The following is a 125,448-nucleotide window of genomic DNA, read 5'->3' as shown; positions in this document are numbered from 1 at the left end:
GAATGCAAGTAGTCATGAAGCATAAGCCTTCGCTGTTATACATTGTTCAGTAAGTTTTGTGGAAAATGTTTAGTAAAGCAACGTTTTAAGTATGTTATTCACAGTAAATAATGTCACTGTTATATGTGAAACAGGTTTAATGTTTTATAATAAGTTTACAATAAAAAATTTATGCAAATATTATAGGTTACAAACAAAAACATTATTTATGATGATCAGGGTTCAATAAGCATTTAAATGAGACAGAATTGGGTACCCCACCCTCGTTCAACTACCATGTAATGATAAAGTCAGGGATAATACAAGTTTATCTGGCATACTGTATAATAAAGCATGCCCCACGGATGCCAAAAACAATCTACCCCCTCCACTCTGTGCTGAGAATACCTGTTTTGGTCATGTCTTCTCTTCTTTTCTGTCCCTCCTCCCTTGCTCTCAAACACAGTCCTGCTCTGAAGTCAGGAGACAGAGTTTGGGATGCCAGCCGATTACTCCTCCACACCCTCCTACTCCTGTTTCTCCTTCTCTCTCCTTTTCTCCTGTACACAGAGCCAGTGTCTGGCCTGGCTGATTTCACTGTTCTAGATGTACGGGCCTGCTGCTATATGATGACATTATATAGTGTCAATCCTTTAGGTTGTGATTCCTACTTGATGCAGGGCAGCCTGTTCGAACGACTGTTATTACAGTAAGTGGTGAGGGCACACACACACACATAGACACACACGTGAATAAAAACATACACGCACGCACGCACGCACGCACGCACGCACACACACACACACACACACACACACACACACAAAGGCAGATACACAGACATTATGACAATCCTAATTTAATGGCAGGGGCACCTCTGTCAAATGTGACATTGCTTTCCATCACCTTGTGGGAATTTTGATCTCTAATGAGAGGGGTGAGAGGAGAGACGGACCTTTCCCCCCCCAACACACACATGGAAACATACTCCCTACAGTATGTGTGTCTGTGCTGGTCCTAGATCAGCCAGATCTCCAGTGGTGTTACTCTGCGGGTTACTCTAGATCTGAAGAGTAATGTAAAAGAGCCAGTTCTCCCTGTAACAAGTCTGTCTTTGATGGCGGACTGTGGAGAATACCTGTGCATGTATATATACATCTGAGAAACTAGTTAATGATGTAGATATCATGCTGTGCGCCTTGAGGCTGAATCAATCAATAATAGTCTTAAAGGAAATGTTTACGGAAAGAAAATATGTTAATAATTCCTAATCACTCTATTTTCATTCTAAGGGATATTCAACCCCTTTTCACCTCTTAGTGTTTATCATCATCAGGCAGGATTATGGTGAGAGCAGAGTTTGTTTAGTCAAACAGCATCAAGTGATCTGGAACAGAGAGGTTACGCTCTCCAATTTAACGTAATCTCAACATTTACAACAGAGCAGCAGTGCCAGGGTGGGGGCTGTGTGTGGGGAGGAGCGTGTGGGGGGGGGCACTCTGCCAGATCGTATTAACATAACCTAGTAACCCCCCACCCCCACTCCCACATACTACCCCCACTGGTGACTTGACACGATTTCAGCCCTGCTGCTCCTGTGTCCGAGGGAAACCAGGCTTGACCCCAGGCTCCCCCAAAACACCCTCCCACCCCGCTGTAGCTGTAGTCCTGGGTTGCCTGGGTTACACCACTGTGGAAAATTTAACAAAAGTTCAGTTCAACACACAAATAGCACAACTGACCTGACAATGGCTTTTAAGGGACAAAAACAGTGATATGTTGTGATATACAATGACACTATCACCAAACCTTACGTGTGTGTGTGTGTGTGTGTGTGTGTGTGTGCGTGCGTGCGTGCGTGCGTGCGTGCGTGCGTGCGTGCGTGTGTGTGTGGGTGTGTGTGTGCGCACATACGTGTTCGCACATAGGTGAGATATGTGCTCTAAGTATGTGCTGAGTGATTTGCCAGGGCAGTCTGCATTCTTCTTACATACTAAACCACATACAGTAAGTGATCCAAGTAGGCCTCCTGATAAACCAGTGTTGTTCTAATGTAGCCCTCTCTCGGTCATTCGATAGGCAAACCCAGAGATGTTGCTCCCATTCCTGCATGGGCCCTATTGATTCCCTGAGCCAGCAAGGTGGGACAATCTACTGTTCTGCCCTCAGAGCAAGGCAGTTAACCCTCATCAACACCTGCTCCCTGGGTGCCGATGATGTGGACGTCGATTAAGACAGCACCTCTCTGATTCAGGGGTTGGATTAAATGCGTAAAACACATTTTGGTTGAATGCATTCAACTGACGAGGTATCAGACCACTGCTTTTTAGACCCCTCTGAGCTCATCATCATAGTGCTGTTATCCCAGACCTGAGGGATAGAGGGAATATATGGGTCATGTGTGTCAAGGTTGACTGTCGGTTCCCCTCTCTAACCTCCTCCCTTCACCTCCCTCCTATAGCCGCATCCTAAAGACTGGAGACTGTCATTACATCCTGCTTACGTGTGTGTTTTCCATTCAGCCTCTCAATGATCATTTATGTGTCTTCTAGGCTTTGCCCATATAGAGAATTCTGAGAGGGATTACTTCCATTCGTTGTTACGTAAAGGGGAAAAAAACATGATATTGATAACCTACAGTTATAAGACAATCGACAAAAAGGTTATACTAATATATTACAATTAGCCTATTTCTTTGGAATGTCTCTTTCATCAGTTTTTGATGGGAAATGTACTGGAACATATGCTGGGCCATTGTTATTCAAATTAAGATCTTATCAATGTTTATATTAAAAATGTTCCATGAGTTTTCTGACTTTTCCCTTTCGTAGACCTAACATAACTGACTGGTCTTTTCTTCAAATCAAAACAAGCATAAATGTAAATTGGTCCCTGTTAGTTCCTCCTCCACCATGAGAACAAGGCAATCAAGACCGGGAGAAAGCTAGAGGAAATTTGGGCTTTAATGCTATGTTTGTCTCCAGTCGAGTTTGAACTGAGCAGCTGAGTAGGAGAGAGCTAACAAATGCAGGAAGAGATGTATCTACAAGGCTCCCTTGCCAAAGACAACTACCTCAGATACGAGGACAGATATGCAACAAGTGCGTGTGGACTGAAATGGCTCCTTTTGTGATAGAAGTCAGAAAAGGGTATGTATTGTGTGTGTGTGTGCTATACGTCCATGAAAACAAACTAAATGAATGAGGGCATCACTCATCAACTTGGCCAGTGAATATGGGTACATCTATATGAATTCAATCACTTTTGACAGCATCCCTTTTGATTTTAACGAAACCTTCCATACGTATTTGCTCATTGTAGAAATGCTCAGAGTGACTTTTTGAATCTGAATGCCAAACCATTCAAGAGATAAAGGTGACCCAATTTGCATACCCCACCATGAGACATCCATGTCTTCATCACTGGGGAAGATAAACAGTTGAGATTGATATAATTTGAAATCTTAGTTGTCAAACAATTTTATAATTTCTGGGAAAAAAATGACATTTAACCTTTAACGTCCATAATCTAAGAAGGTGTAAACTCCGATGTTTTTATTTAAATATTCTCATACGTTGTAGCTGTTTTACAGCATCTAATGGTTTTTTGTTGTGCCCATGATCATTTGGAACACAACATGCTCTTAAATACAGGGTGGGTGTGCTGTTTTGGCTGATAAACAAATAGAATTTATGTTCAAACTTTTAAATGGTACCACAAAGATGATTGAAGGTCCACACATCAGAATATTGACCTGAGTGGCAAAATCCATTGTTTTAAAGTATACTGTAAATCTACCATAGGAAACCTATTGAAATGATAGAAATATAGATAAAAGAATAGACATGACAATTTCAGTTGACATTTAACAGTAGTGGTTATCTTTGTGGTAGTAATTAGGAGTTAACATTTCAATACAATTTAAATGTCAATGGTGTACCAGCTAAATTGCTGTGGTCTGAAGGTTTAGGTCCATTCTACTTATATGATTGAAATGAAACTCACCCTATATTCAAGAGCATGTTGTGTCTCAACCAAATGGCTGGCACAACACAAAAACCTTAAATGATGTGAAATAGTGTCACGGTCTTCCTCCTCTTCATCTGAAGAGGAGAGGCGAGAAGGATCAGAGGACCAATATGCGGCGTGGTATGTGTGTCATAGTGAAGTTTAATAAAGAGAACACTGAACAAAAGAGTAACAAAAACAATAAACCAATGATGCCCGTGAAGCTACAAAATGAGACCTGTGCTGACACAAGCCACAAACAGACAATCACCCACAAACAAACAGTGCAACCCAGGCTACCTAAGTATGATTCTCAATCAGAGACAACTAATGACACCTGCCTCTGATTGAGAACCATACTAGGCCGAAACATAGAAAAACAAACAGACTGCCCACCCAACTCACGCCCTGACCATACTAAATAAATACAAAACAAAGGAAATAAAGGTCAGAACGTGACAGTACCCCCCCCCCCAAAGGTGCGGACTCCGGCCGCAAAACCTTGACCTATAGGGGAGGGTCTGGGTGGGCGTCTGTCCGTGGTGGCGGCTCTGGCGCGGGACGCGGACCCCACTTCACCATTGTCTTAGTCCGCCTCATTGTCTGCCTCCGTGGCTCTCTAACCATGGCAACCCCTCTCAATGACCCCACTGGACAGAGGGGCGGCTGTTCGGAACAGAGGGGCGGCAGCTCGGGACAGAGGGGCGGCTGCTCTGGCGCCTCTGGGCTGAGGGGCTCTGGCGCCTCTGGGCTGAGGGGCGGCACTGGGCAGACTGGCGGCGCTGGGCAGACTGGCGGCACTGGCGGCGCTGGGCAGACTGGCGGCGCTGGGCAGACGGGTAGCTCAGACGGCGCTGGGCAGACGGGTAGCTCAGACGGCGCTGGGCAGACGGGTAGCTCAGACGGCGCTGGGCAGACGGGTAGCTCAGACGGCGCTGGGCAGACGGGTAGCTCAGACGGCGCTGGGCAGACGGGTAGCTCAGACGGCGCTGGAGAGGAAGGCTCTGGCAGTGCTGAGAGGAAGGCTCTGGCGCCTCTGGAATGAGGGGCTCTGGCGCCTCTGGAATGAGGAGCTCTGGCGCCTCTGGAATGAGGGGCTCTGGCGCCTCTGGAATGAGGGGCTCTGGCGCCTCTGGAATGAGGGGCGGGAGCTCTGGCAGCGCCGGACAGGCGGGAGATTCTGGCTGCGCTGGAGAGGAAGGCTCCGGCAGCGCTGGACAGGCGGGACGCACTGTAGGCCTGATGCGTGGTGCTGGCACTGGTGGTACTGGGCCGAGGACACGCACAGGAAGCCTGGTGTGGGGAGCTGCCACCGGAGGGCTGGTGTGTGGAGGTGGCACTGGATGGACCGGACCGTGAAGGCGTACTGGAGATCTTGATAGCAGGGCTGGCACTAACCGCCCTGGCTGGATCTTCACCCTAGCCCGGCAGATGTGGGAAGCTGGGATGTAGCGCACCGGGTTAAGCACGCGTACTGGGGACACCGTGCGAACCACCGCATAACACGGTGCCTGACCAGCACCACGCTCGCCACGGTTAGCACTGCTAAGAGCACTGTAGTGCTGAGATGGCACAGGACGTGCAAGGCTAGGGAGATACACAGGAGGCCTGGTGCGTGAGGCTGGCACCGTCTTCACCAGACAACTAGCACGCACCTCAGGACGAGTATGGAGAGCTGACCCAGGTGTCATCAAATCCTCGACACGCTCCGTCGGGCGAATTCCGTGTCTCATGCACCAACACAGCAACTCCCTCATATCTCTCTCCTCCAATCTTCCCATTAACTCCTTCACAGTCTCTGCTTCGCTCACCTCCAACACTGGCTCTGTTTTCCTCCTTGGCTCCTTACGATAAACAGGGGGAGTTGGCTCAGGTCTGACTCTACCACACTCTCCCATACTAGGCCGAAACATAGAAATACCCAAAACCTAGAAAAACAAACATAGACTGCCCACCCAACTCACGCACTGACCATACTAAATAAATACAAAACAAAGGAAATAAAGGTCAGAACGTGACACAATGACCCCAAGCATACTTCCAAAGTTGTGGCAAAATGGCTTAAGGACAACAAAGTCAAGGTATTGGAGTGGCCATCACAAAGCCCTGACCTCAATCCTATAGAAAATTTGTGAGCAGAACTGAAAAAGTGTGTGCGAGCAAGGAGGCCTACAAACCTGACTCAGTTACACCAGCTCTGTCAGAAGGAATGGGCCAAAATTCACCCAACTTATTGTGGGAAGCTTGTGGAAGCCTACCTGAAACGTTTGACCCAAGTTAAACAATTTAAAGGTAATGCTACCAAATACTAATTGAGTGTATGTAAACTTCTGACCCATTGGGCATGTGATGAAAGAAATAAAAGCTGAAATAAATCATTCTTTCTACTATTACTCTGACATTTCACATTCTTAAAATAAAGTGGTGATCCTAACTGACTTAACACGGAATTTTACTATGATTAAATGTAAAGAATTATGAAAAACTGAGTTTAAATGTATTTGGCTAAGGTGTATGTCAACTTCCGACTTCAATTGTATATAGAATAATTCACCACCATGCGTTTCCAGTCAACAGTTTAGTGAAATATTTTTCGTTTCGAAAACATATTACTATCGATTTCTATTGGTTTCCCAAACTAAACACAGGGTAGCTGCAGGAACAAGGTTGGAGTGCCCGTGGCACCAGAGTTTGGGCGGAATATCACCTGTTGGGTCAGCGAGAGTATGCTCCTCAAACAGTGGTTGATGCGTCGAGTGACATAAGTGTTCTTAGATTTGTTTCCCAGTTGCTCATATTAAGCACATGCTCCACTATAAAACCGAAGTAGCCTACAAAACGGACCCGTGGGAAAGCGCGCGGCCTCCATTCGCTATTCGAATGCATACATGTACTTTCCCCCTGCCCCTGTTCCTGCCAATCTGATAAAGGGCCATTCTAAATCGAAACTAATTTGACATATTAGTAAAAACGAGATTAAATTGAGAATAGTCTGATGGGTGGAAATGATGATCACTTGATGGTTGGAAATGATGATCACTTGATGCGGTAACAGCTGTGCCAAGCTATTTTTCTTCTTCGTCAAATCATCAGTAGCCTATAGTCAGTCGCACCATGCAGCTCATATTATGTTTGGATTTTTAAGACATTCTAAGGTTTGTGTCATTCACAACTAACGTTGTCAAATAACCCAATCTAGCATATAGGACCCTTTTTCAAATGATCACTTTTAGGCTCAACGTAGCCACTTCATATTCGCAGTCGTTGCATTATGGATTTTTTAAATATTTTTTTTTATTTTTTAAGCTGTTCAATTATGTTCTTCTTACTATAAAATCAAATAAAATTAATTTGTGTCAACTCGCATTCTATGCTAATGAAATACATTTTCTTCATATCATATTTCTTAAATACATGATTCAAATAAATAGTGGATTTATTTTGATGGTGTATATTAAATTGATGTATTCTACTTTTTTAAATGTATGTTCAAAAGGCCTACATCAGTGGCTTGTGTGCCTGGAGGTCTGGATATGCTAAACGTCTCTGTAGACATCATTTCAACCTTATGGTTATGCATGTCTCCCTGCACCCCAACTCCTCAAACTATGGATCTGCTTCTTATTTCCCATACCCTCTATCCTCTTTCCCCGTTCTTGTCATCTTATCACACTGAACCTGCTCACCTCCTCCACCCCATCCTACCCTCCCTCTTCCTCTCCTCCATTGTGTGTGTCGATCATCCTCTACATCCCAAGGTTTCCCGTGGTACAGAGAGGAAGCTGCCCTTCCACATCCTGTCAGAACGGAACAATCCATCTCTCTCTCTCTCTCCTTAGGCGCAGTGGGGTTAAGTTCTTATTAATAAGTAAACATACTTTAAAGTACTACTTAAGTCATTTTTTTGGGATATCTGTACTTTACTATTTATATTATTGACAACTTTTAATTTTACTTCATTACAATTCATAAAGAAAATAATGCACTTTTTTACTCCATACATTTGAACTCACACCCAAAAGTACTCTTTATTTTTGACAGGAAAATAGTCAAATTCATGCACTTATCAAGATAACACCCTTGGTCATCCCTACTGCCTCTGATCTGGGGGACTCACTAAACACAAGTGCTTTGTTTGTAAATTATGTTGGAGTGTGCTCCTGGCTATCTTTAAATAAAAGAAAGAAATACATGTGCCATCAGGTTTTCTTAATATAAGGAATTTGAAATGATTTATACTTTTACTTTTGAGTATATTTGAGTATATTTGAGTAATTACAATTGACTTTTACTCAACTAGTATTTTACTGGATGACTTTCCCTTTTACTTGAGTCATTTTCTATTAAGGTATCTTTACTTTTACTCAAGTATGACAATTTAATACTTTTCTACCAGTGCTTGGGCCCATGGGCTCTATGAGTGTGTTTCCTGGTTTCCAGTAAGGAATTATTTATTGCCTCATTTAAAAATTATTTAAAAGCTCCCTGGTCTCCAGGCTTACTGGAGCAGGGTTTAGGCTTGTGAACCTGCAGTGAGCTCTGACTACAGGACTCAGGATACATGAGACTCACTCATCCCTCTTAGCTCCAGGACCAGGCCAGATCCCTCACTGGGTGTGTGGGAATGTAGACTAGATGATGCATGGTCACAGAGTCCAGTGTTTCCCCTGCCTTGCCTGTTTGTGTCCCATACTCAGGCAAGTTCTCATCTACATAGTTACCTGCACTAAATACAAACACATCTGTACATGGCAGGAAGCAGGCCCTGGTGTAGAGTAGGCCTTTGCCCAGCAGGCAGGAAGGAGTATGCCCCATCTCTCATGTGGACCATTAGAACCACTAGATCTCCTAAAAACGCTTGTCTGGAGTGGAGGCAACACAGTAAACACAAGCTGAAGACAATAGAGGCCTTCTCGACACGCTGAGTGTTGGATACAGGAACTCTGTCCCTTCACAAACACACAGTAGCCGGCGTGTGTTAGCATTGTGTTAGCAATGTGGCAGAACATAGGAAGGGAAGCCTGGAGCAAAAACCCAGGTAGTGAACCCAAACAATACAACCCTCCACCATTGAACAATCTCTAACAATCTTGATAACTGTTTTACAATCTAATGAGCAATCTTACAGTATTTACCACTCTAACGAACCATGTAACAATGGTCAACGCAAATATTTATCACTGGCTAAACGTTAAGGATAAGCTAGTCAGATTAACTTCCTTGTTTTGCATAGCTCTAATATCACACTTAAAATGAAGGAAGCTTGGTTTGTGTTTTGGGTGTGTGTGTGAAATGACCTTGGCTATGCCCTATCTGGTTTATGGAAACAGGTCCAGTGAGGTTATCAACCAGGTCTACTCCAGAAGAAGTAGAGACAGAGTGCTCGTCCAAACCCAACAAACCTGACCTCCCAAATACAATGGTATAACCTAAGTCCAGCTGGGCAACAACAGATCTGCCCTCCTAAACACAATGGTATGGCCCGTGACCAGCCAAATAGCACAATGTCTTCCATAACCCAAGGTGTGTGTGCCTTTACCACTACACTGGCACAGAAGCTGGTCCAAATGCAGGCTCCAGTTTAAACACTGAGAATAAAAAAGTCTTATCACCAGTTTGAATTGGCCGACGTTGATGCACATTCTCTCTCTCTCAAACATTTGGCTTTATTTGCTTTGGTGACTATGAGAGGAAAGGGTCGGAAATGCCTTTGTGTGGTCTGTTCAATCTTAAGAACAATCATTGGAAAGTAATGAATGTTGGGTTCTCAGAGGAAACACTAAATTTCTCAAGGATAGAGAGAGGTGTTTTGTTCACACATTGGAGGTGCGAGAGGTTGGAGCTGCCATGACCATAAAAGTATTTGGCCTAGGCCTGATTTTACTGGTAAATTGGCGTATATGGCTTAATGAAACCTTTATAAAGCCTACATAAATGCATCATAACTTAAAATCAGATGTTCCATTATATAAAGGTGATATATCTAGTATTTTACAAATTGTGACATAGCCCTTTGCATAGCCCCTCTGCATTCCAGTGCACAGTAAGTCCAATACTTTAGTGGTCATGGTAGTGTGCTAGGTCATGGGAGCATTGCCCCCAGGCCCTGCTATACAGACATCTCCAATAGCATCTCTTTAACACTCTCAGTGAATAGCCTCTCTATGCATGTGAGACTGTGCATGTGATAACCGCTCAGGCATTTTTGATATTGTGACGTGTGTGCAGTGGTGACTCGTCATTCAGAGCCCCACCTGTTTAGCAATATATATATACATATATATATGTGTGTTCAGATTGAACAATTCCATATATATAGCCTATACAGTATATCTGAATGGAAAATAGGATGCTTTATGAAAACCTTCCCTTACAAATAACCTATACATCACCTGCCATGTACTGTATGAAATGCGTGGGTGGCTACATGCACAGTGTTCCACTATGGATTCTAATCAAGTATTCAAGTTTGTGAGTATCTTAGGACCGCAACAAGCTCACAGGATCTAGCCCTGGGTTTTCAGTCTTTTTTTTCTACTAATTTCTGTCACTCGCTTTCTTTCCTCTCCTTCATCCCTCTCTCATGACACTCATCCTGTATCTCTTCTGTGAGACTTCTGCCTTGTGTAGAGAGGAGTAGAAGGGCTGAGACTCATGGGTTTGTTATTGAAGGGTGTTACATCTCTCTAACTTGGGATTGTCAGCACTATTGTGATGTTCTGGGACATGTTATGCACATTTATGCCACCCTCAAGGCAAACACAATATAAACTTTAATTTCTAATCAACTGAGTAAATGGTGGTCAGGGGTCAGGCTAAAATCAGAGTTTTTTAAATCACATTGAGAATAATGGAAATCTTCAGTCTTGTAACTTGTAAGGCTGCAGCTTTAAGCATAAAATCAGTATGGCATGTCTTTTATTTTTCTCATTCATCTTACTAGTTCTCAATACATATAAATGGTTATGTAAGATTCTTAACTTTGGGGAAATGTATGTGGAGTCATTGGGAGAGATGTAGGTTTATGTAATGGTATTGTTGCAGCAAGGTCAATGACCAATGATGGAAGCTACTGTAGTAACCATAGATACCTGAGTGGTCTTTTTTTTTGTCTGTGTGGTGTGTCGGTGTGTTTGTGGGTAAAAAGGGAGGGGGCAATGTTAGTCTATTCTACATAAACTCCTCATAACATGATGACAACCATTATGTATTTACCCTGCTTACTGTACTGTCTTTACTGTATTTTTGTTCTTACTGTATATTCGTTTTTATCATAACTTTTAGTCTCTCTGTCCGTCTCTCTCTCCTTTTTGCTCCCTCTTTTCCAATGGCTATGTTGGGAGCAGGAAGCGAGTGGCGCCATCGCGCCGTAGGCAGATCGCTGTACGATAGGTTTGTTAGCGTGTTAGCGTTCTGATTAGTGGCCGGTTAGTGCCCTGCCACAGGAATCTAATCTGGCCTCACGCCTCACCGCACATGCTCAATAGAGTCCGCACCCTCCATCATGACATCATGTCTTTGTGTGAAATCCCAGCACCATTCACGGGCCCATGGCAGGGCTTAGCATGCCAGCGTCCACCAAACCAACACACAGCGCTTTAAAGGGAGTCCCCCAGTGCCCCAGTCTTCTCAGAGGATACATCCTTCACCATGGGTCCATCGGCTCGGAAAATGTCAACTTGCCACCACCACACCTGTGCTTTCTGCTGCGTTTCCTCTAGGGGGTTACTCCCCTGGCCTTGGTGGAGAGGAAATGTGTTTCATAACCTTTTGCTGACCTTTTGCTTTTCTCTGATAATCACATTTGAGGATGAGTGGCAGGCACATCACAACCTGCCTCTTAATTCTGGAAGCACAGAAAACCATTTCCTTAAACACACCCACTAACTTGACACCTGAAGTTCCGGAAGTCTCATCAACTGAGCCATTAGTAATACCACTTATAAGTAATATGACTTGTTCTGTGTGATGAAGGAAGACCAGAATTAATTATTATTATCTCTTGGTTTTGTCCTGCATTAGTCTTGCAGTAATAAACATATAGTAAATTCCTAGGTCAAAAACACTCGGGTTAACTGCTGTACTGCTGTTCCCAGCAGTTTGCTCTTGGTATTGAGATTTTGAGACCAAATACCCAACTCAATGACACCCCAGAGTCTGAAGACCCAGATTGTTGGGTCCAGTCCAAAACCCAATGAGAGCGTGATCACTTACTGGTTGGTGGAAATCCCAGGGGAGGGTTAAAATGAGACATGAGATTTTAGTGGTGTAGAAAGGTGCCGTGGCTTACGTCCACTGGTGATAATCCATTTAAAGCCCAAAGAATCAAATCAAATGTATTTATAAAGCCCTTCGTACATCAGCTGATATCTCAAAGTGCTGTACAGAAACCCAGCCTAAAACCCCAAACAGCAAGCAATGCAGGTGTTGAAGCACGTTGGCTAGGAAAAACTGCCAAGAAAGGCCAAAATCTAGGAAGAAACCTGGAGAGGAACCAGGTTATGAGGGGTGGCCAGTCCTCTTCTGGCTGTGCCGGGTGGAGATAACAGAACATGGCCAAGATGTTCAAATGTTCATAAATGACCAGCATGGAACTATTGTTTTTTTAATCTAATGATGTATTAAAGGTATCAATTCTAACTGTCCTTATAGGCGTGTGGTAGTCTGTACAGTATCTGGTCATTTTCAATAGAAGAACTATGCCCTAAATGAATAGTTTAGTGCATACATCTCCCATTGAGTACATGAACCAACCCTGGGTCATGAGAATGAGATCGTGGAGGGGAGATTTAAACTGTAAATCTAAATAAAAGTTCTGTATAGGTTGCATAAAACATCGCCCATTGACTGCGACATAACTCTTTCCCCTTCCGTTTTAGCACTGCACCAATGGTTTCCTCTGGAGCACAATATTTCAGTTTAGATAACACACAAACAATTCATTTATTCAAATAAACCTTTCCCACGTCTGAGTGTGGTTTGAATGTATCTGCCATCTCAAGTATTGGCTTGGTGAGAAGTAGGACTGTTCAAAGTTCAAATATGCAGGTGTTATATAGTATACAGTAGTATTGTAGTCACTCATCTTTTTTGACTGTTTTAAATTTATGATCAATATAATGGCACTCAACTGAAAATGCTCATGTTTCTGGCAGTAATATAGTGGGGAGAACAAGTATTTGATACACTGCCGATTTTGCAGGTTTTCCTACTTACAAAGCATGTAGAGGTCTTTAATTTGTATCATAGGTACACCTCAACTGTGAGAGACGGAATCTAAAACAAAAATCCAGAAAATCACATTGTATGATTTTTAAGTAATTAATTAGCATTTTATTGCATGACATAAGTACATCAGAAAAGCAGAACTTAATATTTTTTACAGAAACCTTTGTTTGCAATTACAGAGATCATACGTTTCCTGTAGTTCTTGACCAGGTTTGCACACACTGCAGCAGGGATTTTTGCCCACTCCTCCATACAGATCTCCTCCAGATCCTTCAGGTTTCAGGACTTTCAGCTCTCTCCAAAGATTTTATATTGGGTTCAGGTCTGGAGACTGGCTAGGCCACTCCAGGACCTTGAGATGCTTCTTATGGAGCCACTCCTTAGTTGCCCTGGCTGTGTGTTTCGGGTCGTTGTCATGCTGGAAGACCCAGACACGACCCATCTCCAATGCTCTTACTGAAGGAAGGAGGTTGTTGGCCAAGATCTCGCGATACATGGCCCCATCCATCCTCCCCTCAATACAGTGCAGTCGTCCTGTCCCCTTTGCAGAAAAGCATCCCCAAAGAATGATGTTTCCACCTCCATGCTTCACGGTTGGGATGGTGTTCTTGGGGTTGTACTCATCCTTCTTCTTCCTCCAAACACGGCGAGTGGAGTTTAGACCAAAAAGCTATATTTTTGTTTCATCAGACCACATGATCTTCTCCCATTCCTCATCTGGAACATCCAAATGGTCATTGGCAAACTTCAGACGGGCCTGGACATGCGCTGGCTTGAGCAGGGGGATCTTGCGTGCACTGCAGGATTTTAATCCATGACGGCGTAGTGTGTTACTAATTGTTTTCTTTGAGACTGTGAGCCTCTTTGAGACTGTCTTCAGGTCATTGACCAGGTCCTGCCGTGTAGTTCTGGGCTGATCCCTCACCTTCCTCATGATCATTGATGCCCACGAGGTGAGATCTTGCATGGAGCCCCAGTCCGAGGGTGATTGATTGACCGTCATCTTGAACTTCTTCCATTTTCAGTTGTTGCCTTCTCACCAAGCTGCTTACCTATTGTCCTGTAGCGCATCCCAGCCTTGTGCAGGTCTACAATTTTATCCCTGATGTCCTTACACAGCTCCCTGGTCTTGGCCATTGTGGAGAGGTTAGAGTCTGTTTGATTGAGTGTGTGGACAGGTGTCTTTTATACAGGTAACGAGTTCAAACAGGTGCAGTTAATACAGGTAATGAGTGGAGAACAGGAGGGCTTCTTAAAGAAAAACTAACAGGTCTGTGGGAGCCAGAATTTTTACTGGTTGGTAGGTGATCAAATACTTATGTCATGCAATAAAATGCAAATGAATTACTTGTATTTATTTATTTTTATTTCACCTTTATTTAACCAGGTAGGCTAGTTGAGAACAAGTTCTCATTTGCAACTGCGACCTGGCCAAGACAAAACTTAAAAATCATACAATGTGATTTTCTGGATTTTTGTTTTCGATTCCATCTCTCACAGTTGAAGTGTACCTATGATAAAAAATTACAGACGTCTACATGCTTTGTAAGTAGGAAAACCTGCAAAATTGGCAGTGTATCAAATACTTGTTCTCCCCACTGTACATCTATATTAGCCACAGACAAGTCATGCATTGTATTCCAGACTGTAAGTATGAGAATGTGTGTGTGACAGGTGATAAACATGCCACCGCGACCGGCTGTGTCACCTCCAGAATGATGAAGCTCTGGCCTCTAACTGCCATCCTGTTCTTGTCTCCTGCTCTAATGCTAGGCTCCTGAATTATGGCCATGTTAACAACAGGGTCAGGGAAACACTGGCATAGAGTGTGAGAAAAGTTGCCTTGTTATATATGAATGATGGGTGTTTGAGTTTGACAGTATGAAGCTCAATGCAATTGTGTATGTATTGTATTTGAATTTAATTTATCTTCCTGTGCCAGGCACTGGGTTGAGGTAAAAACAATGTAGAGAATGTTGGAGGGTTTTCAAATGTTATAAACCCTCAATTTGAAGTAATTCATGAAAAAATATAATTTAATTTGACAAATCTGCTACACATCTGTTAAAGTGCTCATATATTTTTTTATTAGCATATAATGTAATTATGTTATAGATGAGTCTTACTGTAGATAGAAAGATAAAAGCGAGCCATAAAGCGTTGACATTTTTTAATATATTTTTTTATTTATTTCACCTTTATTTAACCAGGTAGGCTAGTTGAGAACAAGTTCTCATTTGCAACTGCGACCTGGCCAAGATAAAGCATAGCAGTGTGAACAGACAACACAGAGTTACACATGGAGTAAACAATTAACAAGTCAATAACACAGTAGAAAAAAATGGGCAGTCTATATACAATGTGTGCAAAAGGCATGAGGAGGTAGGCGAATAATACAATTTTGCAGATTAACACTGGAGTGATAAATGATCAGATGGTCATGTACAGGTAGAGATATTGGTGTGCAAAAGAGCAGAAAAGTAAATAAATAAAAAACAGTATAAAAACAGTATGGGAATGAGGTAGGTGAAAATGGGTGGGCTATTTACCAATAGACTATGTACAGCTGCAGCGATCGGTTAGCTGCTCGGATAGCTGATGTTTGAAGTTGGTGAGGGAGATAAAAGTCTCCAACTTCAGCGATTTTTGCAGTTCGTTCCAGTCACAGGCAGCAGAGTACTGGAACGAAAGGTGGCCAAATGAGGTGTTGGCTTTAGGGATGATCAGTGAGATACACCTGCTGGAGCGCGTGCTACGGATGGGTGTTGCCATCGTGACCAGTGAACTGAGATAAGGCGGAGCTTTACCTAGCATGGACTTGTAGATGACCTGGAGCCAGTGGGTCTGGCGACGAATATGTAGCGAGGGCCAGCCGACTAGAGCATACAAGTCGCAGTGGTGGGTGGTATAAGGTGCTTTGGTGACAAAACGGATGGCACTGTGATAGACTGCATCCAGTTTGCTGAGTAGAGTGTTGGAAGCCATTTTGTAGATGACATCGCCGAAGTCGAGGATCGGTAGGATAGTCAGTTTTACTAGGGTAAGCTTGGCGGCGTGAGTGAAGGAGGCTTTGTTGCGGAATAGAAAGCCGACTCTTGATTTGATTTTCGATTGGAGACGTTTGATGTGAGTCTGGAAGGAGAGTTTGCAGTCTAGCCAGACACCTAGGTACTTATAGATGTCCACATATTCAAGGTCGGAACCATCCAGGGTGGTGATGCTAGTCGGGCATGCGGGTGCAGGCAGCGATCGGTTGAAAAGCATGCATTTGGTTTTACTCGCGTTTAAGAGCAGTTGGAGGCCACGGAAGGAGTGCTGTATGGCATTGAAGCTCGTTTGGAGGTTAGATAGCACAGTGTCCAATGACGGGCCGAAAGTATATAGAATGGTGTCGTCTGCGTAGAGGTGGATCAGGGAATCGCCCGCAGCAAGAGCAACATCATTGATATATACAGAGAAAAGAGTCGGCCCGAGAATTGAACCCTGTGGCACCCCCATAGAGACTGCCAGAGGACCGGACAGCATGCCCTCCGATTTGACACACTGAACTCTGTCTGCAAAGTAATTGGTGAACCAGTGCCTTACCTGTTCCTGGAAAGATGTTTTCCAAAATAGAGTCCTTGCTACATATCATTTCAATCAATAGCTGAAATTCTTCACATTCTGGACAGATCATTCAAACCCGTGACACTAACTAACTATGGCATGTATCGAACATACACATGACATGATCCTTACTCAGTTCTTAGTCATAAACTAGTCACCAAAGTAATGTAGATGAAAACTGTGAATTCTCATTACAGTACTGTTGTCTTGCTTACCATCTAGCCTACTTATCATTTATAGCTTATCAACCCGAATGCATGACACCTCATATACTGTGAATTGTATGAGAATATGAATGGTTGCAATTTAAGTTATTTACAAAAAAGTACACCTACAGAAAATACTTTCTCTCCGTAGAAGACTATAAAATTAAGCTACCATTCACAATTAAAAGCAATGACAATATGACCATGGATGAAATGACAACAACCAAAAACCAAGTGCAGGTCCACGAGGAAATTCACCCCCATCCCCCCACTTCTCATAGTGTTAAAGCCTGACTCGGTCTCTGCAGGCCGATAGTAGGACAGTCGCCAGCCAGCTGCTGTGGTTCTCTCTGTGTGTGTGTGCGTGCGTGTGTGTGTAGGGCTGTATTGAGGAGAGCTGCAGAGGGGATGTACTCGGTGCCCTGGCTCTGTGGTGTCCATGTTGCTTTGGGAGCCTCAGGCCTGCTCCCATACATCCCACTCTGGGTCTGTTGATCCTATTGTCTCCTCCGTCACCACGCATCGCCCGGCGAATAAAGGCTGTCTGGCTCCAAGCTTAAATATTGCAGCAAACTAAAAACCAACCATCAGAGCCGATTCATTCACATCTGCTCAGTGGGGCAACAAGGACAGGGCTTTAGGTGGGAAAGAGGGCAGAAGTCTACTTTTCCCCGCCGGGTGCCAAGAGAACAGGACAGGACACTACAACTTCGCCGGAGCCGCATCTGTGGCAAGTTAACTATTTGTTCACATTAAACCAAATATCATACCTTACAGATGTAAATATGTGGGTTATGAATGTGTTATTGCTAGTTTTCATGGAGGGTTGATTTGGTGACTAGTGGAACGGTGCTTTAGTGATAGGCTGTGCAGAGGGACTTTAACTCGACAGATCGCTGTTCTTTCGCCATTATTCAGATTTTGTCATGCAACAGCTTTTTAGCTGAACAAAGACATTGCAATAACCGTGTGGTGAGGGACAGGAATTTAGGAAGTTCCGCTGCTTTCCACGGGGCTGTTTTTAAAACCTCTCTCTGTCTCTCTATTTCCTCCACCCTCTCTATCCCCCTGCGTCCACCACTTCATTCTATCTACAGCGCTACGGACCGATTATGGGTGACTGGAGCTTTCTGGGTAATATTTTAGAGGAAGTGAATGAGCACTCAACAGTGATCGGCCGGGTGTGGCTCACGGTCCTCTTCATCTTCCGCATCCTCATCCTGGGTACGGCGGCAGAGTTTGTGTGGGGCGACGAGCAGTCAGACTACGTCTGCAACACGCAGCAGCCCGGTTGCGAGAATGTGTGTTACGATGAGGCGTTCCCCATCTCCCACATCCGCCTGTGGGTTCTGCAGATCATCTTTGTTTCCACGCCATCTCTGGTCTACGTGGGCCATGCCGTGCACCACGTCCACATGGAGGAGAAACGCAAGGAGCGCGAGGAGGCCGAGCTGAGTCGCCAACAGGAGCTGAGTGAGGAGCGGCTGCCACTAGCGCCTGACCAGGGCAGCGTGCGCACCACCAAGGAGACCAGCACCAAGGGCAGCAAGAAGTTCAGGCTGGAGGGCACCCTGCTGAGGACCTACATCTGCCACATCATCTTCAAGACGCTGTTCGAAGTGGGTTTCGTAGTGGGCCAGTACTTTCTGTACGGCTTCCGCATCCTGCCGCTGTACAAGTGCAGCCGCTGGCCCTGCCCCAACACCGTAGACTGCTTCGTGTCCCGGCCAACAGAGAAGACAGTCTTCATCATTTTCATGTTGGCCGTGGCTTGCGTCTCGCTCTTCCTCAACTTTGTGGAGATCAGCCATCTGGGCTTGAAGAAGATCCGCTTCGTCTTCTGGAAGCCAACCCCGGGGCAAGCCCAGGGTGAAGGCCTGAGCCCCATGCCCCCCCCAGGGGGAATCCTCAAGAGCCTGCCTCCCCTGGCCGTGCCTTCCATCCAGAGGGCCAAAGGCTACAGGCTGCTGGAGGAGGAGAAAGCCCCGTCCGTGACCCACCTCTATCCTCTGGCAGAGACGTGCATGGAGGCAGGGAGGTTAACCCCCCTGGCCCCACCCTTCCAGTGCATGGAGGAGAAGGCGGAAGAACTGAGGCACACGGAGGACATTTCTAAGGTGTACAATGAGACCCTGCCCTCCTATGCCCAGACCACCGAGATAGGGGAGGACACACTACCACTACACCAAGAGGAGGAGGAGCAGGAGCAGCAGGAGGTGGTGGAGGAGGACAAAGAAGAGGAGGAAGTAGTGGATGAGGTAGTGGAGCAGGATGTGGTGGATGGAGTGGTGGTGGTGGAGGTGGTGGAGGAGAAGGATGTGGTGGATGGTGTGGTGGAAAGGGAGGAAGAGAAAGAAGAAGAGCAGAGGGAGGAGGATGAAGGGGAGAGGGAGAAGGAGGTGGTGGAGGAGGTTGTGGTGGAGGATGTGGTGGAGGAGGATGTGGTGGATGGTGTGGTGGAAAGGGAGGAAGAGAAAGAAGAAGAGCAGAGGGAGGAGGATGAAGAGGAGAGGGAGAAGGAGGTGGTGGAGGAGGTTGTGGTGGAAGAGGGTGTGGTGGAGGAGGTTGTGGTGGAAGAGGATGTGGAGCAGGATGATGCGGTGAAGGAAGTTGTGGTGGTGGAGGAGGCGGTGGTGGTGGACGGGGAAGGGGGACCTCCAACCGAGGCGGAGATGGAGGTGACGGATACGATAGAAGACACCAGACCACTGAGCAGATTGAGCAAAGCCAGCAGCAGGGCCAGGTCAGACGATCTCACCGTATGAACCTGTGAGAGAAAACACGCGCACATACGCACACAGGAGAACATACACCTAACTCTAGACAACACACACTTAAAACAGCAGGGCTTAACCAAGGGAAACATGTAAATCCAACAGGGATAGATTCAATCACAAGTTACACATCATTCAACAAGGCAAAGAAAGCTTCTGAGCTTGTTTGTGAGATAACCACTACTTTTTATAATATTCACTTAACAAGAGGAGGGATAGATTTTTTTCATTAAGCGTGTTCTTATGCAAAAAATGTAGAAAGGGCAAACATGCAGAAAGGGGAAAATATTTTTACTTTAACAATAACCAATGAAAGTTCACTAATGTTTACATATTCTGGTGGGGTTGAATGGGTAGGGGAAGAGATTGAGCATATATTCCTGTCTGCAAGGCAGTAACATTACTGTAGGCAGGCAAGCACTTTCATTCCCATAGTCGGTGACAGACTGCAATTATGTAGTTGCAAACATGTTGCAGGTGGAAGGGCTCTTATACACCAAGTCCTTGCACAGAAAAATCATGGAACAAAATTTACAAACTTATGACTGACTCTTCAACACTAAGTTGATAGTCATTTTTTGGGATAGAAAATAGCATCATTTTGGCACACATTTCCTAGAGAACAGAGAACTCTGTGCAAGGCCAATATAACCCTCATATCAACTCAATTATGCTTAGATGTACATTTCTTTCAATTGAAGGGAGATTTGCATCTATGTACAAGAACATATCTCTCCCTTTCATGTTTATATGCAGCGTTGTACAGCCAAAAAGCTGGGTAGTGGAGAAAAACAAACCCAAAAAATACCACATGTTGAATGTCTCTTTTCAATGTGATTGTACAGCTCATCTTTTGGATTGCTTATATATTTTGTTGCCTATATAATGCAGAAGTGTGAACTGTTATAATGATGTCTTTTTGTGAAAGAGAGGAGTGCTGGTTTTGCCCGATCACAGACTGGACCATAGTAACAACCTCAGGCCAAATCCTCTCTTTTCGCGCTGTACAAACAGGCTTCAGAGCGATAAAGATCACGCACGATCAGCACAAAGTATTGTGGAGCCACAGACAATAAAAGAAACCACTCTCACATATGAAAAACAAGTTTCCTTGACATTGTGGGGGAAAAATAGTTTTACTTGATTTTATCTGCCCTTGATGTTCCTTGCCCCTGTACAAATATGAAATACTTGTTTACAACATTTTGAAAGATAAACAATAAATGGTGAATCTCATTGTACATAAACTATCATCCTATCTGATGTCTAATAGCAAACATAATGTTGAGACAGTAAGTTATGATATTATGTCTAGCTAAATTACTAGAAAACAGTCAAGAAACATCATAATGCTGCTCAAGTCACTGATTTGGTAGGGAAAATTAAGTGCTTATCAAAATTTAAATCATTATTTCCATAATTACCAAATACTTGCTTTGCAGAACTTTGACCTTTCTTATCGCTGTCCCAGAGATGTTTTTATTGTTACATGTTTACAAAGTTGTTAGAGAGCAGAATTCTCTCTTACAAGTACTTTTTAAATTAAAACAAAAAAACAATTCCCCTTGAAAGGGATGCCTTAAAGTATGACTTATGTGTATTTAATTTAATATTTCTATATTTTTCTCTCTTGCTCTCTCTGCTTTATTTAGATTGCTTGGCTATTTTGCTTTCCAATGTATAATTGTATGTGCTTTATCTGTAAATGTAAATTCTCAGATGTCTTTGTAAAGGTTAAAGCACTTCCATTGCTCTGGGAACTATGTGAATGTCATGTCTTAAATTCAACGTTTTTTCCCTTAGCTTTCAAATAATCCTTTGTACATGCAAACACCCCCTTAATTTGTTAGGGAAATGTAAAGTTTGTCTGCAAATAACTGTACTTGCTTCTCAGTCAGTGCTGTGCCTTAAAGCAAAGCATTGGTCAATGCAGCAGTGGGTTTATCCAGTCGCACAGATCAAATGGTGCAGAAAAGCCACAAGCACAAGCACGCACTCACACATGCATACACGTCTGCATGCACACGCACACACACTTCCAGTGTTGGCTTTGGGGGTATGATCAAACGGCTCTAGACAAACTCTGACAGAAAGGCAGCTTTGACCCCTTTGTGACCCCTAGCCACTCATTTGCTTCCCATAAGCCAATGCTTTGACAACATTGTGAATGAGACAACAGGCTTTTCACAAATGCAGAATAGTTTAGCACATTTCAACACTGAAATATATTCCAAAATGTGTTTTGGTTCTCATGTGTGGTAAATTCATATAACTGGTACATGTTTGTTTTGTGTTTCAAACGGTTCCCATTGCTTAATCGTTTGTAAGAACATTTGACTAATCTTTGGAAAGAAAAGATTACTTTTTACTAACTTCTAGTCCTCCTAGTTGTGTGGCTGTATGATCTTTTGGACAGTGAACCAAGGCAATAAAAGGTCACACGTGGGCAAGAAGTGTTGCGTCAGTGTTTCTCTTCAAACTACTCTCTCTCTCTCACCCCCCCACACACACACTATACAAACACACTCACACAAACATTTTGCTGACATCTGATGCTTTGCAGCCTATTGCCACAGTACATTACTTACCAGAGAATTCTGAATGTACATGGTTAACCGTGTATCAAGTGTTAGTGAGTATTTACTGCCCCCTGTTGGCAAAGATAGTGACTCAGTCATTTACGTTTGAAACAGCTTTACTAATACTAAGCAATAAGCCCTGCCGACTGCTAACTACTGGTTATCAGGTTACTTTGATACATCAGTACAAGAGATTGATGAATATATAAAAAGTGACTGACCACTGACATGTATAGAGCAAACTCACTCCAGGTCTCAGGTTCAATATACACGTTACTTTGTAAGAGTCAATATACAGTGGGGCAAAAAAAGTATTTAGTCAGCCACCAATTGTGCAAGTTCTCCCACTTAAAAAGACGAGAGAGGCCTGTAGTTTTCATCATAGGGACACTTCAACTATGACAGACAGAATGAGAAAGAAAATCCAGAAAATCACATTGTAGGATTTTTAATGAATTTATTTGCAAATTATGGTGGAAAATAAGTATTTGGTCACCTACAAACAAGCAAGATTTCTGGCTCTCACAGACCTGTAACGTCTTCTTTAAGAGTCTCCTCTGTCCTCCACTCGTTACCTGTGTTAATGGCACCTGTTTGAACTTGTTATTAGTATAAAAGACACCTGTCCACAACCTCAAACAGTCACACTCCAAACTCCACTATGGCCAAGACCAAAGAGCTGTCAAAGGACACCAGAAACAAAATTGTAGACCTGCACCAGGCTGGGAAGACTGAATCTGCAATAGGTAAGCAGCTTGGTTTGAAGAAATCAACTGTGGGAGCAATTATTAGGAAATGGAAGACATACAAGACCACTGATAATCTCCCTCGATCTGGGGCTCCACGCAAGATCTCACCCCATGGGGTCAAAATGATCACAAGAACGTTGAGCAAAAATCCCAGAACCACACGGGGGACCTAGTGAATGACCTGCAGAGAGCTGGGACCAAAGTAACAAAGCCTACCATCAGTAAGATTGGGAGAATGTCATATGGTCAGATGAAATCAAAATATAACTTTTTGGTAAAAACTCAACTCGTTGTGTTTGGAGGACAAAGAATGCTGAGTTGCATCCAAAGAACACCATACCTACTGTGAAGCATGGGGGTGGAAACATCATGCTTTGGGGCTGTTTTTCTGCAAAGGGAAAAGGACGACTGATCCATGTAAAGGAAAGAATGAATGGGGCCATGTATCGTGAGATTTTGAGTGAAAACCTCCTTCCATCAGCAAGGGCATTGAAGATGAACGTGCCTGGGTCTTTCAGCATGACAATGATTCCAAACACACTGCCCGGGCAACGAAGGTGTGGCTTCGTAAGAAGCATTTCAAGGTCCTGGAGTGGCCTAGCCAGTCTCCAGATCTCAACCCCATAGAAAATCTTTGCAGGGAGTTGAAAGTCCGTGTTGCCCAGCAACAGCCCTAAAACATCACTGCTCTAGAGGAGATCTGCATGGAGGAATGGGCCAAAATACCAGCAACAGTGTGTGAAAACCTTGTGAAGACTTACAGAAAACATTTGACCTCTGTCATTGCCAACAAAGGGTATATAACAAAGTATTGAGATAAACTTTTGTTTATTTATTGACCAAATACTTATTTTCCACCATAATTTGCAAATAAATTAATTAAAAATGTGATTTTCTGGGTTTTTTTTCTCTCATTTTGCCTGTCATAGTTGAAGTGTACCTATGATGAAAATTACAGGCCTCTCTCATCTTTTTAAGTGAGTGAACTTGCACAATTGGTGGCTGACTAAATACTTATTTGCCCCACTGTATATATACACCCCCCACCCCCACACACATATATATATATACACATATATATACACACATATACATATATACACACACACATATATATATTACACACACACATATATATATTACACACACATATATATATATATACACATAAAAATATATATATATTTTTTTATACATACACACACACAAAACACACACACACACATATATATATATATATCAATTTACACACAATACCATGTTGAAAAAGCAAAAACAGTTTATAATTTTTTTGCAAATGTATTAAAAACAATCTGAATTATCACATTTACATAAGTATTCATACCCTTTACTCAGTAACTTGTTGAAGTGTAAAAAAAGGAGGGGGTGGTCAATACAAAATAGTCTGGGTAGCCATTTGATTAACTGTTCAACAGTCTTATGGATTTGTATAGAAGCTGTTAAGGAGTCTTTTGGACCTATACTTGTGGTCTGGTACAGCTTGCCGTGCGGTAGCAGAGAGAACAGACTATGTCTGGGATGGATGGAGTCTTAGAATTTTTAGGGCCTTCCTCTGACACCGTCTGGTATATCAGTCCTGGATGGGAGAAAGCTTGGGCCCAGTGATGTATTGGTCCGTACGCACTACCCTCTGAAGCGCCTTGCGGTCGTATGCTGAGCAGTAGCCATACCAGTAGGTGATGCTAACATGGAGATGCCTTGAAGCCTAGGAAATGAGAATTGATCATACAACCTTCCCTCATCAACAGGATAAGAGAGAACATTTATAACATCTGAAGGTGTAACCTTGTCAACCCAAAACCACTGACCAATTAAACAATACCAAGTTTACAGTGTCACCTGACCACCAGTGACCAATCTCAACAGGGTGTCACAGCATCTAAGACCAATCTAAGACCAATGTAAATAAGACAGAATTTCTGAGAGGACCACACAACTCTATGCATGGGGGCGGCAGGGTAGCCTAGTGGTTAGAGTGTTGGACTAGAAACCAGAAGGTTGCAAGTTCAAATCCCCGAGCTGACAACGTACTAATCTGTCCTTCTGCCCCTGAACAGGCAGTTAACCCACTGTTCCTAGGCCGTCATTGAAAATAAGAATTTGTTCTTAACTGACTTGCCTAGTTAACTAAAAAAAACATACAGCCACATAGATGAAACATGAACATGAAAGTTATCCTCAGTGAAGAAGTTTTAGATCGATACTATGGAATTATTCTATCACACATTCAATAGTCAGTCCTCTGGATACTGTAACAGAGATACATGTTGGACCCTCAAAGGGGGAAGGGCTGAATTGTCCTTTCCTTGTGTTCCTGGACCATTTGCAATGCAGCTCCATGTAACAGAGAACACATAAATTAGGGCAGAGCCTACACGTCTAAGACTGGCATTTGCTCTCAGCCTGTCTGGCGACTTCTTCAAGCTAACACAATAGACCTATACATTTTTTTAGGGGAATAATATTTGAAATGTGTTTTCAAAAAGAAAGAATAAAAGGATATGTACCATACCTTATGATACTTCTTCCTTATCTGCCCTCTTGGTTTATATCTCAGCTTCCTCTTCCTCAACCTTGTCATTAGATATTTTAACAGAATTATTACAGAGCAAAAAGTGGCTGAGGTAGGTTAGTCACACAACAATGGTGGCCTGTAACATAGTCACATACCTGTGATGGTGCCTCGAACTGGTGATCGCCCATGAATGAACTCCTGGGATATTATCCAGAAAAAGAGAACATGGATTTGAAAGCAAAATCAATGTATGATAATTCAATATAAATACATTTTTCACTATGCAAAATTTAGTGCTTGATTTTGAGAAGCTGACGTTACCAAAGACATTTTCCATTTTTCCACCGGTACCATACGAGTCCAGCAGCAGCAGCAGCAACAATCAGAAATACAATGACAAGTAGAACCCAACAGGCAGCAGAGGTATCTGTGAGGAGAGGGGGGATACAGTTAATACAAACAGCCTGCATTTACAACTACAATACATGCCCTAGCAATCATAGTAGCGCTAATGCAAACACTTTCCAGTAAGGAAAGAGAAAATGCTAGAATGTTATATGTGTACATATGCAATAAGCTAAAAGTGTGTACCATGACTAGGGCTGTGGCGGTCATGAAATTTCTTTAGCCTGTGATTGTCAAGCAAATAACTGCCGGTCTCATGATAATTGACGTTAATTGGCATTAACCCGTTTAGCATCTCATGGTTTCCAGGCATGGCCTACAAGCCACTGATGCAGACCTTTGGAACATCAGCATTTTAAAAAGTTTAATAAATCCATGTAATATAGCCTATACCGTCACAACAATCAAATCAAATGTTATTGGTCACATTTGTTAGCAGATTTGAATGTGAGTGTAGCGAAATGCTTGCGCATCTAGTTCCGATTGTGCAGTAATATCTAACAAGTAATCTAACAATTCCCCAACAACTACCTAATACACACAAATCTAAAGGGGTGAATGAGAATATGTACATATAAGTATAGGGATGAGCGATGGCCTAGAGGCAATGGCAAGGTGCAGTAGATGGTATAAAATACAGCATATTCACTACTGTTCAAAAGTTTGGAGTCACTTAAAAGTGTCCTTATTTTTTATCCATTAAAATAACATAAAATTGATCAGAAATACAGTATAGACATTGTTAATGTCGTAAATGACTATTGTAGCCGGAAACGGCTGATTTTTTTAATGGAATATTGACATAGGCGTACAGGGGCCCATTATCAGCAACAATCACTCCTGTGTTCCAATGGCACGTTGTGGTGGCTAATCCAAGTGTATCATTTTAAAAAGCTAATGAATCATTAGAAAACCCTTTTCTAATTATGTTAGCACAGCTGAAAACGGTTGTTCTGATTGAAGAAGCAATAAAACTGTCCTTCTTTAAACTAGCTGAGTATCTGGAGCATCAGCATTTGTGGGTTTGATCAAATCAAATCAAATTTATGTGTCACATACACATGGTTAGCAGATGTTAATGCGAGTGTAGCGAAATGCTTGTGCTTCGAGTTCCGACAGTGCAGTAATAACCAACGAGTAATCTAACCTAACAATTCCAAAACTACCTTATACACACAAGTGTAAAGGGATAAAGAATATGTACATAAAGATATATGAATGAGTGATGGTACAGAACGGCATAGGCAAGATGCAGTAGATGGTATCAAGTACAGTATATACATGAGATCAAATCAAATCAAATTTATTTATATAGCCCTTCGTACATCAGCTGATATCTCAAAGTGCTGTACAGAAACCCAGCCTAAAACCCCAAACAGCAAACAATGCAGGTGTAAAAGCAGGTGCAGGTGAGATGAGTAATGTAGGGTATGTAAACAAAGTGGCATAGTTTAAAGTGGCTAGTGAAACATGTATTACATAAAGATGCAGTAGAATGATATAGGGTACAGTATATACATATGAGATGAGTAATGTAGGGTATGTAAACATTATATTAAGTAGCATTGTTTAAAGTGGCTAGTGATATATTTTACATCAATTTCCATCAATTCACATTATTAAAAGTGGCTGGAGTTGAGTCAGTGTGTTGGCAGCAGCCACTCAATGTTAGTGATGGCTGTTTAACAGTCTGATGGCCTTGAGATAGAAGCTGTTTTTCAGTCTCTCGGTCCCTGCTTTGATGCACCTGTACTGACCTCGCCTTCTGGATGATAGCGGGGTGGACAGGCAGTGGCTCGGGTGGTTGTTGTCCTTGATGATCTTAATGTCCTTCCTGTGACATCGGGTGGTGTAGGTGTCCTGGAGGGCAGGTTGTTTGGTGATGCGTTGTGCAGATCTCACTACCCTCTGGAGAGCCTTACGGTTGTGGGCGGAGCAGTTGCCGTACCAGGCGGTGATACAGCCCGACAGGATGCTCTCGATTGTGCATCTGTAGAAGTTTGTGAGTGCTTTTGGTGACAAGCTGAATTTCTTCAGCCTCCTGAGGTTCAAGAGGCGCTGCTGCACCTTCTTCACGACGATGTCTGTGTGGGCGGCCCGTCAGGAAATCCAGTACCCAGTTGCACAGGGCAGGGTCGAGACCCAGGCCCCTGAACAAGGCAGTTAACCCACTGTTCCTAGGACGTCATTGAAAATAAGAATTTGTTCTTAACCGACTTGCCTATTTAAATTTAGGTGAAATAAAAAAATAAAACAAATTATAAGGTGCATTTTTAAGGTGAAAATCTGTATGCCAGTTAGGCTCTACACCAGTTGTAAAGCAGATTAATGTGCTTAATTTTAAGAAGTTGTTTTTCCACTTTAGTTGTGATACAAACCTTATCAAAACATATAGGCCTATGGGCCAGGCTACATGAGGTGTGCAACTATGATTTGAAAAAGTCGCAAAATGAGTGTCTTACTGCACCCAAGCTGGGAATCATTCACAAATGATAGGCTAATATTGTCACCCATCAGACAATTATTGATTTAATCTCATCTTCACATATACTAAATCATCTATGAAATTTGTTTTGATTTAGAATGGACCATTATCATGCACCTGTATCGAAACAGGGGCAGGGGGAGAAAAACAGCTAATCTATGCACTTAAATAGTGAATGCGAATGGAGGGCGCTTTTCCAGTGATTCATTTTCATGCCAGCCAGGTAGGCTATACTCCTGTAGTAAAGATACGCAATGTGCTTAATATTAGGAAAGTTGATACATAAAGAAATATAGTAAGCCTAGCCTATAGAAAGCTGATGGGATCCTCTTTTTAATACAGGCCATCACTGTTTTCTCACGCAATTGCATAGCCAATAGAAATGTCTTGCAACATGAGCTCAAGGGCTCTCATGAAGTGTTCGATTAGATTTTTAATTACAATTGCATTGATGTTTGAGTGATTAGAGGGACAATAGTGCTGAGTACCAGGCAGTTAGCAAGTTTGGTAGGCTAATAATGTCCAGCAGCATCAGAGCTTGGAGAAGCATGGAATTTGACTGCCTTCATGACTCGTGACCACCGGTGTGGCGGTAATACGGTCACCATAACAGTCTTAGTTTTTTAAATCTCCCTGTAGAAAAAGATTTGAGGCCATACGTCTGATAGTAACACACGCTAACACACGCAGTGAAATATAAGTGAGCATCTTGCTCAACTTTGGTATACATACATGCTACATAACATTTCACATAATTGTCCCTAATATAACAATTCAAGTATAAGCAGCCAGTAAAGCAACCATCATGAATTGTGTGTGTGTGCCTGCATGTGTGTGTGTGTATTTTTTATTTCTTCTCTCTCAGGTGTTCTTACAGGAGGCGACATGCGCATATTGAGAGCCAGTCGCTCTTCCGTAAGGATTGGAGGCCTCACAGCTGTAGAGGCCATTCAGCTCAGAGCTGAGGCTGATGAGGTGCAGTGTGTTTCCCTCTGCTCTCACTGCAGACTGAGGCCATGGCTGGCCCACTCTGGGGGGGAGAGAGAGAGAGGGTGAGGAGAAGGCCTGACCCTGCTGAAAAAGACAGCAGACAAGCATAGGCTGGTGAGCAGCCTTCGTTGTGTTTTAGCTAGTAAAAAGCCTTTGTTTTCACTGGTGACATTCACATTTTAGCCATTTAGCAGACGCTCTTATCCAGAGCAACTTAAGTGTATTCATCCTAAAATAGCTAGGTGGGACAACCACATATCACAGTCAAAGTAAGCACATTTTTCCTCAACAAAGTAGCTATCTGTAACGGTTTTCTTGAGTTGAAGGAGAGGCGGACCAAAATGCAGCGTGGTTTCTATTCATGGTTCTTTAATTAAGAAACTACACATGAACAAACTAACAAAACAAGAACTGTGAAAACCCAAACCAGCCCTATCTGGTGCAAACACAGAGACAGGAACAATCACCCACAAAACCCAACACCAAACAGACTACCTAAATATGGTTCCCAATCAGAGACAATGACTAACACCTGCCTCTGATTGAGAACCATATCAGGCCAAACATAGAAATAGACAAACTAGACATGTAACATAGAATGCCCACTCAGATCACACCCTGACCAAACAAAACATAGAAACATACAAAGCAAACTATGGTCAGGGTGTGACACTATCAGTAAACACAGAGCTAGTAAAGGGGTGTCGTGTCTTTGGCATCATTAAACTGAAGATGAATCTTTATCAAATAACTCTGCAATTAAACTGATTAATCATGTAACTGTAATTACCTAGGAAGTCGGGGCAAATAATCAAGGAAAATAATCAGATTACAAAGTTATAATTTTCCTAATATAACTTTCAGATATTTTAATATCTGATCACTTAGTCTTCTGATTAATGAATTATTCTTTACCTCACGTTAGTCTCATAACCAAATTGTTGGTTATCTGCACAAACCCAGTCTTCACTATGAGTCATCCATACATCAATTGTCTTAAAATAATTTATTTACTAACTAAGAAATACACAGAAATGCATCACACAAACAAACAAAATAGATATGTTTACAAAGAAATGATAGGGGGATGTGCCCCAGCGGGCTAAACCGGCTTGTTGAACAGAGTGATTAATGAACGCTCACTCATTCAGGAACAATTGCAATCAATATATATATTTACGCTCAGTGTGTCATCGGGATCTCTGTTGAAAAGTTTGTTTCTGTTGGAGAGTGAATGAGTGAGGATGATACAGTTTGTGAAATTGTGTAATGTGATTTTGTACTGTTTAATGAAGGAAACTCCAATTCCCTCAAAAGAAATTCCTTCAAAAGAAAGTCTGGTCTCAGCAGTCTGGTCTCTCATTATAGAATAGATGTTTCGGCGGTTGTCGGTCTTTGCGTTCAATGATACCGAATTCCTAGCTGCAGACTAGTAATTAATAAAGACTTGTTCTTATTCTGTCGGTATCGATAGTCTAAGAGTTTAACCACGTTGGATGGTTAAAAGATTCAGCAGTCTGATCTCAAACCTTGGCCCTCTTGTTATCGAAGTTAGCTGGCTTGCAACCTTTGTCCTCTCGTAATTGAGAGAAACATGCTCTGTTGTTGAAAACCTGGGTGGGGGTTTTATTCGGAAGAGCAAAAAAGGGGCTATCCCAAGATGCCAGACCATAACTGTGCTCATGGGCGGTCCTCTGATTTAGTTAAACTCCAAAGGGAATTGGAGTTTCCTTCATTAAACAGTCCAAAATCACATTACACAATTTCAAAAACAGTATCATCCTCACTCATTCATCTTATACAACAATTAGATGTAAAGCCTCATAACTGAGGCTATTATATAAACAGCGTTATGGTAATGGGGCCGTATTGTCTCCCATGAGTTTCACAAAATTGTACCAAACGGACCAGTTCGTAGCTGGATTCTTCACCGATCTTTTATATCTTCTCCAGAACATAAATGTTGTTCGGACCTCAAGTTCTGCGAGGTGGAAGAAATTCCTTTGTTCTCTCTATGAAAACTCACTCTCTCTCTATACTGTGGCCATGAGGAGATAATCTCCTCCAGGAATTTACGACCTTTCTGACCAGCAGCCTGGTTGTAGGAGACAGAGAGAGGGGGATGGTGCTCGCTGTACCCAAAGAGGGCAACGTCATGACAGGGGGAAAAGAAAGTCAAGTGCGAGTGTTAGTTCACCAAACACATTTTTGGAAGAAATGGGAGGTGGGGTGGGGGTGCTGTGGGATTATTTAGAATACACTTTGAAGAGGTAGGGCTTCAGATGTTTTTGGAAGATGGGCTTCAGAGGGAAGCTGGTTCCATCACTGGGGTGCCATGACAGAGAAGAGCTTGGACTGGGATGAACGGGAGCTGTCCTCCTGTAGGGGTGGGAGGCCAAAAGAACAGATGTGGAAGAACAGAGTAGTATGGTTGGGGTGTAGGGTTTGAGCATAGCCTGAAGGTAGGGAGGGGCAGTTCCTGTTGCTGCTCCATAGACAAGTACCATGGTCTTGTAGTGGATGCGAGCTTGGACTGGAAGCAAGTGGAGTGTGCGGAGGAGCGGGTTGAACACCAGGTGGTTGCAGCCTTCTGGATAAATTGCAGGGGTTTGATGGCACAAGCAGGGAGGCCAGCCAACAGCGAGTTGCTGTAGTCCAGACGGGCGATGACAAGTGCCTGGATTAGGATGCTCTACGGACGTTGTAGAGCATGAACCTGCAGGTGCAAGTCACTGCTTTGATATTCGCAGAGAACGATGTTGTGTTTGTGTTCTCCAGGATCATGCCAATGTTCTTTGCACTCTGGGAGGGGGACACCGTGGAGCTGTTAATCGTGATGGAGAGGTCTTGGAGCGGGCAGGCCTTCCCCTGGAGGAAGATCAGCTCGGTCTTGTCGAGGCGGTGGGACGAAATTCCAAGCTGAGATATCTGCCAAATGCGTGTCGCCACCTGGGTGTCAGAAGGGGGAAGGGAAAAAGTATGTGTCATCCGCATAGCAATGACAGGAGAGACCATGTTAGGATATGACGGAGACAAGTGTTTTGGTGTATAGAGAGAAGAGGGCCTAGAACCGAGCCCTGGGGGACACTAGTAGTGAGAGTATGTGGTGCAGACACAGATCATCTATACGCCACCTGGTAGAAGCGGCCTGCTAGGTAGGATGCAATCCAAATGTATGCAGAGCCCTAGACACCCAGCCCTGAGAGGGTGTCAAAGGCAGTCGAAAGATCAATGAGGGTGAGAACAGATGAGAGAGTCAGCTTTGGCAGTGCGGAGAGCCTCCGTGACACAGAGAAGAGCAGTTTTTGTTTAGTGACCAGTATGGAATCCTTTATTTTCCTTTTTCTCTCTCCTTTTATTATATATATTTTTTTTTACCCCTTTTCTCCCCAATTTCATGGTATCCAATTGGTAGTTACAGTCTTGTCTCATCGCTGCAACTCTCCCATACGGACTCGGGAGAGGCGAAGGTCGAGAGCCGTACGTCCTCCGAAACACAACCCAACCAAGCCGCACTGCTTCTTAACAATGCCCACTTAACACGGAAACCAGACGCACCAATGTGTTGGAGGAAACACAGTACATCTGACGACCATTTCAGCATGCACTACGCCCGGCCCGCCACAGGAGTCGCTAGTGCGTGATGGGACAAGGACATCCCTGCCGGCCAAACCCTCCCCTAACCTGGACGATGCTGGTCCAACGGTGCACCGCCCCATTTGTCTCACGGTCGCGGCCGACTGCGACAGAGCCTGGACTCAAACCCAGAATTTGTAGTGGCACATCTAGCACAGTGCCTTAGACCACTGCGCCACTCGGGAGGCGAAGTATTGAATTAACCTGACTGGTTATGGTCAAGAAGATTGTTCTGAGAGAGATAGCGAGAGTTGGGGTGGGGAACAGTAACAGATTATGTGGAAATAAGAAGACAACGGTGAATAATTTTGGTTGTGTGTGTTGTCAACAACAGTGATAGTAGAGGCATGACACTGGTAGGATAGGGGGCAGCATTTGAAATTTTGGATAAAAAGCGTGCCCAAATTAAACTGCCTGCTACTCATGCCCAGATGCTAAGATATGCATAGTATTAGTAGATTTGGATAGAAAACACTCTGAAGTTTCTACAACGGTTTGAATCATGTCTGTGAGTATAACAGAACTTATTTAGCAGGCGAAACCCCGAGGACAAACCATTCAGATTTTTTTTGGAAGTCACTCTTTTCAATGAGAATTTCATTGGGAATTCAGATTTCTAAGGGACCGTCTTGCAGTTCCTATATCTTCCACTGGATGTCAACAGTCTTTAGAAATTGGTTGAGGTTTTTCCTCTGAGAAATGTTCAGAATGAGCACTGTTCAGAATGAGGGCAGAGAGAATTGTACTCTTTGTTAGAGGCGCGTGACCTGAAAGATAGCTACACTTTGTTTTCCTCCGGTATTGAACACAGATCATCCCGTCTTCAATTTTATCGATTATTTACATAAAAAAAATACCTAAAGTTGTATTACAAAAGTAGTTTGAAATGTTGGGACAAAGCTTACAGGTAACTTGTGTAGTCATTTTGCTCGAGTTGGAACCGGTGTTTTTCTGGATCAAACGCGCAAAATAAATGGACATTTTGGATATATAGACGGAATTAATCGAACAAAAGGACCACTTGTGATGTTTATGGGACATATTGGAGTGCCAACAGAAGAAGCTCATCAAAGGTAAGGTATGTATTATATCTTTATTTCTGCATTTTGTGTCCCGCCTGGAGGGTTGAAATATGATGGTCTGTGTTTGTTTGCTTGGGTGCTATCCTCAGATAATAGCATCGTTTGCTTTCAACGTAAAGAATTTTTGAAATCTGACACGTTGGCTGGATTCACAACAAGTGTAGCTTTGATTTGGTATATTGAATGTGTGATTTCATGGAAGTTTAATTTTTATACTAATTTTTTTGAATTTGGCCCTCTGCATTTTCACTGGATGTTGGCCAGTTGGGACGCTACCGTCCCACATATCCCAGAGAGGATAAGACATTAGGTCTCCTGTATTCTCCAGTTATCACAGCGCTTGATGGTTTTTTTCAACTGCACTTGAAGCAACTTTCAAAGTTCTTGAAACTTTCCGTATTGACTGACCTTCACGTCTTAAAGTAATGATGGAGGGCATTGAGAGTGAAATCTAATTCTTCTCACTGTGCAGTGCAGATAGTCACTGTCACCCATATCCCAGGCACCAGTAATGGATTCAAGAGAAAGAAAATTTATATCAAGCGGAGAGCGGACAACAAATACATTCGGCAGTGAAAAGCCACGGAACCTTGTCCCCAAATGCGGCAAATTTGGCGAGAAACTTTATGGTGGTGCCTGAGCCCTCTGCACTGACTCATTCCGGGGTAAGTGCGGCTGTGCAGACATTTTCTTCACTGACTAGTGAGAAACAGCAAGCACTCCTGAAAGCGGAATTGGGAGTAATGAGTTGGGAGTAATGCATAGCGGAATTTACAATAGAAGATAATTAGATTAGCAGGGTAACGGGCAGAATAGAAAGTTATACAACTACTACCCATGTCTCTGACCATAGGTCCAGTAACAATTTTACATTGCGACGGTTTGGGAACTCAAATGCGAAATGCCAGGGAAATGGATTCTAAACGGTAACAAGTTACAATTGGCACGACAAAACACTCCTTGCGAGCTCAGAAAACCTCTAGAGAAATTACAGGAGTTAATATTGTGAGTAATTGTTTGTAGCACAGCCATTTTCAGGTCTCTCCAGAGATGTTCGATCAGGTTAAAGCCTGGGCTCTGGCTGGGCCACTCAAAGACATTCAGAGACTTGTCCCGAAGCCACTCCTGCGTTGTCTTGGCTGTGTGTTTAGGGTTGTTGTCCTGTTGGAAGGTGAACCTTCACCCCAGTCTGAGGTCCTGCGCGCTCTGGATCAGGTTTTCATCAAGATCTCTCTGTACTTTGCTCCGTTCATCTTTGCCACAACTCTGACTAGTCTCCCAGTCCCTGATGCTAAAAAACAACCCCACAGCATGATTCTGCCACCACCATGCTTCACCGTAGGGATGGTGCCAGATTTCCTCCAGATGTGACTGGAGCTTGGCATTCAGGCCAAACAGTTCAATCTTGGTTTCATCAGACCAGAGAATGTTGTTTCTCATGGTCTGATGTCTTTAGGTGCCTTTTGGAAAACTCCAAGCGGCCTGTCATGTGCCTTTTACTGAGGAGTAGCTTCCGTCTGGCCACTCTACCATAAAGGCCTGACTGGTGGTGTGCTGCAGAGATGGTTGTCCTTCTGGAAGGTTCTCCCATCTCCCCAGAGAAACTCTGGAGCTCTGTCAGAGTGACCATCGGGCCTAGCAGTAGCAGTTAATGTGTTATGGGTTAGATGGAATGATTTATGTGCAAATATATTTGTGGCCGGAGAGGGCCCATCTCTGAAACTAGTGGACTGCGGCAGGCTGGAAGAATGTGCACTTCCTAATTTCAAGGCTTCTCCTGACTGATAGGAAGACCAGGAGATGTGTGGGGGAGTACCAAAGGTTCTGCACTTGGTCTGAGACAATAACACCACCTGCCTAGCCACAGAGATGCATTGCACATCTTAGACTCAGGAGGGGGAAGGGTTTGTATTACTATTATATTAGTCGACTGCACATAGCACGCAAATAGAGGGCGAAGTGAGGGTGATTGTCACGTCTAATCAAGGTGGGTGGAATCAGGCGCAGAGAGCAGATAGCGATATAAAGTTTATTCTCCGTTGAACAAAACAAACACGGTGAACCCAAACACACACAGGGTGAAATTATCCAACACAGGATAACAGAGTAACCGGAGAATAAGAAACACAAAAACACCGATAGACGAAAATAATGACAACATAAACAATCCCGCACAAAACAAGGGTGGGACAACCTACAATATATACAGACACTAATTAACTAAACAACACACAGGTGAAACCAATCAGACAAAACCAACAGATAAACGAAAAGGGATCGGTAGTGGCTAGTAGGACGGTGACGACGACCGCCGAGCACCGCCCGAACGGGTAGGAGAGCCAACCTCGTCGGAAGTCGTGACAGTACCCCCCCCCTGACTCGCGGCTCCCGCAGCGCGCCGCCACCGTCCTCGAGGACGACCCGGAGGACGAGGTGCTGGGCGATCCGGGTGGAGGCGGTGGAAATCTATCAGGAGAGAAGGGTCCAAAATGTCCCTCACCGGAACCCAGCATCTCTCCTCCGGGCCGTACCCCTCCCAGTCCACGAGGTACTGTAGGCCCCCCACCCGGCGTCTCAAATCCAGAATGCCTCGAACTGTATACGCCGGGGGCCCCTCGATGTCCAGAGGGGGCGGAGGGACCTCAGACACCTCACCTTCTTGCAGGGGACCAGCCACCACCGGCCTGAGGAGAGACATATGAAACGAGGGGTTAATACGGTAATACCTAGGAAGTTGTAACCTATAACACACATCGTTTATTCTCCTCAGGACTTTGAACGGCCCCACACACTGCGGCCCCAGCTTCCGACAGGGCAGGCGGAAAGACAGGTTTCGGGTCGAGAGCCAGACCCTGTCCCCCGGTGCAAACACGGGGGTCTCACTGCGGTGTTGGTCAGCGCTCCTCTTCTGCCGTTCTCCCGCTAACCGTAATGAGTCCTGAACGGCTTTCCAGGTGTCCTTGGAGCGCTGTACCCATTCCTCCACCGCAGGAGCCTCGGTCTGACTCTGATGCCATGGAGCCAGGACCGGCTGGTAACCTAACACACACTCAAAAGGAGACAAGTGGCGTAAGGAGTTCTGGGCTAGTTCGGCCCATGGAACATACCTAGCCCACTCACCAGGCCGGTCCCGGCAATAAGACCGCAGAAACCTGCCCACATCCTGGTTAACGCGCTCCACCTGCCCATTACTCTCGGGGTGAAAACCTGAGGTTAAGCTAACCGAGACCCCCAGTCTCTCCATAAACGCCCTCCACACTCTGGACGTGAATTGGGGACCCCGATCAGAGACGATGTCCTCAGGCACCCCATAGTGCCGGAAGACATGGGTAAACAAAGCCTCAGCAGTCTGCAGGGCCGTAGGAAGACCGGGCAACGGAATGAGACGACAGGACTTAGAAAACCGATCCACAACGACCAGGATCGTAGTACTTCCCTGGGACGGGGGAAGGTCGGTAAGAAAGTCCACCGATAAGTGTGTCCACGGCCGTTGTGGAACGGGGAGGGGTTGTAATTTCCCTCTAGGTAGGTGCCGAGGAGCCTTGCTCTGAGCACACACTGAGCAGGAGGAGACATAAAATCTCACGTCTTTAGCCAGTGTGGGCCACCAGTATCTCCCTCTCAGACTCTGCACTGTCCTCTTAATACCAGGATGACCCGAGGAGGGAAGAGTATGAGCCCACCTAATCAGCTTGTCCCGGACCACCCTCGGCACGTACTTGGTCCCTACAGGACAGTTAGGGGGAGCCGGTTCTGACCGTGAGGCCCTCTCTATCTCAGCGTCCACCTCCCATACCACCGGTGCCACGAGACATGACGGTGGAATGATGGGAGTTGGCTCTACTGACCGTTCCTCGGTATCATAGAGGCGAGACAGTGCGTCAGCTTTAGTGTTTTGGGAGCCTGGCCGATATGTGAGGGTAAACTGGAACCTAGTAAAAACATGGCCCATCTAGCCTGACGTGGATTTAGTCTCTTAGCTTCCCGGATGTACTCGAGATTACGATGGTCAGTCCAGATGAGAAAAGGGTATTTAGCCCCCTCAAGCCAATGTCTCCACACCTTCAGAGCCTTGACTACAGCTAACAACTCCCGGTCCCCCACATCATAGTTTCGCTCCGCTGGGCTAAGCTTGCTTGAAAAGAAAGCACACGGACGGAGTTTGGATGGCACGCCCGAGCGTTGGGACAGCACGGCTCCAACCCCAGCCTCTGACGCATCCACCTCCACTATGAACGCTAAAGAGGGGTCCGGATGCGCCAACACGGGCGCATTTGTGAACAGCTCCTTCAGACGACTGAAAGCTCTGCCCGCCTCTGCTGACCAGCGCAGCGCACCGGTCCTCCCTTCAGCAGTGAGGTGATGGGAGCAGCCACCTGACCAAAACCCGGATAAACCTCCGGTAGTAATTGGCAAACCCTAAAAACCGCTGCACTTCTTTCACCGTGGTCGGAGTCGGCCACCACGCACGGCTGTAACGCGATCATCCTCCATCACCACCCCGGAGGTGGAAATATGATACCCCAGGAAGGAAACGGACTGTTTGAAAAACTCACATTTCTCCGCCTTGCAATACAGGTCATGCTCCAGTAGTCGCCCAAGTACCTTACGCACCAGAGACACATGCTCCGCGCGTGTGGCAGAATAGATCAAGATGTCATCCATGTACACTACCACTCCCTGCCCGAGCAGGTCTCGGAGAATCTCATCTACGAAGGATTGGAAAACGGCTGGAGCATTCTTCAACCCGTATGGCATGACGCAGTACTCATAATGACCAGAAGTAGTACTAAATGCGGTTTTCCACTCATCTCCCGGATACGTACCAGATTATACGCGCTCCTCAGGTCCAGTTTTGTGAAGAATCGCGCCCCGTGAAATGATTCCATTGCCGTAGCGATGAGAGGTAGTGGGTAACTAAACCCCACTGTGATGGAATTTAGACCTCTATAATCAATACACGGACGCAGACCTCCATCCTTCTTCTTCACAAAAAAGAAGCTTGAGGAGACGGGTGATATGGAGGGCTGAATGTACCCCTGTCCCAGTGATTCGGAAACATATGTTTCCATCGCAACTGTCTCCTCCTGGGACAATAGATACACGTTTTCCAGAAGGTTTATCACGCAGTCCTCTCGACGATGAGGTGGTAATTGGGTCGCCTTCCCTTTACTGAAGGCGATAGCCAAATCGGCATATTCAGAGGGAATGCGCACGGTGGAAACTTGGTCTGGACTCTCCACCGTAGTTGCACCAACGGCAACTCCTATACACCTATCTGAACACTCCTCTGACCACCCCTTAAGAGCCCCCTGTCGCCAGAAAATCACCGGGTTGTGTTGAGCTAACCAGGGAACCCCCAACACCACTGGAAACGCAGGTGAATCTATAAGGAACAGGCTAATCTGCTCCTTATGATCACCCTGCGTTACCATGTCCAGTGGCACCGTAGCCTCCCTAATCACTCCTGACCCTAATGGCCGGCTATCTAAGGAGTGCACGGGGAAAGGTCGATCTAACGACACCAGGGGAATCCCTAGCCTTAACGCAAGCCCACGATCCATAAAACTCCCAGCTGCGCCTGAATCGACTAGCGCCTTATGCTGTAGAGATGGGGAAAACCCAGGGAAAGAAATCAATAGAAACACATGACCGACAGGAAGCTCTGAATGAGTTTGGTGCTTACTCACCTGGGGTGATCGAGCAGTGTTCCGCCTGTCCTCCCGACTCCTAGACGAGTTCCTCCAGCACCGGTCGGACGTGTGCCCTCGTCGACCACAACTGGTGCAGGAGGACACTCCTCCTCCGGTCCCCCTTGAAGCCGTACCTCCTAATTCCATAGGGATAGGAACAGGGGGGCTGGGGATAGGAAACGACAGGACCTGATCCGAACGCCCGCGAGCAGCCAGCAGGTTGTCGAGACGGATAGCCAGATCGATAAGTCCATCCAGTGTGAATGTGGTGTCCCGACATGCCAGCTCCCTGCGGACGTCCTCACTGAGACTACATCTAAAATGATCAATCAAGGCCCTGTCGTTCCATCCTGCTCCTGCTGCCAAAGTCCTAAACTCTAGGGCAAAATCACGTATGCTCCTCGTCTCCTGACGCAGGTGAAACAGCCATTCACCCGCCGCCCGACCCTCGGGTGGATGGTCAAAAACAGCTCGGAATCGGCGGGTGAACTCTGGGTAATTATCCTTAGCCGAGTCCGGGCCATTCCACACTGCGTTGGCCCACTCGAGGGCTCGCCCAGTCAAGCAGGAGACGAGGGCGCACATGCTCTCCTCTCCAGAGGGAGCAGGACGCACGGTAGCCAGGTATAGTTCCAGCTGAAGGAGGAAACCCTGGCACCCAGCCGCCGATCCGTCAAACTCCCGTGGGAGTGTCAGCCGAAGAGCCCCAGAGCCAGATGTGGTCGCAGAAACAGGAGGTGCTGGAGAAGGGGTTGCTAGAGATGAGGTGGGGAGGCCACTCCTCTCCCATCGATCCATTCTCTCCATCATTTGGTCCATAGCAGAACCAATCCGGTGAAGCACGCTGGTATGATGGAGGACCCTCTCTTCCATCGATGGGAGAGGAGACGCTGCTGCTCCTGCTGATTCCATGGTGGTGCGGGATTCTGTCACGTCTAATCAAGGTGGGTGGAATCAGGCGCAGAGAGCAGATAGCGATATAAAGTTTATTCTCCGTTGAACAAAACAAACACGGTCAACCCAAACACACACAAGGTGAAATTATCCAACACAGGATAACAGAGTAACCGGAGAATAAGAAACACAAAAACACCGATAGACGAAAATAATGACAACATAAACAATCCCGCACAAAACAAGGGTGGGACAACCTACAATATATACAGACACTAATTAACTAAACAACACACAGGTGAAACCAATCAGACAAAACCAACAGATAAACGAAAAGGGATCGGTAGTGGCTAGTAGGACGGTGACGACGACCGCCGAGCACCGCCCGAACGGGTAGGAGAGCCAACCTCGGCGGAAGTCGTGACAGTGATATGGCGTGGGAACACCTGCTAACTGACGGGGAAGACTGGATGATGTGATTTTATTTTAGGGCTTTCATTTTTGTGGACCCCAGCAGAACAGTATCCCGAAGGTATAGAGTCAGGCTAAGGAAGGTGGGCATCGTCATGGTATCACACTTCGGGTTTTGCTATATATGAATATGCATAGTTTAAGGCATTACTAATACTTGTCATATTTTGTGTTTTCTTGTTCATTTCAAGACTTTTGCTATCACTCTATTAGAAACCCGAAGGAAGAGAAAGGCACAAGCTCCAACCGAAATTCATTATCAGTTGTACAACAGGAAGGGTAATGGCAGATAGGGGGGTGGGGGGTAAGAGTGTGTATAGTGTGATTATAAGTTTGAGACCAGGGCCTTAAGCTATGGAAGAATATTACATAGTCAGAGGCCATAAGTCTTGGAGGTGTAAACATACAATTCCATTGAGAATATTACTCATGTTGTTTTCTCTTCTGTTCATTTATAAGTAATTTCAAAGTTTATATAATTTTGAACAGTATGGAGCTACTATTCAAAAAAGAGGGACGGTTGTATTCTAGCTTGAAATATACTTATTCATGTTATCATAGTAAAACTGATTGATTACTTTACATGTATAAGGAATGTATATGTCGGGGTCAATGAATAACAACTTTAATATGTCCATACTCAAAAAAAACAGCAGCTCCTTGCTGTATTCGTTGAGTCTCTCTCTAGTCCTGGGTTTAAAAGTTTTCAAATCTCACATGATCAATTTTGCTGTGCGTTCGAGGCTTCTTTTTACAGTCTAAGGTGTGAGAAAACGGCAGACACAGTGATCTGAATGGTCAGCAGTACGCCTATAGGTGCAATTGATTTGCTCTTTGGACTTGCTTGGTAGACAGAGTTTTACCTTCAAACATATGAAATAGTTCAAAATGGGAACACTTTGCCTCCTCAACGCTAGGGCCACTAAATCAAATGCACTTACCACCAACAGCATGAAATGAAAAAATAAACATTGGATTGCAAGAGTGTGCAAAGCTGTCACCAAGGCAAAGGGTGGCTACTTTGAAGAACCTCAAATCTAAAATATATTTTGATTTGTTTAACACTTATTTGGTTACTACACAACTCCATTTGTGTTTTTTCATAGTTTTGATGTCTTCACTATTATTCGACAATGCAGAACATAGTAAAAATAAAGAAAAACCCTGGAATGAGTATGTGTCCAAACTTTTGACTGACACTGTATGTACAGTATATATGTATATACACATACAAAAAAAATATATATATGGGGGATTGAAAATTATTTAGACAATTATATTGATGGAAGCTTCAATTTAACTTCAATATTAAAGATGATCTATCCCCCCCACCATTTATTGATATATTTTTTTTAAAGATACAGGTGTCCTTCCTAACTTCGTTGCCGGAGAGTGAGGAAACCGCTCAAGGATTTCATCATGAGGACAATGGGGACTTTACCATAGTTACATAGCTTAATGTCTGTGATAGGAGATGGATGGATGGATCAACAACATTGTAGTTACTCCACAATACAAACCTAATTGACAGAGTGAAAAGAAGGAAGTCTATACAGAATACAAATATTCCAAAACATGCATCCTGTTTGCAATAAGGCACTAAAGTAATACCTAAAAAAATGTGGCAAAGCAATTCACTTTTTGTCCTGTATACAAAGTGTTATTGGATTTGCCCCAAACATACAACACATTACTCAGTACCACTCTCCGTATTTTTAAGCAGAGTTGTGGCTGCATCATGTTATGAGTATGCTTGTAATCGTTAAGGACTGGATAAAAAAGAAACCGAATGGAGCTAAGCACAGGCTAAATCCTAGAGGTAAAAACCTGGTTCAGTCTGCTTTCTACCAAATACTGGGAGATTAGTTCATCTTTCAGCAGCACAATTACCTCAAACACAAGGCAAATCTACACTAGAGTTACTTACCAAGAAGACAAGCCAAGTTAAAGTTTTGACTTAAATCTACTTGAAAATCTATGGCCAGAATGTGAAAATAGTTGTCTAGCAATGATAAATAACCAATTTGAGCTTAAACAATTTATAAACAATAATGGGCAAATGCTGCAAGATCCAGGTGTGAAAAGCTCTTAGATACTTAACCCAGAAAGACTCACAGCTTTAAATACTGCCGAGGTGATTCTAACATGTACTGACTAAGGGGTGGAAAAACTTATGCATTTCATTTTCAATAAATTTGCAAAAATGACTAAATACATGTTTTCACTTTATCATTATGGGGTATTGTGTGCAGAAGAACATAAATACATTTAATCCATTTTGAATTCATGCTGTAACAACAAGATGTGGAATAAGTCAAGGCTTCTGAATACCTTCTAAAGGCACTGTAGGTGTGTGAAAGCATAGGCTACCTGGTCCAGGTGTAGATGGCTTTTGGGTTGCTGTCTGCTACACATAGGAACACTGTGGCTGGGGAGGTCTCACTAAGAGTAATGTTCACTGTCTGAGGTGGATCTATGGAGAGGGAGAGAGAGAGGCATGAGTGTCTGTTATGCAAATGGATGGAAAGTGGTGTTGGGGGAAAAAACATACAACATTACAAAACCCATGTACACAAACAAGTGTGCATTTAAAATTGGCAACACATACATTTCTTTCCACAGGAATGTGGGATGAGACAGGGATGCCTTATTTACAGTTGAAAGTTTACATACACCTTAGACAAATACATTTAAACTCAGTTTTTCACAATTCCTGACATTTAATCCTAATAAAAATTCCCTGTCTTAGGTCAATTAGGATCACCACATTATTTTAAGAATGTGAAATGTCAGAATAATAGTAGAGAGAAAGATTTCTTTCATCACATTCCCAATGGGTCAGACGTTTACATACACTCAATTAGTATTGGGTAGCATTGCCTTTAAATTGTTTAACTTCTCCCTCATGATGCCATCTATTGTGTGAAGTGCACCAGTCCCTCCTGCAGCAAAGCACCCCCACAACATGATGCAGCCACCCATGTGCTTCATGGTTGGGATGGTGTTCTTCGGCTTGCAAGCATCCCCCTTTATCTTACCAACATTACGATGGTCATTATGGCCAAACAATTCTATTTTGTTTCATCAGACGAGAGGACATTACCCCAAAAAGTACGATATTTGTCCCCATGTGCAGTTGCAAACCGTAGTCTGGCTTTTTAATGGCGGTTTTGGAGCAGTGGCTTCTTCCTTGCTAAGTGGCCTTTCAGGTTATGTCGATATAGGACTCGTATTACTGTGGATATAGATACTTTTGTACCTGTTTCCTCCAGCATCTTCACAGGGTCCTTTGCTGTTGTTCTGGGATTGATTTGAACTTTCCTCACCAAAGTATGTTCATCTCTAGGAGACAGAACACGTCTCCTTCCTGAGCGGTATGACGGCTGCGTGGTCCAATGGTGTTTATACTTGCGTACTATTGTTTGTACAGATGAACGTGGTACCTTCAGGCATTTGGAAATTGCTCCCAAGGATGAACCAGACTTGTGGAGGTCTACAATTATTTTTCTGAGGTCTTGGCTGATTTCTTTAGATTTTCCCATGCTGTCAAGCAAAGAGGCACTGAGTTTGAAGGTAGGCCTTGAAATACATCCACATCCACAGGTACACCTCAAATGATGTTGTAAACTTCCAATTTCAACTGTACATAAGTATTCAGACCCTTTGCTATGAGACTCGAAATTGAGGGCCTTTATGGTAGAGTGGCCAAACAGAAGCCACTCATCAGTGAAAGGCACATGACAGCCCACTTGGAGTTTTCCAAAAGACACCTAAAGGACTCTCAGACCATGAGAAACAAGATTCTCTGGTCTGATGAAACCAAGATTGAACTCTTTGGCCTGAATGTCAAGCATCACGTCTGGAGGAACCTGGCACCATCCCTATGGTTAAGCATGGTGGTGGCAGCATTATGATGGGGGGATGACTAGTCAGGATCGGGGGAAAGATGAAGGGAGCAAAGTAGAGGGATCCTTGATGAAAACCTGCTCCAGAGCACTCGGGACCTCAGATTGGGGCGAAGGTTCACCTTCCTACAGGACAACGACCCTAAGAAAACAGCCAAAACAACGCAGGAGTGGCTTTGGGACAAGTCTCTGAATGTCATTGAGTGGCCAAGCCAGAGCCCGGACTTGAACCCGATCTAACATCTCTGGAGACACCTGAAAATAGCTGTGCAGTGACTCTTCCCCATCCAACCTGACAGCTTGATAGGGTCTGCAGAGAAGAATGGGAGTAACTCCAAAATACACGTGTGCCAAGGTTGTATCATCATATCCAAGAGTACTTAACAGCTGTAATCAATACCAAAGGTACTTCAAGAAAGTACTGAGTAAAGGATCTGAATACCTAAGTAAATGTGATATTTAATTATTTTTGTATATTTGCAAACATTTCTAAAAACCTGTTTTTCCTTTTTCATTATGGGGTATTGTGTATAGATTGATTAGGGGAAAAATGTATACATTATAGAATAAGGCTGTAACGTAACAAAATGTGGAAAAAGTAACAGGGTCTGAATACTTTCCGAATGCACTGTGTATATCAAGGAATTGGTGAGGACACTAGAACAGTCTGCAGCACCCGGGCTCACCCTACTAGAATCTGAAGTTAAATGTCTACTGTTTGCTGACGATCTGGTGCTTTTGTCCACAACCAAGGATGGCCTAGAGCCATATATGTTCTGCACAGATTCTGTCAGACCTGGGCCCTGACACACCTGGGCCCTGACAGTGAATCAAAAAGACAAAAAGATTGTTCCAGTTGCCAGGACCACAAATACAGACACCACAATCTATACACACACCTAAAAAACTATACATACCTCGGCTTAAACATTACCGCCACAAGTAACTTCCACAAAGCTGTGAACGATCTGAGAGACAAGGCAAGAAGGGCCATCTATGCCATTAAAAGGAACATAAAATTCGACATCCCAATTAGGAACTGGCTAAAAATACTTGAATCAGTTGTAGAACCCATTGCCCTTCATGGTTGTGAGGTCTGGGGTCCGCTCACCAACCAAGAATTCACAAAAATGGGACAAACACCAAATTGAGAATCTGCATGCAGAATCCTGCAAAAATATCCTCAGTGTACAACATAAAACACCTAATATGCATGCAGAGCAGAATTAGGCCCATATCCGCTAAATATCTAAATCCAAAAAAGCTGTTAAATTCTACAACTACCTAAAAGGAAGCGATTCCCAAACCTTCCATAACAAAGCAATCACCTACAGAGAGATGAAGCTGGAGAAGAATCCCCTAAGCTAGCTGGTCATGGGGCTCGGTTCACAAACACAAACAGACCCCACAGAGCCCCAAGAAAGCAACACAATTAAATCATGAGAAAACTACCTGACACATTGGAAAGAACTAACAAAATAACAGAGCAAACTAGAATGCTATTTGGCCCTAAACAAGAAGTACACAGTGACAGAATACCTGACCACTGTGACTGACCCCAAATTAGCGAAAGCCTTGACTATGTACAGACTCAGTGAGCATAGCCTTGCTATTGAAAAAGGCAGCCGTAGGCAGACCTGGCTCTCAAGAGAAGACACTGCCTCCAAAAAGAGGTAGAAACTGAGTTGCACTTCCTAACCTCCTGCCAAATGTGGTCAGGGCAGAAGCCACAGAACAGGCTCCATGGGTAGAGTAGAGGCCTACCACCCACACACGTTAGAGGTGCTACTAGGCCCACAGCCAGTGACGGCAGAGAGTTCATACTTACAGTTGATGTTGATTGTGTAGGCCAGGGTCCTCTCTGTTGCCAGGGCAGACTGGTTGACCACACACTGAACCTGCTGCTGATTGGCTGCTCTGGTTGGCACCCCGAGCAGGTCGCTGACAACCGTGGTGGTGCCGTTGGCGTGCTGGGTGGAGTTGGTCACCGTCCTCACCAAACTGCCAAATGCATCAGTGTTCCACCTCACTTCTGCCTGTGGCTTGGCACCAGCAGCCAAACAGGATGCCAAGACAACCTCATTCTCTCCAATGACAGGAGGGACATCGACTGTAACACTCATCACTGGAGGTACTATGACCAGCAAACAAACAAATAGAGAACAGAAAATATGAACTAGTTGTACATTTCAGTGAAAAAACAAACACACAGCCAGTCATGTGAAACGTATTCAAATGCTCATGTTGCAATAAGCATCATTAGTATCTACACATTTACTGTACAGCAAATCCTGTTTAAGCTCACCCTCTGGTGTGAGGTACCGGCACCGGCGGTATTAAGTTTCACAGGGTGGTGAAAGTGCAAGGTGATGAGCTTGATGCTGCTTTCTAATAAATATCAAGGATCTTATTCTGGTGAAATGATAATCGATGCTTGTCTGCCTTTTTACAAATATTCCCGCTCTTATCCATAATAATCTCATCATGCACACTAGACATCCCTAACAATATCTGCGAGCTAGAGCGCAAATGATAAGACCAGAGTAGGTACATTTTAACACAACAGTTTTCTGACAAAACTATCAGTAGAGTTGAAAATGCGATGGAAACAAATGTAACTTTTGATGTTTATTCGACACATGAAAATGTAAGCGAAAAAGTACATTTTGTGTGCACTGTCATCATCATGCACTGATTTTTATTTGCAACATGCCAATTTGGTGGAAACACACCACTGGTGGGAAAATGTGTATATTTTATAGGGATTCTAAAATATTCACATGAAAATCTGTTGCCAATTGGATGGAAACCTAAAACTACAGAGACACAAAAATCATGTTTCATTTCCACAGAAAAGTACAAAACACTAAACCTGTAACACATTCTTCTTCTGAGAAATGAAGGCTATTCCATGCAAGAAATTGCCAAGAAACTGAAGATCTCGTACAACGCTGTATACTACTCCCTTCTCAGAACAGCGCAAACTGGCCCTAACCAGAATAGAAAGAGGAGTGGGAGGCCTGAGCAAGAGGACAAGTACATTAGAGTGTCTAGTTTGAGGAACAGACGCCTCACAAGTCCTCAACAGGCAGCTTCATTAAATTAGTACCCATAAAACACCAGTCCAAATGTCAACAGTGAAGAGGTGACTCTGGGATGCTGGGGTTCTAATTTACTTGTCCTCTTGCTCAGTTCTGCACCGGGGCCTCCCACTCCTCTTTCTATTCTGGTTAGCTTCTGATAGGCTTATTGACATCATTTGAGTCAATTGATTTCAAGGCCTACCTTCAAACTCAGTGCCTCTTTGCTTGACATTATGAGAAAATCAAAAGAAATTAGCCAAGATCGCACAATTTTTTTCGTAGACCTCCACAAGTCTGGTTCATCCTTGGGAGCAATTCCCAAGGTACCACGTTCATCTGTACAAAGAATAGTATGCAAGTATACACACCATGGGACCACGCAGCCATCATACCGCTCAGGAAGGAGACGATGCTGGCCCAATTGTGCGCCGCCCTATGGGACTCTCAATCACAGCCGGATGGGATTCAGCCTGGATTCGAACCAGGGACTGTGGTGTCGCCTCTTGCACAGAGATGCAGTGCCTTAGACCGCTGCGCCACTCAGGAGTAAAAGGTCTTAATACTTATGTAAATGTGGAATTTCAGTTGTGTGTAAATTGATGAGGTGAGAAAAAAACTATTGAATCCATTTTAGAATAAGGATGTGGAAAATGTGGAAAAATTAAAGGGGTCTGAATACTTTCCAAATGCACTTTATATGCACATATCGGTCTCAATGACCTCATACTCCTGCACATCAACTCGGTACTGGTGCCCCGTGAATATAGCCAAGTTATTGTTACTCATTGTGTATTTATCATTATTACGTGTTACCACTTTTCTATTATTTATCCATTTTATTTTTCTCTGCATTGTTGGGAAGGGCCCGTAAGTAAGCATTTCACTGTTACTTCGTAACCAACAGGTGTAGACTGTGTCAAATAAAATAGGATCTTATTCTACTGTATTCAGCAATTCTATACCTAAACTGACCTTTCTACAATTTTGATTCAGTAGGTATCAGTTTTGAACTGATGGATTCAGTCATAGTAAAATGTCAAGTCATTTCAAAAGTAAGTGAGTGTTGCATTGTGAAAGCAGATACTTATACTTGAAAATGTATTCTAAGTGAAAGAGTGATTTGGTGCAGTGAACAAATTATTTTGTGTATTTGTTTGTCAATTAAAAATAGACTTTTGCAACATAAGCCATTTTGATGATCTGTTTAGATTTTTTTGCTAATAGTTTATACCTGACAATTGCACCAAAGTGATAGAAATAAATTGGTATGCAAATTCGGTTTTGGATGACAGGTTAGTCAAATACTGTATTGAATATTATATTTACTATCTACTATTCAGCACTTCAAAAATAACAGTTTTGTAATGTGTATCTTGTATCTTTTGCAGTGAGCCTATCATTATCTGTTGTATTGGTGACAAAACAAAATGTTCCCATGGTATTTCATAGAAAACTTAAGATTTTGCATGAATGACTCGGGGGTAAAAGTTGTGTTCAATAAAAATAAATAAAAAGGTTCTGATCATAAGATAGGGAGCATTACAAGTGTCATCACCTTACAGTTTTGAACTTAAGACTTTTGAAGAAATACTACTTACATCTGAAAATTGTATATTAATATATGCTGTTTAGTAGACACTTTTATCCAAAGTGACTGACAGTCAAGCAAAAATGGTTTGCTCCTAAGATTAAGTTAACGTGGCCGTGGCTTGCTACATAAACGCAGGCAGACAGGCGTCGAGGCATTCAGTCACTGTTCGATTGAACGTTAGAATGGGCAAAACGAGTGACCTAAGCAACTTTGAGGGTGGTATGATCGGCGGTGCCAGGAACGCCGGTTCCAATATCTCAGAAACTGCTGGCCTCCTGGGCTTTTCACGCAAGACGGTGTCTAGGGTTTACCGAGAATGGTGCAACCAACAAAAAACATCCAGCCCATAGCAGTCCAGTGGGAGAAAACAGCTCGTTGATGAGAGGTCGAAGGAGAATGGCAAGAATCCTACAAGCTAACAGGCGGGCCACAAACAGGCAAATAACGGCGTAGTACAACGCACCACTCATCGGTCCTTGTCACGGATGGGGTACTGTAGCAGACGACCACACCCGATTACAAAGTGTGTGACAGCGGCCACGCGATCACCAACACTTGACAATTGAGGAGTGGAAAAACATCACCTGGTCTGACGAATCCCGGTTCCTGTTGCGTCATGCTGATGGCAGAGTCAGAATTTGGTGTAAGCAGCATGAGTCCATGGCCCCAACCTGCCTGGTTTCAACGGTACAGGCTGGTGTCGGTGGTGTAATGATGTGGGGCATTTTTTGCTGGCACACGTTAGGTCCCTTGATACCAATTGAGAAACGTTTCCATTCCCCGAAGACTTCAGGCTGTTTTGGAGGCAAAGGGTGGTTCGACCAGGTACTAGATGGATGTACCTAATAAACTGACCACTGAGTATATTGAGAGTTGATGTGCTCTCGTTACAACGTCGGTGGTAAGTAAGAGGATATTGGTTAAAAAAAACAAAGAACAGAAATGTGTAGATGAGGTCTCTGCTCTTACTGCACTTTAATAATGAACCCCTACCCACTTTCTGGTATTGATATTTCACACTCTTTCTACAATGTCAAAAGTAGAAACAGTGAGGCAAAGAAGGAAGTGTTCTTACCTAGCACAGTAAGAGGTATCTCTATACTGTATACTCCACTTGGGAAAACACTGAAGACGCATGTGAAGGTGCCTTCATCCAACAGTCTGGCAGCAGTTATTCGAATAGAACCAATTTTTTCTGTCTGGTTCCCAAAAAACTGGACTCTATTTTCCAATCCATTCGGTGAAATAAAGTCAGTAACCCCACTGGGATAAATAAGCAAGAAATTATGGTTCTCTGGTTCTTCCAGAGTCCTTTTCTGCCATGTTATCTGTTCAAGCTCCTCATCTGTCTCTAGCAGTCTGCAGGATAAGTCCACGTCCTCTCCCTGTACCACAGTCCTGCTTCCTCCAATCACCCGTATACCTTGAGAAAACATAGGCTCAAAAAACATTCAAAAATGTACCTGTAGAATAGATCTATAATAATTTACAGAAATGGTACCTAAACATACACAAATAAGAATTGTTTCTATATAGCTGTGCTTGTGAAATATGATCTCCTATTGATGCAGACATTTGTGTACGACTATTGCAAAAACGTATTGGACCTTAATCCCATTTGGGCAGCCATAGTCAGAGATGGCCAAAGCATATTCAGATCTGTACCCAGTCCAGGCTGAAGCTACGTAGTGAATATAGTATTCGAATAATAAGCTAAAAACATTGACTCTGTTCATACCGTTATTCAAGAGTAAGATATTCAAGACATTCCAGATGCTTGTGCATGTTCATCACATCTCAAAACATAGTGAACATACTGAGCTGATGTGTGTGCCTTGTTGTTTCCTAAAAGGACAAGGTCTAGAATGATGGGAGTGTGTGTTTGGTGTGTGCTATTGCCTGCCCTGTGTCAAAAAATTAAAAACTTGAGCTCAATAGTATGAGATTTTATGACATAAATTGGAAACCTACTTTCTGAACTCCTGTGGCTGACGAGTAGAATCACACAGCATAGAACAGCTTCCGTGACATGCTTTGCTCTTCTCATTGCAAGGGTCACTAGGAAAAATGGAATTATAGAATTATATTACATTCTGATGTAATGTTGTTGCAATTGTTGATAACTAACTGTTGTGCTCTACACCCCCTTGCACTTTTCACATTTTGCTGCCTTCCATTTTTTTCCAACATTTGAGGGAAAGAATTATCCTACAGATCTACACAACCTACTCCACATTTTGAAAGTGAAAGAAAGTATAGAAAATGTCCCCCCCACCCCCCCCAAAAATGAAATATCATACATGGATAAATCATTTTCATGAAGATTTTAATAACTTTGCACAACTCTAAGGGCAACATACTGTATAAAAGTGCCTTCAGAAATGATTCACAACCCTGGACTTTTTCCACATTTTGTTGTGTTACCACCTGAATTTAAAATGGATAAAATGTCAATTTTTTTTGTCACTGGCCTACAAACAATACCCCATAATGTCAAAGTGGAATTATGTTTAGATAGTTTTACAAATTAATTAAAAATGAAAAGCTGAAATGTCTGAAGTCAATAAGTATTGTTATGGCAAGCATAAATAAATTCAGGAGTAAAAATGTGCTTAACAAGTTACATACAGTGCATTTGTTAAGTATTCAGACCCCTTCACTTTTTCAAAATTGTGTTACAGCCTTATCCTAAAATGGAATAAATATCCCCCCAATCTACACACAATATGAATAATGACAAAGGGAAAGCAGGTTGAGAAATGTTTGCTAATTTATTAAAAATAAAACAATCATTTTACATTAGTATTCAGACCCTTTGCTATGAGACTCAAAAATAAGCTCAGGTGCATCCAGTTTCCATTGATCATCCTTGAGATGGTTCTACAACTGTAGAAACATGTTCTACAAGATCCTTGAGATGAGTCCACCTGTGGTAAATTCAATTGATTGAACAGGATTGGGAAAGGCACACGCCTGTCTATGTAAGGTGCCACAGTTGACAGTGCATGTCAGAGCAAAAACCAAGCCCTGAGGTCAAAGGAATTGTCCGTAGAGCTCCAAGATAAGATTGTGTCATGGCACAGATCTGGGGAGGGTACCAAAACGTTTCTGCTACACTGTTGGTCCCCAAGAACACAGTGGCCTCCATCATTCTTAAATGGAAGGAATTTGGAATCACCAAGACTCTTCCAAGAGCTGGCCCACCGACCAAACTGAGCAATCGGGGGAGAAGGGTCTTGGTCAAGGAGGTGACCAAGAACCCGATGGTCACTCTGACAGAGCTCCAGAGTTCCTCTGTGGAGATAGGAGAACCTTCCAGAAGGACAACCATCTCTGCAGCACTCCACCAATCAGGACTTTATGGTAGAGAGCCAGATGGAAGCCACTCCTCAGTAAAAGGCAAATAACAGCCTGCTTGCAGTTTGCTAAAAGGCAAACCATCAGAAACAAGATTCTCTGGTATAATGAAAACAAGATTAATACCTATGTGAGAATGCTGTTCATCGACTACATCGACCCTGGGTCTCGACCCCGCCCTGTGCAACTGGGTACTGGACTTCCTGACGGGCCGCCCCCAGGTGGTGGGGGTAGGTAACAACATCTCCACCCCGCTGATCCTCAACACTGGGGCCCCACAAGGGTGCGTTCTGAGCCCTCCTTGTTCACCCACGACTGTGTGGCCATGCACGCCTCCAACTCAATCATCAAGTTTGCGGACGACACTACAGTGGTAGGCTTGATTACCAACAACAACAACGGCCTACAGGGAGGAGGTGAGGGCCCTCGGAGTGTGGTGTCAGGATAATAACCTCACAGTCAACGTCAACCAAACAAAGGAGATGATTGTGGACTTCAGGAAACAGCAGAGGGAGCACCCCCCTATCCACATGGAAGGTACAGTGGTGGAGAAGGTGGAAAGTTTTAAGTTTCTCGGCGTACACATCACGGACAAACTGAAATGGTCCACCCACATAGACAGCGTGATGAAGAAGGCCTCAGGAGGCTGAAGAAATTCTGTTTGTCACCAAAAACACTCACAAATCTTTACAGATGAACAATCGAGAGCATCCTGTATCTCCGCCAGGTACGTCGGCTGCTCCACCCATAACCGTAAGGCTCTCCAGAGGGTAGTGAGGTCTGCACAACGCATCACCGGGGGCAAACTACCTGCCCTCCAGGACACCTACAGCACCCGATGTCACAGGAAGGTCAGAAAGATCAAAGACAACAACAACCCGAGCCATTGCCTGTTCACCCCGCTATCATCCAGAAGGCGAGGTCAGTACAGGTGCATCAAAGCGGGGACCGAGAGACTGAAAAACAGCTTCTATCTCAAGGCCATCAGACTGTTAAACAGCCATCACTAACATTGAGTGGCTGCTGCCAACATACTGACTCAGCTCCAGCCACTTTAATAATGGAAATTGATTTAATCAATTTATCACTAGCTACATGATATAATGTTTAAATACCCTACATTACTCATCTCATATGTATATACTGTACACTATACCATCTACTGCATCTTGCCATCTTGATATAATTAAATGTATCACTAGCCACTTTAAACAATGCCACTTTATATAATGTTATCATACCCTACATTACTCATCTCATATGTATATACTGTACTCTATACCATCTACTGCATCTTGCCTATGCTGTTCGGCCATCACTCATTTATATATTTTTATGTACATATTCGTATTCATTTCTTTACACTTGTTGTGGAATTGTTAGGTTATATTACTTCATGGTCGGAACTAGAAGCACAAGCATTTCACTACACTCCCATTAACATCTGCTAACCATGTGTATGTGACAAATAAATTTGATTTGATCCGATTGGACGTTGCACACAGGTTGCTGGCTCAGGACTCAGGTCTCTCGGTAGAAGTGGTGCGGACAGGGCCGTATTGAACAACATTTATTTAGCCGGTTAGAGGGGGTTTGAGGTAAAAACACTGTTCGGTCCAACTTTCTCTTTCATGCATTAAGACAGATATGTCACCTTTCATGATAACCTCAGGAAAGAACAAATCAGAACAGTTTAGTTCAGTTCGGTTTTAATTCAGGAAATCCAGACAAGCATTGACTATATGATAAATTATTACTTTTACCAATTATTCTTAATAACAATGTCTATAACATGGTAAAGACAATAACACATTCTATTGAAACATTTCTTTCAAATTGGCTTATACTCCCCATCACACTGTCAACTTCACCGCAGAACCACAGGTTCAGGAAGTCAGACCTATAACCCATCGGGAGAAAGCCCAACAATCCAGCAGACCTAATCTAGTTAGATTTGTATAAAAAAAACCTAACACAACAATACACTCCTTCACATATCACTCCAGGCATGTAAACTTCAATCCAAAACCTCAGGACTGTTACCTGCCCCATTTTGACACAACTTCCCATGTGAGTAATGTGTAAAAAAGTAAATAATAATTAATACACTACTGGTCAAACTAGAAATAGAAACACTAGCCATAACTCCATAAAGAAAAAAGAAAAAAGTATACCCATATCGTCATAGGAAAATAGACATAAGACTAGAGGTCGACCGATTATGATTTTTCAACGCCGATACCGATTATTGGAGGACCAAAAAAAGACGATACCCATTAATCGGCCGATTTTTATATATACATTTCACCTTCAGAGGTGAATTTATCAAACCTATCGTGGTGAAAAAAAGTGTTTAGTTGTTAGGAGCTCTCCTCAAACAATAGCATGGTATTTTTTCGCAGTAATAGCTACTGTAAATTGGCCAGTGCAGTTATATTAACAAGAATTTAAGCTTTCAGCCGACATAAGACAGTTATATGTACCGACATTTGTTGTTTCTCTAAAATCTGCGATCTTGACATAACACGCTGCATGATTTACGGGACACCGATCCTTAAGAAGACCATTTTGGTATTTTGTATATAGTTATTTGTTTCAAAATGTATACCTTCACCAATTTGGCCACTTGGGTACATTTGGGCTACTTGTGTGGGACACCTGGGTGACTTCACTCATTTTGGAAGTTATCATTCTGAAACTTTGCACAAGTACTGTTGCCCTCTTATATATTTCACTGAAATTGACCCCATCATCCTATCTGAATGTTTGTTTTATCTTGTTCATTTTAAAGATGATACAAAAATAAAAAATAAAAAACGTATGTTTTTTTTCATTGCTTTATCTAAACCAGATCTATTGTGTTATATTCTCCTACATTCAATTCACATTTACACAAACTTCAGAGTGTTTTCTTTCAAATGGTACCAAGAATATGCATATCCTTGGTTCTGTGCCTGAGCTACAGGCTGTTATATTTGGGTGTCTTCAGGCGGAAATTTAAAAAAAGAAGGGGGGTAGCTCTAAGCTAAAAACAAACAAAAATAGCCAGGCCTTTTAATTTGGTAGTTTATGGCCTCAATCTCACTCATTGCTCTCCCCAAGACCAGAGCCCCGGGAAACATTACAAAGAGAAAATGAAACCCCAATTTTCCCTGAAAAAAACCAACACATTTAGTTAGCATTCACTATACCGATTCAGCAACCGAAAAGTTTTAAACTACAAACAAAACCTGTACTCCCACTGTACTCCCTCAAATCATTTGTTTTAATGTGTCCCAACGTTTATGTTTATTTGCGCTTAATTTAGCATGTGCTACCCTCAGACACTGCAACATGTATCCCGCCACCGAGTCTAACGATTAACTCCCATTTATATGACGGGTCTCTTTTTTCCATAACCATGTAAAATTATCCTGGCATCATTGCTAGACCAATGTACAACAACATATAGAATAGTGGGTTTGCCTTAGATGTTTCCTGTAACCGCTAAATGTAATACTTTTTTCTGTTGCAAATGTAGTCAATGTCTCAGTGTAAGGAATCAGTAATTCCGGTAATCTAATCATCTCAACCTGTTGCATTAATTTAGTAAAAATATAAACCTGTTGTTTAACAAATCTAGGACCTTCAAAAAGATGGTGCTGTCTTATCAGTGCAATAGTCAAAACTAACCTGTTATCCACTTTAATGACTGGACACTGAAAGCCTTGACTTCATCATGAAGAAAGTCACTCTAGAGACACCCTCGACACTACGTACACAGGATAGAGGGACAGAAGAGTCCAAGAAGATGGACATAATCACCAAGCGGTGTCCTCTGATGCCTGCACATCGAAGGCAGTTCTGGAATGCCGAGGATAAGGAGTGATATGGAAGAGCACTGAATAAGTTTTACTTAAAAATGAAATGTTACTTAAAAATTAAATGTAACTATTCAGCATTTTATCAATTGTAGCTAAATGTCATTTGCGTCCTCTTATGAATATAAATATGTAAATATGTTTAAAATGTATTCTTAATGTTGTTATTTATTTTTTAATTCATTCAAAAGTGTAATTTGAAAAAAATACAAATAAAATGTTATTAACAATCTCATGGTCATTTCTTATAATTTGTATTACCCTTTGTCATACTTCTATCATGTTCCATCATTATATATTACAAGACAGGTCATCATTTCATGTAATTCCAACAATTGCAGTACTGCTTTTCACATGTATTCTTATAACAAGACATGGGCTACTTGTCAAACACAGAATGTAATGAGACTGACGCGTTACCTACATCTCTATGTAAATGCAACTGGTATCTTAGTGAAAGACACGCAAAGGATGCAGTTTCAACTCTGTTACACTGTCAGTAATTACACTGCTCTTGTATTAATAGCATAAATGAGAAGTATAGTAAACTAACAAATGAAAATGTCAGATACTGCTCTTTGCTTTGGTTTTACCCTGCAATTTATAACATATCATGCCAAGGAAGAAGGCAATAACTGTCATTTAAGGGTCAAATGTCATGCCAGAGGTCAGGGTCAATATGAATAAGAAATGTACTCATAGTAAGGCAACAGATCATTACTTCTCCAATGATCTCCCTAGAATTCATTTGGCTGGACAATTAAACTTTGAAGCCATTTTTCTCAGTTCCACTCTATGAGCAGTTACTGCTTTTTTGCTTGGGAGGGCAGTACTGTAGCCTATCTGAACAGTGATGCCAATTTAGCAACCTTTCAGACTACCCTGGCAACTTTTTTTTCCAAACAGCACCTAGCAACACATTTAGCTACTTTTAAAATGTATTTGGAACTTTTAGCAACTTTTGAACTTTCTCCACCCGGCACAGCCAAAAGAGGACTGGCCACTTCACATATGCTCTCTCTAATTCTTTCTTTCTCTCTGAGGACCTGAGCCCTAGGACCATGCCCCAGGTCTACCTGACATGACTCCTTGCTGTCTCCAGTCCACCTGGCCGTGCTGCTGCTCCAGTTTCAACTGTTCTGCCTTATTATTATTCAACCATGCTGGTCATTTATGAACATTTTAACATCTTGGCCATGTTCTGTTATAATCTCCACCGGCACAGCCAGAAGAGGACTGGCCACCCCACATATGCTCCCTCTAATTCTCTCTTTCTTTCTCTCTCGGAGGACCTGAGCCCTAGGACCATGCCCCAGGACTACCTGACATGATGACTCCTTGCTGTCCCCAGTCCACCTGACCGTGCTGCTGCTCCAGTTTCAACTGTTCTGCCTTATTATTATACGACCATGCTGGTCATTTATGAACATTTGAACATCTTGGCCATGTTCTGTTATAATCTCCACCCGGCACAGCCAGAAGAGGACTGGCCACCCACATTTACATACATTTAAGTCATTTAGCAGACGCTCTTATCCAGAGCGACTTACAAATTGGTGCTTTCACCTTATGACATCCAGTGGAACAGCCACTTTACAATAGTGCATCTAGGTCTTTTAAGGGGGGGGGGGGGGGGAGAAGGATTACTTTATCCTATCCTAGGTATTCCCCACATAGCCTGGTTCCTCTCTAGGTTTCTTCCTAGGTTTTGGCCTTTCTAGGGAGTTTTTCCTAGCCACCGTGCTTCTACACCTGCATTGCTTGCTGTTTGGGGTTTTAGACTGGGTTTCTGTACAGCACTTTGAGAAATCAGCTGATGTACGAAGGGCTATATAAATACATTTGATTTGAAAAGTGACAAACGCTAAAATGCAGCATTTTCCCTCTAAATGACACAAAAATGATTTTCTCGGTCACAACATACGCGCCTGGCTGCAAAAGTGCATTGTGATTGACGTCAGCAGCAGGCGCTCAGCTCGTGCACAGGCAGCAGCAGGCCAGCAGCAATTTCAGCAAATTGCAAATCATTGTTGGCTGACTGCAGCTGCAGCAGTAGTACGTTTTCGACGAGCCAGAATGTTTGATCTTGAACAGAACTTACAACATGTCTCAATCAAAATTGTACAGTCAGAAATACACAAAAGAGTGGGAATCTGTACCTGAACAAATGTCAAATCATATTTGTCGCCGAGATGGCCAGTCAATTTGAGTAACGTTATTGTGTATTCTACGTAATGAGGAAGTTTTACGTTATCACGCAATGACATCACAACGTAATTTAGCAACTTTTAGCAACAAATCAACCTGCCTCTAACAACTTACCCTGAAAATTAGTTGGCAACGAGAGGGGCTATATGCTACCTTCAGATAGCTAACCAAACCATGGTAACGTTGAATTACAAATACACACAACAAAATAGTTTAGTCATTATGTCTAGCCTATGCCTATTGAAAGGAAAAGTCAATCTCGCAAATATGCCATTTATAACGGTTTGTAGTCTGCCACATAACGGCACAATTGCCAATTTAGCCCTAACGTTAAGGTTAATAATAGCGTATTTTTTTCTCTTTCAACATATAAACATTCCTTTGAGTCACATTAGCTCACAATAATTTATTTTGATGGGAAATTGTACGTCTTAGGCCGTTAGAAGTTATGGCGATATTCCTTCCTAAATCGCCCGACAACGTTATAGAAAAATGGTTTATTGGCTACATGTGGCAACTCTATTGCTACGACAAAATCAAATGGCGTTATCGGACATTTTGTTGGTCATGGCAGTTAAATATGATGATGATGTTGTTGGACGACAGATCGCAGCACGATCTATTCACCTAACTAGAAGCCGAATAGGCATCAACTTACCACGAAGTTTATTTATAATGTTTGTCCATAGCAAAACCAATTCTTCTTCTTCAGGGTGCGGTCTGTCTCGTAAATGTTGTTTTGGGTGGGTATAATTTGTGGAACGTTCCAACAGGAATCCGTTCCAAAAACTTCGTAAATAACAAGGTTGCCAACAAACAACGCATGCAGAGTCGTATAACAGTAGAATTAGATACCGGGTAGGGAGTGAGCTATGTAATTACGTTTTTCACCACGTTTATTCGGGAAAAAATGTCTCTTCGTTCTGGTAGCTTCCACCATTTCTCATTCGTTGGTTTAGTTATTATTTCCGGTGTACCTGCATTTGCGGGTGAACTCTGTTGCCTCTCAATTGGGGAATCGCTGTGGTTGAAATGTAACTATTGACCGCAAGCCCCAGTATTTTATTAACTATGTGGCTTGTACACAATTGTTACCGATGATACTGTATATACCTACTCGTATTACAGAAGCACGCATTGTATTTTGCCAAGTTCTCTCTGTGTTAATCCTTTTCCCCAAATATAGCAGGTAACTTGTGTCTATGTCGATGTTGTTAAGTTCATCTTGCCTAGTTAAATAAAGATTAAATCAATTAGAACATTTAAAATATATACTTTGACCTATTTCAGGTAACCCCAAGATGCTTGATTCACTACAGCTGCTTTTGAATAACTTTCCAGTCGTTTTTGCTTTACATTCCGACTTTTGAACATCTGTTTATTGGACATATATATTAGTGTCTAATAAAAAAGAGCAACTTATGTAAAGCATCCCATCTGTTTTAAGGTTAGTGTGTGTGTGTGTATGTATATATATATATGTGTGTAGTGTAGGTCTTCTTGATGTCCACTAGGTGTCAGCACAGCTTCAAAAATGTCACACCAGGTTCACAACATGTTTTCATGTGTAACAAATCAAATTGTATTTGTCACATGCGCCCAATACTACATGTGTAGACCTTACAGTGAAATTCTGAAATGAAGCCCTTAACCAACAACTTAGTTGTAAGAAAAATGTGTTAAGTAAAAAATAAGAAATAAAAGTAACAAATAATTAAAGATCAGCAGGAAAATAAAAATAGCATATACATGGGGTACCAGTGTCCATTTCAAGTCCAGTGGTGTAAATTACTTAACAAAAATGTATTTAAACTACTCCACAACATTCTGTTTATATCTTTTTTTTTGTATCTGTACTTTTACTCTTTCCGTTTCCTTACAACATTAAATTTTACTTCGCCACATTTTTGAAGAAAATAATATATTTTTTACTCCATACAGTTTCCCTGGCACCCTAAAGTACTTTTTGCATTTTGAATGCTAAGCCGGACAGGAAAATGGTCCAATTCACACACTTATCAAGAGAACATCCCTACTGCCTCTGATCTAGCGGACTCACTAAACACATGCTTCGTTTGTAAATTATGTCTGAGTGTTCCCGTGGCTATTTCTTAAATAAAAATACAAGAGAATTGTGCTGTCTGGTTTGCTTAATATATGGAAGGTCAAATAATTTATACTTTTACCACTGATACTTAAGTATCTTTATCTTACTTTCACTTTTACTTGAGACATTTTCTATTAACATATCTTTACTTTTACTCAAGTATGACAATTGGGTACTTTTTCAACTACTGTTCAATACATTTAGCACCCAATACCCAACATTCACTTGGTGGCTTGAAGTAGGAGTGCTGAACTAGGATCTGTTTAGCATTTGTGAGTAGATTGAATAACATTACTTTGACGGGGGGTGGGGGGTACTGATTCCAGTTCAGCATTCTTAGCCTGAGACATTTATAAATGCGTACAGAGGAGCACTTTTCTACGATCAGCTTTGCCTAGATCATACTGAATCAGTTGTCTCTGGAATAAGATTATATGGACAGGGGTGGGTTTGTTCGTAGACCAGCACTCCTTCTCAACACCAGTTGCTGTACCCTAACATTTTATAATCCAATTTCCCTTGCTGTCTAATGTCCTTCCGGAACCCCACCTCAACATTGTTCTGTCAAGGCAACAAAAGCAAGTTGGCATGCTCTTGAAAGGAATTTAACTCACAACCTCTCCTTTGGGAATTCACCACCATAACTACTACTACAACTATTTTTTATACTATCTTAACATGTGGTTTTCTTCAGGGGGACCAAGACTAGAAACACCTTTGAATGGTCTACAAAGAATGGCCCCAGGTAAAAGTTGGCTTTTGCAGAGTATGGTTGTATTGTTACTCCACAGCAGAGTATGGTTGTATTGTTACTCCACAGCAGAGTATGGTTGTATTGTTACTCCACAGCAGAGTATGCTATCACAACTCTATTGAAATGACATTTGAAACAAGGTGTCACTTCATTCTTGCTATTTGATGGGAACTAGCCCCTTTTCCCCTACATACCTCTTGTTTGCTCTTTCAGGCCCACAAAGGCAACAAGAAAGAAGTTTCTACATTAACTGTTTCTCTGGGATTTGAACTAGGGGGTACATACCTCAAGTTAGCTCTTTCATGCCAACAAAAGGCAACATCAAAAATGTCTCTCTAAAAATGTCTCTCCTCAGGTTTGAACTCTCGAACTCTGGTTTGGGGAGCAGTCACCATAACCACTACTCTACCAGACAGACAGAGACAAAATATTAAAGTGTACTTGAAAATGTACACATCAAAGACAACACTTCAAAGGTTGGAGAATGGTGTGGGGGCTTGTACTTCTTGGATCCACCAACCGTTCCTCAATCTTCTTTTGATGACTACAAACATAGATTATGAATCTTCAAAACCTACACTATAGGATGGAGAGACTCCATATACATTTAAAAAAAAGAACAGATAGACTTCACTTTTTCACCACACGATTCATCCGACGTGCATCAATCACTGCAGGAATATTTTTCAATTCTTCAAAATAGACTTTCCACGAGATGCCAGATATAACCCACTTGAGTGGTACACTGTTCCGAAGAGACACACACAACACTTCAAATTTATCACATTGGGTAAGAGGCAATGCACGCTCCTTCTGATCCGCGGAAGCACAACAAAATCTAAACAAGCCCGCCACTCATGATCCTCACAGCCTTTACTTTTCCCAGCACTCTCTCCACCAGTTTTGATATTTTAAAATGTTTCTTAAAAGATTGGTAATCTGCTCAGCTGCTCCTTATTAACAAACCGTACTCCTACTAGATACAAAGGGACATTCTCATCACTGTACACTACTTTTCTCAGTTTTCCATTTTTTGGACAATACTCCAATTCTCTTTGATTCTATCAACATTAGATTCATAATCCACTTCATTGTCCGCTTCTGCCATCTTTTCAGCCGTAGGCCTGTGTTTTCAGAGATTACACTTTTCAATGAGTCAATGAATTGCCTGGCTGCGGGATCATTTCAATGGAACTCTCAACAGGCATTATGTGGGAATTATTATGAATAACTGCTATCAACCAGTATCCAAACAACCCCTTTTTTATGCAGTGTAATTATGTTAGAAGAACACTGGTGGAAAAAGTATATTACTCATACTTGAGTAAAAGTAAAGATACTGTACCTTCATAGGAAATGACTAAGTAAAAGTGAAAGTCACCCAGTAAAATTCTACTTGAGTGAAAGTCCAAAAGTATTGTTTAGAATATGATTAAGTATCAAAAGTAAACATGTAAATCATTTCTATTTCCTTATATTAGGCACACCAGGCGGCACCATTTCTTAAATGTTTTATTTATTTAGGGATAGCCAGGGGCACACCAACATTTACAAACGAAGCATGCGTGTTTAATAAGTCCGCCAGATCAAAGGCAGTAGGGATGACTAGGGATGTTCTGATGATAAGTACGTGAATTGGACCATTTTCCTGTCCTGCTAACCATTCAAAATGTAACAAGTAATGTTGGGTGTCAAGGAAAATGTATGAAGTAAAAAGTTTTTAAAAAATCTTAATGAATGAAGTGAAGTAAATGTACATACCTTACCTTAGGCCTACGTTAGGGATTGTGAAATGGCATATGCTTGTGTGTTAGCTTTCTATATCAGGTTAAAATGATTATTTAGAGCATCAAACTCATGTGTCAGAGTGGATTTTTGGGAAGTAGCCTATGGTTTAAGTTAACTAAAGAATGTCCCCTTCCACACATTTTTTTCAGGTGATGCCAGATCATCACTGCACTCAGCTGCTATAGAACCGTCATCTTTGCATGTACATTATTGTATAGCCTAGGCCTAATCCACCTAGAAATGAATGGGTCAGACATTGGAATGCAATATCATCATTTCTCACGATGAAACACTTTGCTCATATTAGGCATATCTGTAAAATGGGAAAGGAATTGCCTGTCTTCAGACTATGTTTTCATTATGTTAGTAGTGGTGCTGGTGCTGTTTTTTTGTCCACTGGGTGTTATCAGTGTTAATACTGTATTTTTGTTGGAAACAGTGGGTTTGTTAAGCCAAGTATATGCCTGATATTTCTACTTTATTTGAAAAAATATATTGAAAAATAAACATTGTTGACTATATTGAAAAATAAACATTGTTGATTACAGCCTACTGTTTACAGATGACCACCTCATCTAAATCAGTTTTCAATTCCATAATTACAGTGCTTTCGAAAAGTATTCAGCCTTATTCTAAAATGGATTATATTAGCTGTTTTCCTCATCAATAATATGATTTTGGTAATCTGAATATTTTAATCTGAATATTTTAATAAATGAGCAAAAATGTCTGAAAACCTGTTTGTACATTGTCATTATGGGGTATTGTGTGTAGATTGCTGAGGATTTTCTTTTTGTTCATCCATTTTAAAATAAGGCTGTAACGTAACAAATGTGAAAACAGTCAAAGGGTCTGAGTACTTTCCGAATGCACTGTATTTACATAAGTATTCAGACCATTTGCTATGAGAGTAGAAATTCAGCTCAGGTGCATCCTGTTTCCATTGATCATCCTTGATATGTTTCTACAACTTGGAGTCCACCTGTAGTAAATTCAATTGATTGGACATGATTTGGAAAGGCACACACCTGTCTATATATGGTCCCACAGTTGACAGTGCATGTTGGAGTGTTGACCTTCCAAATCATGTGTTCTTGGGGACCTTCAATGCTGCAGACATTTTTTTGGTACCCTTCCCCAGATCTAAGCCTCGACACAATCCTGTCTCGGAACTCTACAGACAGTTCCTTCGACGTCATGGCTTGGTTTTTGCTCTGACATGCACTGTCAACTGTTGTAGAAACATGTCAAGGATGATCAATGGAAACACGATGCACCTGTGCTCAATTTCGGGTCTGAATAGTTATATAAATAAGGTATCTGTTTTTTATATTTAATACATTTGCAAAAATGTCTAAACCTGTTTTCGCTTTGTCACTGTGGGGTATTGTGTAAATATGGATGAGTTAAAGAAATTATTTAATCCATTTTAGAATAAGGCTGTAACATAACAAAATGTGGAAGAAGAAGTCAAGAGGCCTGAATACTTACCGAATGCACTGTATATCTTTTGAATAGCAACTCTGTAGTCTATTACACGTCTTAACAACCTCTTAAGGATCTTATCCTTTTTTTCAAATTTTCGCCTAAAATGACATACCCAAATCTAACTGCCTGTAGCTCAGGACCTGAAGTAAGGATATGCTTATTCTTGATAGGATTTTAAAAGAAACACTTTGAAGTTTATGGAAATGTGAAATTAATGCAGGAGAATAACACATATCTGGTAAAAGATGATACAAAGAAAAAACATGAGTTTTCTATTTTTTTTTTGTTACATCTTTGAAATGCAAGAGAAAGCCATTTTATGACTTAGGAGTCTAGGCGCAATTCAGACTATGGTCACCAGATGGCAGCAGTGTATGTGCAAAGTTTTATACTAACCCAATGAACCATTGCATTACTGTACAAAATGTTGTATCAAGTCTGCTCAAATGTGCCTAATGTTTATTTATACATTTCCAAGTACATAACTGTGCACTCTCCCCAAACAATAGCATGGCATTATTTCACTGTAATAGCTACTGTCAATTGGACAGTGCAGTTAGATTAACACAAATTTACGCTTTCTGCCAATATAAGACATGTCTATGTCCTGGAAAGTCTGCTGTTATTTACAACTGTCATGTAAATCACATTAGCGCACGTTAGCTCAACCGTCCCGGTATAGGGACACCCATCCTGTAGTTTATTAAACCTACTTAGGTTGAGTGTAGCATAGGCATGATAGTCAGAGGTGGACTGGGACAAAAATTCCACCCTGGAATTTTGGCCACACCAGACCTTATCTTGTCATTTTTGTGTGTAAATATTTTTATATACACAAATATTTATGATATTTGTTGTCGGAAGGTCAATTTCGACCAACCAACCACAATAAAAGATGCCCACGATGATCGTCACAGCAATTAAATTCTCAGAAGTCATGCAAGTAGCCTAAGTGATGTTTTCTTTATTTTAATTTTTTTTAAATGTTACCCCGTTTTCTCCCCAATTTCGTGGTATCCAATAGTTTTTTTTAGTAGCTACTATCTTGTCTCATCGCTACAACTCCCGTACGGGCTCGGGAGAGACGAAGGTTGAAAGTCATGCGTCCTCCGATACACAACCCAACCAAGCCGCACTGCTTCTTAACACAGCGCGCATCCAACCCGGAAGCCAGCCGCACCAATGTGTCAGAGAAAACACTGTGCACCTGGAAACCTTGATTAGCGCGCACTGCGCCCGGCCGGCCACAGGAGTCGCTGGTGCGCGATGAGACAAGGATATCCCTACCGGCCAACCCCTCCCTAACCCGGACGATGCTAGGCCAATTGTGCATCGCCCCACAGACCTCCCGGTCGCGGCCGGTTACGACAGAGCCTGGGCGCAAACCCAGAGTTTCTGGTGGCGCAGCTGGCGCTGCAGTACAGCGTCCTTAACCACTGCGCCACCCGGGAGGACTTAAGTGATGTTTTCTATTGGGAACGTTATGTTAAGTAGCCTAAATGTGGTAGATAAGCCTACAGGCTGCTAACGTGACTGACTGGTCTAATGTATGAATGAAGCCAAAGAGTTGATATGTCCGTTTCATTCAGCTATTTTCAGGTCTCTTCAGAGATGTTTGATCGGGTTCAATTCCGGGCTCTGGCTGGGCCATTCAAGGACATTCAGAGATTGGTCCCAAAACCACTCCTGCATTGTCTTGGCTGTGTGCTTAGAGTCGATGTCCTGTTGGAAGGTTAACCTTCACCCCAGTCTGAGGTCCTGAGTGCTCTGGATCAGGTTTTCATGACGGATCTCTCTACTTTGCTCCGTTCATCTTTCCCTCAATCCTGACTAGTCTCCTAGTCCCTGCCGCTGAAAAACATCCCCACAGCATGATGCTGCCACCCCCATGCTTCACCGTAGGGATGGTTCCAGGTTTCCTCCAGATGCTTGGCATTCAGGCCAAAGAGTACAATCTTGGTTTCATCTGACCAGAGAATCTTGTATCTCATTGTCTGAGAGTCCTTTAGGGGCCTTTTGGCAAACTCCAAGCTGGCTGTCACATGCCTTTTACTGAGGAGTGGCTTCCGTCTGGCCAGTCTACCTTAAAGGCCTGATTGGTGGTGTGCTGGAGAGATGGTTGTCCTTCTGGAAGGTTCTCCCTTTTCCACAGAGAACCATCGGGTTCTTGGTCACCTCCCCGACCAAGGCCCTTTTCCCCCGATTGCTCAGTTTGGCCGGACGGCCATCTCTAAGAAGAGTCTTGGCGGTTCCAAACTTCTTCAATTTAAGAATGATGTCACTGTGTTGTTGGGGACCTTCAATGCTGCAGAAATGTTTTGGTACCCTTCCCCAGATATGTTCCTCGACAAAATCATGTCTCGGAGCTATACAGACAATTCCTTCGACCTCATGGTTTGGTTTTTGCTCTGACATGCACTGTCAGCTGTGGGACCTAGCTAACGTTAACGTTATCAGTAAAATATCCATGATAATGAACTCATCCATGTTTCAAAAGCAATTGAAGCATGTTTGAAGCATGGCAAAAGTGTATATGGCATATATTTATAATCCATTTGTAATACGTACACATTTTCAAAGGAGCTGGTGGTCTGCGTCTTCATCTGAAGATACTAATTCTTGAAGAGCCAAAGAAACATTCATTACGTATTTGGTGGATTTTAAGCAGCTCGGACCATTCTCTCTTAGCTGGGCACAAATGTAATATGTAAACCCAGGGCTCCAGACAAACATTTTCCCCTGGTGTCACTGATGCCACTAACTTTTCCAGACCATAATTTGGTCTCACCCCCCAAAAGCTGCATCACGCAATAGAACACATTTGTAATATTTGTATAACGTCAGCCCTAGTGCTTTATTACGGTAGATACATTTCCATCTCACATTAACTCTACAAACTACAGTAGCTGTACAGCATTGGCAGAAGCTCAAAACGTTTGTTAACAAAACAACTGATACACTGGGTCCAAAATAGACATTATCAACATTGACCCATGATGCTACACTACAAATACCTCAGTGGCCTGGTCTGACGTGCATTTCTCTGGCGCCGTTAGGGGATGGGTGAAGTGAGCTGCATGAAGTGACAAGGACAGTAACTACCATGGGCGGTGGACATTCTCAAATGTCATTTAAAACCTCCCCTTCTGCTATAGAAATATGACTAGGCCTAGTTAAACCAAGCCCATAATAGTTTCCTTACATCCCTTTATTTAATTACAAGTTTCGCACTTTATTCAATACTAAAAAACACGTTTAAGCACATGGACTTTGTGTCAATGAGGCATTCACCATAGGCTTTAAAAAGTACACATGGTTGAACTAAACAGAAAATATATTTACTATGTCATTTGAGTTACAGAAGCCAATAACAATTAGCCTAGGTGCAGTTTGACATACTGAATGTTTAAACCATATGGTTGAGATGGTAAGAGGACTAATACAGTCAGGATAGTATAACTTATCATAATCATACCCAAGACATTTAGCACTGTCTTCCAATACGTTAGATTCATCAAGAGTCAATTACTTTATATCATTATGGTGGGCTTGACAGGCAAATGGGAATTTGACCTGGTGTCACGTCTGCTCCCGCTGCCCCCCGGCGCTTGAGAGCGCCAGAATGCCCTGTATCACGCACTCCTGCTATCCATTAAGCACACCTGCCTTCCCTCGTCACGTGCATCAGCAATATTGGACTCACTTATCACCTGTTTATTTCCTTCCCTATATTTGTCAGTTCCCCAGCTCTGTTCCCCGCTTCTACATTGATTTGTCTTTTGTCTTTGTTTCCTGTATTTTTGACGCTGTACCTGTCTCGTGCCATTACATGTTTTACTCCCCGTACCAGCTTCATCTCTCCAGTGTCATTCCATGTGACAGAATGCAGAAGCCATTATACGAAGAATCGGGGAGTACTGGCGTTCCGTTTGGATTGGTGGCTCTCACGCTCCTGCCAGTTCGTCGTGCTTCCACGCCCCAACCGGCTTGCCCAGAGCCCATGTCTCGGCCGGTTCACCCAGGTGGGATGCCGGGTGGTGCCCCAAGAGGGGGGGTAATGTAACATTCATCCCACTCTCCCCCCCCCTGGCGCTCGAGGGCGCCAGGTTGTCCTGAATCACGCCTCCCTCGCTGCAGCGAGATTGACAAGCGTCTTGCCCCAGCCAGATTGTCTGGCTTCCATGCCTCAGCCGGCTCACCAGGCTCTCACGCTCCTGCCGATTCGTTGAGCTCCCAAGTCCCAACCAGCTTGCCCAGCGCCCATGTCTCGGACGGTTCACCCAGGTGGGACGTCGAGTGGTGCCCCAAGAGGAGGAGGCTACTGTCACTTCGTCTCTCCAGCGTCATTCCATGTGACACCTGGACTTCAATTTCAACAGTCAGACAACCTACAACAACAGAAACCCCAACAAAACATAAGTCTACTGAAATCCACTGTCCTTCACTTATGCCTGCTCCTACAGCTCTTCAACCATAGTAACTGTCTATACAGTCGGGTATTACAATACTATTTGACATTATCGGGGTGCAAAGAGTACTGAAATATCCTAAGGTAAAAGTACAGTTATTTTAACGACATTTTACTTAAGTGGTAAAATGACTGGTGTAAAAAATAAAGTACAAGTAAAAAGTAGCTATTTTAAAGTACTCGGAGTAAAAGTAATGAAGTTATTTAAACAATCTAACATTGACCTTGACTATAAACACATTTTTCTATGGTTACCTGAAATGTCACACATGATCTTTTCCATACATAAAATGTAAGGGAGATGTAACAAATGTACTGTAGGAACTAAGTTAATTTTACTTTCCGTGTGTCCAAAAAAAACCTCAGGATTTGTCCAATAAACTATTAACATTTGAAAAGAAATTAAAAGTTACAAAGCAATTGATAAAAGCTATAGAAATTAAATTGCATTATCAAAGTTTCCAGACTATAAATAAATATTTCTAATTGGTAAAAGCTACTTAATAACAGTACCGAGAGTAGTTGGTGGGACTTGCCACAGCAAAAGTCCCAATTCTAAATCTTTGTCATACTTCAGCATGCAATTTTTAGTACACAGTTTAAGCGGGAAATGTCATTCAAACTTTAAATTGTACAGACCAGTCTGGAATATGTTGCTTGTATACAACTTTTTGATATCTTTTATACTTTTTAAACTATTGTGCTTGCCCTTTTTGTTCCTCTTCATCTAATAATGGGATTTCTTCAACATTCTAAAGATCCCATGACTTCCAACACTCGATGCACTGTAAAATCTGCTACTTTTCACCACTTTCCCAAAGTCTTAGACAATAACTGAGATTGCATGAAAACTTAGTCGACATCTCTGCTATTCATATCTGAAACCAGAACAGAAATAACTTCTACCAATCAAATGATACAGCCATTTTAGTAACTGCAGCAACTACATTTTCTGTCCATTTTACAAATAACTGATATTGACTACTTTCCAAAAAAGTTTGACAAACTTAGAGCGTAAAAAATCTGTATCTACATCTCTGCTATTTAAATCAGAACACTTCCTCCACTACCACAAAAATACTTTAAGAGCTAAAACAAGTTCCCACAGTTTAACTTAATGTAAAATTACCATCTAGTTGTAATTAGTTACTTTAGAACTCTGGACATTATATCGATTCCACACAATAGTCAAATCCACGATTGCTAATTGTTTTGTTTAACTAGCCACTGCCTTTAAATTCCAGGTGAAATCATTCACTGACAATTTATGCAAGAGATGATTTGGACATGAATGTGACAAAGACAGTTTGTTCAAGAAAATGATAATAAGCATATGTTGGTCGTGGACAGTTAAAAAAAAAATCTGAAAATGGAAAAACCTGAAGATTGAAGTCACTGCCTGCTTTAAAGCTAGACTCAGTTAGTACAATATAAAATATAGCATTTTCAATTTTGGTTTATATCCCAAAAACAAGAGATTTGAAGTCTTCATTTTACTTGTTCAGTGCCACAGCACTGGAAATACCAGAGTTTTTTTCCATTTCCCCCTTCAGGTTTGTTTACATTTTGCAGCTGATTTCTCAGCCAGGTGACATGATGATGTAGGGCTCGTGTAGCCAAAACGTCATCTTGCTCATGTGCTGAGTGACGTTTACTACTCAACTGTCACTGCCATAGTGCTAGTTAGTCTTGCAGTCAATCCAGTAACATTTTATAACCAAAGATACTGGTAAGAGTACTTTTTGGAATAAAACATTCAATTATTTTATGTAATTAGCCATCACTCGTTATATTGTACAATTTTTTATTAGCCATCATCCATTATATTGTACTTTGTTGTGTTTTGGAAAATAGCTTGTTTCTGCCAACCTGTTCTCCATGTTCTGTAGTGTTTAGCTGTGTTCTGCCTATTGTTGGCTACACTAGGCAGATACTAGTAGCTAGCTGGCTAAATTAGTTAGCTTGCTAGCTAGCTAGCAAAATAACATTTACATTTACATTTAAGTCATTTAGCAGACGCTCTTATCCAGAGCGACTTACAAATTGGTGCTTTCACCTTATGACATCCAGTGGAACAGCCACTTTACAATAGTGCATCTAGGTCTTTTAAGGGGGGAGAAGGATTACTTTATCCTATCCTAGGTATTCCTTAAAGAGGTGGGGTTTCAGGTGTCTCCGGAAGGTGGTGATTGACTCCGCTGTCCTGGCGTCGTGAGGGAGTTTGTTCCACCATTGGGGGGCCAGAGCAGCGAACAGTTTTGACTGGGCTGAGCGGGAACTGTACTTCCTCAGTGGTAGGGAGGCGAGCAGGCCAGAGGTGGATGAACGCAGTGCCCTTGTTTGGGTGTAGGGCCTGATCAGAGCCTGGAGGTAGTGAGGTGCCGTTCCCCTCACAGCTCCGTAGGCAAGCACCATGGTCTTGTAGCGGATGCGAGCTTCAACTGGAAGCCAGTGGAGAGAGCGGAGGAGCGGGGTGACGTGAGAGAACTTGGGAAGGTTGAACACCAGACGGGCTGCGGCGTTCTGGATGAGTTGTAGGGGTTTAATGGCACAGGCAGGGAGCCCAGCCAACAGCGAGTTGCAGTAATCCAGACGGGAGATGACAAGTGCCTGGATTAGGACCTGCGCCGCTTCCTGTGTGAGGCAGGGTCGTACTCTGCGGATGTTGTAGAGCATGAACCTACAGGAACGGGCCACCGCCTTGATGTTATTTGAGAACGACAGGGTGTTGTCCAGGATCACGCCAAGGTTCTTAGCGCTCTGGGACGAGGACACAATGGAGTTGTCAACCGTGATGGCGAGATCATGGAACGGGCAGTCCTTCCCCGGGAGGAAGAGCAGCTCCGTCTTGCCGAGGTTCAGCTTGAGGTGATGATCCGTCATCCACACTGATATGTCTGCCAGACATGCAGAGATGCGATTCGCCACCTGGTCGTCAGAAGGGGGAAAGGAGAAGATTAATTGTGTGTCGTCTGCATAGCAATGATAGGAGAGACCATGTGAGGTTATGACAGAGCCAAGTGACTTGGTGTATAGCGAGAATAGGAGAGGGCCTAGAACAGAGCCCTGGGGGACACCAGTGGTGAGAGCACGTGGTGAGGAGACGGATTCTCGCCACGCCACCTGGTAGGAGCGACCTGTCAGGTAGGACGCAATCCAAGCGTGGGCCGTGCCGGAGATGCCCAACTCGGAGAGGGTGGAGAGGAGGATCTGATGGTTCACAGTATCGAAGGCAGCCGATAGGTCTAGAAGGATGAGAGCAGAGGAGAGAGAGTTAGCTTTAGCAGTGCGGAGCGCCTCCGTGATACAGAGAAGAGCAGTCTCAGTTGAATGACTAGTCTTGAAACCTGACTGATTTGGATCAAGAAGGTCATTCTGAGAGAGATAGCGGGAGAGCTGGCCAAGGACGGCACGTTCAAGAGTTTTGGAGAGAAAAGAAAGAAGGGATACTGGTCTGTAGTTGTTGACATCGGAGGGATCGAGTGTAGGTTTTTTCAGAAGGGGTGCAACTCTCGCTCTCTTGAAGACGGGAGGGACGTAGCCAGCGGTCAGGGATGAGTTGATGAGCGAGATGAGGTAAGGGAGAAGGTCTGGAGAAGAGAGGAGGGGATAGGGTCAAGCGGGCAGGTTGTTGGGCGGCCGGCCGTCACAAGACGCGAGATGTCATCTGGAGAGAGAGGGGAGAAAGAGGTCAGAGCACAGGGTAGGGCAGTGTGAGCAGAACCAGCGGTGTCGTTTGACTTAGCAAACGAGGATCGGATGTCGTCGACCTTCTTTTCAAAATGGTTGACGAAGTCATCTGCAGAGAGGGAGGAGGGGGGGAGGGGGAGGAGGATTCAAGAGGGAGGAGAAGGTGGCAAAGAGCTTCCTAGGGTTAGAGGCAGATGCTTGGAATTTAGAGTGGTAGAAAGTGGCTTTAGCAGCAGAGACAGAGGAGGAAAATGTAGAGAGGAGGGAGTGAAAGGATGCCAGGTCCGCAGGGAGGCGAGTTTTCCTCCATTTCCGCTCGGCTGCCCGGAGCCCTGTTCTGTGAGCTCGCAATGAGTCGTCGAGCCACGGAGCGGGAGGGGAGGACCGAGCCGGCCTGGAGGATAGGGGACATAGAGAGTCAAAGGATGCAGAAAGGGAGGAGAGGAGGGTTGAGGAGGCAGAATCAGGAGATAGGTTGGAGAAGGTTTGAGCAGAGGGAAGAGATGATAGGATGGAAGAGGAGAGAGTAGCGGGGGAGAGAGAGCGAAGGTTGGGACGGCGCGATACCATCCGAGTAGGGGCAGTGTGGGAAGTGTTGGATGAGAGCGAGAGGGAAAAGGATACAAGGTAGTGGTCGGAGACTTGGAGGGGAGTTGCAATGAGGTTAGTGGAGGAACAGCATCTAGTAAAGATGAGGTCGAGCGTATTGCCTGCCTTGTGAGTAGGGGGGAAGGTGAGAGGGTGAGGTCAAAAGAGGAGAGGAGTGGAAAGAAGGAGGCAGAGAGGAATGAGTCAAAGGTAGACGTGGGGAGGTTAAAGTCGCCCAGAACTGTGAGAGGTGAGCCGTCCTCAGGAAAGGAGCTTATCAAGGCATCAAGCTCATTGATGAACTCTCCGAGGGAACCTGGAGGGCGATAAATGATAAGGATGTTAAGCTTGAAAGGGCTGGTAACTGTGACAGCATGGAATTCAAAGGAGGCGATAGACAGATGGGTAAGGGGAGAAAGAGAGAATGACCACTTGGGAGAGATGAGGATCCCGGTGCCACCACCCCGCTGACCAGAAGCTCTCGGGGTGTGCGAGAGCACGTGGGCGGACGAAGAGAGAGCAGTAGGAGTAGCGGTGTTGTCTGTGGTGATCCATGTTTCCGTCAGAGCCAAGAAGTCGAGGGACTGGAGGGAGGCATAGGCTGAGATGAACTCTGCCTTGTTGGCCGCAGATCGGCAGTTCCAGAGGCTACCGGAGACCTGGAACTCCACGTGGGTCGTGCGCGCTGGGACCACCAGATTAGGGTGGCTGCGGCCACGCGGCGTGGAGCGTTTGTATGGTCTGTGCAGAGAGGAGAGAACAGGGATAGACAGACACATAGTTGACAGGCTAGAGAAGAGGCTACGCTAATGCAGAGGAGATTGGAGTGACAAGTGGACGACACGTCTCGAATGTTCAGAAAGTTAAGCTTACGTAGCAAGAATCTAATTGACTAAAATGATTAAAATGATAGAGTACTGCTGGGGTAGGCTAGCTGCGTTGTTGACACTACCCTAATCAAGTCGTACCGTTGAGTGTGAAGTTTCTACAATGCTGCTTATCGGGAGCTAGCTGGCTAGCTAGCAGTGTTGGTTACGTTACGTTGCGTTAGGAGAACGACAATAGCTGGCTAGCTAACCTAGAAAATCGCTCTAGACTACACAATTATCTTTGAAACAAAGACGGCTATGTAGCTAGCTATGTAGCTAGCTACGATCAAACAAATCACACCGTTGGGACTGAATAACTGTTATTTAACCTTAAGCTCGTCGAAATCAAAAATCCTTGTTTTCATTTAATGTATTAGCAAAACATGTTTGTCTTCCACAACATAAAAATCCAACGAGCTAACGTTATCAGAAATGTCAGATCACGTCGAGGTAATATAGATAATATCTAATGACCATATGAATGTATCTATAGTTGTAGCTAAGTTAGCTATCAGTCTATGAAATATTTACAGCGAATAATATTACCATCTAATTGCTATTCTTACATAGAGTATATTTTCTGTCAATTGCTGCAGCATCATTTCACCAGGGTCAAATTTCTGACACAGGTGAAATGTACTTGGCAGATAAAAGGTGATCCTGATTCTTGAAATGAGTGCTTTTAGGAGAATCATCTGCCTGAACATGGCACACATAGAGCCAGGGGCAGAGGTCCAAGGGTTCACGGAGGACTGCTGAGGCCCAGTGTAAAGACGGGCCCATGTAGAGGGCAGGGCAAGAGGATCAAACAGGGCCAAGAGAGGGAACAGGGGGAGAGGCAGAATCAGAGAAATATCCATGGCTGACAGGGAGAGAGTTGATCATCATCCTCAAGATAGATTTACACAGGTGAAGGTTTGTACACCACATTACACCATGTCTGAGTAGTCTAAACAAAATCTAGACCAGATTGTCAACTCTGGTTCTCATGTCAACCAGGATATATATATATTTTTTTAATTGACTTTAGGTGTATCTTGAACAGCTGTTCGAGAGAAAGTGGCGTGGTGTCTTGATGATGCTGGAGAGGACACCAGAAGCAGTTTGATGTGGTTCATCTCATCCAGGGAGGTGGTGGAGGTGCAGAAGGAGGCCCTTTTTGGTGCACCTGTGGCAGGTGTTGAGAAATGCCAACTGACATGGAAAAGTGCTGTGGTAGGCTGCCAAATACCTGCATCAGTACAACGCTGCACATACACTTACTGCCTGGAGGCTGGAAACATCAGGGTTGATAGTAATGATCTGTTAGCCCTGGATGAGAGCACCAAACAGGGAGAAGACCATGCAGTGTACAGGCATACTGCCTGTATGGCACGCTTTCGGCAGGGCCACAGAATTGTTATTCCAAGCTGCTGCGCATCAGAAACACTTTCCCTGACCCTAATGGCCAGTATAAAGGATTCACTCCTTGCAGACTGACCTAAAGAATTGTCCATGTATTTTGAACAGTTTTGTTTGGTTATTGTTGTATATGTGTTAGCTAAAGCACTGTTTAATATGTTAGACAAAGGTTGAATATAGTGTAAGTGCACTTTGAAACAATCATAGAACAAATAAGACTAACTACATTTATTTAGACATAAGACAACATTAATAAGTGACAAAGTATTCATAAGGTATATTTATAGGTGGATTGAGTAGAGGGGACTGCATAAAATATCAATAACATGAGGAAAATTTGGTATATTTACTTGAGTAGATGAGACTGTACAATAACATAATGGTTATTTGTAATTGTTATTTACAAAAAACTATAGACATTTACATTTACATTTAAGTCATTTAGCAGACGCTCTTATCCAGAGCGACTTACAAATTGGTGCGTTCACCTTAAGACATCCAGTGGAACAGCCACTTTACAATAGTGCATCTAAATCTTTTAAGGGGGGGGGGGGGTGAGAAGGATTACTTTATCCTATCCTAGGTATTCCTGAAAGAGGTGGGGTTTCAGGTGTCTCCGGAAGGTGGTGATTGACTCCGCTGTCCTGGCGTCGTGAGGGAGTTTGTTCCACCATTGGGGATATAGGAACTAATAGTTAGCTGTTGGTATTCAGTGTGTATGGACATGGGGTTTCCTGTCATTGTAGCTGTTCAGATCCTAGGGAGAGGGAGGAAAAGATACATCTCGAAACACTCCGTTTGACCGTACTTTTTAAAAACACTATCATATCACTCATACGTAGCCCTCAGCTGACATGTGCCTGAACCAGCTCCTGGATGGGTGGTGGTGTAATGTCAGGGAGAAGGCTGAGATTACTTGGGTCACTGGCTACACGAGGGATGATCCTTGGCATTCCTACGCTGGATGCTAACCTCAGGGATGTAACTGTTGAGTTTTACTGGCCTGCAAAAACAAAATCTGTAGTAGCTGAGGGTATAGAACACAGAACAGCAAAGAAAGAGTAATTACTATTACAATATCAAGATATAACCAATAGGCAGTAAAATGTGCTGCTGCACTGAACAAGTTTGGGCAGGTTTTGGTTCTGACCGGAGATGTACATAATAAAATTATTATTATTTTTCCAGAACATTAACCATGTGTGTTCTCTTGTTTTGACTGTTCTCTAGTTTCGACCCAATGATTTGTCTGACAAAAATAAATTTGCGTACCCCAGGCCCAGGCATGAATCAAAGCCTGCAAGACATTGATGACATCATCAAGAGATATGCTGGACCCTATGTCAGAGAGGTGTTTTTGGGACCACATAGTGTCTATTGTCCTGCTAATAGCCCTTGTGAAAACAAGTGTTTGCGTCTTGGTAGGCCGTCATTGTAAATAAGAATTTGTTCTTAATTGACTTGCCTAGTTAAAATGCAATACAATTTTTTTAGATAATATCTCAGGAATTTACCTGGAGTAGGAGTGATGCAGTTGTCGCTGACGTGGATGAGGCAGAGGCTCAAGTGTTTCCACTGTACAATATATCTGTGGAATGGTTACAGACAGTATACAGGTCAGAGGTCAAAAGTCTTATATGCAAATAACAGGATTGGGTTGTGCAACTGAAAGTGGCTCGCACAATCTTTACATACATCCCTCCTTTCTCCCTCCCTAGAAGTAATCACTTATTAGGAATGACTAGACAGGTAAAAACCATGTAATGGAGCCCTTGGCTTCACCTGCCCAATCCTGTCTAAGCAGCGATTACTTTAAGGAGGGAGGAAGGAGTTGCTCAGTAATTCATACCAAACATCTCAGTTCTTCCAAAGTGCATCTGTTCACTGCATGAACAGGTAATATGGTGGAAACTCCTTTTAGGCCATGCATACGCCAATCTAATGCTTTTACATTTGTGGGGAATAGTGCATGTGTGTCCTTCAGGAGAAATTAGAGTTTGATGGAATCACATGTTATAACACATCCTACCAAATGATCTTAAAATAATATGTAGTCATGATACCGTCCTCTATACTCATGTATAGTCATGTTACCATAAGAATGACTTAAAATGAAATAATTCACTCACATATTAGACTTATCCAAATTATGTCTCCATGAACATGTATAGTGAATGATATGTAGAATAAATTATACATTTAAATTGTCAGTGATTGACATTTCCCTTCATCCCAATTCACATTTCATGCCTACATCATGTAGAACCTTTCCATTTAACTGCATAGTAGGCCAGCCAACATGGGACAAGTGCTGGGGAAAAACAGTCATGCTATATAAACAATGATACGAGAACAAAGTTCAGCAGGATGTCACACTGAATATTAAAATGTAAGCCCATTTCCAAGGGGTCAAAGGTAACAATGGGCATAATGGAAAGTATCACCCATAAACAGAGACTGGATGCATTAATAGTATGTTTGTATACAGTTTCGCTTTAAGACCAGCACATGCACAGAAAATATCCGGTTCATTTTTCACTCATTAGTTCCAATGTCTCTGCTCCACACTGTCATATCCTCAAGTTAGTGCTTGTTGTTCGTGAGCATATTTGACACTGTATGAAAAGTTGTGGTTAGCCAATGGCCTACTTTGACCAAATTGGAGAAATAGCATGTGTATATGCTTGACTTAAAGCATAATACGTGACAAAAGTAACTAAATGTTTTCTGATATGTTCTACTACATCATCTGAGAATGGTAGCAGAAAACATCAAGTTTCAATATTTCTGTATATTGCCATAATAAAGAATACTATTATGATAATGCATGCCTACATGTTTGTCTGATCAGTCATTCTAGTCAATTATAGGGTATTTCACCTACATATGTTACTATTGCCATTATGTCCTTTAAAAAATACCTAATTGGACCTTTAACCCCTTCACAATTCTATATTCAGGACCCTCTCCACCCATACGGTGTTCTTCACTCTATCATTTGATCTAGCATAGATGACTGACTGCCTGCAATAAGACATTTTTCCAGCATTTTGTCAAAAGTGGATGATCTAGAATCAATTCAAATGCGGGAATGGACTTGAAATTACAGAGCAATCCTATTTGAATTCCTCTTATGCCTCCGGCAGACCCTTTCAACACTCACTCCAGTCTCCCACTAACCTCATTTACCAAGTGATTTTCTTATTCAAGAAATTACATTTCAGGGATGTGAAGCTCTAAAATCTGTTACGTTCTCCAGCAAGAAAACCAAAAATGTTGCTCAAACATAACAGAAGGGGGAACTAACACTAACAAAGTGTCACTGACAACAACCAAAGTGAAACAGGTGGGGTTTTAGGAGGGGTTCTGAAAGACACTCGTGGGCTGTCCACTGAAAGTTGACGAGCAACAACTGGAACCAGAAACCCACCTTGAGCACCCACTAATGTACCCACTAAGAGGCAAACAAAAATAAAAACACAAACCAAACTTAAAAGACAGGAAGTAAACCAAAAAGTTAGGGAAATCTAAAAACAGGGAAGATCAGACAAAGGAATGTTTTTCTACAAATAAAATAGGGAAAGCCAACTAAACGGTGTTGACACTCCACATCTCTCAAGACAACTGGATCACTGGGCCAGCACAGGTAAAAGACCTTTCAACTAACAAGATGGACAAGCCAACGCAGGTGTAACACATACCTACTAACAAGGTGACACCAATTGGTGCATTATACGTGCTAAAGTCCAAACTCAAAACAGATGGAAAAACCAAAACCTGTAACAATCTAAGAAGGTGAAATGTGAAGATAAGTCTTACATTTTAGACTGCAGGGTAACATACTTTCACTTCCAATTAAGTTGCCGGAGACTTTAATGCAGGGAAATTTAAATCAATTCTACCAAATGTCTATCAACATGTTAAATGTGCAACCAGAGGGGAAAAAAATCTAGATCACCTGTACTCCACACACAGAGATGCGTACAAAGCTCTCCCTCGCCCTCCATTTGGTAAATCTGACCACAACTCTATCCTCCTGATTTCTGCTTACAAGCAAAAATTAAAGCAGGAAGCACCAGTGACTCGGTCTATAAAAAAGTTGTCAGATAAAGCAGATGCTAAGCTGCAGGACTGTTTTGCTAGCACAGACTGGAATGTGTTCCGGGATTCTTCCGATGGCATTGAGGAGTACACCACATCAGTCACTTGCTTCATCAATAAGTGCATCGATGACATCATCCCCACAGTGTCTGTACGTACATACCACAACCAGAAGCCATGGATAACAGACAACATCTGCACTGAGCTAAAGGGTAGAGCTGCCGCTTTCAAGGAGCGGGACTCTAACCTGGAAGCTTATAAGAAATCACACTATGCCCTCCGACGAACCATCAAACAGGCAAAGCGTCAAAACAGGACTAAGATTGAAACGTAAAACACCAGCTCCGAAGCTTGTCGGATGTGGCAGGGCTTGCAAACTATTCTAGACTACAATGGGAAGCACAGCCGCGAACTGCCCAGTGATATAAGCCTACCAGACGAGCAAAATTATTTCTATGCTTGCTTTGAGGCAAGTAACACTGAAACATGCATGAGAACATAAGCTGTTCTTGACGACTGTGTGATCACGCTCTCTGTAGCCGATGTGAGTAAGACCTTTAAAAAGGTCAACATTCACAAGGCAGCAGGATTACCAGGACGTGTACTCAGAGCATGCACTGACCAACTGGCAAGTGTCTTCACTGACATTTTCAATCTCTCCCTGTCCAGGTCTGTAATACCAACATGTTTTAAGCAGACCACCATAGTACCTGTGCCCAAGAACACTAATGTTACCTGCCTAAATGACTACCGACCCGTAGCACTCACGTCTGTAGCCCTTGAAGTGCTTTGAAAGGCTGGTTATAGCTCACCTCAACACCATTATCCCAGAAACCCTAGACCCACTCAATTTGCATACCGCCCCAACTGATCCACATATGATGCAATCTCTATTGCACTCCAAGCCCTTTCATCACGAAGCTCATCACTAAGCTAAGGACCCTGGGACTAAACACCTCCCTCTGCAACTGTATCCTGGACTTCCTGATGGGCCGCCCCCAAGTGGTAAGGGTAGGTAACAACACATCCGCCAAGCTGATCCTCAACACAGGGGCCCCTCAGGGGTACGTACTCAGTCGCCTCCTGTACTCCCTGTTCTCCCATGACTGCATGGCCAGTCACGACTCCAACACAATCATTAAGTTTGCCGATGACACAACAGTGGTAGGCCTGATCACCGACAACGACGAGACAGACTATAGGGAGGAGATCAGAGACCTGGCTGTGTGGTGCCAGGGCAACAACCTCTCCCTCAACATGATCAAGACAAAGGAGATGATTGTGGACTACAGGAAAAGGAAGACTGAGCATGCCCCCATTCTCATCGATGGGTTATAGTGGAGCAGGTTGAGAGTTTCAAGTTCCATGGTGTCCACATCACCAACAAACTAACATGGTCCAAGCACACCAAGACAGTAGGGAAGAGGGCACGACAAAACCTATTCACCCTCAAGAGACTGAAAACATCCTCAAGAGTCCTCAGATCCTCAAAAGATTCTACAGCTGCACCATCGACAGCATCACTGCCTGGTTGCATCACTGCCTGGTATGGCAACTGCTCCACGTCCGACTGCAACGGCCCAGTACATCACTGGGGCCATGCTTTCTGCCATCCAGGAGCTCTATACCAGGCGGTGTCAGAGGAAGGCCCTAAAGATGGTCAAAGACTTCAGCCACCCTAGTCATAGACTATACTCTCTGCCACCGCACGGCAAGCGGTACCGGCACACCAAGTCTAGGTCCAAGAGGCTTGTAAACAGCTTCTACACTCAAGCCATAAGACTCCTGAACATCTAATCAAATGGCTACCCAGACTATTTGCATTGACCACCTCCCTCCCCCCTATTTTACGCTGCTGCTACTCTCTGTTTATTATCTATGCATAGTCACTTTAATAACTCTACCTACTCTATGTACATATTACCTCAATTACCTCGGCTAACATGTGCCCCAGCACATTGACTCTGTACCCCCTGTATATAGCCTCTGTGTTGTTATTTTACTGCTTCTCTTTATTTATTTGCTACTTTTCTTTCTTTTTTTTCTTTTTTCTTTTGGGCTATTTTTCGTAAAAACTGCATTGTTAGTTAAAGACTTGTAAGTAATCATTTCACTGTAAGGTCTACACCTTTTGTATTCGGCGCATGTGACAAATAAAATTTGATGTGATTTGATTTGAGAGAGTTTCAAACCAATGTATTAACCATACCCATTGTTGACATGGGTAGAATACATCTCGTGGTGAGAGATGAATGACTGTTTGCATTTCATCATTAACCCTACAACACAATATAACACAGGGTGGCACTGTCTGCAACACTTTCTTGCCATGCACATCTAAAAATAAGTGTGACAATGTTTTAAAGCTGCAATATGTAACTTTTGGGCAACCTGACCAAGTTCACATAAAAATGTGAGGTGTAAACTGAACAAAAATATAAACGCAACATGTAAAGTGTTGGCACAAATTTGTTTACATCCCAATTAGTGAGCATTTCTCCTTTACCAAGATAATCCATCCACCTGACAGGTGTGGCAATTAAAGAAGCTGATTAAATAGCATGATCATTACACAGTACCTTGTGCTGGGGACAATAAAAGGCCTCTCTAAAATGTGCAGTTTTGTCCCATAACACAATGTTACAAATGTCTCAAGTTTTGAGGGAGCGTGCAATTGGCATGCTAACTGCAGGAACATACACCAAAGCTGTTGCCAGATAATTTGATGTTAATTTTTCTACCTACGTCGTTTTAGAGAATTTTGCAGTATTGTATGTCCAACTGGCCTCACAACCGCAGACCACGTGTAACCATGACAGCCCAGGACCTCAACATCCGGCACCTTCACCTGCTGGAACATCTGAGTGCAGCCAACTGGACAGCTGATGAAACTGGGTTTGCACAATCAAAGAATTTCTGCACAAACTGTCAGAAACCGTTTCAGGGAAGCTCATCTGCGTGTTCGTTGTCCTCACCGGGGTCTTGACCTGACTGCAGTTCAGTGTCATTACCAATTTCAGTGCAATGATTCTCTACACAATTACTGCTTGTTTTGTCACATAAACTGAAATTAGGCAAACTATTAGAATTTTAGCAACCAGGAAATGGCAGTGATTTCTGCATATTGCTCCTTTAATGTATGAAAGTATATTACCTAATAAGAAAGACAATGTTTTTAGTTGAATTGTTTTACTCTTATTGTTACTGTCACTCCCTGACCTTAGAGAGCCGTTTTATTTCTCTATTTGGTAAGGTCAGGGTGTGATGTGTGGTGGGCATTCTGTTTTGTTTTCTATGTTTTGGCTGGGTATGGTTCTCAATCAGGGACAGCTGTCTATCGTTGTCTGTGATTGGGAATCATACTTACGTAGCCCTTTTTCCCTCCTTCAGTGTGGGTAGTTAACTTTGTTTGTGGCACTAAAGCGGCATGGTTGTGGCTTTCGTTTGTTGTTTTGTTGGCGACATTTTAAATAAAAAGGAAAATGAATGCTCACCACGCTGCACCTTGGTCCACTTTCATCGGCCGTGACACTTACTGTACATTTGAGTGTAATTCCATAGCCAGAGGAGAGAGTAGGTTTACACACATTCCTAATTTATTTACATGAAGTAAGGTCTTTATGAGGTATAGGTGAATTCACTTTATAAAGAAAATCTGAAGTAGCTTTGTCAATTTATAAATTTGTGATATGTACCCATTGATTCTTGAAGAATATAACTTATAAATGCTTCATGAACTTAGTTCAGCTGTTTTACCCTGTCAGACAGAGCCCGATATATAAGCATGTTTTACTCCAATGTTTGCAAACAAACTAAATGTAAACAAACATGGTGCCTCAAAACATGGCGAAAACTATAATTGTTATATAATCAGTTCTTGCATCCATAGCTCTGTCCAGGAATTTGAGAGTGGTTACATTTCTCCAGTCCTATCCCTCAGATTTTTACCAAAACGGGTGGGGAGTGATTTGTTATTGATTCAACTTCTGATGTGTTCAGTAATGTCCGTAGACTGAGTTGAATCTTTCGAAGTACTGACTCCGCTGGCGTTGTTCTCTTCGGGCAGTGTGACCTTGAGATGGGGCATTGCTCTCCTATAGGGGAGAGAAGAGAGGTGAGCAGAAGAGAGGAATGAAGGAAAGAAGGAGAGAAGATAAGAGTTAGATGAGAGGTGAAAAGGGGGGATGAAAGGAGGGAGTTAAAAGATGTAAGACAAAAAAAGAAGTTAATGTGACAACGTGAAGAAACGTGACGACATATAAAGCAACATGTGATAACAAAACTACACATGACAACATCTTAGTACATGATCTCATGTGAAATAAACATGACAAAATGGGAGGCAAAATTTAAACATATGATCCCATGAGTGAGACACTATTTTTACAGCTAAACTAAGGTGTTAATACTGAAGGACAGTATGCTGCTGTATAATGTTTACTTGGGACTCAACCAGGATTTGAACCAACAAGTTCTTGGTTGCTAACTACCTGAAGTTCCAGCTGTGCCACCAGGTCTGTGGTCATAATGGTGATAGAGTATATATTTACTGGCAACAATACATTTCTGCGCTTTTCCTAATGTTGCAGTAAAAATAAAGTAGATATATACAAAAACATGAAGGTGTTATTCCTTTAAATTAACAGTATGCTACTGTATTCTGATTTAAATTACTGTAAAATCTTGAACTGTGATGACAATTGGGACTTAACTTCTTGGTCAATACCAAGAAGAATATCATGGTGTAGCCGGAGGAACGCTAGTTTCCATCTACCTCTGGTTACATTGACTTGAATACAAAACCTAGGAGGCACATGGTTCTCATCCCCATAGACTTGCACAGTAATTTTGACAACTTTCGGAGGACGTCCTCCAACCTATCAGAGCTCTTGCAGCATGAACTGACATGCTGTCCACATGTTGTCAAAGGATTAGAGAATGAATCTAGTACTAGCTAACACTGCAGTGCATAAAATGTGGTGAGTAGTTGAGTCAACGGGATAGAAAGACAATAGTTGAACAGTTATGAACAAATACATTTCTTAAAAAATGAAGGAGAAGCAAGAGCAAAAGTGAGAGAGAGCGAGCTAGCTATGTTTTGATTTATTTTTTCACTTTCACTTACTTAGCTAGCGAATGCAGCTTGCTAGCTTAGGCTTATCAAACACCCCAGCTCAAACAGAGAGGGATGCTATGTTAGCTAGCTGGTTATGGCTATCCAACACTGGAACTCTTCCAAGTCAATGTAAGCTTTTGGTTGAATTAATTTATTGCCACCGGGACCCGCCAGTGTAACTGCTAAACTGCTTTTTGACTCTACACTGTACTGCATGATTGAAGTGAGTTTACTAACATACTGACCACACAGCTTCCGTCGCGTGCTCGAGCACCGGATGCGCGAGCGTTGCAAAATACCTTTACACATACATGTTATTCAGTCATTGCACCCAAGCTGATCGCAAGCGTCTGCGTAGCCAGGCACTAAAATAGAACGTGGTTTATTTGAGACTCTTGACGCACTGCAAGTCCCGCCTCTCCCATCTCCTCATTGGTATTTATGTGGGTGATTGAAAGATGAACTGAGGTCCATACTCAAGTCCAGTTGGTGGTGTTAATGCACCTTAAAGTTGGTTGCCAACCGCCATATAAAATCCAAAGACTGCTGTTGTTATGTGGCTGCTATAAAAGTAACCATCTGAAGAAACTGCTGAAACATTAATACACTCCAGGCCAAAAGGTTGCAAGTTCAAATCCCGACAGCATTTATGCACACTTAGGGCTAGATTCTAGCGGACAAATAAAATTGTATGTCACGTGCGCTGAATACAATAGGTGCAGGTAGAACTTACACTGAAATACTTACTTACAAGCCCTTAACCAAAAATGCAGTTAAGCGGCTATATACAGGTGGGTACCGGTACAGAGACAATGTGCGGGGGCACCGGTTAGTCGAGGTAATATGTACATGTAGGTAGAGGTAAAGTGACTATGCATGGATAATAAACAGAGAGTAGCAGCAGCGTAAAAGAGGGGGTGGGGGAAAGGGACAATGGAAATAGTCTGGGTAGCCATTTGATGAACTGTTCAGGAGTCTTATGGCTTGGGGTTAGAAGCTGTTCAGAAGCTTTTTGGACCTAGACTTGGTGCTCTGGTACCGCTTGCCGTTCGGTAGCAGAGAGAACAGTCTATGACTAGGGTGTCTGGAGTCTTTGATCATTTTTAGGGCCTTCCTCTGACACTGCCTGTTATAGAGGTCCTGGATGGCAGGAATCTTGGCCCTGGTGATATACTGGGCCATACGCACTACCCTCTGTAGTGCCTTGCGATTGGAGGCCGAGCAGTTTCCATACCAGGCAGTGATGCAAACAGTGCAGCTGTAGAATCTTTTGAGGATCTGAGGACCCATGCCAAATCTTTTCAGTCTCCTGAGTGGGAATATGTTTTGTCATGCCCTCTTCACAACTGTCTTGGTGTATTTGGATCATGTTAGTTTGTTGGTTATGTGGATGCCAAGGAACTTGAAGCTCTCAACCTGCTCCACTACAGCCCCGTCAATGAGAATGGGGGCGTGCTCTATGCTCCTTTTCCTGTAGTCCACAATCATCTCCTTTGTCTTGATCACGTTGAGGGAGAGGTTGTTGCCCTGGCACCACTCGGCCATGTCTCTGACCTTCTCCCTATACGCTGTCTCATCGTTGTCGGTGATCAGCACTACCAATGTTGTGTCGTCTGCAAACTTAATGATGGTGTTGGAGTGATGCCTGGCCATGCAGTCATGGGTGAACAGGGAGTACGGGAGGGGACTGAGCACACACCCCTGAGGGGCCCCTGTGTTGAGGATCAGCTTGGCAGATGTGTTGTTACCTACCCTTATCACCTTATCAGAAGGTCCAGGATCCAGTTGAAAAGGGAGGTGTTTAGTCCCAGGGTCCTTAGCGATGAGCTATGAGGGCACTATGGTGTTGAATGCTGAGCTGGAGTCAATGAATAGCATTCTCACATACGTGTTCCTTTTGTCCAGGTGGGAAAGGGCAGTGTGGAGTGCAATAAAGATTGCATCATCTGTGGATCTTTTGGGTGGTATGCAAATTGGAGTGGGTCTAGGATTTCTGGGATAATGGTGTTGATGTGAGTCATTACCAGTCTTTCAAAGCACTTCATGGCTACAGACATGAGTGCTACGGGTCTGCAGTCATTTTGGTAGGTTACCTTAGTGTTCATGGGCACAGGGTCTTTGGTGGTCTGCTTTGGTGGTCGTAGAAAAACTATTCAAAGTGGGGAAAAAAAGGTCTAAACTTCCCAGAATTCTTGAAGCACCCCAGGATTCCGACAATGAGTCGTTTGTGTTTCCTGAAGAGAAGAGCGTGCGTGCGTGTGTATGTTGGTATTACAGACTCAGTCAGGGACAGGTTGAAAATGTGAAAACATTTGCCAGTTGGTCAGTGCATGCTCGGAGTACACGTCCTGGTAATCGTCTGGCCCTGCGGCCTTGTTAATGTTGACCTGTTTTAACTGATTGACATCAGAGTGAAGGAGGCAAATCTGAAGGGTGAAACTTTCAGTCATGCGAGTCACAAGACCAGTTCCGAGAGGTTGTCCGTCCAGCGCATTAGTCCTAAAGGGAGGATTAACAGGGATTAGCTTGACTCATAACTGTTGTGCCAATTGTTCGTCAATTAAATTTCCTGCAGCTCCCAAGTCCCTCCATAAACTGAGTGACCCCATTAACAGAAAGAAGATCCGAGATCCTAAACTGCCTTTTGGTAATGTTCAAAAACGTAGAGTTGCTCACCCGGGCGGAAGTGGAGGGGTTGTGGTCACCACTTCGTGGGGGGGGCGAATCAGACAGCTATTGAGTAGGTGGTTACTCTCTCCACAATAGAGGCACAGGTTCACGTAACCTCCAGTGTCTCTCGGCAGGCGTTAGAGGGGTGTGCCCGAGTTGCATGGGTTCGGGGCTATTGGACCTTGGTGGACGAGAGAAGGGTTTGGAAAACTCGCAGGCCATGGACGACTGTATAGGTCTGCGGTCCACTAGCAGGTTGCCAATGGATATGGACATCTGGATGTATTGGTTTAGGTCTGTTAACTTATTGCAGATCAGTGGGACACTAGCGAAATTGCAGAGCACCAAATTCAAATTAAATTACTATAAATATTAAACTTTCATGAAATCACAAGTGCAATACATCAAAATAAAGCTTGACTTGTTGTTAATCTTGCCGCCATGGCATATTTCAAAAAGGCTTTACGGCGAAAGTAAACCATGCGATTATCTGAGGACAGCACCCAGCACACAAATGCATAACAAATCATTTTCAAGCAGGGAGTATCAAAACGAATGTCAGAAATAGCGATATAATATATGCCTTAGCTTTGAAGATCTTCTGTTGGCACTCCAAAATGTCCCAGTTACATTATAAATGGTCCTTTTGTTCGATAAATTCCTTCTTTATATCCATAAAAACTCAGTTTAGCTGGCACGCTTCGGTTTCCCTCCTTCAAAATGCATACAAAATGAATCCCAAACGTCACCAATCAAATCTTAGGTACCCTAATATGCAAATAAACAATCAAATTTAAGACAGAAAATCGTTATTGTCTTTACCGGAGAAAAATATCAAATAACGCACTCTCATTCACGCGCTTGGAAACACTACAGCCAAAATGGGAGCCACCTAGAAAAACGACCATTTCTGGCTCATTTTTCCAAAAAACAGACTGAAACTCTTTCTAAAGACTGTTGACATCTAGTGGAAACCCTAGGAACTGCAATCGGGCACGATTTCGCCCTATTATAAAAGTGCCAGCCATTGAAATCAGTGGTAGGATTCATTGTTTTGGGGGGGATGGTTTGTCCTCGGGGTTTCGCCTGCCATTTCAGTTCTGTTATACTCACAGACATTATTTTAACGATTCTAGAAGCCTTAGTGTTTTCTATCCAAATCTACCAATATATGCATATCCTAGCTTCTGGGCCTGAGTACCAGGCAGTTTATTTTGGGCACGCTTTTCATCTGGACGTCAAAATACCACCCCCTATCCCAAAGAAGCTAAACCTCTGCATGCCAGCTCGGTCTGTAACTCCCGAATAAGACCCCTCCGCTGGCAGCCATGGTACGGAACTCAACGGCATACTCAGTGGTGGAGCGAAGGCCCTGTCGCAGCTCACATAACAGGTCCCCAGTGTGACGACCTGAAACTGAATGGTCGAACACCTCCTTGAAGAGGGCGTGGAAACGTGATTCAGAGGACAGATCAGAACTTTGAGCGGCCCATAGGGCTGTTACCCAATCCAGAGCTTTGCCTGTGAGTAGGGAGATGATGAAGTCCACCCTGTCTTTGTCAGCGGGGTGATGGTCTATGTACAGGTTACACTGCATGATAAATCCTTGACATATTAGGCATGGATATGAGGGAGATGAACGAGAGGAGGCTGTGGCACCTGATATGGGTGAAGCATGAATGGACTGGCAAAGGAGGTCACAGAGCGCATCGATTCGTTCCTCTTGTCGGGCCATACATAGCTGCAGCTCCGCTGTTGTTTTTTGGTGAGGTTTCAAGCGCAGGGCGCAGCATGTTTATTGCAAAGGACCACAGGAGGAGGACTTTTTTAACCAAAAAAGTGTTAAACAAATCCTAATATATTTGATATTTTACATTCTTCAAAGTAGCCACCCTTTGCCTTGATAACACTCTTGGCATTCTCTTAACCAGTTTCCCTGTGAATGCTTTTCAAACAGTCATCAAGGAGAGATCATATGTTCACCTACTCTGCGTCTCACAGACACATCGGTTGGAACCAAAACTGTCAAATTTGGGCTCTTCAGACCAAATGACAGATTTCCACCGGTCTAATGTCCATTGCTTGTGTTTCTTGACCCATGCAGGTCTATTCTTCTTATTGGTGTCCTTAAGTAGTGGTTTCTTTGCAGCAATTCGACCATGAAGGCCTGATTCACAGAGTCTCGTCTGAACAGTTGATGTTGAGATGTGTCTGTTAGTATTTATATCAGCTGCAATTTCTGAGCTGGTAACTCTAATGAACTTATCCTCTACAGCAGAGTTAACTTTGTGTCTTCCTTTCCTGTGGCGGTCCTCGTGAGAGCCTGTTTCATCATAGCATTTGATGGTTTTTGCGACTGCACTTGAAGAAACGTTCAAAGTTCTTGAAATGTTCCAGATTGACTGACCTTCATGTCTTAAAGTAATGATAGACTGTTGTTTATATTTTCTTATTTGAGCTGTTCTTGCCATAATATGTACTTGGTCTTTTACCAAATAGGGCTATCTTCTGTATACCAACCCTACCCCGTCACAACACAACTGACTGGCTCAAACGCTTTAAGAAGGAAATAAATTCCACAAATGAACTTTTAACAAGGTACACCTGTTAATTGAAATGCCTTCCATGTGATTACCTCATGAAGCTGATTGAGAGAATGCCAGGAGTGTGCAAAGCTGGCAAAGGGTGGCTACTTTGAAGAATCTCAAATATAAAATAAATGATTTGTTTAACCCTTTTTGGTTACTACATGATTGCATATGTGTTATTACATAGTTTTGATGTCTTCACTGTTATTCTACAATTTAGAAAATAGTACAAATAAAGAAAAACCCTGTAATGACTACGTGTGTCCAAACATTTGACTGGTACTGTATATATATTTTTTTATTTTCAAATGTTAGATTTTTTCTTCCACCTTGTCATTAGAGTATTTTGTGCAGATTGTTGAGAAAAATACAATTACATACAAACTTCCGGCGCCGACAGAGATGGACGCCTCGCTTCGCGTTCCTAGGAAACTATACAGTATTTAGTTTTTTTAATGATTTATTTATTACATTGTTACCCCAGGAAATATTAGGTTTTTATTACATACAGTCGGGAGGATATAAGACTATTGGATATAAGAGCAACGTCAACTCACCAACACTACGACCAGGAATACGACTTTCCCGAATCAGATCCTCTGTTTGGTCCACCATCCAGGACAATAGATCGGATCCCAGCCGGCGACCCAAAACAACGGCGCCGCAGAAGGGGCAGATGGAGCGGTCTTCTGGTCAGGCTCCATAGATGGGCGCATCGCTCATCACTCCCGAGCATACTACTCGCCAATGTCCAGTCTCTTGACAACAAGGTAGACGAAATTGGAGCAAGAGTTGCCTTCCAGAGAGACATCAGAGATTGTAATGTTCTTTGTTTCACGGAAACATGGCTCACTCGGGATACGTCATCAGAGTCGGTACAGCCACCTGGCTTCTTCACGCATCACGCAGACAGAAACAATAATTTCTCTGGTAAGAAGAAGGGCGGGGGTGTATGCCTTATGATTAACGAGATGTGGTGTAATCATAACAATCAAATCAAATTTTATTTGTCACATACACATGGTTAGCAGATGTTAACTTCTTCGAGATAGGGGGCGCTCTTTTAATTTTTGGATAAAAAACGTTCCCGTTTTAACCTGTTGCTTCTACTCGGGACGCTTGCGTCCCAACTAGAGCTCTGGAAATGCAAATGCGCTACGCTAAATGCTAATAGTATTAGTTAAAACTCAAAAGTTCATTAAAATACACATGCAGGGTATCGAATTAAAGCTACACTCGTTGTGAATCCAGGCAACAAGTCAGATTTTTAAAATGCTTTTCGGCGAAAGCATGAGAAGCTATTATCTGATAGCATGTAACACCCAAAAAGACCCACAGGGGACGTAAACAAAATAATTAGCATTTCGGCGTTACACAAACCGCACAATAAAATAGAAAACATTCATTACCTTTCACCATCTTCTTTGTTGGCACTCCTAGATGTCCCATAAACACTATTTGGGTCTTTATTTCGATTAAATCGGTCCATATAAAGCCTAGATATCGTTATATGTAGACTGTGTGATAAACGAAAAAAACATCGTTTCAAAACGTAACGTCATTTTTTAAAATTCAAAAAGTTGACGAAAAAAACTTTCACAAAACACTTCGAAATACGTTTGTAATGCAACTTTAGGTATTAGTAAACGTTAATAAGCGATAAAATTCATCAGGAGGCGATGTAAAGATCATTAGCTGTCCGTCTGGAAAAATGTCCGGCTAGAAACTCAACGAAAATATCCGGTCCTAGACCATAGGAGATACGGTGCCCTGCATGTGTTTGACCAAGAAAAAACTCGAAGGGAAATGACAAGACTCTAGACACCGTGTGGAAGCTGTAGGTACTGCAACCTCAGTCAATTAATTGTGGTTCACCTTTATCAATGGGTTCAAGTAGCGCATGGATATATTTTCCCATTTTCAGTGATCAGTTTTTCCTGTGCTTTTCGATGTAAATGCCGTTCTGCTAAAGCCACAGCAGTGATTTAACCAGTTTTATAAACGTCTGAGTGTTTTCTATCCACACAGACTAAGCAAATGCATATACTATATTCCTGGCATGAGTAGCAGGGCGCTGAAATGTTGCGTGATTTTTAACAGAATGTTCAAAAAAGTAGAGGGTCGAATTAAGAGGTTAACCTGTTAAGACTCTAGGGGCAGTATTTCATTTTTGGATAAAAAGACGTGCCCGTTTTAAGCGCAATATTTTGTCACGAAAAGATGCTCGAATATGCTTGGAATTGATAGTTTTGGAAAGAAGACAGTCTTACGTTTCCAGAAATGCAAAGATTTTCACTGTGAGTCCCTTAGAACAAATGCTTCGGGCAAAACCAAGATGTATGACCGACCAGGAAATGCACAGGATTTCTGAGGCTACGTTTTCCATGATCGCCTTATATGGTATTATATTGTATTTTTCCATTCAAATCTCAGAACAAACCAGGCTACAAGGACGGTACTTTCAATGGAGAGAAATATGACAAACCACCTTCAGGATTGATTCAAACAACGTTTTCCATGTTTCAGTCGATATTATGGAGTTAATTCGGAAAAAAGTTCGACATGTAGGTGACTGAATTTTCGGTTAGTTTCGGTAGCCATATGCATAGTAACAAAAGGTAACGATGTGTCCTACACAAGAATCTTTCAGGAAAAACTGGACATCTGCTATGTAACTGAGAGTCTCCTCATTGAAACATCTGAAGTTCTTCAAAGGTAAATTATTTTATTTGATTCCTTGGCTGGTTTTTGTGAATATGTTGCGTGCTAAATGCTAACGCTAATGCTAAGCTAGCTATCACCACTCTTACACAAATTAGTGATTTTCTCTGGTTCTAAAGCATATTTTGAAAATCTGAGACGACAGGATTGTTAAGAAAAGGATAAGCTTGAGAACAGGCATATTTATTTCATTTCATTTGCGATTTTTAGAAATCGCTAACGTTGCGTTATGCTAATGAGCTTGAGGCTGTAGTTACGCTACCGCATACGGGTTTGGTCGGACTATGAGGTTAAACAAGATATTTTGTCACGAAAAGATGCTCGACTATGCATGTAATTGACAGCTTTGGAAAGAAAAAACTCTGACGTTTCCAAAACTGCAAAGATATTATCTGTGAGTGCCCCAGAACTAATGCTACAGGCGAAACCAAGATGAAATATCATACAGGAAATGGTCCAGATTTTGAATGCGCTGTGTTCCTATGGCTGTGAATGCGCCAGGAATGAGCCTGCACTTTCTGTCATTTCCCCAAGGTGTCTGCAGCATTGTGTATTTGTAGGCATATCATTGGAAGATTGACCATAAGAGACTACATTTACCAGGTGTCCGCCCGGTGTCCTCCGTCGAAATTATTGCGTAATCTCCAGCTCCATGCGCGTTCCATTTTCTTCAGAGGAGAAAGTCAACTGCCACGAATGATTTATCATCGATAGATATGTGAAAAACACCTTGAGGATTGATTCTAAACAACGTTTGCCATGTTTCTGTCGATATTATGGAGTTAATTTGGAAAAAAGTTTGCGTTGTAATGACTTAATTTTCGGGGGTTTTTCTTACCCAAACGTGATGAACAAAACGGAGCGATTTGTCCTACACAAATAATATTTTTGGAAAAACTGAACATTTGCTATCTAACTGAGAGTCTCCTCATTGAAAACATCTGAAGTTCTTCAAAGGTAAATGATTTTATTTGAATGCTTTTCTTGTTCTTGTGAAAATGTTGCATGCTGAATGCTAGGCTTAATGCTATGCTAGCTATCAATACTCTTACACAAATGCTTGTTTAGCTATGGTTCAAAGGCATATTTTGAAAATCTGAGATGACAGTGTTGTTAACCTCTTGCTTCTACTCGGGACGCTTGCGTCCCAACTAGAGCTCTGGAAATGCAAATGCGCTATGCTAAATGCTAATAGTATTAGTTAAAACTCAAACGTTCATTAAAATACACATGCAGGGTATCGAATTAAAGCTACACTCGTTGTGAATCCAGGCAACAAGTCAGATTTTTAAAATGCTTTTCGGCGAAAGCATGAGAAGCTATTATCTGATAGCATGTAACACCCCAAAAGACCCGCAGGGGACGTAAACAAAATAATTAGCATTTCGGCGTTACACAAACCGCACAATAAAATAGAAAACATTCATTACCTTTCACCATCTTCTTTGTTGGCACTCCTAGATGTCCCATAAACACTATTGGGTCTTTATTTCGATTAAATCGGTCCATATAAAGCCTAGATATCGTTATATGTAGACTGTGTGATAAACGAAAAAAACATAGTTTCAAAACGTAACGTCATTTTTTAAAATTCAAAAAGTCGACGATAAACTTTCACAAAACACTTCGAAATACGTTTGTAATGCAACTTTAGTAAACGTTAATAAGCGATAAAATTCATCAGGAGGCGATGTAAAGATCATTAGCTGTCCGTCTGGAAAAATGTCCGGCTAGAAACTCAACGAAAATATCCGGTCCTAGACCTGAGGAAATACGGTGCCCTGCATGTGTTTGACCAAGAAAAAACTCGAAGGGAAATGACAAGACTCTAGACACCGTGTGGAAGCTGTAGGTAGTGCAACCTCAGTCAATTAATTGTGGTTCACCTTTATCAATGGGTTCAAGTAGCGCATGGATATATTTTCCCATTTTCAGTGATCAGTTTTTCCTGTGCTTTTCGATGTAAATGCCGTTCTGGTAAAGCCACAGCAGTGATTTAACCAGTTTTATAAACGTCTGAGTGTTTTCTATCCACACAGACTAAGCAAATGCATATACTATATTCCTGGCATGAGTAGCAGGGCGCTGAAATGTTGCGCGATTTTTAACAGAATGTTCAAAAAAGTAGAGGGTAAAAGCAACAGGTTAATAAAAGGCTAAGCTTGAGAGCAAATATATTTATTTAATTTCATTTGCGATTTTCATGAATAGTTAACGTTGCGTTATGGTAATGAGCTTTTGAGGCTATAAATAGGATCCCGGATACGGGATTGCTCGTCGCAACAGGTTAACCTCTTACCTCTACCTGGGACGCTTGCGTCCCAACCTAGAGCTCTGGAAATGCAAATGCGCTACGCTAAATGCTAATAGTATTAGTTAAAACTCAAAAGTTCATTAAAATACACATGCAGGGTATCAAATTAAAGCTACACTCGTTGTGAATCCAGGCAACAAGTCAGATTTTTAAAATGCTTTTCGGCGACAGCATGAGAAGCTATTATCTGATAGCATGCACCAATACACTACAACAGAAAAGCACAGCAGGGGACGTAAACAAAATAATTAGCATTTCGGCGTTACACAAACCACACAATAAAATAGAAAACAGTCATTACCTTTCACCATCTTCTTTGTTGGCACTCCTAGATGTCCCATAAACACTATTGGGTCTTTATTTCGATTAAATCGGGCCATATAAAGCCAAGATATCGTTATATGTAGACTGTGTGATAAACGAAAAAAACAGCGATTTCACAACGTAACGTCATTTTTTAAAATTCTAAAAGTAGACGATAAACTTTCACAAAACACTTCGAAATACGTTTGTAATGCTACTTTAGGTATTAGTAAACGTTAATAAGAGATAAAAATCATCCGTAAGCGATGTATATATCATTAGCTGTCGTCTTGGAAAAAATTTCAGGAGAGAGCTCTTCCGGAATGATCTGGGCGGAGACCGGAGGTAAGCGGTGCCCCTCTTTCGGTTCAACCAAGAATCAAAGATGATTAAATTCACAAGATACTCGACTACATGGGGATGCTGTGGGAGTTGAATGCTCGGTCTTATCTAATTCGGCTCACTGTTAACAACTGCTGGAAGTGGCGCAAGGATATTTATTTCCATTTTCTGTGATCAGGTTTTCCTGCGCTTTCCGATGTAACGCACGTTATGTAATAGCCACAGTCGTGATTTAACCAGTTTTAAAAACGTCCGAGGGTTTCCTATACACACATTCTAACCATATGAACGTACTATATTCCTGGCATGAGTAGCAGGGCGCTGAAATGTTTCGCGATTTTTAACAAAATGTTCAAAAAAGTAGAGGGTAGGAGCAACAGGTTAATGCGAGTGTAGCGAAATGCTTGTGCTTCTAGTTCCGACAATGCAGTAATAACCAACAAGTAATCTAGCTAACAATTCCAAAACTACTACCTTATAGACACAAGTGTAAGGGGTTAAAGAATATGTACATATGAATGAGTGATGGTACAGAGCGGCATAAGCAAGATACAGTAGATGGTACCACAACATTTTTTTGCTCCCAGCCTATAGACAGAAACTAAAACAGGAAGCGCCTGTGCTCAAGTCTGTTCAACGCTGGCCCGACCAATCGGAATCCACGCTTCAAGATCGCTTCGATCACATGGACTGGGATATGGTCCGCATAGCGTCGGACAATATTATTGATGAATACACTGATTCGGTGAGCAAGTTTATTAGCAAGTGCATTGGTGATGTTGTACCCACAGCGTCTATTTAAACATTCCCCAACCAGAAACCGTGGATTGATGTCAGTATTCGAGCAAAACTGAAAGCGTGAACCACTGCTTTTAATCAGGGTAGGGTGACTGGAAACATGACTGAATACAAACAGTGTAGCTATTCCCTCCGCAAGGCAATCAATCAAGCTAAGCGTAAAGTATAGCGACAAAGTAGAGTCGCAATTCAACGGCTCAGACACGAGAGGTATGTGGCAGGGTCTACAGTCAATAACGGGCTACAAAAGGAAAACCAGCCCTGTCGCGGACCACGATGTCTTGCTCCCAGACAAACTAAACAACTTCTTTGCTCGCTTTGAGGACAACACAGTGCCACTGACACGGCCCGCTACCAAAACCTGCGGCCTCTCCTTCACCGCAGCCAACATGAGTAAAACATTTAAACGTGTTAACTCTCGCAAGGCTGCCGGCCCAGACGGCATCCCCAGCCGTGTCCTCAGAGCATGCGCAGACCAGCTGGCTGGTATGTTTACGGACATATTCAATCAATCCTTATCCCAGTCTGCTGTTCCCACATGCTTCAAGAGGGCCATCATTGTTCCTGTTCCTAGGAAAGCGAAGGTAACTGAGCTAAATGACTATCGCCCTGTAGCACTCACTTCCGTCATCATGAAGTGCTTTGAGAGACTAGTCAAGGACCATATCACCTCCACCCTACCTGACACCCTAGACCCACTCCAATTTGCTTACCGACCCAATAGGTCCACAGATGACGCAATTGCAATCACACTGCACACTGCACACTGCACACTGCACACTGCACACTGCTCTAACCCATCTGGCAAGAGGAATACCTGTAATGTAATGTAAGAATGCTGTTCATCAACTACAGCTCAGCATTTAACACAATACTACAATACTACCCTCCAAACTCGTCATTAAGCTCGAGACCCTCTGTCTCGATCCCGCCCTGTGCAGCTGGATCCCGGACTTCCTGACGGGCCGCCCCCAGGTGGTGAGGGTAGGTAACAACATCTCCACCCCGCTGATCCACAACACTGGGGCCCCACAAGGGTGCGTTCTCAGCCCTCTCCTGTACTCCCTGTTCACCCATGACTGCATGGCCATGCACGCCTTCAACTCAATCATCAAGTTTGCAGATGACACTACAGTGGTAGGCCTGATTACCAACAACGGCGAGAAGGCCTACAGAGAGGAGGTGAGGACCCTTGGAGTGTGGTGTCAGGAAAATAACCTCACACTCATTGTCAACAAAACAAAGGAGATTATCGTTGACTTCAGGAAACAGCAGAGGGAGCAGCCCCCTATCCACACCGATGGGACAGTAGTGGAGAAGGTGGGAAGTTTTAAGTTCCTCAGCGTACACATTACAGACAAACTGAAATGGTCCACCCACACAGACAGCATAGTGAGGAGGCTGAAGAAATTTGGCTTGTCACCAAAAACACTCACAAACCTTTACAGATGCACAATCGAGAGCATCCTGTTGGGCCGCCTGGTACGGCAACTGCTCCACCCACAACCGTAAGGCTCTCCAGAGGGTAGTGAGGTCTGCACAATGCATCACTGGGGGAAACTACCTGCCCTCCAAGACACCTACACCACCCGATGTCACAGGAAGGTCAAAAAGATCATCAAAGACAACAACCACCCGAGCCATTGCCTGTTCACCCCGCTATCATCCAGAAGGCGAGGTCAGTACAGGTGCATCAAAGCAGGAACCGAGATACTGAAATACAGCTTCTATCTCAAGGCCATCAGACTGTTAAACACCCATCACCAACATTGAGTGGCTGCTGCCAACATCATCTCTAGCCACTTTAATAATGAAAAATTGATGTAATAAATGTATCTCTAGCCACTTTAAACAATGCTACTTTATATAATGTTTACATACCCTACATTACTCATCTCATATGTATATTGTCAGGATTTGGCCAGGGTTGTTCCGGTTTTTGGTCACTAGATGCCCCCATTGTGCCTTTTGACCTTTTGTTTTCCCTTGATCCCCATTATTATTTGCACCTGTGCCTCGTTTCCCCTGATTGTATTTAAACCCTTTGTTTTCCTCAGTCCTTTGCTCTGTGTTTGTATGTTAGCACCCAGCCCTAGTATTCTGTTAACTCTTGTTGATCCCGGTGGATGCTCTTGTGGAATTCTGTTTTTTGTTCTTGTTTATTTATTTTTTGAGTATCTTTTGAGGCTTTTTGTGCTATACCTACCACCTTGTGGATTTACCTTTTTTGTCTTGGAGGATTACCTTTGTTCTTGTGGAATTCCTTTTGAGGTTGTGGAGTTACATGTGTTCCTGAAGGACTTCACTTTTTACTACATTAAATACACCGTCTCAAGTACTGCTGTGTCTGCCTCATCTTCTGGGTTCTGCCGACTATTCGTGGCTCAGTTAGTTAAGTGACTGTTTCTCACTCCGGAGACCCGGGTTCGTAACCGGGTCCTGCCAGAAACACAGAGCCAAAAATGAACCCAGAGGCAGCCAGTTCCCAGGACCTTCTTGCCATGCTGTCCCACCACCAGGAGACTGTCCAACGCCACGAAGCCGCCCTGGTTCAGCAAGAGGCCTTAATGGCTAGACATTCTCATCTTCTGTCGGAGATGCTGACTTCCATAAAGCAGATATCTGATCGACTTACCTCGGCAACAGTTCCCGTCCCAGTACCTCAGATTCACGTACCCATGGCAGTTAACCCTCTGGCTGAACCTCGTCTTCCACCTCCCCAACGGTTCTCAGGTGATCCAAGTGCTTGTAAAGGGTTTCTCACCCAATGTTCTCTCTCCTTCGAGCTGCAACCCTCGTCGTTCCCCACCGACCGGTCTAAGATCGCATATATCATCACCCTGCTGTCGGAAAAAGCCCTGGCCTGGGCTACTGCTGTGTGGGATGCCCATAGTTCCTGCTGTGCCAGCTACTCTGCCTTTGTTGAGGAATTCAAACGAGTGTTTCAAGGCCCAAGCAGTGGTCCTGACTCAGCCAAACAGCTCCTGACTCTCCACCAAGGTCGGCGCAGCGTGACGGACTATGCCATCCAGTTCCGCACGGTGGCAGCAGCAAGTGGTTGGAACAACGAGGCGCTCACTGTGTGCTTTCTGAAAGGCCTTTCCGACACTATCCAAGATGAACTGGCCACTCGGGAACCACCGGACAATCTCGAGTCCCTGATCAAGTTGGCCTCACGCATTGACCAGCGTCTGAGAGAGAGAGAACTCAACCGTAGACCTCTAGCCCCTATCAGTCCCAGCTCCGAGTCCCCACCTTTATCCTCGCTGGCTCCACCGGAACCCATGCAGATTGGACGCATCTCCCAGGCTGAGAGAGACCGCCGGATGAGGGAGCGACGCTGTCTATATTGCGGCAAACCGGGCCATTTCCGTTCCACGTGTCCCGGGCTCCAGGGAAACGCTCTGTCCCGTACAGACCGGGGGAACTGTAACGGGAAAGATAACCTCCTCCCATCCGTCCAACTCCCGTCTGCTCATTCCAGTCACCCTTTCCTGGGACAACCACAAGCTTCACCTTCAAGCCTTGGTAGACTCTGGAGCCGCAGGTAACTTCATGGATGGTGTCTGGGCGAAGGAGAATGGCGTTCCCTTTGAACCTCTAAGTGACCCCATGAGGGTTACTACATTGGATGGAAGCCCTTTGGGATCTGGACTTGTCACTCATGTCACTACCTCCTTGCGACTTTCAGTTTCACAACACAAGGAATTGATGAACTTTCATTTGATCTCCTGTTCCGAGTTCCCTCTCGTCCTTGGATACCCCTGGCTTCACAGCCATAACCCTCACATCGACTGGTCTGTGGGCACTATCAAGCAGTGGGGTCCTACGTGACAAGCTATATGTATTTTCCCGAATTCCCCGAGTTCTACTCCCGAGTCTTTAGAATCCATCGACCTGACCCGAGTTCCCGAGTGTTACCATGACCTCAAACTGGTATTTAGCAAACAGAGGGCCACCATGCTACCACCCCATAGACCTTATGATTGCCCCATCGAACTGTTTCCGGGCACTTGCCCCCAGGGGTCGGATCTTTCCCTATCTCCACCCGAACGAGCTGCTATGGATACCTACATCAAGGACGCTCTGGAAGCAGGCCTCATGCGTCCATCCACCTCCCGGCGGGAGCAGGGTTTTTCTTTGTGGCCAAGAAAGACGGTGGATTACGTCCTTGCATCGACTACCGGGGACTCAATGCCATAACCGTCCGTAACCGTTACCCGCTACCCCTTATGGCCACAGCCTTCGAGCTGCTCCAGGAAGCAGTTGTTTTCACTAAGCTTGACCTGCGGAACGCATACCATCTTGTGCGGATCAGACCTGGTGACGAGTGGAAGACCGCGTTCAACACGCCTACTGGTCACTATGAATACTTGATGATTCCCTTCGGCCTGACCAACGCCCCAGCGGTGTTCCAAGCGCTCATAAACGATGTGCTTAGGGATATGCTTAACATATTTGTGTTTGTTTACTTGGATGACATCCTCATCTTTTCGAGCTCTCTTCAAGAACACACAAAGCATGTCAGACAAGTACTCAAACGCCTCCTAGACAGCCATCTGTACGTTAAGCCGGAAAAATGTGAATTCCATTCATCCCGAGTACAATTCCTGGGATTTGTAGTGGAACCCGGTCGAGTCCAAATGGACCCCAGGAAGGTAGGGGCGGTAGCGGATTGGCCCACCCCAAATCCGTTAAGGAAGTTCAGCGTTTCCTGGGCTTCACAAACTTTTACCGCAAGTTCATCAAGAACTTCAGCTTGGTGGCAGCCCCTCTCAGCTTTAACCAAGGGTGGCAATGCAAGGTTTTTGTGGGGAAGAGAAGCTGAGACGGCCTTCCAAGGACTCAAGCAGCGCGTCCTCTCTGCTCCATCCTGATACTACCGACTACGGATGAACCGTTTGTGGTGGAGGTAGACGCTTCAGAGGTTGGTGTTGGAGCTGTCCTGTCTCAGAGGGGTGAAGACAAGAAGCTTCATCCGTGCGCTTTCTTCTCACACCGGCTTACCCCGGCTGAGAGGAACTACGATGTGGGGATCGTGAACTCCTAGCGGTTAAGATGGCATTGAAGGAATGGAGACACTGGCTCGAGGGGGCTTCTCACCCGTTTCAAGTGCTTCCGGACCACAAAAATCTGGAGTATATCCAGCAGGCGAAGCGGTTGAACTCTAGACAAGCTAGATGGTCTCTTTTCTTCAATCGATTCCAGTTTATCCTCACCTATCGGCCCGGGTCGAAGAATCTCAAACCGGATGCCCTGTCCCGAGTCTACGCTCCTGCCATTCGAGATGACACGGACATGCCTGTCCTTCCTGCTGCTAAGATCGTGGCTCCGATTTCGTGGCAAGTTGAGGATACCGTGAGACGAGCTCAAGCTATCGAACCGGACCCGAAAGGGGGTCCTGCCAATCGGTTGTTTGTCCCCAAGGCAGTGAGGACTCAGGTCCTTCTGTGGGGGCACTCCTCTCGCCTCACCTGTCACCCGGGCGTAGGTCGCACCTTGGAGTTCATCCAGCGTAAGTTCTGGTGGCCTACCATAAGAGAAGACGTTGCCTCTTTCGTCAATGCCTGCCCCGTGTGCTGCCAGGGCAAATCTTCTCACCTCCGCCCTCAAGGACTCCTTCACCCTTTACCTATTCCCCACAGACCCTGGTCCCATATCTCGTTGGACTTTATTACTGGCCTTCCTGCATCCCATGGCAATACTACTATCCTAGTCATAATCGACAGGTTTTCAAAGGCGGCCAGGTTCGTCCCTCTGACTAAGTTACCTTCTGCCAAGGAGACGGCTGAGTTGGTAATTAATCATGTGTTCCGAGTCTTCGGCATTCCTCAAGATATGGTTTCTGACAGAGGTCCCCAGTTCGCCTCAAGGTTTTGGAAGGCCTTCTGCCAACTCATGGGTGCTTCTGCCAGTCTATCTTCAGGGTACCATCCGGAGTCCAACGGCCAAACAGAGAGGATGAATCAAGAGCTGGAAGCCACCCTCCGATGTATGACTCGTAACAACCCGTCCACATGGTCGTCCTTCATTGTTTGGGCCGAATACGCGCACAACACCTTGCGCTCCTCCTCCACTGGTATGTCCCCGCACGAGTGTCAGTTTGGCTATGCCCCTCCATTGTTCCCGGACCAGGAGGCAGAAGTCAGAGTGCCTTCAGCCTTGAAGTTCGTCAGACGCTGTCGGCTTATGTGGAGGAAGACCCGTCTTAATCTTATGCGTTCCTCACAGAGGTACCAACAACAAGCCAACAGACGTCGCCGTCCCGGGCCTACCCTGCGCCCGGCCAGAGAGTCTGGCTCTCCACAAGAGACTTACCACTACGGGTGGAGTCTCGCAAGCTGTCCCAAAATACATTGGTCCCTTTAAGGTTGCCAGGAGAGTTAACCCAGTTTCTTATCGCCTACACTTACCCAGATCCCTTAAGATTAATCCCACATTTCACATTTCCTTATTAAAACCTGTTGTTTTTTCTCCCCTTGTCCCCCTCCGCCTCGTGTCATTGGAGGCCAGCCGGCTTATACCGTCCATCGGATACTGGATTCCCGCCGGGTGCAGCGGTCCTGGCAGTATCTGGTGGACTGGGAAGGCTACGGTCCCGAGGAGCGCTCCTGGGTTCCTGCCAAAGATATACTGGACCCTGACCTCATTCGTCAGTTCAGGGCTCTCCACCCTGAGAGAGCTGGTAGGAACGTCAGGAGCCGTTCCTAGGGGGGGGATTCTGTCAGGATTTGGCCAGGGTTGTTCCGGTTTTTGGTCACTAGATGCCCCCATTGTGCCTTTTGACCTTTTGTTTTCCCTTGATCCCCATTATTATTTGCACCTGTGCCTCGTTTCCCCTGATTGTATTTAAACCCTTTGTTTTCCTCAGTCCTTTGCTCTGTGTTTGTATGTTAGCACCCAGCCCTAGTATTCTGTTAACTCTTGTTGATCCCGGTGGATGCTCTTGTGGAATTCTGTTTTTTGTTCTTGTTTATTTATTTTTTGAGTATCTTTTGAGGCTTTTTGTGCTATACCTACCACCTTGTGGATTTACCTTTTTTGTCTTGGAGGATTACCTTTGTTCTTGTGGAATTCCTTTTGAGGTTGTGGAGTTACATGTGTTCCTGAAGGACTTCACTTTTTACTACATTAAATACACCGTCTCAAGTACTGCTGTGTCTGCCTCATCTTCTGGGTTCTGCCGACTATTCGTGGCTCAGTTGGTTAAGTGACTGTTTCTCACTCCGGAGACCCGGGTTCGTAACCGGGTCCTGACATATATACTGTACTCTATACCATCTACTGCATCTTGCCTATGCTGTTCTGCCATCACTCATTCATATATTGTTATGTACATATTCTTATTCATTCCTTTACACTTGTGTTTATAAGGTAGTTGTTGTGAAATTGTTAAGTTATATTAATTGTTAGATATTACTGCATGGTTGGAACTAGAAGCACAAGCATTTCGCTACACTCCCATTAACATCTGCTAACCATGTGTATGTGACAAATAAAATTTGATTTGATACTTTGAAACACAACATGTGGAAAAAGTGAAGGGGTGTGAATACTTTCTGAGGCCGTGTATGTGGTTGTATACACATGTAAGCATGGTTTAAAATGATTATGTTTTTGTAAAATATTTGATCTGTTTGGGATTCTTGCAGTGAATTTGCAGTCTACAAATAATGTATTATTATGTTCCAGCCCCCTGACCTTCTAAAGCGTGAAAGGATGGGTGTGGCTTCGTAACAATGACCACACGAGCAGCTGCTCACCGATTTGACCGCTCTAATGCAGGTACACCTGATTGAATCTATGCCTTAATGTTACGTGTCCCTGAGTACTGCTACTTTTCAGTTTGGTTTGGTCAGATAATCACATAATTATTGACTTGATTTCGGGCAACTTTTAGCAAAGTGCAGAAATGTGTTCTTGCCAATAAATCTTTGGCCGATTTCTGTTTTGGCCACAGACCTGGTGGCGAAGCTGAAAATTCTGGTTGCTTATATCTCAAAGGTTGTGATTCAAATCCCAGGTGTGGTTGCGTCCCAAGTGTGCTAACCAATGTTGAGGTCAATTCCATTTATGTTTCATTCAACTCAGAAAGTAAACCCAAATTCCAACTCCTAACTTTCAGGTATTGAAATTAATTGGAATTAGAATTAGAATTTCTGTGTACTTCCTGAATATAATTAGTTTTTCTATATTTACTGACAAAATGCAGTTCAGATGTATAAATACATAAAAGGTTATTTCCACTATTTTCACTTCAACTCAGTAGCTGGTAACCTACTATAACATATGCGCATCTAAAGTATCATATAAGTTTAAATACAAATGCAAGTGAGGCATGCCAAGTTAATTTGCAGGCCAAAAAGTAGCCTACTCAAGTGCATTGCAATTGACAGTAAATATATAGCAAAACTAATACAGTATCCTATTACCGTAAATGTACTGTAAAATGACAGAAAATCACTAAATTAACATCAATGACTAACTGTGTAGTTTCATGTTAAATATTAAATATTACATATTAAATCATATGATTTCACAAGTGAGAAATCAAATTATTTCAAGTGAAATTTCAAGTTTCATGTGTTTTTGTAACACTTCACATGTGAAAACGTGTTTCTGGAAAACTTCACGTGACATTTCACATGTGAAATCATGTGAAAACATTTGTTTTATGAACACTTAACGCAACATTTCACATGAAAACGTGTTTCTATGTGTAATTTCATGTGTTATCGCTGTACAGCTAAAACACTAATGCAGTATCCTATTACTGTAGAAATTTACTGTAAAATGAAAAAAATATCTCAAAATTAACAACAATGGCCAACTGTGTAGTTTCATGTTATCGTGAACGTTAACGTGAAATTTCACATGTGAAAATGTGTTTCTGGAACAGTTCATATTTGACATTTCATGCGAAATAATGTGAAAACATGTTTTTGGAACACTTCACGTGACATTCCACATGTGAAATCATGTGGAAACATTAGTTGTTTGAACACGTCAAGTGACATTTCACATGTGATGAGATGTTTTCATGTGTAATTTCATGAGTTATTGCTGTTCAGCTAAAATATGACTCCACCTTTTGATTTGAACTCATAACCTCTGAATGTGAAGAACACTGATCTTTCTGCTGCACCACAAAGACTGTAGCATTATTCTACACATTCATTACCTGTAATACATCTCTGCACTTAGCAAAAGAGTGCCATCTGCACTGCTATTTTAGGCAAGAATTTAATCCGATCAAGGTCATAGGCATTGCAGCTTTTAAAGGCAATGTTTCTGCGTTCCTGGAGACTCCATTCACGGTAAATGCTGCATATGTCGGCTCAATCATAAAAAAAACACAAAATAAAAATCGGATATTACTTTTCGATTTCTATCGCAGAATCTGTAACGTTTCAGCAATAACAGATTGAATGGAGACCTTAGTTATCAGTTATTCTGACTATTCTCTCATCATTGATTTCTTTAACTTATTTCAGCAATATTAAAGTTTTCTGTATAGTTGTCTAATGTTGGTGGGCCATATTACTCTGTTTTAATGTTACTCCTGAATCACTATGATAAATATAATAGTTTTTCTAAGGTGTATTTTTTAACAAAGCTGAGATTTACTTTGATGTCCAAAGTGTAGGACTACAAGTGAAATCAGTTATCGACACAGACATGGTGGCCTACCAGGAAGATTGGAATTCCGTGAACCAAGAGGTTGTTAGTTCCCATCCCAGGTAAGGACATGTTGAATAATAATGAACGTTTCAACTGATTAAGAGAAGACAACATCCCTGGTTTTAGAAAAAGGCAGAGGATGTGCAAAATGTGTTCGTCCAGCCCCCAGGATGACATTTCCCATTTTCTAAAACTCCTTACGTACTTTACTTTTTAAAAACAACATAAAAATAAGTAGGATGTGTAAAGGTTTTAGTGTGTAAGGAAAACGTGAAAAACATGAGTTTTAGAAAACGTGAAATTGTGTCCTGGGGGCAGGACGAACAGAGGTTGAGCAGCCATTCCGTTTAGAAAAATGATCAAGTGCTTTCAGCTACTGACCTCTCCTCGCCTTTCACAATGACTTGTCTGCTCCTTTTTTATTTTCCTGCAGAAACAAGGTAACATGTATTAGGGCTGGGATTCAATCCAATCGTGCTTTTTGGGCGTTGCACCTTTAAAAGGCACTCTTTCAACATTAGTGGAGCCCACTATCACAGTAAATGCTGCTTATGTCGGCTCAATCGGAAATGACCTTTTAATAAATGCCAAACGTGCTATAATAGACCAATGATCAGATGGAGCCCTTTGAGTTACTCACCTACAGAGCCAGACCATACAGCAGATACCAATGCACAGAGCCACTCCTCCAATGGCAGACGGAATTGTGAAGACCAACAACATCTGTAGGCCATGTTCAGCATTATCTGTGTTAAGTCAAACAGACAAAAAAATTGGGATTATCAGAAAAGTCTCAAAGATCTAAAATGAGTGTCATATTCCTTTGCTTTACAACAACATATTACATTGGGGGAATAACATTCAATATTAATTGTTTGCAATAATTATCACAATAATGTTCACACAACAACATTTGATTGGTAAATTGAACACTGTGGCTGTTCAATATAACACTTCAAAAGTGTTTATATGAGAACCACCAGAAAGTGTTGAATTCACACTTTTCAAAGTGTTGCTCTTTTATACACCGATACTTTGCAACGTATCATTTTACACTAACTCTTTGTTGAAGGTACACTGTTATGGTGTTCCCTACTACCTTGTATTTAACACTTTAGAAATAGATGTATACAAGGTCAGTGTTTAAAGGTACACTGTTATGGTGTTACCTTCACAGCTGATACTTTCACAGCAAATTATCCAGTGTTAAATTAACACTGGTCCTGTGTCTATAAGGGTCCACACTTTTCAGTGTTAAATTAACACACTGCTTAGTGTAAAGCCTTATTTGCATATTTCCCAGAGTGCCTTTCAATGTGAAATGTAGAGTTACCACCCATGACTGTATTTGTTAGTGACAAGACATGGTGGTTGCATTCATCCATTTTCAGTCCTGTGGCCTTCAGTAAGTGAGATCCTAAGTGAATGTTATCATTACAATCTAATTGTTTAACACAATACCACAGGTACTTCATGAGACATTATGAGGGCCTAGTTTTAACCTAATACAAAGGCATGCAAGTCACATTATGCTGGTTTGCAAAGTGATGTGTAATTCCTATTGGAATCCAGCCAGAGTGGGAATAGCTGTCATAGGCTGTCATTGTACATAAGAATGAGATCTTAACTGACTTGCCAAGTTAAATAAAGGTTAAATAAAAAAATAGCCAACCAGTGGAATTGTATTCACCGCAACCTGCATTCAGAATGACTCTGCTCGGTTTAAAAGATTAAGATATGAGACTACCTTCAGCATCTATACTGGAACAACCATTTCAGTAAAGGGAGCAATAAATCCATTTAACAGATTGGATTATTCTAGAAAAATGTATGTTATTTATATAAGCATAAGATGAATTAATCAAATCAAATGTATTTATATAGCCCTTCGTACATCAGCTGATATCTCAAAGTGCTGTACAGAAACCCAGCCTAAAACCCCAAACAGCAAGCAATGCAGGTGTAGAAGCACGGTGGCTAGGAAAAACTCCCTAGAAAGGCCAAAACCAATCAATCGATCGATCAATCGATATATAATCAATCGATATACATGCAAAAACATAGATAGTGAAACAAACGATTCAAAAAAATCGAACTGCAATAGAGCATGCTGGTTTAACACTGGTTATTAACACCAACACTGGGGTTCTTTTACACCAATGCGTGTTAATTTAAGACTTACAGAGTACATTTAACACCTGAATCAAAATGACAAATATTACACAGAAAAATCTACATTAGGTAATACTGGCCAATTTGACACCCTGATATTTTTTTACACCAGCATAAAAAGCAACACCAGCCGGCGTTCAGTCCATTCAGAGTAACAGAAAGTAACACCAAAACCATATCAACACCAAAACTGCTAACACCAGGATATGAACACTGACAATTTTCCTGGGCAGTTTTGTTCATGTCAAAATTCTACTTTACTTTATATCTAGTGTTACAGAATATGGTTTCTTCTCCATATGTTACAGTATCAACAGAAAATCACAATCATTACCTATGAGGTTATCTGTGATAGTCAAATTCCACTCCATTGTCTTAACACCCCTTCCACCTGTGACAGTACAGTTGTAGGTCCCGGTGTCAGTTAGCTCTACAATAGATATAATAAGCTCTGTAGGAGTAAGAGAGTCAGCACTCATCCTGCCTGAGGTGAAGTTTCTGTGAGTTATTTTCCCCTTGGAATGAGAGAGAATAAGAACAGTGTCCTTTCTCCAGATGACTTGATTAGTTGTGTTCGTCATGGATTCATTGCACACCAAATAAACATCTTCTCCCAAAGAAGCTGATTTATTTGTTTTAATGTTTGTCGCTGACTCTATGGGAGAGAAAAGAACAAAGCCAAAGTTTACAACAGACAGGCAGGTAGGCAGATAGACAACAGGGTGATCAGATATTAAACAAGAAGGTCTGAATTCATTATTACTGAAACAGGACCCAAGTGGTAAATATAAACATCCAGTCCATTTAAAAAAAGTGGAGGTCCCTTACACTACAGTGTTTTGATGCATACATTCTAGCAAAGTGCGTAGCACATAGAATTAAAAAGGTATTGTTGGATATTATTCATCCTAATCAGACAGGTTTTTTACATGGACAATACATTGAAGAGAATATAAAACACGTACTGTAAACAACAGAACATTATGAATAATCTGGGAAACCCGGCTTGGTATTCATTCATAGCTGACTTTGAAAAGGCTTTTGATAAAGTACGACTGGCATTATAATGCATGGAATATTTCAATTTTGGAGAAGCTCTTATAAAATGGGTTAAAGTTATGTATAGTAACTCCAGGTGTAAAATAGTAAATAATGGCTACTTCTCAGAAAGTATTAATCCATCAAGAGGAGTTAAACAAGGTTGTCCACTATTGGCATATCTATTTATTATGACTATCGAAATGTTAGCTGTTAAATTAGCTCTAACAATAATATCAAAGGCCTAGAAATGCAGGGCTTATAATTGAAGGTGTCATTGTTTGCTGATTATTCATGTTTTATTTTAAATCCACACTTTGGATCCTTCCACAGCCTCATAGATGATCTAGATACTTTTTCTAACCTTTCTGGATTACAACCAAATTATGATAAGTGTATTATATTACATGTTGGATCACTAAAAATATGACTTTTACATTACCGTGTAGTTTGCCAATAAAATGGTCTGATGGTGAAGTGGATATACTCAGAATTCATATATCGAATGAAAGAAATTCTCACTACAATACATTTTAATAGAAAGTTGGCAATAAAAGACGAGATCTTGTTACAGTGGAAAGGAAAATATCTGTCTGTTGAAAAATCTAAATAAATTAATGATTTATTAACTATTTATTCATATCTCAGTTTTCCTATTTCCTTATGGCTTGTCTACACCTAGCGACTTGGTTTTTTAATTATATGAGCAAAACATATTACATTTGATTTGAAATGGCAAGCCAGATAAAATTAAATGGGCCTATTTATATAATTAATATAAATTCGGAGGGCAGAAATGTTGAAATATTAAAGCATTAGACCTCTCACTAAAGGCTTCAGTCATACAAAAGTTATACTTAAATCTGAACTGGTTCTCTAGCAGATTAATAACAATGTCTCACCCCATGTTCAAGAATGGCCTTTTTCCCTTTATTCAGATTACAACCTCTCACTTTCGGTTATTTGAAAATGAAAAGATCTCTAAAATATTGTTATTTTTAAAACAAAGCCATAAAAAGTTGGTTGCAATTTCAGTTTAATCCACCAGATAAAAACAACCATATTTTTGGAATTAAAAATAAAATAGGTTTCATCTTTGTAAATGATATTATAAATAGGACTGGTGGAGTTATGCTACACATGCAGCTAATAAAAATATATGGAAATGTCTGCTCTACTCAAAATTACAACTGACTAATTGCAGCATTACCGCAAAAATGGAAGAGGCAAGTGGAAGGGGGAGAAAATAAGGAACTTATCTGTGGTCCCTGCATTAAAGACCAAAATTGTCTAAAGAAAATTGTGATAAATAAAAAAGTATACCAGTTTCATTTAAGGACCAAAAAATGTACAGCTGTGCCATATAGATTGCAAAATAGTTGAAAAGATATTTTCGATGTACCGATTCCATGGCACATGGTTTATGATCTGATACACGAAACAACACTGGATTCAAAACTTTGTTTTTCAATATAATGCGATGTTATATACATACCAGTCAAAAGTTTGGACACACCTACTCATTCAAGGCTTTTTCTTTATTTTGACTATTTTCTACATTGTAGAATAATAGTGAAGACATCAAAACTATGAAATAACACACATGGAATCATATGTAACCAAAAAGGTGTTAAACAAATCAAAATATATTATCACAGTTGTGTTGTGACAAGGTGGGGGTGGTATACAGATGATAACCCTATTTGGTAAAAGACCAAGTATTAGGGAAAGAACAGCTCAAATAAGCGAAGAGAAACGGCAGTCCATCAATACTTGAAGGTCAGTCAATGTGTAAAATTTCAACAACTTTGAACGCTTCTTCAAGTGCAGTCGCTAAAACCATCAAGCACTATGATGAAACTGGCTCTCATGAGGACCGCCACAGGAAAGGAAGACCCAGATTTACCTCTGCTGCAGAGGATAAGCTCATTAGAGTTACCAGCCTCAGAAATTGCAGCCCAAATAAATGGTTCACAGAGTTCAAGTAACAGACACATCTCAAAATCAACTGTTCAGAGGAGACTGAGTGAATCAGGCGTTCATGGTAGCATTGCTGAAAAAAACACTACTAAAGGACACCGATAATAAGAAGAGACTTGCTTGGACCAAGAAACACGATCAATGGACATTCGACCGGTGGAAATCTGTCCTTTGGTCTGAGTATTCCAAATTTGAGGTTTTTGGTTCCAACCGCCGTGTCTTTGTGAGACAGAGAGTAGGTGAACGGTTGATCTCCGCATGCGAGGTTCCCACCATGAAGCATGGAGGAGGAGGTGTGATGGTGTTGGGGTGCTTTGCTGGTGACACTGTCAGTGATTTATTTAGAAGTCAAGGCACACATAACCAGCATGGCTACCACAGCAACATTTTTTTTTCAACAGGACAACCTCCAGGCTATGTAAGGGCTATTTGACCAAGAAGGAGTGTGATGGAATGCTGCATCAGATGACCTGGCCTCCACAATCACCCGACCTCAACCCAATTGAGATGGTTTGGGATGAGTTAGACCGCAGAATGAAGGAAAAGCAGCCAACAAGTGCTCAGTATATGTGGGAACTCCTTCAAGACTGTTGGAAAAGCATTCCAGGTGAAGCTGGTTGAGAGAATGCCAAGAGTGTGCACGCTGTCATCAAGGCAAAGGGAGGCTACTTTCAAGGATCAAAAATATAAAATATATTTGGATTTGGATTTGTTTAACACTTTTTTGGTTACTACATGATTCCATTTGTGTTATTTCATAGTTTTGGTGTCTTCACTATTTTTCTACAATGTAAAAATAGTCTAAATAAATAAAAACCTTTGAATGAGTAGGTGTGTCCAAACTTTTGACTGGTACTGTATATGGAGGATACAACCATCCCAGCTCTGCAGATTTTTCTGTGAATAGTTAGTCATTAGAAGATTTTGGTACTGTCCATATGTAGCTTGTTTTTGGTCGCAGGTTCAGGAGTGGCTGAAGAATTGCAGCATTTACCTGGAGCTAACTCTGCAAATTACACTGCTGGGTGATTTAAAAAGTTTTAGTCAATCAATAAATAATATAGTAAAACTCTTAGCAAAATTGTTTATCTTTAACTTACAATATGTAGAATCAATGAGAATAGAAAGGTTCAGAACTTTTGTGAAACATCACAGCACAATTGAAAAATATATGGAAAATATAAATAAAAACTGGATGGTGTTCAGCAATAGATGGGAGGGGCTGAGTGGAGCTGAAGGATAGGACTAAAACAAACAAAAGGTAACTATTGTAAAATATACTGTGTACATCAAATTAATATAGTATGTATAAACTGGAAGTAGAAGCCTAATTGTTGTTGTCCATTAGTTTACTCCAATTAGGGGAGGGATGGTAGTGTTAAGGGAAAATAATAAAGGAATATATATTTGAAAATATATATATATATATATATATTATATTATATAATACAAACATATATGGGGGATTGGAAATGATGCAGGCAATTACATTGATGGAAGCTACAATCTATCTGCAATATTAAAGCTGATCTACCCCCTAAAAAAGTAGGCAGATAGGCAGGATTGCTGGCAGGCAGGCAGACATGCACGCACGCACACACACACACTCACAAACACACACATAGTACTGTAGCTTACCTGTGTAGACAAGGAACAGCGTGATGACCACAGAAACCAAATCCCAGGACAGGAGAGTCGCCATGAAGATCCTGGACGTGACTGACAGAGAGAGACGGACAGAGTGGAGTGGAACTTTAGAGTTAGTGATCAGTGCCACAGCTAGCTAACCAGGAACCATACCACTGTTCAGGCTGAGGACGACGGAGAAACGAGGAAGTGGTCGTCTTAGAGAGAAGCACAGAGATGTTTAAAACCTCACAACCATGGAGCTCAGAGACATCACACATACCCATTCGGCAGTGATTACTGAGTGATTGACTGTGTGCTCAGAGTGGAATTAACATTAATTAACATTAACATTAACATTAATTCAAAGTGGAATTAACATCCAAAACATCCAAATTAATTTAATCCCCCATCCCCCATCAATGTCTGTTAAGAAGTGGTGTAACTGGTCGAATTCGTACCACATGATCAACTCATGAGTTGACCCAGGAATGACCATTTCTTTCTATTTCTGGTTATTTTGTTAGTGTATGACATATGCAAATACCCTGTGTGTGGACACCTGTTCCTCGAACATCTCATTCCAAAATCATGGGCATTAATACAGAGTTGGTCCCCCCTTTGCTGTTATAACAACCTCCAATCTTTTGGGAAGTCTTTCCACTAGATGTTGGAACATTGCTGCGGGGCCATTCAGCAGAGGTGTAGACTCGAGTCACATGACTTGCACTAGAGTCAGACTCGAGTCACAAAGATGATGACTTGCAACTCGACTTTGACTTTAACAACAATGACTTGACTTGGACTTGAGCCTTATGACTCGACCTGACTTGATACCCTCCCCAAGCCCAAATATTTAAAAAGATGCTATTAAAAAAAGTGTGCAGCACATCAACTCTTCATTTAATGGATTACAGTTTGAATCGGACAGCAGCCAATAAAATTGTGCCAGCTGAGAAAAAGTTGTGGGTGCAGTGCAGAGGAACGTCGGTGGGTGAATTCAGAAGGAGCCCTTGGAAAGATGATACCCAAAATTATTATTTTCGGATATAAAGACAACGCTGTATCAACAAAAAACGGATTGCAACTTGCAAAACATGCGGGAAGGAAATGACAGACGGAGGCGCAACAATTTTCAACTTTGTTCGACATTTGAAGCTGCACAAAGAATGGTAAGTCATGGCTAATAAGGTGGAAGGTATGTATTTTATTACTTTACTAGTGTATCATGTAGGCTAGCGTAACGTTAAATCAATGAGCCTCCACACAGTCTACATTGCACCCAAGATCGTGATCATTAATCCCAAGATTGAGCTACAACTGGATAGGCAGTTGGTAGCTTAAATCCTGCCTGATGTTCCTAAAACAAGTTTGGGCGATTGTGTACAAGCCTACATCGCCCATTGCACCCCAAAATCTTCGATAGTTGATCACTATTGGGGGGGGGGTTGCGTAAATGTAATATACTAACTATTACTCTTGTTAAAAATATGAAATGAAATTACATTTGGTAAATAGCACGCATAGCACATTAATCTCCTGCACATCTATCACTCCAGTGTTTTATTGGTATATTGTAATTACTTTGCCACCATGGCCTATTTATTGCCTTACCTCCCTTATCTTACCTCATTTGCACACACTGTATATAGACCTTTTCTACTGTATTATTGACTGTATGTTTGTTTATTCCATGTGTAACTCTGTGTTGTTGTATGTGTCGAACTGCTTTGCTTTATCTTAGCCAGGTCGCAGTTGTAAAGGAGAACTTGTTCTCAACTGGCCTACCTGGTTAAATGAAGGTGAAATAAAAATATATATAATAAAGTTACACCAGCTCTGTCAGGAGGGGTGGGCCAAAATTCCCCCAACTTGTGGGAAGCTTGTGGGAGGCTACCCAAAATGTTTTACCCAAGTTAAACAAACAAGGCAATGCTACCAAATGCTAATTAAGTGTATGTAAACTTCTGACCCACTGGGAATGTGATGAAAGAAATAAAAGCTGACATAAATCATTCTCTCTACTATTATTCTGACATTTCACGTTCTTAAAATAAAGTGGTGATCCTAACTGACCTAAAACAGGGATTTTTTTTAAAACTAGGATTAAATGTCAGGAATTGTGAAAAACTGAGTTTAAATGTATTTGGCTAAGGTGTATGTAAACTTCAACTGTATGATTCAGATGGTGAGAGACAGCCATGCAAAAGAGTGGAAGGCTGGAGTGTGGGTGTGAAACTGATACAGGATGTTTGGTCTTGAAAAGAGTGAGAGGTATGGAAAGAGGAAATACCACAGGCTGTAACTGTGAGGTGCTATTCATCTGTTCATCTCCTGCTGTTATGTGGATTGGGTCTGATACTGTTTGTAATTTTGGAAAGTCTTCTTTGGGAAAGGCTGCTACAGCTCTCTATGTCCTTCCTTTCTAGCATTGACCACTGTAAATGTCATTATTTTGATTTCCTTGATACAACCCCCGAAGTCGATCTAAGCTGCATGATAAATAAAATTACCGTCAGGGACTGCGTTTTTTGCATGGGTTAGGTCTCAATTTTCCACATCCGCTGATGTCTGCCTTTCGCAACTGCGGTGGAAAGTGGTGGGGCTACAGTTGTGTGTGTCAGACCAATGGCGTCATTTATAACCTTTGCGTAAATTTCACGCAACATTATGATTGCCACATTTCTGAATAGTCTGCGCAAATACAGAACTATAGAGATTTATAAATTTAGCACACGTCATACATACACGTTTCCCGTTATAAATCAGACCTGTTGTAAAACTCAGGCTGGAAAACGAACTCCATTTACCTTTTATGGTGACAATAATGCCCTTTATTTGAGGTATAATGTAGAACTATTGGCATTAGGCCACGGCATGCATAATACAAATTGTTGTTAAATATTTAGTTTATAAATAGATTGAATATATATGTCCTACCTTGGTATAGGCTCTGAGATTAAATATGCAATTATATTGTGGTCTTATCGCACAGCAATACTGTAGCCTACCTCTACTGTCAAATATTTTATATAAACTACCAGCCTATTTACTGTGTTGGCAGAAGTGATCTTTAGAAGTGATTCTTGCTGTATCTGGAAAAGGACTGTGTCCGTTTCTGGAAAAGAAAACAATGACAAATTGTCGTGGATCTGTCAGCTGCACGTTTGAATTCATCAATGTTTTGCATCAACCATTCCCCCCTAACCATGATAGACCTCCCACAAACACTGAAACATTGTAGGTCAGGCTACAAAAAACAAAATGCAATCACAGTACTTGTAGATCAACTTTAATATTGCAGATAGATTGTCGGTTCAATCAATATAAATGTCCACATAATTTCCAATCCCCCTCATTTTTTCTCCATTTTCTCTATACTTCCTACCCTACTGTACCTATCATCTCAACCCTTCTTGCAGCCTGATCTCATAGGCTAGACATAACATAGTAAACGTAAAACCAAGACCCTAAAATTAGTATGATATGCCCCAGCTGTTTTGAGCCCCACCTGTTCAGCTAAAAAAAAATATAAAATAAAAAAATATTGCCTGTTTGGCATGTTATTTGGGCATTAATACGTGTCACATATCAGTTTGCAAACAATGTCAAAAAAATAAGAAGATTGAGTTAATGAACAAACATGGTCTCTTTTTTGCTTTCTTGAGTAAGGCAGCTCCAAAATGTTGTTTCAGCCTAGCTCAGTGCCTTCTGTGGTGGAGGGGCAGCCAGTGGAAAATACAGAGTGTAGGCATGGGTAATCTTCTCTAGTTGTGCCGTGATTGGCTCAGTGTTCTGTCACTCACGGGGACACTTCGTCACCGCAGAATCTACAGCGAGAGCTAGGCAGTTCAAGCCCCCTTGGGTACTGCCATAGATTTACATTAGAAATGCCCATCCAAGAAGTCTCAAGGTCAAGGCCACAGATAAAATGCCATCAAATCATGTTATATTAACCATAGTTTTGATGGGACTGATCATGTCAACATCATACTTTCAAAATCTTAGCTATCAAGCTAGACAAGCAGTCATCGTCATGAATCACATTGACAATCTATTGGTAAATCCTTTTCAAATCTTGTCATATGAAGAGAGATTATAGATAAAACGTATCGGTACTCATCTGCAATTGGAGATAAACATTGCACAACAATGAATGGTTTGGATATCGCAAATTCAACAATGAGTGGTTTGGAAGGAATCGGTGGCTAACTGCAAGCGTTGCAAAGCTATTACTATTTTGCTTCCCCTGCCTGCTATTTGGTGGAGTGGGTGTGTGGTCCAAGTCTGGGTTTAAGGCTCTCTTCTCAAAGCTTAAAATGATAGTCACACGCAACATCATGGGCCAGAAAAGGTTGAGTACATTGGCCATGCTGTCAATCTAAGCATGACTTCTGCCATGCTCAAAACAACTGGACACTCAGAACTGGGAAATCTCAGACTTCAGTGAGTTCAAGACAACTGGGAACTCGAAATTCCAAGTCGGGAACTTGGACCTCTTTCTAGAGCTCCGACCTGAAGGTCACTTACGTTATGATTCAACCTTGTTTTTTTTCAGTTCCTAGTTGTCTTGAAAGCACCATAAACCTAGAGAATGCCAGACTTTGATGATAAAGTTTCTAGTCAAAATTTGCCAACAAGAACGACCGCCACGCCACCTTCCTGTTAAAGTGAGCAGAGCACAACAATGGTGAGTACAAAAATGTCTTGTATGCTGCTGCATAAATTATGTAATATGCCACGGAGATATGTATAGTGTAGCTAAGAAAGTTATAATAAGTGTATGTTGTGTAGTAAGCTGTTAGTAGCCCATGTGCCTCACCCTAATAACTTGGTCCCTTTCCCCCTCATAACTTAGCCTACTGTTCTGACTTGGTGGTGCACATGTTTTAGATAAATATCATCATTGACTATTTTAAGAGCTTTCATTGTCTGCTTACATGGATCCTTTATTTATCCTACGGTTCTGACTTGGTGTACAGGGAGAATACTGTAAGAACAGCCCATGTTCGGAATTCTGTCGCTGTACATTTCAAAAGTGCTGAACAAATAGTTATATTGTCTACGTCCATTTTAGCTCGCTAATTAATTAACATCTTAATCAAAATTCCAGGTTGCCTCCTGTCCTCTCATCGTTCCCTTATGCATCTCAATTGTCAGTAGAAACCACATTTGTTTAAGTAAGTCATTTTACCTTTGTTTTTTTAAAAGGCAGTAAATGAGGCTGAATAAACTGTTTAGCTGCCAGAGAAGGCTCCACTGAGGTGTATCAGTGGTAAGGATTCACTCCATGGTGCTGAAAAGAAAGCTCTTATGTTGGGACAGCTTTATGTAGGCCCTAACAGTTGGTGGGCACCGCTTGTCACCGTTATTGTGCAATTAACGTATTGTTACGTAGAAACCACAACTAAGGACACCAATAAGAAGAGACTTGCTTGGGCCAAAAAACTGTAGAAATGGACATTAGACCGGTGGAAATCTGTCCTTTGGTCCGATGAGTCCAAATTTGAGGTTTTTGGTTCTAACCGCCGTGTCTTTGTGAGACGCAGAGTAGGTGAACGGATGATCTCCGCATGTGTGGTTCCCACAGTGAAGCATGGAGGAGGAGGTGTGATGGTGTGGGGATGCTTTGCTAGTGAAACAGTCAGTGATTTATTTAGAATTCAAAGCACACTTAACCAGCATGGCTACCACAGAATTCTGCAACGATATGCCATCCCATCTGGTTTGCGCTAAGTGGGACTAACATTTGTTTTTCAACAGGGCAATGACACAACACACCTCCAGGCTGTTAAAGGGCTATTTGACCAAGAAGTAGAGTGATCAAATCAAATCAAATGTATTTATATAGCCCTTCGTATATCAGCTGATATCTCAAAGTGCTGTACAGAAACCCAGCCTAAAACCCCAAACAGCAAGCAATGCAGGTGTAGAAGCACGGTGGCTAGGAAAAACTCCCTAGAAAGGCCAAAACCTAGGAAGTGATGTAGTGCTGCATTAGATGACCTGGCCTCCACAATCACCTGACCTCAACCCAATTGAGATGGTTTGGGATGAGTTGGACCGCAGTGTGAAGGAATAGCACATATTCTCATATATATAGCAGTGCATTCAGAAAGTATTCAGAACCCTTGACTTTTTCCACATTTTGTTCATTTACAGCCTTTTTCTAAAATGGCTTAAATAGTTTCCTCCCCATTAATCTACACAAAGCTGAAATCGTTTTTTTTAGAAAATTTAGCAAATGTATAAAATAAATCAAACTGAAATATCATGTTTACATAAGTATTCAGACCCTTTAGTCAGTTATTTTTTGAAGCACTTTTGGCAGCGTTTACAGCGTCGCGTCTTCTTGGGTATGACGCTACAAGCTTGGTACACATCTATTTGTGGAGTTACTCCCCTTCTTTTCTGCAGAACCTCTCAAGCTCTGTCAGGTTGGATGGGGAGCGTTGCTGCACAGCTATTTTCAGGAATCGCCAGAGATGTTCAATCGAGTTCAAGTCCGGGCTCTGGCTGGGCCACTCAAAGCCACTCCTGCTTTGTCTTGGTTGTGTTCTTAGGGACATTGTCCTGTTGGAAGGTGAACCTTCGCCCCAGTCTGAGGTCCTGAGCACTCATCAAGGATCTATCTGTACTTTGCTCTGTTCATCTTTCCCTCAATCCTGACGAGTCTCCCAGTCCCTGCCACTGAAAAACAGCATGATTCTGCCCTTACCATGCTTCACCGTAGGGATGGTGCCAGGTTTCCTTCAGACGTGACGCTTGGCATTCAGGCCAAAGATTTCAATCTTGGTTTCATCAGACCAGAGAATCCTGTTTCTCATAGTCTGAGAGTCTTTAGGTGCCTTTTGGCAAACTCCAAGTGGGCTGTCATGTGCCTTTTACTGAGGAGTGGCTTCTGTCTGGCCAATCTACCATAAGGCCTGATTGGTGGAGTGCTGTAGAGATGTTTGCCATTCTGCAAGGTTCTCCCATTTCCACAGAGGAACTGTAGAGGTTTGTAAGAATGACTATCGGGTTCTTGGTCACCTCCCTGATGTAGGCCCTTCTCCTCCCATTGCTCAGTTTGGCCAGGCGGCCAGCTCTAGGAAGAGTCTTGGTGGTTCCAAACTTCTTCCATTTAAGAATGATGGAGGCCACTGTGTTATTGGGGACATTCAATGAATTTTGTCTTGCTGCTTTTTGTTCTATGTTGCTCTGTCTGTATGCTATGTCTTGCTTGTCCTATGTTGTTATGTCTTGCTTGTTCTATGGTGCTATTGTCTATATTGTAATTGTTTTTAATAACCTGCCCAGGACTGCGGTTGAAAATTAGCCGGCTGGCTAAAACCGGCACTTTTACTGAAACGTTGATTAATGTGCACTGTCCCTGTAAAAATAAAATGAACTAAAAAATTAAAAAAGGAAATGCTGCAGACATTTTTTTGGTTCCCTTCCCTAGATCTGTGCCTCGACACAATCCTGTCTCGGATCTCTAAGGACAATTCATTCGACTTCATGGCTTGGTTTTTGCTCTAACATACACTGTCAACTGTGGGACCTAATATTTACAGGTGTGTGCCTTTCAAATTTATGTCCAATCAATTGAATTTAGCAGAGGTGGACTCCAATCAAGTTGTAGAAACATCTAAATTATGATCAATGGAAAAAGGATGCACCTGAGCTCAATTTCGAGTCACGTAACAAAGGGTCTGAAATCTTATGTACTCTGTTTTGAATTTGTAATAAATTAGCAAAAATTTCAACCTGTTTTTGCTTTGTCATTATGGCTTATTGTGTGCAGATTGCTACGGATTTTTTTTATTTAATCCATTTTATAATAAGGCTGTAATGTAACAAAATGTGGAAAAAGTCAAGGGGTCTGAATACTTTCCGAAGGCACTGTACACACATATATATATATATATATCCTGTATTGTGTTCAGAGGAAATACCACAGTGTTAATGGTGTGACTCTGAGGTGCTATTTTGGAACATGCACTCATCAATTCCATTCCATTACGTAATCAAGAGTTCAGATAGTTCAGCTCATTCTGATAAGATCTGTTTGTCTCCTGCTCTTTATGTAATGTGGAATGGGTCAGATACTGTTTGTAATTTGAGAAAGTCGACTTTGGTAAAGGCTGCGAAAGCTCTATATGTAAACTTCATATTATTTTTAATTTCCATGATACATAAAAATATGGTCACTCTTCATCTCCATCCCTGTCTTTCTCCCTGTATCTTTTCCTCTTTCACTTGCTATCTCGCGTTGGGTACTTTTCAGGTGCTGCCCTGGATTGGAAACAGAGATAGACATTAAATACATTTTGTAGAAAGGCCTTGAGTTCAGGTCAGAGGAAGTAACTGCCACTTCCTCCGCTGGCCATGGCAGAACACTGACATTCCTGTCGTGCAGGAAATCACACACAGAACAAGCAGTATGGCTGGTGGCATTGTCATGCTGGATGGTCATGTCAGGATGAGCCTGCAGGAAGAGTACCACATGAGGTAGGAGTATGTCTTCCCTGTAATGCACAGTGTTGAGATTGCCCGCAATGACAACAAGCTCAGTCCGATGATGCTGTGACACCCGGCCCCAGACCATGACGGACCCTCCACCTCAAATCAATTTCGCTCCAGAGTACAGGCCTCGGTGTAACACTCATTCCTTCGACAATAGACGCGAATCCGACCATCACCCCTGGTGAAACAAAACCGTGACTCATCAGTGAAGAGCACTTATTGCCAGTCCTGTCTGGTCCAGTGACGGTGGGTTTGTGCCATATGCAACGTTGTTGCCGGTGATGTCTGGTGAGGACCTGCCTTACACAGGCCTACAAGCCCTCAGACCAGCCTCTCTCAGCCTATTGCAGATAGTCTGAGCACTGATGGAGGGATTGTGCTTTCCTGGTGTAACTCGGGCAGTTGTTGTTGCTATCCTGTACCTGTCCCGAAGGTGTGATGTTAAGATGTACCAATCCTGTGCAGGTGTTGTTACACGTGGTCTGCCACTGCGAGGACGATCATCTGTCCGTCTTGTCTCCCTGACGCACGTCTTAGGCGTGTCACAGTACGGACATTGCAATTTATTGCCCTGACCACATCTGCAGCCCTCATGCCTCCTTGCAGCATGCCTAAGCCATGTTCACGCAGATGAGCAGGGACCCTGGGCATATTTATTTTGGTGTTTTTCAGAGTCAGTAGAAAGGCCTCTTTAGTGTCCTAAGTTTTCATAACTGTGATCTTAATTGTCTAACGTCTGTAAGCTGTTTGTGTCTTAACGACAATCCCACAGTTGCATGTTCATTAATTGTTTATGGTTCATTGAACAAGCATGGGAAACAGTGTTTAAACCCTTTACAATGAATATCTGTGAAGTTATTTGGATTTTTACGAATTCATTGAAAGACAGGGTCCTGAAAAAGGGACGTTTCTTTTTTTGCTGAGTGTACATTATTCTACAGTACACTACAACATTCTACAGTATTTACGAAACATGCTCAAGGGATACTACAATTTGTAGTATAATATTCTACTGTATACTACAGTCTACTACAGAATTATATTTGAAGTACTTTAGCATTTTTTCATGCAGGTGGGGTAGAAAGAAAGGTAGGATGGAGAAAGATATGAGGGGGGAAACGGGGGAGCGAGAGGGGGAGACAAATATAAGCATGGAGGTGTGACAATGCCACAAGGGAGGTAATAGGCACATACACACATATATTTGACTGGTTTAAAGTTATAAAACCATTGTAAGGTTAAACCTTTCTATAAGTCTATTAATTATTTGCACATTATTTGCACTGGCAATCACTGGCAATCATGACTCCTGAAAAAAAGACAATCAGATGGTGCCGGAGAAGGCAGACATTAAACCGATTGTGTTTTTTTGTTTGTATATTTGCATTGTTTGTAACTTATTTTTAGACTTATTTTGTACATAATGTTTAACAAGCCTGACAAGGCTGACGTGAACGATACACTGCTTTCTAGGGAACAGGCCCAGATCCCTGTGATTTGCGTGAAGAGGAGGTGTAGAAAAAGGGTCCGGGGGTAGGGGCTGCCTTCTGAGAATTCGTAATCGATCTAATAAACCCCCACATCCTTCCATACATAAGGGAATATTTTGACATTTGCCATATGGTTAGTGAGAAAGTCCACTTTGCAAATGTACAGTCCCTTACTAGATGTCCGTGCGGCAGGGCCGGATCTTCCAGGAAGTAATCAAACGAGCTCTCTCGGACATTCGGTTTCCGTTTGATAAAATAATCAATTTTGGTCATTTTTCCGCTGTCCCGGTAAATCCCACAAGAGGGCGAATGGAATCATATTGCAAATGTGCAAAACATCACAAATCACGACGTGGCCTTATCTCCTAAACTGAAAATATTTTGAAACCGAAACTTGGTGAGCATAGGTTTGGCATAATGGGCAGTTGGCCCCGAACAAGATGGTGTCTAGGCCTCAACGGTTTTTGAGTTATGGCCATTTTTCTGGGATTAAAGGTCCAAAATGAAAATAGAGCAATCATTTTTCCGCTTCACGTCAAAGTAAAGGAACCTACGGTGTCAATAAAAAAATAACCAGCCATTTATCTATCGTCATTTAAGAGAAATCGTACATTGTCAAATTGGTGATGTTCAAAAATAGTTTAAAAAAAAACGTTACAGATCCAGTTGCACCGTGTTCATAAGAATCTTTTTAAAGTGTGCTTCAGAGCTCTGCGAGATTTCTGTGATTTTCTGTGATTTTCTGAAATAACACACACTCACCGAACCCTCCGTGAATAAGTCAGTTCTTAACATAAAGACTTAAAACTCAAAATTCTATAATTGCCTACCCCAAGGAGGATATGTTTTAACTTTCAGCTTCCTGTGTAAACCGGAAGTGCCTTAAAATGGTGTCATAGGTGCTGTTTCGAAGGGTTAAAAAGGTCAGATCTTTTCAAAACTTCATATGTGTGATTAGGTGACCCTCATGAACTGTAAGTCAGTCATTTCTCCCAACAGATGTCAAAGAAACACACTCTCTCACACACACACACACACACACACACACACACACACACACACACACACACACACACACACACAGCAAGGAGGGAGTGACAAAGTGCGGTGCTCAAAGACACACAGAGCCTACAATGGCATTTCCATATTCTTAATTAAGGCCGTGCCGAGTTCAACAAGATGCCCTTCTTGACCGTAGCTCGCTCTGAGTGCAGCAACCTTGAAAAAAGAAGGCCCAAAATTAAGCCTGGCCCTAAATGTCATTTGCTTTTGGGTGACAGTGGGTGAGAAGCACAATTCGAGAAGCACAATTCCGTTAGGGTGAGAAGCACAATTCGACCTCAGGTACGTTCCTGAGGTCCTCCCGATCTGTGCAAGCCTAACCTTGACCATGTGGAATGAACCCTTAACAGTAAATCAGGTTTTTTTGATATCACAGATTACAATGACTTCTCTCCCCATAGGAACACATTGCCTGCTCCTCTAAAGTCAACCTGAAGCCTATGTGGGTTATGAATGCCTT

At 42.6% G+C, this 125,448-nt stretch overlaps 3 protein-coding genes across 12 annotated transcripts; 1 reads left to right on the top strand and 2 right to left on the bottom strand.

The window, feature by feature from the left end:
- Positions 1–17,400: 17,400 nt before the first annotated feature.
- On the top strand, positions 17,401–19,820 carry LOC115128297 (gap junction alpha-8 protein-like). Its single transcript, XM_065017615.1, has 2 exons — positions 17,401–17,757; positions 18,125–19,820. Exon 2 carries the CDS (start codon positions 18,140–18,142, stop codon positions 19,790–19,792), a length of 1,653 nt encoding a protein of 550 aa, XP_064873687.1. The 5' UTR covers positions 17,401–17,757; positions 18,125–18,139; the 3' UTR covers positions 19,793–19,820.
- A 2,658-nt stretch (positions 19,821–22,478) lies between these two features.
- Positions 22,479–60,329, bottom strand: LOC135571417 (nectin-4-like). Of its 9 annotated transcripts, XM_065017630.1 has the most exons (10): positions 59,984–60,314; positions 51,872–51,958; positions 50,976–51,323; positions 47,055–47,360; positions 43,692–43,794; positions 29,431–29,585; positions 25,987–26,092; positions 25,821–25,863; positions 25,663–25,723; positions 22,479–24,855 (listed from the first exon to the last, which is right to left on the bottom strand). In XM_065017630.1, exons 2-9 carry the CDS (start codon positions 51,945–51,947, stop codon positions 25,697–25,699), a joined length of 1,164 nt encoding a protein of 387 aa, XP_064873702.1. In that variant the 5' UTR covers positions 51,948–51,958; positions 59,984–60,314; the 3' UTR covers positions 22,479–24,855; positions 25,663–25,696. The 9 variants fall into 9 exon arrangements, 5 of the variants coding, with proteins under 5 accessions (XP_064873702.1, XP_064873693.1, XP_064873699.1 ...); XR_010463790.1 differs by lacking the exon at positions 29,431–29,585 and having other exon boundaries at positions 59,984–60,317; XR_010463789.1 differs by lacking the exons at positions 22,479–24,855; positions 25,663–25,723; positions 25,821–25,863 and adding an exon at positions 27,828–28,247 and having other exon boundaries at positions 26,022–26,092; positions 59,984–60,316.
- A 23,824-nt stretch (positions 60,330–84,153) lies between these two features.
- LOC115131005 (uncharacterized) lies at positions 84,154–114,167 on the bottom strand. 2 transcript variants are annotated; one of them, XM_029662630.2, is made up of 5 exons: positions 113,941–114,167; positions 109,619–109,939; positions 107,753–107,858; positions 107,494–107,539; positions 84,154–84,673 (listed from the first exon to the last, which is right to left on the bottom strand). In XM_029662630.2, exons 1-5 carry the CDS (start codon positions 114,002–114,004, stop codon positions 84,575–84,577), a joined length of 636 nt encoding a protein of 211 aa, XP_029518490.1. In that variant the 5' UTR covers positions 114,005–114,167; the 3' UTR covers positions 84,154–84,574. The 2 variants fall into 2 exon arrangements, with proteins under 2 accessions (XP_029518490.1, XP_029518498.1); XM_029662638.2 differs by lacking the exon at positions 109,619–109,939 and having other exon boundaries at positions 113,941–114,159.
- Positions 114,168–125,448: the final 11,281 nt, after the last annotated feature.

The sequence above is a fragment of the Oncorhynchus nerka genome, linkage group LG1 (assembly GCF_034236695.1).
Source record: "Oncorhynchus nerka isolate Pitt River linkage group LG1, Oner_Uvic_2.0, whole genome shotgun sequence".
NCBI lineage: Eukaryota > Metazoa > Chordata > Actinopteri > Salmoniformes > Salmonidae > Oncorhynchus > Oncorhynchus nerka.
Note: the sequence above shows the minus strand (reverse complement) of the source record. Positions and strands in the feature narration are given on the sequence as shown.

What these genes read in the sequence shown, in the direction of transcription:
- LOC135571417 (XM_065017621.1), bottom strand. Translation starts at nt 51,947, where the DNA reads ATGAGAAGAGCAAAGCATGTCACGGAAGCTGTTCTATGCTGTGTGATT. An exon ending in CAGCCACAGGAGTTCAGAAA is followed by an intron (nt 51,324 to 51,871) that starts GTAGGTTTCCAA and finishes TGTTTTCTCAAG; the next exon opens with GTATACGGGTGATTGGAGGA. An exon ending in CTACACAATCAACATCAACT is followed by an intron (nt 43,795 to 47,054) that starts GTAAGTATGAAC and finishes CCCTCTCCATAG; the next exon opens with ATCCACCTCAGACAGTGAAC.
- LOC115128297 (XM_065017615.1), top strand. Translation starts at nt 18,140, where the DNA reads ATGGGTGACTGGAGCTTTCTGGGTAATATTTTAGAGGAAGTGAATGAG.
- LOC115131005 (XM_029662630.2), bottom strand. Translation starts at nt 114,004, where the DNA reads ATGGCGACTCTCCTGTCCTGGGATTTGGTTTCTGTGGTCATCACGCTG. An exon ending in GCTGTTCCTTGTCTACACAG is followed by an intron (nt 109,940 to 113,940) that starts GTAAGCTACAGT and finishes TCTCTCCCATAG; the next exon opens with AGTCAGCGACAAACATTAAA. An exon ending in TATCACAGATAACCTCATAG is followed by an intron (nt 107,859 to 109,618) that starts GTAATGATTGTG and finishes GACTTAACACAG; the next exon opens with ATAATGCTGAACATGGCCTA.